The 144,179-nt window shown below is 37.4% G+C and overlaps 2 protein-coding genes across 7 annotated transcripts; both read left to right on the top strand.

The window, feature by feature from the left end:
• Positions 1-1,756: 1,756 nt before the first annotated feature.
• LOC139979541 (uncharacterized) lies at positions 1,757-120,623 on the top strand. 4 transcript variants are annotated; one of them, XR_011797203.1, is made up of 17 exons: positions 1,761-3,288; positions 56,779-56,969; positions 65,137-65,229; positions 83,496-83,612; positions 86,225-86,341; positions 87,546-87,680; positions 89,215-89,343; positions 92,019-92,180; positions 100,421-100,657; positions 101,540-101,674; positions 103,720-103,857; positions 106,156-106,335; positions 108,099-108,278; positions 109,428-109,620; positions 112,155-112,327; positions 116,034-119,629; positions 119,704-120,623. XR_011797203.1 is itself a non-coding variant. In XM_071990457.1 (16 exons), exons 1-16 carry the CDS (start codon positions 3,218-3,220, stop codon positions 116,270-116,272), a joined length of 2,490 nt encoding a protein of 829 aa, XP_071846558.1. In that variant the 5' UTR covers positions 1,761-3,217; the 3' UTR covers positions 116,273-120,623. The 4 variants fall into 4 exon arrangements, 2 of the variants coding, with proteins under 2 accessions (XP_071846559.1, XP_071846558.1); XR_011797204.1 differs by having other exon boundaries at positions 116,034-119,605; XM_071990457.1 differs by having other exon boundaries at positions 116,034-120,623.
• LOC139979852 (uncharacterized) lies at positions 12,381-23,013 on the top strand. 3 transcript variants are annotated; one of them, XM_071991006.1, is made up of 10 exons: positions 12,381-12,771; positions 13,513-13,622; positions 16,223-16,441; positions 16,903-17,045; positions 17,285-17,372; positions 18,222-18,387; positions 18,583-18,773; positions 19,909-20,068; positions 20,873-20,991; positions 21,620-23,013. In XM_071991006.1, the coding sequence occupies exons 1-10, from the start codon at positions 12,693-12,695 to the stop codon at positions 21,935-21,937; spliced, it is 1,593 nt and encodes a 530-aa protein (XP_071847107.1). In that variant the 5' UTR covers positions 12,381-12,692; the 3' UTR covers positions 21,938-23,013. The 3 variants fall into 3 exon arrangements, with proteins under 3 accessions (XP_071847107.1, XP_071847109.1, XP_071847108.1); XM_071991008.1 differs by having other exon boundaries at positions 20,909-20,991; XM_071991007.1 differs by having other exon boundaries at positions 18,586-18,773.
• Positions 120,624-144,179: the final 23,556 nt, after the last annotated feature.

A 144,179-nucleotide genomic window follows, 5' to 3' on the forward strand; every position in this document is an offset into this window, starting at 1 on the left:
ACATGATGATTTGGAGAAAATTATGACTCGATTACAATATCTGTTACATGTAACTTGAAACCTATACTAGTTCATTGACACATGGGTAGTGTATAATATGTTTAAAGAATACGTGACGTCTGTGACGATGTAAATCAAACAACGGCCCGTGGGCCTTCTAACCTTCATTGAACCAATGATGAAAAAACGCACTTTGATCCGGTTATACATTTCTTTTGTGTATCTTTACTGTGAGAATTTGGAAGTTTGCTTCTGGCGACACTTCCATACTTTAATACAAAGCAAGCTAGAGAAGCCGCATGGTAAAGGATTGTTGAGTTTCTATAGATTACACAATATCACTTACCGAGAGACATGTCTACATAAAAGTTAAGGTCAAGGCCATCTTTTCAATACTGTCGGCACTAAAACCAGGTTCCATGTGGAACTTTATAAAAGTAAATGTGAATAAGCTCGCGGTGGTATTCGATACTATTCAGCTCACAATTGATATGAGGACTCGGCCGTTCAGTGAAAACTCTTCTCCCTCAGTGAGACATTATTGAATGACCATACAATAATAACTCATCCTTTTTAAAATCAATTTACCATAAAGTTTCCCCCACTAGCTGTATTTTCACATTTTCGAAAGCATGATTCAGGCCACGATTTAGTGAAGCTAGTAATTTTAATGTCTGTAGAGTAAAATTAACCGCATAACAGAGAGAAATATTCAGAGAACATGTTTCAAGTTGCAACCTGGGATCTTCTTGATGTGCCGTTTATTGAAAGAGGTGGAAAGTCGATCAATTACGGAAACAAACGAGCGCCATCTATTAATTGGAGACCCGCTCAACTTGGTGTAACTTGGTGAAAGAACAAGATACGGCGTGCGTAGGCCCCTTGTTTTCATATACTTTTTTGTACATCGTTTGTCAGATGATGGGGAATAAATGTCATGGATATTTTTCATGCTATTTCGGATGTCTCTTGCTTGAGAACAAAATCAAACACGCAATCACACAACACAGAAGAAGTATACCTACATGCATGATATGTTGGTGGCCCAAGAAAAGGGACTGTTCCATTACGATAACAAAACAATAACATACTCCAATGGCTCGTTTTTAATTTCAAATTTCCACTGATATTGAGATATTCTTTAGTTACTCTACAGAATATGTTCTAGTGAGATAGTGCCATAGCAACGTATCCTTAGTGATACTTGAAATTGAGGCAAACCCTGGATTTTAAGGACGCTCAATAAAGGATGCATTGTTTCGGGAAAAGACTTGGAATAGAGTACACAAATGTACATCAGCAATACTGTCTGATTAGAAGACTAACGTTAAAAAAAATCATCGGGGTATGGGTAAGATACATTTCAAATAACCATTCGCTACAGTATTGCATAAAGTATAAACAGTCGATTTTGGGAGAAGATTGCAACACATATTGAGATTTAGCTGTTCAAATACCTGCTGGCGAACGATTGCTGCAGAATTGCAAGTCTCCAACATTGTGTGTCGGAAGGATAGGTCAGTTGGTCAATTAATATTGTAGTTGTTGATTTCATTATAATTGGGGAATCAATCAACATGTTCTCATTATACCAATTAAGAGCATCTCTTCCTGAATCAATCGACAAAAGTTCACCAAATCAATTTCCTTTTTCCCCTATCAATTGACATACCGTATTTTCCTATCCTCAAGAGAAGACAAGATGCTACAGCTTAAGTTACTTCGCATATATCGTCAAGTTCAATATGATGATACCGTAGCCTTTCCATACAATTTTGACCTAATGCATGGAAGTAAGCATGTTAGCGAAGGCAAATTACATAAGTTCTCTTGTTTCAAAACATAGAAATTCATAGTCTGGTTCTCTAGCGCAGTATACCCTTACACCTGCACTTCTTCGAAAGCCGTCAAGAGGCTAAAGGGTCACAACAGGGTAGCATACAGTAGCTTATATCGTGCCTCTTTATATATACAGTCGGAAGCCAAACTTTGGTGGAGTGGTATCGCTGGGGACTTCCAAGCACGTATCCTCCTGGATCTCAAGTTTACAATTGTCAGGATTTATATAGAATGTACTTAACCATTGCCGAAATCTTCCTGTTCAAGGTTTGAGTACTCTGCGATTAGATTGACAAACACTGACGAACGCAGTGGAGTGTAAAGAAAGACTACCGTCGTTGACTGTTGATTTGCTTTGTATATATATCAACCCGATTGCCAAGAAGAAAAGAAAAACACGTGGGAGGCTAAAAAGTAGCGCATACACACAAACACATTTCTTTGATCTTTTACATGTGCGAAGCCACCTCTCTATACTACCGATTAAAAAACTGGTGCTTTAGTCATATTTTATTAATACTACTGGATCATACCACGGTCGTCGTTTCAATGTGGCTCACTGCTAACGAAAATGTCCCACACTGCGAGGGCAGGTGTTTCGCCTATGATGTTCACTTGATAAAGTAAAGTTTTGTGACAGGAATTACATTTAAAAAGAAGACGAAGTTTGGCCACGATGATACGGTGAGGGCATTCTTCAACGTATTAGTGTTGTTAGCTACAAGGTCTCGAGTTCATTTGAGTTTGCCAAGTCATCCAACCAACACACACACACACACGCGGTTTAAGTCTGGTCCTCCCGGCTGTGTAGCGGGGTGTATATAACAACAGTCAAAAAAAAAGTTCATAGTTGTCACGGTAACCAGCTGGATGTAAAACTCGAAGCAACGCGTTCATTTGCTGTCTGCTAATGACGTCCTAACATTTTGTGACGTAAATTTGGACTGGACCGGATCTGATATACTTAGTACTATATATATATGTATATATATATATTTATATCACAAACTGATCTCGAAGGAGCTCTTTAAGAAGCAATTTGATTGGGAGAATTTTCGAAGCTTTTTTTTTATGAATGTTACGGAAATCTAGTTCCGTATTTTACCGGAGGGCATCAGTAGCAAAATAATAGAAGTTACTTTACACTATTACCTCATTCTTATCCCTTTCTTCAGTTGTATATTATCGCTGTAGTTTATCGCTGAAGGAGGAATCTGTTTCATTACGAGCTTGTATTTATTTGTGTTTCTTTTTGAAACAAATTACACCACTGTTGTTATTGTCTGAAAGGAAATATTAACTTTCTCAATTTCGTTTGTGTCTTTCCCTGGGAGATTCAAGTTACTGTGCAAGTTTTTTATCTGAATTATATTTCAACATGAAGTTCAACTCTCGGATGTGGGTACTCATACTGTTACTATGTATACATGCATTGGACCTCGTTAAAAGGTAAGTACCTGACCAATTTAACTTTGTTTTCTTTTCATGTGTGAACAAGCGTTCAAATTTGAACAGTACTTGTATGGTGTTGTTCTTCACACATTCCGTATCAGCTAGCTGTTGTTTGAAATATTGCACTACAAATAGGCTAATATGTATTCAACATCGTTGGTACAGACCCAATTTGTACAGCTTTGGAGACCACTTTCGTTAAAATTACAACAATTTCATGACCATTAACCATTAACCAGTATACTATTAACTTAGGCACCATATACAACTTGGCCGAGCAATGGCCCACTCAAAAAGATGTCTCGGATCAAATGTCTCAACTTGCCATCGAACAACTTGCCCAGTGACCAGGCAAGGTCGTGGGGATGTGGGGGGGGGGGGGTGTGGTTGTCAACAGGGACCTGTGATTGCTTTTACTCTAACTAGAAGGAAAACAGAGTATTAAGGTTAGGGGGGGTGGACAATTGCTATAATCGGTGACAGAACGGAATTTTGAGAAACAAGGTAGATTAAAACAAGTTCTGTTGAAAACAGACATGAAAACCATGGTTCCATTCAACACTTTACAGTTTGTCATTCTCAAGTGAGACCCACCTGAGCACCCCCAGCACAGGTGTAAAATGGGTATTCTAATTAGGAGCTGGGTACACTGTTATTGGTTGAGGGTGCAGAAAGCCGCCGAATGGTAGGAATACGGGGGTGGGGGGGGGGTGGGCTTCGAAGTCCACGGAAGTGCAGCAATCAATTAACCTTGGATTTGTTTCTGGAATGTTTCTTGCTTTTGTTTGCAAGGTATTGAGGAAAGGGATAAAACGCCTTCTTCCCCTTCTCCCAAATTCTTAGAAGTTACAGCATTGGTTATAGGTGTAAAGGTTTCGCAGAGCTGTTGCTTTTTTCAGTTTGGGCGGTGGGGTGGGGGTGGGGGAGCTGGGGCAAATGCGACCCATAGTGTTTCAAAGGGCCGCCTCCCGACCAAATATTGTGTGTGTTAAGCGGGTGTGATAGCTCTATACTCCACATGATATGATTGATTTATTGTGTGATACGGAGTAATTTCGTGTGCTAGCAATTCATTGACAAAACTACGGGTGAGGTATAAGCATAACAACTCCCTAGTATAAGCCCAACAGTTATCGATCGATATTTTTCCGGACACCGTGTCTCGAGTAACCGATACCCGGATTTTGCATAACCGAATGCAATATTTTTACGGGTCGTGAAGAGTAGCAGATACAACAAGTAAGGATTAGTCTCAAAAAACAAAGTTACCTCTACGTTACATCAAACATGACATGAACCGTTAATATCGTTCTACCAATCTAAATCCCCCACCACCCATTTCCTCTTAGAATGATTTTAGTCTGTGGTTTGCAAGGGATGATATTCTTTCGGCTCAGGATGAAAGAATTCGCCGAATCGTCCAAAGTGCTATTCTGTGTTTATTCACCGGTGTGCCATCACTCGGTATGTAGATTATTGATGACCTAATTGATTAGTATCTATATATATATTGGCCTATACTAGTTCTGCCTTCTAATTGGTCGGGCCATTCCCAAGGCACCCCCAACGTTGATCAGCAGGCATGCAGGCCATGCATGTTCTTCGTATATGTATTTGCTACATTTAATAAAATCGACAATTAGTAGTAATTAGACAAGGTAGACAAAGAAAATAAATAATTAAGCAAGAGATAGTGGATCGGTAAAACGAAGAGGTTATGCTTGCCCAATGCTCGTCTGGCATGTACGTATAACCTGATTGTCAAATAATTTAGTTCATTTATTCAATTATTTTCAGAGACATCCATATCCGTTAACATCAGAATATTATATTCTTTTATGTAAGGAAATGATACAATTGTGCGTTGTCTTGGAACTCTCTGTCATTCTGTTTAAGTAGTGTAAATTTCCACATACAGATAAAGAGGACAAAACACCTCTATCGCCTAACTGGAACATCTATTTGACTACAGCTGTTAGAATAATTTTAAAGTAGTGAGTTTCAAACGACTTAGTAACATAAATAGATAAGCATATGTCGCCCAGACTGTACGTTAATGACATATTGTGGTGTATATAATACCATCGGTCATGCGAGCTGAGTTGTTGGTGGAGTCTAAAAAGTTATAGATTTTGCGTCCAGGTCGTTATAGTTAGGTTTATGCTTCAACGATTACTTTCATTGTGCCCACACGATTGTGATGAATTTCAATTGAAGCACACTTCTTTTTGATATAGCTCTCTCCATATATATATCTATAAACAAAAAACAACAACAAATAAAAAACCCAGTTATAATTCATCCTGTTTCATCACTGATACCATCAAGGGATTTCCACTGCTCCAAACATTTAAAGTTATACAGACACCTACCTCAGTGAGTATATAGCCAATTTGCTCCATATTCACTACACGTGTTGTGTGTGATAATCTCATTCAAAATCCGTTGCAATTTTTCGAAAAGCTCGTTTTCGTTTCCAAGATAAACACATTTGAAATTTTGACAAATCTGGGAAACTCATTAAATATGTGCAAACGATGACATGGAGATGTTGCGTTCTTCACAATGTCTTATTTTACGTCTTAATAAGTTAACCCCTTAATTACAAGCCCACAAATATCATTTGCATAATATGATGATCCTCTATTCAAAGAAGTCAATAAAACATTAAAAAAAAAAAAACATCGCAGACCAGTGTTCAGTGTCCTTGATACGAAGGTTGTAAAAACAAAGGAATAACATAACAGAACGCTAGACAGTCACTCCCTTGTTACATCATCAATGTGCATATTTATATCTAATGATTATTCATAAATAAAACTAGAAATGAAGAAAAGACTTGTTAAATGGTCAGACTTGTTGATGGATTTTGATGGAGCAGCTATTTTCTTAATTTCTAATGCCTATTACTGTATTAGAGTTATAAGGACAATTTTGTTCATCATGGTGTTCCGCGGAGACCTTTAACCTCAAAACTCATTATTATATATGTAATAGCTGCACATAAATGCTATAACGTGCGATATATATGTGTTTTGATTCCTATATAGAATTCAACTTGACATGGTGTGGCTTACAGTAGAAATGGTGATCGTGCATTGGGATGACGGTACATGCAATCACAAGGCAGGCAACAGGCAATTGTAACGAATTAAAACCATGGCTCATTTCCTTTTCGGATTTGAACTTCCTACATTTTGATATAGGGCTGTATCAAGGTAATATTTATTAACCGATCATCACACGTAGAAAGAAAGAGAGGTTTTCTAGTAATCTACCCCCCCCCCCCCCTCTGTAGTTCATCGGTGAAAGCAATTAAATTAAACCTTGATGAACGATGAGGAAGTATGATGTTATTACAATTTAACTTGATTTAACTTCTTTTGATGTATCAGTGGTACACGTAACATATGCAAGAATACTTGCAACGGCATTGAACCAACGAATATAGATGTTTCCTACAGTCTGGTATACCAAATTGAAACAAGTGGAGACGTCCGTGCATGCAATATATATGTTTAGAATTGCTGGCTCAATCTTTAACAGTTTAAGGTCATTACATTACTTACCCTTTCAATAACTGAGGCTCATTAACCCTAGTGGCTGGACTACCGAGTCTAACTCACATAGATCTTTAGATCAGTTCCAGTGAGACTGTCAGATCAGGGAGTAGTTATGGACCATAACAACTCCCTTGGTCAGATGCAACACAAAAGTCAAAAGGAAACTATACGACTTTTATAACTTCCCTCCAACGCTCTCAAACAACCATGTTTACAATGTATTTCAATATTTGCTATTAGGACTGATATATGTTGAATGTGGTGTTCTGTTCTGTAAATCAAGTTAAACAACATATTTTAGTTGTGTGATTAGGATTTGTAAAACAGTAGATTAATATCAAACTGGTGGTCTGCATTGGGGAGGCGATGTCATGATAGATTTACGATAAAATACATTCTTAGAGATGTATAATATTTGTAATGTGATTATCATGAGTACCGGAATGTTACTCATTAGACTATGATACATCAATACTTAAAGTCCGCTCCTCATGGTATCCCTTGAAGGTGAAAGCCAAATTCTTGTTACACAGTTGGAATATTATTGACAATTATGAGATCTTCTAGCATATTTGAAGGTGATACTGATGACCATTGTTAGCATTTTGTTTGTATACTGTAACAGGTTGATACCGGAAACATACCATAGTTCCACTTTACCAATGTTTGGCGTGTTCGTCTGTTTGTTACGATCTAATAACAGGTCGTGCACTATACTAGACGTAATTCCCGGCATCCTTTTTCATGTCACCGTCTGCAACCTTTCTATACGAGGAATACGGTATATTTCTTGTAGTAACAGGTATTAGACTGAATCCGGTTACAACATTATTGATGAGGTTTATGTTTGGAAGGTCGCCGGTTAAACCTGGTCTATTGTTGTATTTCAATTGTCTATATAGTTCATGAAAATGTAATATGGCAAAACTTGGCAACTTGTACAAATGTTCGAATCCGCCGTATACAAGTTATAATTAGGGCATATCTGTTATATGCACTTAGCAACAATCGTTCCGTGTTAACAATCGCTATGGGAAAATGCATGCATGGTTAAACTAAAAACAGAGCCTGTCACTGCATGCATGCTAGGTTATTGGTTCAATGTGTTCGTATGAACGCTTACGCTATATGGAATTAAATATTCCTCTCCTCCTCGTCACCCACTAACTCCCCTGTTGTCTCAGTGATAAAAAGTGTTTATTGCGTGTAATCAGATCTCTCAAACTGTCATCTGAGAAGAATAAAATGTTCCCAGATGCAACACCTTTTAACCTACTGCTTTAACGCGTTGAAATTCCAGCAAATTAAAGAGGTGCGACCTTGAAGATGATAGGGTGGGGGAGGGAAGGGCGTTGAAGGACACATAGCCTATATGCACACCCTTTCAACTTTGTCCTTACGTTCCTCCCTGTCTCCCAATCCCCTACGTTCGATTCCGCTCGCTACTATAATACTGCATGTAGTTTGACACAAATGGAAATGTGTGTCTTACAATGTATTTATACTTGTATTATTTATACTAATTTTCGTATTTTATTGTCACTATTGTGCGCATATATATATATATATATATATATATATATATGTGTGTGTGTGTGTGTGTGTGTCTGTATATATATACATATGCAGATATAGCAGCTCCCTGGTTTACTCCTGTCAATAAGAGAGATCATATAAAAAAAAGAGGCAAATAAACTGCGAGTTACTATAAAAGTATATAAAACTCTGTTGGCATTAAAAAATAAACTGAATAAAACTTTATCTAAAGGTTAACACCGTTGGGCAATGGTTTGTCCGAGTACTCATATGGTATATACCCAGTAACTTGTTAATGGGTAAATTAATCGACAAATAGCGCGTCAAATGACAGCTTATTTGTCAACACGAGACCGCTATGCTAATATTTAAGCATACCTTATCTACCTGGCTGATCAAGACAAAATAGGAAGAGTTGCATTATTGGGTTAAAGGCAAATAAATAGTAACCGATAATCTGCCATGCAATCGTATATAGATGGACGTATAGATGACGTATATAGATGGACATGTGTATCAATGAATGACTGTCTGCCATTTATATCTGGCTGGATCACAACAGAGAATGAAGACGTGTTGGACAAATCTAACCGTATAACAGTTGTCACCGACTTTAGCGATCCCGCGTTATTAGTCATTGTCGACTTTGCAATCCCCGGTCCCCCTCACAGTGTGGCCAGGTCGGTAAGAGTGACTCCATAATTTTCCGGCATTTCGGGAAATCAGAAAGTACCGTACCTTGCGTAATATGAGCTAAGTACGCGAAATATACCGTATATCTAAGATGTTTGCACAGCAATATAGTTTACAATTCATTTTTTTTTTATATATTTGTTTTTATAGACGGTTAAAAATCATTTGCTGTCACTATCCGCAGGTTGAATTTCGCTTTTTGGTTTATTGAATTATTTTCTTCTTTTAGAAAGTACCCTCTTAGAAAACATGAGAGTCATCAACCGACTTGGTTGGACTGGCTAGTCAAGAATGTCTAGTACCATCAGGGCAGTGAATTGTTACATAACCCAGGGAATTATGACATTCCTATCGCTTGCACTGCAGAAGCTCGCTTTAAAACAAAACTACATAACTTGCACAATCACAACAATGGTAAAAGACGAATTGTAGCTATATGCATGGAGTCGGTGTCATGAAAATAATATCTCGGAGGGACGCAATTTCCTTAAATAGTTACATTACAGGACAATATTTTGTGTAAGTGACTCATACGTTAGCCTACATCATCATAACAATTTTGCCGGAGTTGAGAAAAAAGAAGAAAAAACCCTGATAGTGTCAAGTTAACACCTCCTTCTACCCGCATATAGCAACAATTAACCTATAATTCCCCCCCCCCCCCCCCAACCTTTTCATGTTTGAATACATTTCCCACATACTGCCGCTATGGACTAAACCGTAACACATTAGACTGTCAACTTTAAAGTAACACCTCCTTTGGCAGACGTATGAACTCATTTATTTATGAGCTCGAAGTAAGCTGTGTTTTTGGATGAAGACTGAATAACATTGACGTAAGTATAGATAGCACGACATACCAAACTGCTGACTTGTATGCAGGGACAACAGAATGTAATAGAAGCTTAAAGTTATTAACCAATGCTATAAATGAAACAAAGAGGATAGAAATCTACGGGTACCGTAGCCTAGTTGTTGTTGCAAATACCGAGTACGGTGTCCTAAAACATCGCCTCTCAATCCTCACAGATTATGCTCGTTTTAGGCTTTGCAATTTCACGAAAGTTATCAGACGGACATTCATGGTTAACAAAATGTATGTCGACAAGATGACTATACGGCGTCCTATAGAGTTCCTTGCACACGCAATCCACGCGAAACCTTGGAAATGCCCTCGAGACAGTAACTTGACGTGAAAAATACAATCACCTTCAACCTCAAGTGGCTTTGAATTCTACCGCAAGTAGCACACGACTTAAGAGGTATTGTTATACTATTCGCCGGAGGCTAGGTTAAGTTTCATATGTAATTGACATAGTTATAGATATGTTCGAAATAACCTTAACGGCTGGCAGCCGGCAGATACATGTTGTAGCCAGATACAAATCCTACAAAAGGACAACTCCCTGACTAGACTAATGAGCCTGCCGCATATCGCACTTTCATAGCTGCCATTTTGATTACTTCCCCGGACATTGAAGGAATTCGCATGATGCAGCAACAGAAAACGAAATGCAAGACAATTCGCATGCATGGAAATTCCCCAGACGTAACTTATATGCATATCCGTTTACTTGACAACAACTTTGTTTTTTAACGATTCCCAAATGGAAGAGTGAGTCTCTTGAGATGGCCGATAGGAATCCGGGCTATTCTGTTGTTTATTATTTACATATCGCGAGGCTCACGTCAACGAGCTCAACAACATTATTCATCCATTAAGGTGCGGAATGAGCGGCTTTATAAATCGTTTCCTCTGCATATTCCTTACTGAATATATAGTTTCATTAGTTTTCTAGAAGAATTACTGTTACATTAGCCTAATTGTATCAAGTGTCAAAAGATTGTGAATTACCATCTACGTATGAACATATGTGCATTGATTAATGGAAGATCAGTGTTACACATTATCTTGCCATAAAACGCCTCCTGCATACCCTAGATCACATATGGGCTATATACATATATATATATCAGCTTGTAGACATTACTACAAGTACAGATGGTTCACGAACCTTTAACTCGGAATCGTGCGTATTATTTATTCCCTATTCCCGAAGGGACAGGTGATACCTCATTCGACGTGTGACACTAATAATCGCACGGTTATACAGTTTCAATGTAAGAGGACTGGGGTTGTGAGCTGTGGAGCAAGATGTTTGGTGTTTCCCACTCCCAGGCTCTATCTTGGGTAACTTTCTTGAAGTAGTTAGATTAGGACAGGTGGGTTTATATACAATTTCGCACATACTATGTGTTGTTGCCGCATAACTCCAATGTTACATTTCATCATGGGACTTTTTGTTCTGTTATATTACCAACCTACTCACTTGCAATTTGCGGACCATGCAGTTGAAGAATAGAAGTATTTTATATATTATATGGGTTAAGGCGGCTTGCGATGTTACGGAAGGGTAGCTTAATTAATTCATATTAACGTAAGTCATAAAACAAATGTCTTAAAATGTTTGTACGTGCGTATATACATCGAGCATTGAACGTTCTTGAAAACCACAATTTCAGATATCCGTTTGAGATAGTGATCATTATGAATGTGTACATTCCATGGAATTTACAGTTAGATACTATCAATGTTATACTAACCACGAAACGCACCTCTATATAATTATACATGCCAGGGGAGGATTATTTTTTTTGTTTGCACTGAATCTACACGACTCTTCACATATCAATGACATGTTATCTATTTCTCTTAGATTAAAAGATTCACAAACCCAACACACCGCGGATAGAAAAAATAAATACTATTTGGCCTCTATCTATAGCAATATCAATCCCTGCATGCCTTCCATGTCTTATATACAAACGAAAGCGTCACGGCAAACATGAAAAATCGAAACATAATAGCTATATGTTGGAAGGATGTGTTTTGTTACCAGGACGTGTGTAGCCTTCAAACGAATTAAATTACATATACATAGTCACACGGTTTGGGTTAATTCACAACTCTTCGCTAATTAGCAGCAGCCAGCTGGTGTTATTTGCCTACTGCTAATACCACTCTCTATTCAGTTCTCCCATATCATGCTTCAAAGCACTCGTACTGGCAGTATCGACAGTTCTTAACCTTTATCTGATTCTAATGCTAATACCACTCCATACTGTCCTATCATATCATGCTTCAAAGCACTCGTACTGGCAGTATGGACAGTTCCTAACCTTAATCTGATAGAAAGCATGATATTCATACTATTCATACTGCTAGTAACAGTGCTGTGAATCGGGACATGAAAAGTACAGTATATAATTATTTCTCCCAACTGGGTGCTGTATGTATATACACTCTTAAAACGTTGGTTAAAAAAAGAATGGTATAGGACCCCCGTGCACTTAATTGGTTAGTTTGTACCCTTAAGTTGGTTAACTGGCAGTATTTGGGCTATTCCAATAAGTATGTACATTTCACAGTCCGACGTTTAACCAACTTGTTTGTAACTTTACCGCTCACTGAGTAAAAAATTCGCGCGTACACATATATGTACACTGTACGTACATCAGCGCAGCGTCTATAACACACACTACATAACACGTCATGCATAGTACGATCCCTAACGGGGTGGTTCAGTAATCAAGAATACAGCTAACGCCATGGCAGATATCGAAGACAGTGCTGTCTTGAATTTCTTGAAAAAATACGAGATCGAGTCTCTACATGAAACTTTTATCGGTAAGTGTAGCTTAACATCGGTAAAAAGTTTAAACTTATGTGGGCACTGAGACCCCCAGTGACAGTATAACGTTAGGCTCAGAGGCCAACGTTAGGCTTATACTAGGCTAACGTTAATACTAGTACTATAATACTACTAGTATGCCTAATACTATAGTAACACTAGTAATATTAGTAACAGTATACAGTTACTAAACTGCCACTGTGTTTAACACAGTGGTTTATTCGATGTTAAATGTTATGAATCTTTTTCGTGTTTTTCACCATATACTAGTGTTGTTCGTGTAATCGACATAGGCTAGGCCTAATTATTAATGTAAATGTGGTATCCTATTAAAGTCCAAATACAAAAACTTTGACCTGTCTATAGTATAGGTAGCCTAGCCTAGTGTATACACCTGTTTAATTATTTACACACTTATAGCAGTTAGGCTAAGGATAGATCAAATGTGATGCCACAAACTTTTTTATTTTGATTTATATCATACATATTGTGGAGGATATTTATGAGAATTTTTGCATGATAACTCAACAAGGGAATGATTGATCATAAACCTCATTGTTTTTGGAGTCATATCATGAATATTAATGAGGTCACAGGATCAAACATCAAAATTTTCAAATTGCAATAACTTGACAACCATTATTCATTAAGTCAGAATTTCTTCATATTTCATATATAGTGATATTTGTAGATAGTGTGTGCATGCTGATGATTTATTCCTTTCTTATAACCCTCAGAGAATGGAATTGACAAAACTGCACTTCTTTTGCTTAAAGAAGATGACATAAGGGATCTGATACCAAAGATTGGTGACAGACTAAAATTTCAGGCAGGTTGGAAGAAGGAGGTGAGTACTCCTGTATATCAGCAATGGATTTTACATGCTTTAAATGTCTTACAAGAACTGGAGGTGGAATCAAAGGCTTATTTTTCCATTTGAAGCATAACCATGGAATTAACTCAAAAAACTCAAGTAAAATTATTTGTGGTCAAGCTGGTTGCACTGCACTCTTTTTTTCAACTGAAGGCTACAAATGGCATCTCAACAGACACCACTTGGGTAATAAAGAACAAACTAATGACCAGGGGGACCAAGAGCCAGAAAGGAACAGTCCCATTCCAATGGAAGCAGATGCACATTATGAGGCAGAAGAAGATGATGAAGAATCAATGGAAAATGATATCAACATAGCTTAATCATATGCAATATTCACAGCCCGACTTAAGTCCTCACCTATTCCTTCATCATTAGTGGGAAAAATTATTGTTGATGTACAAGACCTAATTGAAAATGTAGTTGATCATATTGAAATGGAAATTACTAGATTAATAAGTAACCAGCAGTCCACACTATTGAGAAAGGAAGAGGATAAGCAAGACTTTCACAATATTTTTTCCAATGCAAGGGAAGCTCCTTTCTCTGAAATGAGAACAGAATACCAACAGAGGAAACTTTTCAAGCAAATTGGTGCATATGTTGAACCTGAACAAAAACTTCTAGGCTACTGTTTCAAGTCTAAAATAAATAAAACAGGAGCTCCAATTCAAGAACAAGAGAAAGAGACATTTCAGTACATTCCTTTGGCAATTTCACTTAAAAAATTTCTGGAACAACCAGGAGTTATGAATGCAATATTTTCAGCTAAAGCATCTGCAGATCCAAATGTCCTGGTTACATATCGAGATGGCATTCTGTTCAAAAATAGGTATCAACAGCATGGTGAAGTGCCTCTTATACCCCTGCTGCTATACAATGATGACTTTGAGACTGCAAACCCTCTTGGTTCAAGGAAAGGAAAACATAAGATTTCAGCATTTTATACAAATGTGCTGTGTCTACCCAGGAGATATCAGGCCAGATTAAACAACATTCTTCTCACAGCTCTAATCACCTCATCTCTCATTACCAAATATGGAGTAGAAAGTGTTGTGAAAGTAATAAAAGAAGAAATTCAAATGTTATCGAATGCATGTCTGAATATAGAAGGGGATGATTTCAGTGGACTTGTTAGGCCGGTTTTGTTCCAAGTTGTTGGCGATAACTTGGGTATACATACCATGTTAGGCTATGTTCGTGGCTTTACAGCAAACTATTACTGTAGACTTTGCAAGGGGCATCGAAGTGTACTGCAAAAACAATTAGTTGAAAATGCCAGTCTACTTAGAACAGAAGAAAATTATGTTGCAGATTTACAACATGATGACCCTAGTGAGACAGGTATCAGATTTGCTACAATTCTAAATGATCTGGGAGAGTTTCATGTAGTTGAAAACATAACTCTTGATGTTATGCATGACTTTTTGGAAGGAGTGATACCGTTAGAAATGTACTTAGTGTTAGACCAGCTGATTCAGGAAAAAAAGTTTACTTTGGAGGAACTTAATGGTAGAATTTCATGTTTTAATTATGGCTTCACTGACCAGTCAAATAAGCCTAGTCCTTTGAAACAATCATCTCTTTCAAACCCTGGAAAAGCAAGTGGACAAAGTGCTTCACAGATGATGTGCCTAGCTTTCAGTTTGCCCATAATGATTGGAGATAAAATTGAAGAAGATTCTGATGCATGGGAGTTGTATCTGTTGTTGATTGATATTTTCAAGATAATAATGAGTCCCAGTTTGAGCCTCTCTGCAACATATGTTCTGAAAGCTTTGATCAGAGATCATCACCAACTATTTCTCCAATTGTTTCCAGATCGGAACCTTACTCCAAAACAGCATTTTCTTACACACTATCCAAGATCATTGCGATTCCTTGGACCTTTGAATCAGTACACCTCAATGCGTTTTGAGGGAAAACACAAAACATTCCAAAAAATTTGCAAATTTGTCTTGTAATTTCCAGAACATTGCTAAAACACTGGCAGTTAAATACCAAATGGCCCAGTGTTATGCATTTCTCTTGGAACAACCTCTTGAAAATCAAGACATAGAATTAAATCAGGAGCAAGTATCCACCCTGTCAAGAGTAGGATCAATTTTAGACATGATGGCAGCTGAAATAGTTGCTGCAAAACTGAACATTGGTTTAGAAGAAGAGATAACTTTTGTAGGAGCAGCCAAGATTCATGGTTATGAATTTAGAGAAGGAACTGCAGTTATCACCTCATGGAATGACGATGGACCAGAATTTGGAAGTGTGCAATGTGTCCTTCTAAAAAATTCTGATATTTATATTGTACTGAACTTATTCAAGACGATAGGCTTCCAGAGACATTTACAGGCATATGCTGTGGAAACCACATCAGACTTAATTGAAACTGTTTGTCCTAGACAGTTGTTTGACCACCGTCCTGTGACTTGCTTGAAGAATCATAATGGGAATGACAGATCTCATTACATTTCTACTCGCATCACTTTTCTATAGACACAGCATCAGTTGTACCACTGCAGGTGAATTAGTTATTTAGTCATAACCTACATGATTATAAATTAATTTTCTCCCAGTTTCAGAGTAAAGTGGTCTTCCAATTTCCTCTATATCAAGATGAGATACCAGATGTATCATCTCTCTCAGATGTAGATGATCTTTCTACTACTGGCGATTCAAGTACTAGTGTTGATACCTTGATTATTGAATCAGATGCAGACACATCACTTGAGGGTTCATCTTACTCACCCTTCCATTCACCATATCCCTTGAAACGACAGAAAAGAATCCATTTTGTAAGTAAAGGATATTCTATTGTTTTTAGTGAAAAGTACCGTAGTTATTAACATCTTATAGTGGTTGAGGCTACTTCTTTTTTATGAAAGCAAGGTATGGTGCATGCTTTGAATGAGAAAAGAGGTTTTGTTGTGAATACCAGAGATTACCCCTAAACTTTCCATTATGAAAGAACTACTGTACAGTAGCTCTGGAAGTGATGAATCTCCCTGCGAGGACTCAAAGTGATCATTATCAGAAAACGATACAGAAATAAGTTTATAATAGAAATAATAAAAAATTAAAGTTTATTGAATGGCAGAGGTAATTGCATATAGGTTGGTGATTTTTGGTACCATACTGCACCTTCACCATTCAGTCTATAGGTGTCAGTAGTGTTAACATTCTATGCATCCAAATAAATTTAGTTTTCTAATTTACCTACTGGCCCATTCACACTCTTCTCATATTTTATTTTTAGGATGTTGAAGCTATTCTAGGCCAATCTTCCAGAGGAAGGAAAGTCATGGGAAGCATCTCTTGCAAGAAATTATGTTCAAAACAGGATCGACACATTCTTGTGGAAATTTGTACTAGTCACATGGTTGATCATTATGGAGATAAGTGAGTATATTCACTATGATATATTATGGGAATAGCAGACCCTTCTAATATAAACACAGAGAAGTGGCTGTACCCTATTTTGAAATGCCCTGGAGACCAAGAGATATTTTTAATAGAATTTATAATGAAAAATATTCAATATGGTTATGTTTCTGAATGAATTGTTTCAATTCTCAATAGATAGAATACATTTGCTGTATTGTTGTCAACATTTTACCTATTTCCTTTTTAATCTACAGGCCAAGCTCCTTCATTAAGGCAGCGTTAGCAGCAGCAGTTGTTGATTTGTTTCCCTTTCTGAAGGATCCAGAATCTCCCTTGGGTTATGTAAGCATGTTTATGTTCTAATATCCCTCGGCTTAATTGTCATTAGCCATAGTATACACCACTTTCGTTGTTGTGTTGAGGTGACTAGTTTCCTTTTCCTAGCTGCCCTTTCAAAATGTCTCTAAAATGTTGAACACAAAACACTGCCCACAATATCATTACTTTTTGTCATCTGTAGTCAAGTAATGTAATCTTCTGTGGGTTGTACCAAGTAATTTGTTCATCTCATAGAGGACTGTGATACTGAAATCTATTTTCAATACTACCATGATTATATAGGCATCATTTAACTGAAGGCCTTTTAATATGTTGAAAATACCAAAATGGATGTTCAATTGTCACATTGGGAACTCCAAAAACTGTAACATAGGCACTGGTTTTCAATGGGCTTCATCTCTAAATCTAACCAAGGTATTAATGAAGTTTGTTGTTCAGTAGGTACCCTCCTTATTCCATAAAATATCAGAATTCTGTAACTTATTGATTATATGTGCAATTAGGGTCAAACCCATTACTTTTAGGCTTATCACTTAAAAGCAAGTGTCATAGTGTCCCCTGGGACAATACTGTTTTATCAGTAAGCATACGATATTCTGTGAGGACGGTATGGAGTGCCACAATGTCCTTAGTCATAGCGTCCGTATTGTTACCGTGCCATTGTGGAACATGTACCAGACATGTCTGTGGTTTGCTGGCTAAAAGCCTATGTTCCAACCAGCTAGGAAGTTTTAAATGTTGGTGTACAACAGCTTTACATGTAGATCAATAAGTCACATAATTTTCTGAGTTGACTTGAATTTTGCTACCATACTTCAGTTTGATAAAAGAGTATGCTGATTTCATGTGCAGGAAGCATGGTATTGCAAAGGTGCTGCAGGACGACCGGCGACAGGGTATCTAGAAGAGCACCTACGCTACGTACGTAAAAAGAAGATTGCCATGGTGAAAGATTCCCCCGGTGCATCAAGTCCACCTACTCCTTTGACTAAAGTGTCCACTCCACCAAAATTGAGAGGTGTGTAATAGGTTTTTACCGTGTAATAGGTTTTTACCAACTATTTTCAGGATTTGACTTATCTCTCATGCCATGACAATGATCAAAGACTGGCTTAGGACACGTTATACCTGCCACAACCATTGGTAACTTCAAAATTTGATGTTAAGGAATCTCTGTTTAGTAGGAAATATATGTTTTTATTGTCCTTGCCAGAAGCTGATCTGGAGAACAAAGAGGAATTGGTGATGATGACTGAGTGGCTGAAATGTAACATGGAACCAAGGGAGAAAGTATTGGACTTCATGAGGCAAACTGCAGTTTACAGACAACAACAGATCAAAGACCACTCAACTAACATTTCAGATATTCTGAAAGAGTATCCCAGGTTGTTAGACCGTGGAATGGTAACTATCAAATTTGAATTTTTGCTGCTTAATTAAAGAGAAATACGTGGGTGATTTTGCATCAAAAATAGTAAAGAAGCGAGCTCTGAATACACATATTACGAAGATCCTGTTAAGACCATATCCTTTATCTCTTGTGGAAAAATTACTAGCGAGGTTTTGATTTAGCAGAAACACTGAAATTAATTAAGTCACTAACCTCACTGATGAGTTAATACTATATTTCACTTTGAAGGCTATTTGGCCAACTTAAAAACAGTACTTTGATTGACTACATATCTAGTTTGATTGGAAAGAACTAGTTTCACTGCTTTTTTTAAATGATGGCATTATATTTTAAATCTCTTTTAATTTATGCCTGGAAGTTTATGACAGTAATCAGCCACACAGTGAAGAAAAGTGACTGACTTTTAATTTAACCTTAGGCATCTGGCAGATCAGGATGCATTATAAAGACCAGATTGGGAATAAATGTTATTTTTGGATGAAAATGTTGCTTTATTCAGGGATATAGCTAGGATTTTAAGAAAGGTTGCTGATGCTTAGTGTAGAAAAAAGGTACAGATTCAAGCGGTATAATAAGGTTTACAATTTGTACAAATTTTTTTTCCTTTTAATATGGTGTCTTTGCCATTCAGTGCTATGGTTTTATGTGCAATGTTTGCTCTGCATTTCTTGCAATTGTGTACCAATCTAACAACTTGTCTATCATCTTGCTACATGGAGACAAGATAAATTATTCCCATGAATATGCTTCTGTTCAGTGATGATATCACAAATGTTAAATATTGAATTTTTACAACTCAAATCCCCCCCCCACCACATTAAAAAAATATTTTGAAAAAAAAACATTTTTGAGCTGTATTCTGAGATATTTTCAAAGCATCTGTCAATAAATGTTAAATACTTACTTTTCTTTCCCAGATGTTTACTACATGTTATTAAACTAGCAAAAGGTATCAAGCAGTTGGATTTTCCACATCCAGCTTCAACAGTACATAGTGTTTGTATAGATGCATGGAACCAGACTTTAACAAATTCAGTGAGAGTGATTTTTTAATGGATCCTAGCTGAGGATCAAAAATAGAACATGCTTACACACATTAAAGTATTCTATTTCCCTTTGCTCTGTCAGATAGAACAAGATTTTTCAGTGCTTTGGCCTGAGCATGAGGATCACCTGTATGAGAAATGGGACTTGTACTACAATGGGATTATAGAATATGGCAAACAGGTTGAAAATTGGCAAGGCATTCTTGGATTGGAGTACGTTAACCTAGAGAGTTTGTCTATTGGTAAGTGTGCTTCTTATTTCAGTGCGCATAGTTGAGCTAATTTAATTTTTGTATGTTGATCATTCCTTGCAACCTTTCACCACCATCACACTAGGAACTTCTGAAAGATCAGGTTTGACCAATTATCTGTAATATATCTGATCTTGTTCTCAAAATAGCCTTAGTTTACTTTTTGTAAAGACAACAACACTTCCTTTCTTTTTTTGTAAAAATAATAAACTGAAATTGAACAAAAAGCATCAATGGGATCTGGTTCAGACAGAAATCAAGTTGAGTTGGTGCAGGTATATTCCCTTGCTTAGACTCCATCTGACCCATCTTTGGGATTTCATTTAAACCAAAAGCTAGTGACTACTATAATAGAACAATAGAACACAAAATATGTCAAAGGTTCATCAGTGTTTTGAGATCTGAATATATAATAAAATATAAAGAGTAGATAACTTTGCAAACAGGTTGTGATAGCAGCACAACATTATGAATGTGGGCTTTTAAAGGAGACATATATGATTGAAAATAAACATACACAAAATACCAAACAGATGCTAACTTATCTCATTACATTCTCATGATATGCCATTTTCTCATTGCATTCTCATGATATGCCATTTTCTGATACAAATGACTTGAAGGACTTCTAGTGTTAGAGACAAATAAAGGCAAGAGAAAATACATATAATTTGTGCTGTACGGGCACTGTACGTGATAATGACAATTTATATGTTAAGTGGTCATTAATTGTGTTATATTTTTATGCACAAGGACTTTGGACCTATCTTTAGTTATGTTTTGTCACTTTTACAGATAAGAAGAAAACATTGGCATTTTTTCTTCTTCCAGTCATCTTGAGAGGGAAAGGAAAGGGAAAGAAAGGATTGTGTTCAGTAAAAGAGGCAATCACCTCCTTTGTGGACATTCAACCAGTAGGTGTTTAAGCATTCATTTGTCCACTTGTTGAAGTTCATTGACAACATGCTTATGACATATGTGTTTTGTAGTTTGTGATGGATTGTTTGTTAAAGTGGAATATCAACAATTATGCTGGATTTGTGTCAATGTACATAGATGCTCCCAAGCACATGAACCATATTCCGTTTGGTTCAAAATGGATAATTAATATTCATGAGTGGGCAGGGCCTACATAATATTATTTAAATATTGATTTCACAACAACAATATGCTTGTCAAATTTTGCTCAATTTGGTAAATGACAGTAGTAGGAAATGGGTCACATGTGTAGCTGATTTTTAGGAATAAATTATGAGTTGGTGATAAAAAGTTAATGATAGTAAAAGTATCTTCTAAACATGATAACTAAACAGTAAATTTCAAATGTATCAAACGTTCATAGTACTTTTTTAAAACTAGCATGTCATTGTAAGCAGAGATATGGGTGGTTATGAAGTTTGGCTGTGCCAAGTATAATTTCATGTAAAGTTTTTGCTAAATACAAATCTGCTAGAATGGAGGGCTTTTTGCTGTCACAACTTCATATTGATTGACAAAGAGCAGCTTGTGATAATTTTCATTTTTTTTCAATTTTTCTCACAGGAAGTGGCTGATATTCTACAAGTTTCAAAGACTATTGATGCCACAAAAAAGCCGCAGCCATTTGTTGTATGCAAAGGAACTCTCTTGGCACCAACCCAAACATTCGTTATACTAGAACGGAGGCCAGTCCCTCAAGAATCACTACTGAAAGCTATCGATTTCTGTTTCAAAGCAATGTACATTTTGGACATGGCTTACCAACCTTCATGCTGTCTTGTGTGGCAGTTCATTCAAAATGTGATTTATGAAATCAAAGAAGCACATGTGCCAAGTTGCATAAGAGATCTTAGATCATTCTTGGCCTTTAAAAGTAATTAGTGGCTTAAAAGAAAAGTATTGTAAGCAAGATATTCATGGCTGATATTTTACAAAGTTCAAAGGATATTGATGCCACAAAAATACTGCAGCTACTTTTGTATGCAAGGAGCCCTCTTGGTACCAACCCAGATATTTTCTATTTTAGAACAGAGGTCAGTTTCTCACAAATCTCTTCTATTAAAGCTGTCTTTTTCTGTTTCATGGCAAATGTGCATTTTGGACATGGCTTATCGACCTTCATGCAGTCTTGTTTGGCAGTTCATTCAAAATGTGATTAATGAAATCAAAGAAGCACATATGCCAAGTTGTATTATAGCATTCTGGCCCTGGAAAGTAAGAAGTGCCTTAAAAGGAAATTGTAAGCAAGAAGCTCATATAATAATTGTAAGCAAGAAGTTTGTATAATATTATTATTTTAAAATTCACACACCCGATAGCATCATCTTGAAGGGACATTTAATTAAAACTCATGATATGACATATTTTTACATACCATGCTGGTACAAATCAAAACTTTCCTTACTAATTTTTATTGGAATCCCGATCTAATCAACTGATCTTTCATGAGTGAGTAAGGTTTAATGTAGGTTAATTTCACCTACACATGTATCTCTATATGTGGTGAAGATATATATACTATACATCCAAAAACTGGAAATAAGAACAATGCACTGGCTGCAATGTACTGCACATATCATAAATATGTCTCTAAATGTAATCATGTACACCACATATGTATGTGAGACTCAATGTAATTCTTAATTAACTGTATGTATACTATAGGTAAACCTTGATTAATCAGATCATGATTGATGTTTAGATTCATAGATTGTTTATACATCAATTGATCTATAGTTACACATGTGAGATATTGAGTGTTACAAGTTTTCTATGAATAAGGTTCTTCTTGAAGGGTAGAGGGTTTTTTACATTGTGTCACCTTAAAGGTCTGATAGAGCACAGCTAAGAAGTTGTTACATCCAAGCATATTTATGTGTTGTTTTGTTTTGTTTGTATTTTATTCACATGGTTCAGCTGGTTATTGTTTTCAATAAAAACAAGTTCTCAAAATGTCATCCATCTGGCTTCTGTAATGTACCTGTTTGTTAATTTTTCAATATTTTTCAAGGAATTGTTTACTCTTTGCATTGCCATATTCAACTGATTGTTGCAAACTAGGTCTGCATAAACAAAACTTGTGAGGAGTCTTTCAACTACATTAAGTAAAATCCACTGAGGATCTCATCCGTCACTGTCCAATTTATTGCATTCGCCGACATATATTGGGCAATGAAGGCTCATTTAACCCCCCCACCCTTTTGTAATGGTAAAAGCCACTGCCCAATTTAAATGTAGTAATTGCCCAATACAATGATTTTTAATTCCCCAATTTAATGATCCCTACTTTTGTAAGTTCACCAATGATGGGCATAATTTACACAATTAATTTAACCAACAACTGTTGGGTACAAACTTATAGTTATTTTATTGGTTAAAAATGTTACCCAACGGCTGGTTAAAGCCGTTCACCAACAGGTGTTGGTTAAAATTTCACCAATAAGTCGAATTTGACATACGTGCCCAGTGTTGGTTAAGGTATTGGTTAATTTTTTAACCAACTGTTTTTAGAGTGTAGCTTATATATTCCCCCTTAGCCAAGAAATCAGCCTGTACGACAGCTCTTAGTCTAACCAGGGTAAACCCCTTGGTGATGATGAGCTGTTTTGCTCAAAGGTATGCTGTATTGGCCCAAATATGCTAGGTAGTTAAATATGGTCACCTTTGGTCAAAACTGTTTTTATTACAACCTTCGAGGAAATTTTCCTCACTGGGACATTCAGTCATATTGTGTGTTTCTTAAAAATGTCTGACAACCTCCAGGAAAGTACTTTTTGAAAACTTCTGGCAATTATAGCGTGCTATAATTTGGAGCCTTTTACTGTCATATTTTTGTCATATTAACTTTTTGACTCGCCTTCGAGGTGTGAACTCAATCACAATGCCAAGGAACTTTCTTCTTTGCTGTGAGCTGCTATAAGTATTAGACTTAACTTACTGTCGGCTAACCGTCGACGAAATCACTTTAGCTGAAAGATAAATGACAGGCGTAGAACACTTCATTTTGCATAGAAACCTATCCTGCAGCTGCATGCACTATAATCTAGCCTCATTTTCATCATGAAGGCTATAAATATAGTCAATAGACCTCATCTATACTATGCAATACCAAAAAGGAGTTTATTAGTGTCTCACAAAAAACACCGAATCCAAACAACAACAGGCTCCCCGATCCAGTAACCACACACCATGCATGTGACACGGTAAACGTATGGAACTGCAATACTACGGAACGTAAATTACAACGCATGTAATATTAGCCATTACTCCCATATATGATAAACTTAATGCAGCGGCCTTTGTACCTGTGATAACATTAGGAGTGTTGCCGTTGTACATCGCTGAGCGATTTGATATGACCTATGTTTATTAGCCAATAAATGAAGTATTCTGTTATAGATACCGGTCCGTAGCCAAACCGGAGAACAGGGGACTTGCCTCCCATATGCAAACTACTGCACCCCCCTCCCGCCAAGTGCCACCATTATGTAAACAAACTTTCACAAGTTACACATCATATATGGTGTCCGTCATTTATTGTTGGTGCCCCGCAAACTCCTTTATAAAGATAAATCAGAAAACACGTGGTGAGCGAATGAAACTCTTTCCAATTTTTAACCAACGTCTTATGATTAATAAAAATAAACCCAGTAATTTTCAAACTTGGTCGTTTATCTATAAATCTTTACAGCATACTAGAATTCACCTAGTAGATTACTGTTTTAGTGTGGCAAATTAGCCTTGTCATTCTGTCTATCAGCCTACGCTAAACGCACGTTGATATCCTCAGGAATTTACCGACGAAAAAGTTTGCAAGTGGTACATTCCCGTTTTGACTCATTCGATGATGTGTTTTCGTTTGGGAATTTGGGAAACGGTCTTCGTACCATTTTCAAAGTTAGAAATGTGCATTGGTGCCCTTGTGAAAGCTGAACAATTACCGTGGTGTCCTACAAGCCATTTCAATGTAAGTCCAAGGCGAATTCAATCTCGCCCTAAAGTAATCGTCTTGCCAGCCCCCCCCCCCCCGCTCCCCTTCCCCGATCCTCAATTTCAGACCTGCCACTTGACATGCGTATGACTTGACCACACTTATTGCACCATCTCATTTACCTGACTTGGTATTGACGGAGGGAGCGAGCAATAACGCAATATTGCAGCGACTTATTCTTTGCGTATAAGGGAACTTGCAAAAGGTTCGGAACTCTCACAATTCTCTACGCATGTACTTATTATACGCGTGGACTGCACACTGGAATACGTAACGCAACTCGAAAAAAAAAAGAGAAAAAAAGAAGTGAGACAGAGAAACTTGTTTGCAACGCTTCCTGTTTACCTCTACTCCAGACAAAACATTGGCTGACAATCATTAAGTGTAACGCACGGTCGAATATGTGATAAACGCCACACAGCCATATCCACAAAAAAAAAAAAAATAATAATAATCATAAGGTTCGTCACGGAAGTCACGATACGACGATACACCAACTTGTATATACATCATAGGCTGTTCTTGTGTAGATGAAATATGTTGGCACGTATCTTTATAGTCTTTGGCGCAGAATGAACGGTGGGGAGGGGGGGGGTGGAAGATTGGCGCATAATGAAGGGTGGAAGAGGGGGGGTGGAAGGTGGGCGGAGGAAAGAGGAGGGACATAGAAGGAATGCCTTATCCAATTGGGGCAACAATAAGCAAAGGAACCACCGGTGTACTGTAGGCAGAAAGAGACGTTTCCATGCTGTGACGTAATATCTATGTATCGATCGTTACGCGCAGGTTGTCCTTTGAAGGGAACTGGGATGGCTTTACCCACAAGGGTCTAGAAGACTCATCAGTCTCACCTTGTGACTTGTACAGAATTTCAATGGTGGTGGGGGTGATGGGGCGGGGTAATGTACACATTCTGAATTCCCAGACTGATTTAGGTATCTGCATGAACCTTTATGGAAGGTTATCGTGGGAACGGAGTAGTGGTCTGAGAATCCCCAGGCTGACAGTTTTACCCCCGATTCTTGATGGAAGTGGGATCTTCCCCCTTCCTGCCCCCCCTCCCTTCGCAAGTCACTTCTCCCACGTTTTCGTACTAGAACTTGCTGTACTACGAACTTGTAGACCAACTTATTTGTTTATGTTAGAAAATGTCCATGAATATGGATTGAACGTGCATGGAAGATTTTCAGTCCTCAAATGTGTATATCAGACCTGTGTCATTAACCATGTACATATGTCTATGTATCCTGTAATGAAAATTCGCATCACAATTACAGACTGTAAACGTTGCACTTATACTTTGTATATATATATAAATATCTTATTTCGATGGTTTCTCTTGGTAATGACATAAACCTTTGTAAAACTAGATAAATCACTGTATGTTTTAATAATCACTTTTCTGTATTGCTTCCTCCAAAACCAGACGAGGGATTAAATAGAGCATGCGCATTAACCATTAAGGTCATCGAGTTTTTTATTTTTTAGTGCTCAATACTTCGATTTTCACTTTTAAGTGTGCACAAATCTAGAAACAACGGAAATATCTGCGATGAATCATGAACGTTATAGGACGACAAATCATTTCTCCGTTAAAATTGTGAGATCAGACGGAACTATTTGCACATTTTAATGAAGAGTGTTTAGGTCAATAACAAACTAAATTCTGATGTGGTTTTCTAAACTTTAAAACAGCTTTTTATGTGCTTGGTGAACAATTTAACCAAGCCCTGCACCGAGTATTACTCCGAGTTTTACCAAATTAGTGGGTCAGTAGCTTGAATTGCACGTGTCATGAAAAGAGACATACACGTGAACATTTAAAATAACCTCAATCTGTTAATTAACCCAAATGGAGACCTGCAGTGAACGAATCAAACTTGGTAAACGTCAACTTATATTTCTGATATAGAGAAAGGACAATTTGATACATATGTGGCATACTTAGATGGAATTGAAAACACACGTAAAGTTTTTAAATAGTCTCAAGTTGGTATTAAGAAGTCAGTTTCAATAACGAATCCACCCCTCAAGTTCAGCTTTTCCTTTGCTTCCCTTTTTTGTCTTTTTATTTTGAGTGAGCAGGATGGAAAAAGAAGAAGAAATAAGGAACTGATATTCAACGTTTATGGAAGTCACTATTCAAGAAAACAAAACAAAAGAGATTAAGATATAGGGGCTCCCATGGTGGTCATGGACGTTTGTAACAGACTTCCGATTTATTTGGGTCACTAATTAGGCTTGAGTGTTTTCAATTTAAAATATTACATTCCCCGCAAGAAAGATCGTAGGCCTTCTCTGTATTCGTACACCCTAACTAAGTAGGCCATGATGGACACTGATTGTATGTCCACAAATTCGAAACCAGTAATGGAAGTCGTCATTCAACTGTAGGCTTTTGCAGCCTGAATCGAACAAATCTTAGTTCTGCTTTGGTGACATATTCTCTTACTCTATAGATCAATCATGATGATAACCAATTCGAAATATATATGTACAGACTATGCACCGTATTTCGGTAGTAATTTCGTCATCTGTTGTCACCTACCTCCCAGCCCCCCCCCCCTTCTGCGAAATCGTGGATTCACTACTGGAAGTTTTTACGTTCAACCCCCCCCCCCCCTCCAACTCACACACACACATCTCACATCTCTACTTCTATATGCACTAACGGTCAAGTTTGGACTGGCTGAAAATGTAAGAGCTATCGACTTACTTTGGGTTACTCCCGTCAGTTTAAAAATAGTGAGGGAGGGGATCGTGGGGTGGGGGGGGGAGGGGTTGAAATGGGACGATGGGCAGTGTTTTTGAAAATGATATTTGATTTCTTTTATTTCCATTCCGGCAAAAGGTCAATGAACGTTATTCATGTTGACGACATCTCGATAACGAAAAAAAAAACAACGAACAGAAGAATCACGTGATCCAGATATACATGCGGTTGATATGATGCTATTCTAGGAAAGACCAATACATTCTAGCGTATGTTTTGCAGTATACCTCACTTATAAAGTTCCCATGGGACTCGACATAACTCATATAACGACCTCTCTTCATTGCTAAAAATACTGCAGTTAATTTAGCTTGTTAATACATGTTACTATGCGAAGATAACTAGCTCCGCATGGTTTGATAGTCACTATAGGGAAAACTGATAATTTCTATTAATATATATATTGTAACAGTGCAAAATAAATGTATAGGCAACCATTGGCTAACAACCAGAATGTTAGCGATGTACAATTAACAAATAAGTGTCATCCAGACCCATGAGACTCGGCGAGTGATGGCTGAATGATCTCTAACAACATTTTGACATGTATTTTTGGAAGAGGAATTTGAAAATCTGATTCATGTGATAAGCTATATATATAACAACGTATGTATACACTTAGGCATAAAAGTCATGAGCATAGCCAGCCCTAAAATGTAAGGGTCCACCTCATCAACCCTATCCCCGCCCTTCCCCCTCCCCCGCCCTTTCCCCTCCCCTCTTTCTCCACCTCCCCCTCCCCAATGTCGCTGGCTTCGGATGTTTAAGCTAATCCCATTTGCACAAAAATTGAAAGTCTATCAAAGAAGTTATGCCCTATTCGATCAAAGAAATATTTTGTGGTTTTGAACACAATGTCGTTACTTTCATCAATTCATACAGATCTTGCAGATCACTTCAAACACGAATGTCGTTACTCTGTGCTACATTTCATGTAGATGAGTGTGTGCTTGATCAATAACCAGGATCTTTACCCTAAATCAGTGTACAATGTCTCTATACTATAAAGGTACAATGAAACGATATAGGATATATACTACCGTGTAGTCGTTTCCTGAAACTGGAAGGTTACCCCATAATGACATACTCTATTCATAGGCAAGATTATCCTGACTTCAGCCCCATCTCTCAAACTTCAACAATGTGCAACCTTATATATGCAATAAAGCACTGAAACCTTTTTCCAAAGCAGTGAGGTATCAGACATAATGCTCATTAGTCCAGCATTTCGCCATAAAAGTCAGTGTGCAAGCAAGCAAGCAAGCAATGACAAAATGTCTGCTATAGTTCAGTATTTCAGAGTATACCAGATGCATGGAATCCATTCACGGGGGTCATTCAAGGTCGGTCATTTCACCAATGAAAAAAAAATGGACAAATGAGTTGAAACATAAGTAAGTTAGAATCATGTCTCTCTATCATGGCTGAGTGTCGAATTGGGAGGAAACACACATATAAATGTCAAGGAAGCTGAGTTGATGAGTTCCACTTCCTTTGTTTATTGATGTAATTTTAATGCATCGAAACATTAATTCCTAATATGACAGGATATTGATCATCCTGATAATTATCTGTCACATTGTACATCGACACAGAACTTGAACCGTATACATATACGGATATTTTATTTCCAGTCAATTGGTAAGTGATGCATGACTTCACTAAGTGGCGTGGTCATCGGGGTAGGGTGGGGGTGGGGGGGGGGTGCTGAAACGTATATAAATTAAACCAATATGACTGCGAATTTAAAAGCGAACGCTTTATGTTGCAATTTGATATATTTTGTTCAACATATATCTTTCCTTTTTTTAAACATGAATTACAGCTTTTTTTCCTCTTTTATTGAGAAATTAAAATGCATGTGCTAAATAATACGAATTGTGGGAGAAATTATTGCCCAATTAATGTCCATTTAGTGAGAAATGTATTAAGTGTGATCAACCGAGAGAGTGTTATAAAAAACCATATACAATTTAGTAGTTTGCAAGAGGCATCCTTCATTCTACACTTCTGATAAAAATGAGGATGCTATTTCCTTTCTTTGGTAATATCTGGCGTGAAAAGTCCTTCAAGAAAAAGGGAAGCAAAGGGGGAAGGAGGAGGGGGGCGAATGTGGGATGACATTATCAATCCTCGCATTTCACGTCATCTAATTATATTCAACAATTTATTTCCTACTCACGTTTTTTAATATGTAAACCGCACTACTCTAAATTCCCGATATTCTAGTTAATCAGTTTTGGCGATCAATTTGTAAACTTAATATCAGGGAGAAGAGGTTATCCACCTGTCATACAAATATTTACCTATTGTCGGATGAGGCCTATTCCAAACATTCCAGTCGCCGCCTGAACATAGCCTCTGAATAAGGAGATTATTTACCTTTGGTTCAAATTTGTCGGGGAAGGAGAACAATATGTTATGAAAATATATACAGTATACCGTATAAGCTCTGGTGGAAACATTATTGACATGTGTGGTGTCTAGTTATTATTGTTCACTGGTTATACTCGCAATGACCTCGCCGGGTACTTTTTTAGCATAGACTTAGCAAAGTCTCTGAGGTGAGGTTGCCGTAACTCATTCTTCATAGACCTAGTCGCCAAATGCGTGTACTATACTATGTTTGCTTCTATACCTCCCCATGCACATAGCTGTTTCTTGCTCATATATTATCTGCACTGTTGAGTGTAATTACAGAGGGAGTGAGCAATTCGAAAGAACACCGGCAAGTTCTCAGAAGCCACCGAAGATAACCCGAGCATTCGCATAACGGGCTCGGGAAGCAGCTGCAATCTGCAGTCTGATGCTCCAACGTTTGACTATTTAACCGAAGGTTAAAAGTTCCGGAACACATAAATTGTTTCTTAAGTTCATCAACATCACACCACGAATGATGAACTGAGGCATATATACATCTGAAAATATAAACATGATCGTAACATTCAATTCGCGGCACATTCTTTTAAAAAAAATATCGGACCGTGTATGGAGAAGCAGCCTGAATAAATTAAGCGGTTAACTCGATAATAATAGGTCGTTTCGCCTGATCTTGAACAAAATCCCGGCGGTTACTGTAATTTAAGTAGATTTGTTCAAGTCATCAGTCTGACATAATTATGAAGGAACACTTGAAAGATATTATCTACAAAACACCACCACTATGATTCATTTTCGCATCTGTTAGAGAAGTTGACCATCACGTGCATCTCTAACACTTGTGCCAATGATGATGGTTAGGACTGATTCCCCCCATAATGCTTCACTTAGTAGCCTACAACAAATCCATGTACCAAATGGATTTTTAGTGTGTAGTAACAGTAGATGTGTTACGCATGCATGAATGTTATTTCATTAGTTATTCGTCAGGAACTATATTAGATTTCAATTTCCATATACACATCCATATATCCTATTGTACCCTCTGAGAGTGAAACATGGTATGGTCGAATCCCTTCCTGTTGACCGTGACCCTCTGTGATGATACCAATATCTCTATATGTCATGGACTAACTATATGTTATCTTACTTTTTGTATGTGAAAGTATCTTCAGGTTTAAACTCTCCGTCTGATATGCAAATAATTATTTGAAAATCATAACAAATTAGCATTTGAAAACCACATACCCATCGAGTTAAGGGCATTCACTTGATCGTTGTCCTACTTTTGTCTTGACAAATGCAATGCCTATGCCATTTAATTTATCAAAATCTAGCAATAAATACGTGTACATCCGGACATCCACATGTCGTCCGGAAGGGCTGGTAACAAGGTAAGAGACTGTAGACAAAGTACGTGAAAGGGTCAGGTATATCTATTTATATATATATCTATATATATATATACATATACATATACAGGTACGGGAAGCAACTGCAAAAATGAATATATATATCGGCATCCGTATATCGAAACTGGTATCACTACTTTGTATTCGTCTTTAATTATATTTCCTGTAAATTTTTTTTTTTTTTTTTTTTTTTTTACGGAATAGACGAACAGGAACATAACTTGTCGGATTTATTTTCTCTGTTACCTCACTATGTTGGCATAGTGGCTAGTGAGAATCCCACAGAGAATTAATCACGCCTCATTAGTGGCGTAACCAAGTATTGGTCTAGATCGGGCAATACCCTCGTGGTCTTACCGGTTAATTATTAACTCAGCTTATGCCTAAATTTACCGACAAAAGTGCAAACCCCCCACCGTCCCCTTTCGTGACACCTTTTGGTTTCATAGTTCGTGTGCATCTGTACTATGCTCAAAGTGTAGAAATATCATAAATATTTCAGAAAAAGTAGCTTTTGCACATTGTTATTCCTATTTTGAATAAATTATGTACGTATTATACATATTTTGTGTCATATTTTTATATTTCTTATTTGCTGTTACATAGCGTTTTAGAGCACTTTTGTGGATTTTACGCTTTACAAAATAAATTATTATTATTATATTATGCAAAACGTGGTGACTTAACGACGTTTTACGGCCTGGTGAACGCGCACTTCATGATATGCTTATGATATACTTTTAAATGAATTCAGTTCACGCTGGTTAATGGTTTTAGGTTTCCGTTGAATCATATCTCGCTATTTTTATTGACTGTTCTTGGATGATCTTCGACAACTATTCAGCGACACATTTTTGTTGTGAAATATTATTTATAATCCCTACACCTTCCATTAGTGGTTTCCGAGTCATGTAAAGGTGGTTTTTCAACTTACTGACGAAAGTCTGTCAACCAATGAAAATGACATGTACCCGCATCTTGCTTTAATTTAATCAGTCTTCTCTGATGTAATTAAAACGGGTTTGTTCTGTTTATAGCTCCATGGTTAGAGAGAAAAAGAGCAAGACCAAAACGTAGGTGATAAATACAGCCTTTTATATATAGCTTAATCTGATCAAATTAACGGTCATTAGCAAGTAATTAAAAACAACGCCATTCCTGGGCACTTTTTCACAACCAAGACAGACATTTCTGACAGCTTCATACTTGTTCTTTATTACTTTCTATAGCAAATGAAAATTGATCAAATAGGCCTATTGTGTCAAAATCTGTGTTAATCGCCGTCATATTCCATTTTCCGTCACATGAAAAAGATAACTTTATAGTTTAAAACAACTGTGTGCGTTTGGTTCTCAATTTTAGTCAGACATTTTTTTTTACATTATCTTTGTCTTGGTTGTAATCACCAAGAAAATCTCACGAAAAATCAAAGTTTACTGAGGTATACTATATATATATATATATATATATATATATATATATATATACTGCAAGTTTTCCGTGTGTTGAGACGGTTGAAAGTAGGTGCATTAGCTATGGTGTTTATCCCCTCACTCCATTCAAAAGCATTCTTCCACCAGTGACGTCACGATTTTGTTTATGATGTTATTACAATAATGAATATCTGCGAAAGATGTAGTATAGCGACGAAGCGTCACTTCCATATCGTTAGCAGTTATCATGGCGACGCTTCTTGTCCACGTGATCTAGTTCACTGTTCCGTTTCTATCTCTTGGAACGCCAATACCTTTCAATCTTTTGATCTGTTGATCGCTGTTTCATTACGTCTGTCCTTTCGGTTAACTGGTATTTTGTGTTTAAATGTAAACTGAGGTGTGATTTATGATATCCTATAGTCCAGGTGACGAGTTATGTGTCTTTTTTTACTGCATTTATATACTACTACTACTACCGCTGTCCTGAAAGCTCGGGTCAGTCGCCGAATCTCCCTCATGTAACGTAAAGTCGTGTACTTGACGAATTACCTATTGGGAACAATATTAATGGGGTTTCTGATTCCTATATTGCGCCTCAGGAAGTAACATATGTTCTTTCTGTTTGTAATGTGTTTTGTTTTTTAATATGTCAGGACAATGATGGCCGGCCGTTGTGATGATTTTTTCAAAGGTTCGTTTTTGCCAAGTATTGAATCGTAACTGATAAGAATCTATGTAACTATGATCTATGTAACTGCTGGACATGTACCGGGTACCTATTTCAGTTTCCTAACTTCCCTATACTGAAACTACCAGGCTTCCCACGTCAGTGAAATGCAGAGGTGGGGGGGGGGGAATGGGGGGGGGTCATTGAGGATTAAGAGATGATCCGAGGCTAAAGTACTTAGAGGACTATTTAGGCTTGTTTATGTTGGAAGAGAGGCAGAGGGTGTAAAGTAAGGATTAATTGTCCTATCAGATGCATTGCGAGGCGTCTTGATGACGCATGCGCCCAACTGTGACGTCACGATTAATAATTCTGACGTCACCATGAATGGTTTACCAACGTCGATCAGATTCCTTCCAAGAAGGTCTTCACGACCTTTAAGGAATTATAGGGAGGATTGGCCGTTATACGTTTAAAGCCTATATATATAGGTCTGCAATCATTTACATTACCGAAAGTATCATCAGTATCATCAGTATCAAAGTATCATCAGACAGGAAATGACGAAGTATAGATAAAGCTATATTATAGTTTACATTATTGGTCATATGTAAATATGATACCTAATGCCTTGTATACAGAGTAGCAGGTTACAAACTTAAACTAAGGTGCATCGGCCTATTTACCTTACATATAGCCAGGATGAAGATTGACGCACATCATACACAGATATCGTTCTCCTCAATTTTTTTAATTAAATGATACATTAATTTTGGTTTTAATGCAAACTTCACTTAAACATGGTTATAACTCCTATCATAACATTATCAGATATAGTAAATACATAAAGACTAAATATATGATATAGTCCAATAGACAACAGATTCAACGTCGATAACAGTTGTAGGATATCCGTATAGTCGGACGACTCGATGATGAAAGGGTAGTGGTAAAAATTTGTCAACGAGAAACAGCTGTTCATCCCTTCGAGTGACATCTGATTGTTTGCCAACAGTTAGCCGTCGGGGTTGGGGATAGGGTAATGGGTGCAGCTAACGTAGCGGGCTGTAGCTTATATCAGCACCAATTGAGAGACAAATCTTCACATTCTGATATGTGTTATTGAGGAGGGGGGGGGGATGGGAGTAGGAAATGTCAGTGAATACTCTTCATCCTCCCTCCCTCCCTCCATCCCCGCACATCCATATCACTTAGTAATGTCTGCAGCAAGAATGACTTGATTTTTTCCCTTTTCCTGCACAATCTATCTTGAAATAAGTCAATGGAAGGCATAATTTTGGGTCAATATTGAATGTGAAATTCGTAATTAAATCAAGAGTCAAGCAAAGTGCAGAATACGTTGACAGGGTATGGCGTTGAGATTCCTTTAAATTTCGCAAAATAGTAAGTTATATATTTTGCCAAATCGTATGCAAATTCGTAGAAAATGTAAGCTGGACAGGAAACTTTGATTCCTGTTTTCACAACACGAAGAGTTTCTGATTTAATTTCTTTGGCGATAATGGGTGCTGGCCTCAAAAGGTAACATGCATATTGTGGGATATTTTCGGGAGACCGCTGGCAGATTAGAGGTTAGACCAAGGTATCGGCTGTTTAATAGATGGTGTCTCCATGGGCAGATGTTGCTCAAGTATATCAACGAGAGCCTTTTGTTCTTCTAGAAATATTTATGTATAAGATATAATGTTTTGATATTTTCAACGATCGCATATAACGTATGTACGTATACGTTCTACATATACGTCTTCTGAGCGTTACAGAGGCTACACAACACATGAGTATATGCCTTTATGGATACCTTTTGGGTCAGTTTAAAGTATAACAAATGTTATCCGATAGGCCTATATTGGAATTTAAAATATATTACAAATTCTTGTATAAAATAACCGCATTCGGTTAGAAGAGTGGCTTCCTGTTGTTACTCAATATTAGTTGGTTATATGGAATATTGGAAACCATATTCGTGGAACTTTCTTTATAGTTTATTTGTCATTTTGTCGTGATTTTGCGCACGTAGCACTCTTAGATATTGGTAGAGCCACCGATACTGAATGTGGCTGATGTGCACATGAAACCATGTACTAATAATTCAACTTGCAAAGGAATCTCTACACGTGGCGGAAGGGCAATAATACTCACAGCATATCTTTATGGTCTTAAAGAGGATCCGGAGACAGTTGATAAATTAAGTCAGCAATTTATAAACCTGGATAAATAGATTGATAGATATATACTTTTGGGTGGGCTGGGTCAAAGGTCTTAAAAAGTACTTGTTCCGCTTGACGTCCCGAAAATGACGATTGGCAATAAGTCAATTAAGTAGCCTACTAATGAATAAGATTATATCCTGCATTGAATAGAGAGTATTTCCATGCAAATGGTTTTGATGACAGCTTTGGAGAGTCCTAGGATAAGTTCTCGTGTAGAGATGATACGGTGTCCCTTTAACGCCATATCATATCTTTCCGTTTTTTTATCAGCAACGGTACTTGAAATCAAAGTGACGCAAATAGTCAGGACAAATATATGGTCATTGACGTGACGTCAAGGTTTACTATTGACACTGAATTTAAAATGATAAGCCTCATACTTGTCTCATTTGCATGTAGGAATGCCACCAGAAAAAAAAAATAAAGCTTTAATGGGGCTTGATAGAGCAGTATACATCTAGTATATATGCATCAATGCAGTTGTAAATTTATGAGTATTAAATGAGCTCGTGTGCTAATTTAATAGAGTCGTCTATTTAACACGAGTGTTTTACGATGATAACAATGTACAACACGCTCACAGTCAACCCAACATATTATCAAGAGTGAAGCTTTACGTCTGCTTATATAGACAATCATTATACCTGAGGCTGAAACAACCTCTGTATCGCGAGGGGAAACATGCAGGTCTACATGTACCCATCAGTCTGGTGGCCTCAACAAGAGATACAACAGTCATGCACATGAGGTTAAAAAGCAAAGTAAAACGCAAAATGACAAACACAAAGTGAAAATCATATACATATACATTACGCTAAAGAAACATGGTCATAACTCGTCCTATTACCAGGGTAATACAAATACATATTCTTAACAGTATGCCTGGCTATAGGCTGTTTTACCGAGTCCGTGGGAACGTGACAAATATATCACTCTTGCCATCAACTGTTGACAGTATCCTAAAATTTATAGACGGCTCAGCGAGTATTGGGAGTCCTGTGAAAACGGGTGCTTTTTCTTTCAAAAATGCACCGATTTTGGTACCTAAGCATTCCATGGTCATAGGGATCAAGTAAAGCCAGTCAGATCCGAGGATATGTACGGATGACGGAAATCAACGTTACGAGCAGACGTATCAAAGGTTCAGTCATGAATTATGGCGTGAAAGGGATACCTGGCAATGCCCACTATAGGCTTATACAGATAAACTCTTTTCAGGACGGAACGGGGTATTTCAACTATATGTATCTGCCTTTGTTTGCATTACATTTGAGCTAAAGTAACATCCGGTGAACTAGCAATTATTGTCAGCCATCCAATATTTCAGTTTGATAGAGACCTTTGATAGAGATCCATGTGATATATATATCGAGATTGAACACGTTGAAAATAGTTGAAGTTCTGGTAGTTTATTTCGTCGCTATTAATTACTAAAGTTATATATCATTCATTTCCTTTCAGAGAACATTGCGTTTTTGCTCATTCTGCATGATCACAGGAAACGGACATAAATGATTACTGTAGGATTAGTCAGACTCGCGGCGTTAAATATCCCTCATGACTTGAAATATCACAACACATTATGGTAACAAATGTGTGCTAATTTCACACAGTGTTTTCACACAGTGACTTCACCTTTTGGCGGCCATGCATCTTCAACTTGAATCCCTTTCCTCACTTGGGGATATCATGGAGTTGGTTGTAGGGAATCCGGATCATATGCCGGCTTTGTATGGAACGCCAAAATGGTCACAGGAAAGGACTACGTGGACCCTGGCTCCTCCGCCCATGTTACAGCATTATGTTGCATTCGCTAGAATAACCACAACAGTGTAAACGTGTGGTCAGTGATCTTATAAAGTAGGAAGGGCACCTTTTGCGTAACCTTTCTGTCTTAGTTACATTCTGATGACTCAGTTTCAATAACAAGTGCAGGGTCTTCAGAGAAACGGGAAAAACCATTTACACGGCCTGTTCGGAGAATTTAGGTCAAAATAGCTCAAAAATACTCAAAATTGTAAGGTGGATGCCGGTAACTCCCTCTCCGAGCCTGTGTAAACGGAAATAACACATCATTACACAATTCATAGGATATTGAACCATGCAGTGAAACAGTGAGAAATACCGCAACCTAGTTTAATAGGACAACTATTGGTCGGTACAGGTGTCGGTACAGATTTTAGGAATCAGGTGGCGCATAGTTAAGTCATATATAGATACTAGTTGATCGTCCGGTGATAACATACACGTTCTTCACCTGTTTTGAGAAAGATCAAGGTTTCCTACCAAAATCTGAGCACTGGCAGACTGTCTTCTACTGCTTTCTGAAGCGTTTGTAGGCGAAATATGACATTCTCATTCAGCCGTGGTTAAATATGTTATAAGTTAACCTATTCCAACTCTCGTAGCGTAACTTATAGTTTGGGAAGCCATGATGGCGTATTAATACACTTTTTTTATTTATAAATATTAACCAAAAGGGCAGCATGTTTTGTTCGTCGCTAGAGTAGATTCTGAACAGAGATATTCGTTTGTAAGCATTTCTCAATCGCGTATGTCTCATGAAATTTAACATCCACACTCTGTATGCTCGATTCTACTAACCTTGTTGGAGAAAAACAATATTTCATAAAGAGGTGGATCTCATAACGTTCAGTCATAACACTTACAAAAAGGAAGCTCTTTCATAAATCCTCTTCACTTGTTTTGCTTTGTGCATAGTCCCTGGATATTTGTCAGGTAATGTTAGATCTGTCGGTTCGTCAATAATATCACAAATCAAGGGCGTCGATTCGTCCCCCAGATCGTTCACCATGAATGACAATGGACTTGATTAGAATCATCAGTAAACAAACCTATACAGCTGTAAGATGTACATGATCCTCAGTCTCTATACCTCGCCCTTCCTTACTGACCCGCACCTACTATATGTTTCTGGAAAACAAAGTAGTTGTACCTACCAATTGTTTTTCTATAATAAGAACCAACATTTAGGTCCCATTACATTTTGTAAGCAATAATGAAACGTGGGTTCAGATATTGTGCAGAGCAATCTGCGAAGAAATATAATTCGAATAAACTAATCACATCAATTAGAATTAAAAAAATTCAAAGTCAATTTAAATGGCTTAGTTCCAGATTATAAAGATATGACTACCCGTAACGTTTTTCTTTAACATGCATCCGATAGCAACTTACGGCTGGGGAGAGGGAAGGGGTGGGGGGTGGGTGGGGAGGCGTTATACCATTGTCCTCATGTATACATTTTGGAGGGAACTCTAATAACCTTGCCTGTTAAGATTTAGGACACGGTGTACTAAGCTATCAGAGTTCTTCGCATTTCGTCATATTTATTTACGTACTCAAGCTTTTGTCTGCATGAATTAACGTGAATAATTCAATAACCGAAGCAGAAATAAATAAAAAGATGCAGAGCTCATTACTCTCCCTGTCATACTTATATCTCCCCATACTCAAAAAAGTTAAATCGGAAAATTTTATTGTGTATTTGCAACATTTTTCAAGAACCTAATCAAATATTCCGAACACATGCATGTGTCATGAAATGAATATGAACTCAACATCCACTCTTCACGTACTGGCTGAGTCAACAATGCAAAGAACTGTTGATATAGAAAAGGGTTCAGTTTGGGGTTCTTGCTGATCATTAAAATAGAGCGAAGGAATGTTATTTTAAGATCCTTGGCGCCCCGCGCCATTTTTCTTCTTGCGTCTTAAAAAAAGAAGCATGTCCGTAAACTGTGTGACACCTGGCCTCTTTTTCACCTTCCATCCAATGTAAGACTGAGGACTGGGGTTTCCATTAATTCTTTGAAAAACAAAGTTTGATATATGTAGTCTTGTAGTAATAACATGTTAACATGACCGTTCGCTGATAACGGAATATGCTAATAGGAAATTATTGGTGATGTAAACTAAAGTATACTTCATAAATTCTCTCGTGTTTCGAGATTTAAGCACCGTTTCGATACTAACTATGAAAATTAACTCTACCGAAACATTTGAAACTCGTGTTGATATGACCATAGATAGTCCCAAAGTGCTGAATAGATGTGCATATTTTGGATTGCCTGCATATGCTGTACATCCACTGTGGATGAATTGCCTAGGTGTGATGTAATCAATGAATGTTAATCGTGCACTTGCCGTATTATCTGCAAAGGTATTCAACTATTTATTTTCTTCAAATAGTGGGTACGTCTCGTGATGGACCTAAGCAAGTAGTGACTGATTTGTTCCATGTTAAGAGTATCTATCAAGAAGGCGCCAACCTGATAATAATTAACAAATAGGAATAGTTATAAAAGAAAAACGTGATTATCTTGGCTATAAACCAATGGGAGGAATTACCGTACCCAAATCAAAGAGATGCATTTAACTTGCTTTATATATATATATATATTTTTTTATAGTTTCTATAGTCATGTCCGTATGAACTCTCTCTTTTATTCCCATTTTTTTTAAGCTGATTTTTATCAACTAGTACGGAAATACCTCCAGCTGAACACGCATCATGACGTCGTTTTATACGCTAGACCTACTCATTGGTTTGCCTGCCTCTTGCAGATAAGGATAATCATATTTCAGATGGTCTATGATTATTAAAAGTTGTAAATCCAGTGGATAAATAGAGCTGTCATGATTATGACGTAGAGGTTGGTTCTTGAATAAACAGAGATAGCTGCCCTTGAGAGAGAACTAAAGACTTCCCTTTGCCATCATCGTGAAACCACACATGGAAGTTTATCGGGCTAGGGTACACAGAATGAATGGAGGTGATAAACCATGCACGTAGACAGTTATCAACACCGCTTTAAAACATGTCCATGTTCTGATAATATGATGGAGAGGACCCTTCGCAAAGTGCAAACAATCCTGATATATATTTTGGGAGATTTTAAGATGATCTTTTTATGTAGCGTGTCAAGTTTCCCCGATATGGTTAAGGAAGTAGTAGATAAAAAGGAACACCGTGATTACGTTTAAGAAAAGAAAAGGCTGATTATGTTTTATTCAGGGTCATAGCTTATAAGTATTATTTTGGGTATGTGAACGTTCTTTTATACGTCCCTTAAAAGTTGATACAAAGTACTATTTTATGACAGCACCGACGTAAAGTCTCATCAAGTAGGTTTGGCACAGACCACCGGTGCTGCTGTTGCGGCAAATATGCCGGCACATTAATAGTTTGGCCACCCTCCCTTCAAGTATGACGCACCCTCGTCGTTTATAGTTTTGAATAAGTTAAAAAGAAAGTTAACGAATTATCTGTTCCCTCTCTCCACCCGCCCCCCTCACCCTTTCCTCCCCTAATATTGATGTGTTGTAGACAAAGAAACCTTTCAGGTTTGATTTTACCTATGGCTTCTTGAAGATAACCTGAAATAAAAGTGTTTTTTTTTCTTAAATATAAATATTCGTTCTATTCTGATACAGTTAGCTGGAAAAGAGAATGTCAAATAACAAAGACATCCTCAGATTGTAAATAGCACATATTCTTGCTTACATTCATTCACACATGCTTCTATCAGGGATCCGCCATTTGCTTATATACAGTGGGTGTTAGAAGTCCACCGATGCGTTTTAACAGGGAGCGGCATCTCTAGTAGTGATTGCAATTAATGCGACATGGATCATTGATTCTACAGACAACCGATGGTACCTCTCATTTCTACTTTGGCAAAACAGCCGTTCTCTTTGTCGGGTATTCGACTCATGTTTGTTTAAGGGCTTAAAGGATGTGCAAGAGTAACATGAAATATGGTATAGCCCAACTCGACCACCAAAGATTCAAAGCTCACGCCACCGCTATGAAAACCTGTCAGCTTATATATCAGAGAATTATGTATTTGAAGATATGATTCTTCTATCTATATTGACATGTGGACTATAGGGACGGGTAAATGAAACATTTCTCTCATGGTTTTAAGAGGAACCCATGGTTCAGGGTGAACTCTCCTGGATGTTTGCTTTATATATCATCCGCTGACGCCAGAACAAGGTCAGTAGGATGCATAGAGCCAACGGAAGAAGAAAGATGGAAATAGACAGCAGTGCAATGGACGAAAAACATGAAGTCGATTTGAAATGCGATATTACAATGAGTTGACCTAAGGTTATATAACAAAATGGAATAGCGAAAACAGTTTTTATTTTAGTATGCTATCATCCGCTGACGCCTGAACAAGGTCAGTAGGATGCATAACGCCAAAGGAAGAAGAAAGAAGGACAAAAAACATGAAGTCGATTGAATGCGATGTTATAATGAGTTAACCTAAGGTTATATAACAAAAATGGAATAGCGAAAACATATTTTTTTTTTGTAGTATGATATCATTCCGTAATAGGTATACAACAAGTAGTATGTTTTTAACTGAATAGAGGTCGTAGTTCATATTGGAGCCGGTATTCCTGTGAGATCTTGAAATATTTAGACCAATGCCGAGACAGAAAAGCTTTCAGACAATGATGTGTATCCAATAAAATGTAATGCGAAAATTATAGTGAAAAACCTTGTAATGTATGTGCGAATGTTAATACTATATTCCGCTTCTTACGCACGTATAATACAAAATCTTTCTCTGTATCTCATTCTTCAAAAATCTTACGTTTGAAAAACTGATTTCAGTGATCGGCTTTGAAGAACGTTACTCTTGCCTTATCGGATTTCTTTATTTGGAGATAAAGACATACGTCCGCTCATGGCAAGTTAGAAAAACGCCTTACTTGCCATGAAAGAAAAAGAAAAAAGGAAGCAAAAAAAAAACAAAAAAAAACAAGGGTCCAAAATGACTTCACCTTGTTGGATCAAGAGGTGCTAGATCATTCAGCACAGTGTGCGACGTTCTTTAACACTCTCTGTCGGTGATGTCTGGATTGTCAAACTTTTGAGAATTGTTCAGTTGAAAGAAAGAGACATAGCAGGTGAATTGTCACCGTTTCCACTACCGCTTCTCAAAGGATGACTTTTCTAAACATCTCCCTATGTGAGTGAGGCCCTATAGAACCCTGGCAACATGTATATCAATCAACAACTCAATCAAAGTTCGGTTGGACCATTTTAAAAATAATAAACGAAGTTAGGGCGCCTTTTGTAATGATAAATAGGTTGAAACATTTCCAGTGGTCATAGGTTAAACGGTTATATTCTTAAAACGTGTCTATTGGGCTTCAAAAAGGCACATTGACTCGTTTACAAGTTTGATTTGATGTTTCATTTGGCGACTGATAAGACTAACTGTTTGGTCTACATTCATCTCCGTGGTTGAGAAAGTGCAGGGTACCTTAATATTCAATTGATCGTGATGATACCGACGGATAAAACTGTGCTCGCGTGAACTTCAGATACCGTTTGGTTCGTATACATTTACAAACCAACGCATAGCCTTTTACTAGTATTCAGTCCAAAAAAGTTTGATTGAAAAATCGTTCTGAACAAAAATCACAAGTCGGAAATAAATTCTTTTGTCAAAAATTCTCGGGTTGTTACAAGACGTTGCCATTTATTTCTACGAATGTTTTTTACAGACACTAAGTTGGAAATTGTAAATTCTGCTGTTGTCTTATTTAATCTATGGGCAAACATTTAGAATGAGCTGATCATTAAGTAAAGCGAAATAAACAACTATTGACAAACGCAATAAGTTACAATATAAGTAAGAAATGCTTGAAAGATCGACAAACGTTTCCATTCCTACTTTTGACAATTTCGGATAATTTACATTTGTCTTGACCTTGCAAATCACGTAAGTCATGCAAAATTAATTTTGCGACTAAGTTATGAAACTTATTCTATTGATATGGGAGAGAGGGCGCTAACGGGTTTCAGTACTGACTTTAAAACTAATGCCAAACGTTATTTACGGTACCTAAATAATACCCCCCCCCCCAATCCATTTGGGGAACCATTTGAAAATATAAAGACCATGCAATAACCTCTGTCTTATGTATACTTTCATTTATCATTTTTTTCCCTACCTTTATGTAATCATCGATTAGCCATTTTGGGGATGTAACGAATTTTATTTGACAAACCTATAGCTGTCTTTTCCAATAGTCATCTAACATCAAACAAAATGATTTGCCCTTGAGCTTACAGAGAAATAATCAATCTTATCGGTCCTTTCTATAGGAAGAGGTCATGACATTGAACGACTTTAATGTAAATATACATTAAAAACAGCAACGTTATTTACATTCATGATGAACGTTGGCAGTGTCATTTCAGGTACAAATCTCATTTCGTTAGGTAGTATCTTCACATCGTAAATCACTCTCGAAGAGTAAATTTGTACCATGTTTCCATGACTTCCGTCCTTTAACATAACATAAACAAGTCTAGACTTTTTTTTCTCATCTTTTTTTGTGTGATGTGTGGATTCTGTGTATTCTACCAACTCGGAGATCGCTGGCTATCGTCTTACGTCTCCGGCACGAGGTATAATGTCACGTGACTGAGACAGTAGATCGTAAAAACATCACGCCCAAACAGAAGAAGCATTTCGGAAAGGTGACAACAATAATACATTAATTTTGTTTTAAACGATTTATAAATGAAATAAATCTATTAAACTCCAAACAAAAATGTTCAAGTTTTGTTTCTCCCTGGCGACGGCGTTCTTTGAACACTGTCTTTGGGTAAGATATTTATATACATTTATATTTATAGATATTGATATATTCCGATGACGGTTTATCAAACTCAACCCTTTGAACCTTTAGTAACTAATGACAGGCTACTTCAGCTTCCTGTGAATCTGCATCGCGGCCCACTCAACGTTAAAGGAAATTCCAATTCGTTTTTTTCAATTAATTAGTGTCCCAGTATGTAATGAGTAATGACAATGGAAATCATTGATGGATTTGCTTTCTACGTTCTTTATTAGTATTATTGATCAATATAATTGATCAATACTCTACTTCTGTAGTGGTATAGAATGAGGCAAGGACCAATGTTTAGCAGTTGTGTCAAATATATTACTTCCCTGATGGTATGAAGTGGTATATACCACTTCATACCACCATCCAAGGGACGCTCAGTAATAATGGCTATGGACCCCTCCTAACTGCGGCATTTCAGCATCCTTGTGTTTTACATTTGTATCTGTTCATTGTTCGAGAAGAAAATATGACAACAAAATGTTAAGAGAAAGAGCAAAAATAACAAACACTACGGACACCAAAGTTCGATTCAGAAGTTCTCTCGAGATCTCATGATCCCCCCCCCCCCCTACTCCCGAGATATTTTCTGTATTAAGCTGGTTTCCCTGTTGTCTATTTGTAACAGTTCAATGCTAACCTACGTTGCACGAACCTTATTTCCTGGGACAAGCAGGACTTCCTAATGGTGGTCGTTATGGGAAACATTTTGTATACTATATTATGTATAGTTTAAGTGTTAACTTTGTCTCCAAACCACAAACAGCTGCAGTGGTTCAAAAGTTAAATTCCTAGTACCTAATTGACTTGTATATCAACACATTAATGAGCATAGATATGTCGTGAAAATGATTCTTATCAACTCTAATGACTTGATAAACTATCTGTAGTGTATCACCTCGGAATTTTATCAACTTTTAAATAAAAGAAATTCTATACGTGCAGTTATGAAGAAAGGGTTACGAAGATATGCTAGGAATGGATGTTAAGGACTTTATAAAGAAAACGCAACTTCAGAATTGAAGTGGTGGCCTATTGCTTTATAAACCAAACATCGCAGTTTATGACATTTGACAGAAAGCGATTGTACAAAAAAAAATATAAAGAGAACTAAGATAGAATGTGTATCACAAGATGAAGTCGATATGGTACCGAAACTAGACAATTATCAGATATATCGGGCCCATCATAAACTAACTCTTAATCTAAATTAAAAGAGTTATCATTGTAATTTAGGAAGTAAACGTGATGAGATGTGAAGTGATGAAGCGTGTATAATGAAGCGATAAGAATCATAAAAGATGTAACAGTCAATGATAATCCGACTTTCAGTTACAGTTATACAGCAAATCAATATTTGGAAGCATACTGCATATATATGGATTGAATTAAGTTCCATTTTCTCCAAGTTATCTGTTAATACTATAAAGATTAACTTTCGACAACTTTAGATATCACATGATGATTTTGGTAAATTGGATCCAAACTACTGTTCCAAAATTGGCGTTTTTAATTGGATGTGACTTTAATTTACTTGCATGACGAAACATTCACTGATCATGGATAAAATACCACTGGACACCTGAAGTAGTCGAATGATTATAGGTAGAACAAGACGAAAGGGACGAAAAGAAAAGAAACTTTAATCATTTAATGACGTATGTTAATCCATGGAACAACACAGTTGTTACATATGCTTATGTCAGACAATGAGTAAGGTATGTGATGCTGTAGGCCTACATATAGGCTGATAACCTAACCAAAAGAAGACAAACAAACATTGTTTATACACTCAACTGCACACGTCTGCTATACTATACTAATGATGTTATGTACCGACTATAATCGTCACTGTGCGTAAGTGACACAGGGTTATTTTAAACATTGGATATGTATTCAGTGCCTGCTTTGATACAGAAATAAAACAAAGTCTTCTCTGAAAGGATGATTTACATAAGTATAACTTGACGGCTGCTTATAGTACTCACCAAAGTATAGGGTTATTAGGTTATACATATTGTTTGTCCAGATCATGCAAAAAGTTATCTTAGGCAGATGGTGTGATGGTGCTGTCAACATTAAATGTACGACATTAGACAAACCTTTGCACCTAGGCATCTTATCAGATTACTATAATTATTATCTCTTAAAAACCAACAAATTGATATGTGGGTTTTCGAACTTCGTATCAATGCTTCCGTTCAAATTTGTCTTTGGAAAAGAGTACAGAGGGGCATAAAGGAAACTTGACACTTTGCAGAAAAGAATATCACATATTATGAAATGCTGTACGGATGACTACAGCTATGCTTTTTTTTAAATATTGCGTCTAGACTATTGTAGTATATCTTTCAATGATTTAAGTTAAAGCGTATATCACTGTTATTGAAGTATAATATGTCAACAGATAGCTTCAATTAGCTTGAAGAGAGTCGTTGTTCTTATCTAAGATAACCCACGATTTAAAATTATAAAGGTCAGTAGGTCGATGGAGTTGTAAATTGGTAATTATATCCATCAGAGCTGTTGTTTACATAATTAACATTTACACTAACTTTTTTTCGGTTGGTATCTAATCCAGTTCACATCGAAGTTGCATCGCTGTATCAGTGCTTATCGTTTTCTATAGCCTATACTCATGTTGACTTAACGTATTACTCATGGTTTTCCCACTTTAGAAAAGGTTAAGTTCCGATCACAATCTATTTTCGACATCGATAATGTGGGAAGAAGGAAAGGTGAACCACTTGCGCTGTAACATATTTATGGCAACGAGTAATTTTCTTTAAAGCAATATCATATGTCATGAAGCATTTTTGATATCGATGTAAAAGTTTTGTAGGCTATGGGGTTGTGTTATTTCAAGACCAACACAAAAGCTGTCTCTCTTTGTGAATGTGGACCAAAATCTTCGTGTACTTCGTGTTAAATCCTGGATATTGACATTAGTTACCACTGAGGTTGATTGCTTTTATGCATTGATATCGATCTCGGCCTAAGTAATTATTGGCACACAAAACCACGTGTACAAACAGTTTGAGACGATTTATAAATAAACTGGTTTATAGTGTGGACAACGTGGTTTGTCTATACAAAAACATGTGGTTTGTAACTTTGTATACATTTAACGACCTCGAACACTCATGCATTTACAGTAATTTCTCCCTGTTGACAAGCTTTCAACTTTCAAAGATGGACGTTATTCTCATTAAGAAGAAAGAACTTTCCCAGTGTTGAATTTCATAAATTCGATCCATCATGGCTTCTTAAAGCTCGTTTCCTCGTTATCCACTTAAATAGTGACTTCCGGTAGACTTTTGTTTGTTATGTCATTCAATAATATAAAAAAAAACAATGTGAAGTCTAGTTACGGTTTCTATAACTAATCCATTTTTCAAAATATTCAGCTTGCGAACATCGAAAATAGCCAAGTAATGTACTATGGCTAGACAATGTATGTGTCGTCCTAGCCATACATTCCCTTGCTATTTTCCGTTGTCTAAAATTCCCCCCTCAGCTTTCCACTATACATTTACTTATAGGTCTAGCTTTAAAATATGTAATTTTTCTAATATTAATGTTATTTTAACTTCATATCAGCAACATAGCGCCCTTGGGTTACATGCATCACCTATTTGTCCTTGATAAATTTGTCACACATCGCATGATGATATATAATGTGTTTACAGTGGCATACACGCAACGTACATTCTATGTGATGTTTAAACTTTTACACTCATTATTTAACATCGCTCTGGAAAAAGTACGGTACGGTCCATGCTGGTAAATATAATTTCATGTAATTTCACTATTTGTCGACTTGTCATCATCCTTTCCACTTTGTTTTGAAAATATTTGCTAAAAATGGAAAACTTGCGATGCAATTTTGAGCTTGGCTGAAATTAGCGATGTATTAGTAACGGACGCATGGTGACCTTTTTCGATTTAGAAAAGCCACTCATTCTATCAAGTTTCTCTTCAAGTTTTGTCTTCAAGAGCCTGGTAATCAATGAGTATCAATGAACAATTCTTTGAAAACCCTTCACTCATCAACGTCACGTTAACGCTGCTATAGTTATTTACTATAGCCGCGATGATCACTTAAACCGCGCCTTCGGCCTGGTAGTACATACTTAAACCAATTACAAACTTAAAAATCTTTACAAATCTGATTAACTGACACAAAAGGTTTCATGTATTTCAGATTTAGCATTAATTATCTTTGAAGACTTAGATATTTGAATCCAGTTATCCATATACGATTACTTGTAGGCTATGCATATAACCATACACAGGACTGAACTGGTGATACGCGTGGGCAAGACAGACGCGTTTGCTGTTGGAATTGTCAGTGCCAATGACCGTTAATACAACACGATAGCTCCCTCACAACACTCATCCTCCGTCTTAATCATTTCAAGGGACATTCTGTTATTATAGCTTCTATGTACGGTTCTGCCTATACATACTTCTAATTCAAACAAGCGTTCACATACCTACCGTAAGGTTTAAATTACCAGAAAACATGACGACTTTTAATAAAGTATGAATGTCCTGAAACATGTTCAATTCTCAGGCTGACTGGACTGAGATGTACTTTCTGGTATATGTGTTGTTTCGAGTATCGAAACGTTTGTTTGTTATATGCATCCCAAGACACAGTCGAAGTGTACTAGACTTTATAGTACTTCCTCTCTTGGGTGTAGTGATCTTTGGATGTCCGCGCGTGTCAAAGTTGACATGTTACAGAAGTATGGGACTCAACCTGCAAAACTTGTTTTAGTCCATACAACCGCACTGGATGCTTGTGTCCTACAGTATACGTCCAAATTATGCTATGTTTACGTGCGGCCATACAGCGGGGTCCCAAAATGGGTTGTCAATTTAACGAGACCTTCAGATACCAATGCAGGTGGGATATACGTTTAGGGCTGAGAGGGGGAGGGGGGGGGCAAGAATCATGACATTAGGGTAAGTTCCGATTCTACGTGAGCTTTGCATTGGATTCAAATACTCGTTGGGAATTATTAGCTTATTAGAGTCCCTCGTGGAGTTCATCTATATCGTCATCTTTACCACTGACTCTTCCACAGTAGCGGCCGGATGAGAGTGTCGTCGATAAGGTCCCTACACGTTTGACGTAATGCCGATTACGCACGTTAGCATTGATTTGTAATCTTGAACCCTCTTGTTTTTTGTGATATTTATGTAAGAGTTATTTAAGGCGTCAACAGAAGTTAGAAAGCTATGTATATATCATTCACTTTGTAGATGTGAATCAATCGGGCCTCGTTGGCAAATCACGGGTAGCTCTCACTGGCAGACGATATGCAAACAATTTCTATGACGGATATGGTGCCAGTGTGTTATCTGACAAGGTATAACATTACCAAAAGAACGGAATCATTTGCTGATACGCTAGATGATATCTCAGACACGTGAATCCTCTTCAGATCACAAAACATACTACATCATTATTTACACTTTATCATTGTTATATGTTCCTGGTTTGCACACTATACCCAGTATCAGCTATGTTGACATACGTTACATATTACTACGTGCCTGATTAACATGATTTGAGAAATGTCAACAGTCATGCCGAAATGGGAAATGGGTCCTAACAATCGTCCATGCATCGATACATCGCAACTGGGCTTTATCTTATTTTTGCTGACGTTTGCGAAGGAACTTTTCCCTGACTGGTTGTATGCTGTCTTCCGTATAGTGCAGGGGTTCCCTAACTGGGGTGCATGAACCCCCAGGGGTGCGTGAGTCCATCCCAGGGGGTTCGTGAGACGTTTCTGAAATTCAAAAGTAGAGTACTTTTTGTTGAACTAAAATCTGATATATCATATATTTTAGTAATGTACAAAAGTCGACAGACTTTTTGTCGCATTCCATACGCATATGTTGCCATAGTAGTACCGTACCGTGCAAGTGATAAATAACTGAATTATGAAACAGACACAGGCCGCATGACTTTGGTGAAGTTGGTGTACGCATGACAATACGTCGTGAAGATAAAGAGCTGATCTGATCTTTAAGTTTCCAAATAAATATTTGTTCATCTCTTGTTTTTTTTCCATTACAATATTACACTATGAACTTGATCTTTTACGAAGCACTGTTATGCGTATCATAGTATAATAATGACTCAGATTGTGTCTCGAAAAGTTGGGGTTTGTGGACAACTCTGACATCCACATCAGAAGGCATGTAAGGCAAGGCGTCGTATACAGTCTAATATGTGTAGGTTAAGGTCGGTGGTCCAACTAGAGTTTCTTCAGCGATAGTTCATACTGACGCGGAGCGTTAGATATAATCCACGACGGTGATTTGCGAAAGGGCGGGGTGGTGGGGGTGGGGTGGGCGTGGGGTGGAAGGAGGTTTGGTTACGCTCAGTCGGTAGAAAAAGTATTCCACTCGTTCTGGGCCTAGGACGCGTGTCCTCACGTGGGGGCGGCGAGTGTACACTCCCATTTGAACTTCACACAAAAAGTAGTTATTAACACAACCTTGCGTTTAAACCTAACCTATAGTATTACATATTCCTGCAACATGTACCATTTATAGTCTAGAATGTAATTAGCATTTTAGTTCCTATATGCATATTATACTAGCTATAACATACTGGGACGTTAACATGGGTTACTCCGGCGTCACAGCCTTAATGCATTGTTCCTGATGAAACACACAAAATGAAAAAACCATGAATAATAATGGAAAAATCACGTCTTAGTGTATAGCTATGAATAACTGTTCGTGGTTGTTTACATGATGTGACCGCATGTCAGCTTGTTGAAGTTTTAGCCTACTCGTATATGTTTTGAATAGTATACGGTTTAGGCCATTTTTTTTCTTATCTTGGTACACGACATGATGCCCTAGGCCAGTGGTAACATCACCTCGTCTACACGCATCACAGTTTTGACTAGAAGTCACCGTACTATCAACACTTTTAACAGTTAAACCATGGTTAAACACTTTTTACGAACTTTAAGAATTAGTTAAGACTCACACTGAGATCGGGCTATTGCAATGCGAGGAAGCTGGCGAAGGATACCCTGATAACGTCATGTTTGATCTCTTCAAACTGTTATCCCGGTGAGAGGTTGTAGCCACAGTGGTCAAAGAGGGCACGGCGGGGGCCCATCGCGATTGCGTTTGTTATAATATATAGTATCTCTTTGCCCTGAGGTTTCAAATTGTTCCCCTTGACACGTGTATATTATTTTCACACGAAGTTGTCACCAACTTTTGGCAGATATTGACAGTGTATTGTTTCATAAAATAGTTACTGTATCAACAAAAGAAAGCAGTCGGAGGTTGTACTACGCAAGAAATGCCTAACATCCCGAGAGGCTTAGTGCGTACCGTGCCGTGAGGTTCGCAAAGGAACATTGATTGAACACAAATATGGAAAATGTAAAGATAATTTTGGTGTATTCTTTCTTATGTTTCATAGTCGAAAGGAAAGCTTTCTAAAACCCCAAATCTGTTTTTATAATTACAAGAGCTTAATATACCTGTATAGTTATCGCTTCTGAATTTTACGAGCATCCTGATTAGGTACGCGAATACTTAACGCCACCGTGTGGGGGGAATACCCCGGTATTATACCAAATAAACAGAAGGTTTTATGCATGAGATTGGCAGACATGCATGGGCGCATGGCGACTTGTAAATCATATTTCCCATGTCACAATACACAGGGTCAAATTGAGGATGACTTCAAATCGCGCAACGATCAAACGATGTTTGTATACACGTTGAATCCTGTTGCACAATGCTCGGCATCACATGTTTTTTGAATAGGTTTCTTTCTTCTTGAGGATCAACGGTCATTGTTACAGGAAGGATTATGTTACTCAAAAATTCCAACCAGTCTGGCCAATCTTTTGTTAACAAAAGTTGTTTTGTAATGTCGACGTTATGTGGGGTATACGGTGCACCCAATACCGTTGCACCACTGGAGGAGTATTTATCCCACCTGGGTCAGATTAACAGAGAAACGTCACATTGTATTTCGTAATTACATATTTAAAGTGACATCACCACGGAAACGGCCGAGATGAAATAAGCCGTGTAATTGGGACTTTCAATAATAGTTAAACACAATTTTAGGACTACAGTTCGATTCCCTTTCTTCTCTTTTCAAAAGAATTTACTGGAACAACCCTCCGCCGTTAACTAATTGCCATCTCTATATAGCCACAAGAGAGTTGGCAAATTTGCATAAAATACAAGCTCACAAAGTCAATGAACCACGACCTTGCTAGCCGAGTTTCGACGATTTTGAGGCTCACTGGTTTATCACATGATAGCGATTGTCCTCTGCATTATAAATCAAATGTAGAACCGCTGGGTAAATTTGGCGACAGTAGTTTCTAGCCAAATTAGCAAACATCTCTAAGAAACAGAATTTACCCGCTGTGGTTGGTGCATGACTTGTGAGGATGTACCTTGTTGTCTATTTGCAAACATCCACATAATGGATCATGACGGCTTTTGCAGGTTTACCAAATGTTTTCAGAAATGATGTTGCGTAAAGATATTCAATGACGAAACTATAGACAGATGAAATATTTTATTTTTTTATATTTTATTTTTTTCCTCCTCGAGTCAATGCACACAGTTCCACGTTCCACACAGTTCACCCAAACTCAGTTAAAGTGACTTAAAATGAAAGATATCAGCACCGGATTAGTGCTATATCAGCACCGGATATCAGCACCGGATTATATATATATATATATATATATATATATATATATATATATATATATATATATATATATATATATATATATATATATATATATACACACAAATCGTATACTTATGTCATGTCTAACTTCAACACGATGACTGCCGATATGAATTCAAGAATTATATATTTAACGGTATATAGTTCAACTATATCCATAGTTAATTATATGTACCGCTATGGGAATAGGTTAGAAACCAGGGACTAGTAGGGGGGTGGTGGGTCTTAACTGTGACAAAATCATTCATCACCCTATACAATATGGACACTAACTATGTCCAACAGGCTCCCCAAAGAATGGTACTCATAACAGACCCCCATTGTGAGTTATTGGAGTCCATCGATGTATAGTTACGACCCTGCAGTTCGACGATCTGAAATGTAAACGTGTATACAAAACGTTATTTTTTCTGCCAAAAGTTTTATGTTTCATACAAAGATTCACATGTGGAATTTACGACCTTGTTATATAACTCATTTAAACAGATAAATAACGACATTATAATATACCTGCCATGCACCATGACATGTATAGTGTGACTATAATAGAAAAGTGCAGCATCCGACAAATGATAGTCAGCTTCAGTCTCCTTGTGGGTATTCCATTAACTTAATGCGTAGCAGAATGGTCGGTGTGAACCTACCCCTACGCGGATGTGTTTAATTGCATGCAAGAAACAGTTTTAGAGCCCTCCTCGCAAATGGTGTCACGACAATGGGATCCAAAGATTCTTATCGCACATAAGATGCACACTGCCACTCTACCCTATCCCTACCACCTTAGCCCCACCCCTCCGCACGATGTTCAAAGAGTATGTAATAATGCTTTAACCGTCATCAGTTTGTGACGGTAAGCCACGGGTCCTCTCTTTGCCTTCTCTGTTGTAATCGAAACTGAATATGAAAAGCAAACTATTGATGAGATAAATACTTTACTACGCAGAGGAAAAGAGACGGGTAAAATAACAACGGAGTGAACTGACCATTTGTAACTCTTTTTTTGTCAATTGAGAGGAAATATAACTCCATTATCCATATCCTTGGGAATGAGTATTCTATATACCTTTGACTAAAATATGCCCATTTTTCTATCTTAAACTACATCATTGTAGGTGTTTTATGAAGAATTTCTGAGTTAACCCATTAGAAATTGATGTATCTGTTCTCGTGTATCTGTTTTCTTAAGTAATGATAATGATGGGAAGGAATACTTATGTAATATTACTTTAATTTGGTCTATGCTCTATACATCAGAGCTCGAATCACCGTAGCCACCTAGGCATATAAGCATTTCGATTGCGTGTAAGGAAAAACACAATGTTTGCAAGTTACTCGCAACTTTTATGCCAATTTGACCTTACAATTTGAGGGGTAACATTGTATTGACCAGTGGGTGGTATTTACAGGTGTTCCAGTGTATTCATCTGTTAAATTCTCTTTAATCTACCTCGAATACCGGTGGTCAATAGCTGTGTCCACCAAATCACTAAATTCGCTATAATTCTTTTAAGTGTCTCTTCATAAAAGAGAAACATTAACGAAGAGTTATCGCTACTGTCTTCGTTAATTATAACACCTGTTTTCCCAACGAAGTACAGGAAATAGCCATGCGTACTTTCAAACGATAAACATATTTGGTGACACATGTGCCTAACTTTCATCTTGGTAACCCCTTTGCTATCAATAAATCAGTAGGAAATTTTACTATAATTGGTAATATATAGTATGACCGCATTTGAAATAATGTCTTGTTCGTTCGAACTATATTGATTCTCGTCTGTTGTATTGTTATACGGTATTTGTACGGAACCTACGGAATTTTGATATACCCACACTGGACGTCAACAGACGTGTAGACGTATAACTTTCCAGCCATTGGAAGTGTGTTAGTTGGATCAGGGAGATGTTAAGAGATGGAGAAACTACGCTCCCTGCAGATTTAACCCCTCAATTCTCAATACGTAATGAATAGTTGGTTAATGGGTTTCGTATCAAAGTCGTGTCATTGACATATCTTATATCTATGCCCCTTGAAACTAAGTATGAATACCCTTACTCGACGGACGATGATGCTTTTCACTCTTTGTAATATCCTCAAACAACTCATTTCATACTGGATGTAACAGTTCCACAACGGATGTTTGATATATTGAAACAGTACACTGCTTTACACAACAAAAATCAACACTAGCCTAATGCTACCAGCCTACCACACTGTTATGTTAGGCCGAGGCCCACCCTATCCAACGTATACATTCGCCGACTGAAGACCTAACATTAACTGTGTAATAATGTGTCGGTTTAATGTTTTTGGAGGAATAAAACAACTCAAGGCAACAGGAATATAGAGAACACCAAACCTTCAACGGTATGACGAGAATGTATAGATTATACCAGGGAGTTGTTGGAACTGATTATACTAGCTTTACTAATACAACCGTCAAAACTTTAAAACCCCTGGGGGGTCCACTGTATAGTTTACAATCGATGTAACAATTGAATCGGAGTTGAAACACCGTCATAGTTAACAGGAGTTATTGTAAACTAACAATAACATGAAAGAAGTTTGTTGAAATATCTATATGAAATAATTCGGCAACGACAACAATGATATAATCGCTGGCTTATTATTCGATATATGCTATTTTAAATGATTCACCTTGTTTGGACCTATACAAAATTGAACTGTGGAAACGATGTAAAGGGTGCTGAGTAAATATTTGCGTTTCAGTTAGCATTTCACACTTCTAAGCCCCTTAAACGTGGGTTGTCCTATTTCAGTGACGAGTTAAAAATTGTATAGATAACTAAAAAATTTAACACGCTAGTGATCGCTATAAGCTGTGAACAAATATCACTTTTACGGGAAACCGTGTTTTCGTTTCACAGCTTTTAACTTCAGTGTTTTTGATGTCAGATCTCAAGAAGAAATATGGCATTTTGGTGCAGGCTCGATGAGAAAATACTTTCCCCAGTAACACCAATTATGGATCTTAGCGTCCCGTGGAGAATATTATGCCATATGATGGTTGTCAGTACTAGGTCATTGCTTTCACGAAATGTCTCTTGACAGACACAAAGTGTACAATATGGTCGTTTACTGCTACCCTTTCCAACACAGTGGTTTACATTGGGCAGTGTAAGAAATACATGCAATATTTGCTGACAGCCACGTATTAGATGCAAGCTTCAATCTGTCACCCCCATAGTAAAGCAAACAATTGTATTTGGAAGAGCACAAATATCATATATCATCTATACAAATGATGATATTTTTCAACTGAAAAGCTGTTTATACATTTTGCACTTCAATAAAAATGTAGAGTATTTCTCTAATATATTCAAATTAATTTACCCAGATGATTTCCTTTTTTTGTTTTTACAGCTATGGTGCCTTCTTTCCATCAAATATACAAAGAAGTAGACCACCTTCTATTGGTAGAGGCAGGACGAACGCTCGTGCCAAATTTAACCCGTACAAATCATCAGCACCAGCCGCGGCCTTTTGCAAAAGTGGCCAGTTCTCCTATGGTTGTTGTAAAGGTTGGGAACGAAACGCCTTCGGTCAATGTCAACGTAAGTAAAGTACGCAGGCATATTTTCAACCAGGACGTTAGTCTCCACATCCGCACAGTGGAAGTACGATCTTCCTTACCGGTGTCGAACCTCTGGACATAGAGGCCCGGGTTCGAATCCCGGTGGCGGCTGGAAGATTTTCACTGTTCTGGATTTTCTGATTCACTACAATTTGAATTATATATATTCATACATACATATATATATTTATGTTTATATATATATATATATATTTGCAAAGTCAGGGATTGGGTTACGATCAGTTCACGGTTCACGATTTATTTCAAGATCTTTTATTCATTTCAAATTACTCTCTTATCTATTTTGTTCCTATACATTGTAGAGAATACGTTGTCCAGACACTAGTTTTATATGTTGCTTTCTTTCATATATTCAGACATGTAACGTAGCGTAAATGTCGAGTAAAATTCCATCTTTCCATCTTTGCGATGCACTTTCTAATCTTCCATTCTTTACGATCTAGTTTTATTTATGCCGAAAGGGATGCCAACACTCCCTTGTGTCCAATAAAGCATTTAGTCAGAACTCCGACAATTCGGGAATTGACGGATGTGAAAACGTGAACAATTCAGCCTTACAATATTGTCAATCAGTAATGATAGTGTCTAAAACCCACGGTATTACTCTCCAAATTAAATATATGTCTACACATAAATAAATGTAGATGTCTATCACCTATGTACATGTAGCCGGTCAAAAACGCAGTGACGAGGCTTAAATATATTTTTAGGTTTGGGAAGATTACAAGTGGCACCTCCAAATCAGGGTAGGGCCGATTTACTCTGAGACCGTGGGGACAACTTAAAAAGGCGGAATGCTCACACAAAAACAAACAAATAAAGGTAAAGTGGTGTGTTTACGATGCACATGGACGTTGTATTAATATCAATGGGGTTACTTTAACTTAATGTGAAATTATATGAATGGGTGTAACTTACATATCTCGGAACTCTTACTTCTTATAACGACTCCACTGAACTTAATGAAAAATAATACTTATCAGTCCCAACGAAAATAATAACGAAATCGCGGCGCGGGTCGACCGAATACAATTTGAGAACGAAATTGTCTCCTTGGGAAACTTCTAGGGCGGTTCACTTAGTTGGGGACGTCTCTGGATTGGGTGGTTCTCTGGACAGCTCGCTACTCGGGGAAATAACCTCTTGGGGCGTCTCAGCTTGGGGCGTCTCTAGGAGAAACTGTTCATCACTCGGGTTGGGTCATCGCAGGGGTTCACTTCCGGATCCAAACATTGAATTAAAATGGGAATTTATAGTTCAGTTACATCACAACAGAAAATTATATCGTTGCCAGATATTAGTACAGGATGAAATAAAGTTCTGCCTCCATTGGTACAGCTCCGGGTGGTACAATTTATTAAATATGAAATTTCCTTGTAAAACAGTTCCAGGCTTTTACTAAAATAGAATATCCATTTGTAGAACAAGCTCCAGGTATTCACTAAACTTCTATAAAAACTCCATGGGTAAATAGCTTCAATTAAGTGTCCATTTAACTTCTAATTAATTTAATACTGGTCCTCTACTCTATTACTGATGAAGTTAGTCTAAGAAAATAATTATGATCTCGTGCCCAACCATTTCAAAGTTAATCCTTCCCCTCTTCTCCTCTAACTATTACAAACTTAATCCTTCCCTTCTTCTCCTCTAACTACTGTAACTACTGTAACTTAACTCGGCATCAGTGTCTTATCTTAATTTCCCCCTACCATGCTACCTTATTCACTCCATCCCATAATAATAAGAATACATCCCATAATAATAAGAATTCATCCCATAATAATAGTACAAGGCAACTCACACATGACCAACTTAAACCAATTAAACACAAAGCTTGGTTCATTGAATATTCATGATTTGGCCTTTGTCTCAACTTTCCCCCCTCCTACTCTAGACCAGCTTGCCCTCCACTTCCTGGTATCTGAGGTCCAGTGACCAACCAGCTGTCAATTAATACTTAATACATAATTTACCAGACACATTACTTAATTTATAGTGTCCTTTGGTACATTTAAAATAATCATCTATCACCAAAACATTCCTATCTAACCAAACAAAAGTTATAAAATTGTCTATTTAACCCACGGTTCTGAAAAGGATAGACTCTTGGAGCCACTCATATATTCCTAGAAAATAGGACCACGCAAAACAATTACTTAGCTTAAGAAAAAGACAGGTCACACAGGGCCACCCGACCACTAACTGTTGCCATGTAGTAGTTAGCAATAAAAGTGAAAAGTAGGGAACTCATAAATCTACCAAGTAAAGGTTATTCATTGTCAAATGAATAAAAACAAAGAAACAAAAGAAAATGATCAAATGAATAAAAACAAAGATAAGAAAATGAAAGAAAATGATTAAATGGATAGAAACAAAAGGTGGAAAATAAAAGAAAATGATAACTGTACAAAACACTAACCAGGTTATGCTCTGGTTACATACATAATGTAAGGCTATTTATTCTATGGTAGGTTTCATCGGTCAGTAGATTGAGTCAACCAATGACGTTCATAAGGATGGACACTTGTCCACCAAATCAGCTGCGATGTAGCCAAAAAAAAAATTGTATAAAACACTTCAAGAATATTTCATTTCTTGAGATGAATCAGATAGTTCAATCTCTCAGACAAGTGTCCTGCATTAATCTGATAAAGGTAAGGGATGTCACGAGGTTTGATCAGTTCATAAAATGTAACTGTTTATTTATTCAATTTGTTTTGAAGAAATCCATTATAGATATATCAACGCTTCCTGTTTGTCGCATGCTCGCAATGTCAGGAAGCTCAATCAACATTTATTTGGGCTAGCTTATGGGCAGTTTAAACAAAATTGCAAAAACGACTAAAAAGTCTGTTGATGTAAAGATCTTTTCACAAGATCTATCAGTGATTTGAAAGTTTGAATGCGTGGTAACCTAATTTCCAGAAATATGGTAGATTTTGTATTATGCAATCTAAAACTGCTGACACCGAACTACATTTCGTGTTATAGCAGTTGTAAACTCTTATACGGTAAATTGTGACAACCTTTGCCCTATTTTTGAGTCATATAGACCGTGTAATGTTAGCAAATTATAATTCCTTAATAATAAGATATCATGCAAAGATCTGTCTGGTAACAACTATTTGGGGCTTTTATAGAATGTAATGTTTGGTTGTGTGTTTTCCCAACCTGTGAATTTTGATGGCTCATCGAATCTGCTTTCTGGCGGGATTTGGGTGAGCTCAGCTGAAGCAGCTAGATGTGGTTCACAGGTACCTTAGACCTACATATCGCTCTTTTTTAGTGCGTGGTGTATGGTATCAACAGACCGTGACAGTATTCAAATCACATTGCAGCTGCAAAGCTGCATTTCGAGTTGAAATGACTTAAACTGACGGGAAACGGTTGATTGATTGAATAGTTTGACAAAACCTCCTTTTGCAATTCACGTGATCGGAAATTGATCTATCATAAACACTAACTGTGTTTGAACAATTAGTGAGTGCATGTTTAGTGATGTATTCAGCTTCGACAAGATGTTATGATAATTATTATCATTAGTTTTATTGATTAGATTAGGCGCACTGATCTCAGGAAATCGGGTTTATCAAACCTTCATGAGAAACTTGATAACAGAGGGTGTTACTGAACAGTATTACTGTTTTATACATAAGCAAAATATTTTCATGTTATACAAGGATAATTAATAAAATACAAAACACATCAACAATTCTTGTAATCCAAGCGAATCTCGCTCTCCAAATTTAGTTGGTAGTGGCTCCAGGCGTCCTCCAATGTTTCATCCGGAAGTTGCTATTCCTAGTCCAAGTAGAAGATCCTTGATTTTCAAATGACTTAAAGTTTATGATGTAATGTACTTTCTAATGCGATAGAAATGAGGTTTGTCCAGGTAGGATGCAAATTTTCATATGATGCTCACCCGATACACACAGAGAACACAGTAACTACTGTGAATCTTAAAGTTTTGTACCACAGTAAAAATACAGGATCTTGCTATAAATTGGTAGCATGTGCTATTCGGATTACAGTAAGAACTGAGGATATGTGTAATTCCAATAAATCCAGTGGTTGTTGGGATTTGTTGGAATTATTCATATCCTCAGTCTTTACTGTAATGTTAATAGCACATGCTACCGATTTATCAGATTACAAAACTTTAATATTTTACAGTAGTTACTGTAATCTCTTTGTGAATCGGCTGAGATACGAGCAAACATTAGTTATATGCCTGTATAAAAATCTACAACTATAAGTTGAAATAACTGCAACCAGAAAACTGAAATTGATCCCGTGAACCTAGTTTGCAGAATTTCACGGATGTTAAAGACGTTACTTTCCCGAATAACACCTCGAGCACATGCACCTATCAGAGCAAGGGGGAACATGAAAATGTTACCCTGGAGAGAGAGAGAGAGAGAGGACACTTGATCTGCATATGACGATATGACAGGCTGGATCTAAAGTCATTTCTCTGCAGTCATAACTTTCACCAACGATGGTGTATTCACGCTGTAGCCAAAGCAATATAGCAGCCGCGAATTCTGTTATAAATATTGAATGCCCTAGCCAATTTATAACTTGACCCACGCTATAGTTGTAGAATACAAAATCCGTTCATACACGCTACCTGGGTAACATATTAGGGAGACTGATATTATCTGCAAAATGGCGAAAGCAAGGAGTCATGCTATTAACTTATGACATTTCATTCGCCTAATTGTTTTCACGCTGTACCTGAAACGATGTGCCTACCGCGCATGCCCAATTCATTGCTGGTTACACCTAGCCAATTAGTTGCGAAGTTCAGCAAGTGTATAGAGTGCGCAGATGTTTTTTTTTCGAGGGGAGGGGGGGGGGGTTCTTTATGATCGTTATTCTGTTGGATTGGTCTTTATGGATCTGTTTAATTTGTACTTACAATTTACGCGTAGGCTACTGCATGTTCAACTCTGGAATATCTCCCCCCCCCCCCCCCTCTCTCTCTCCATCTCCTGGTCGTGTGAAGGATTATATATAATGATAAAACCTCTTTTTTTAGGATATTTATTTAACAACATCGATTGATCTCAGCCTCAAAAGAATCGTCTTGTTAAGATTTCATCAATCGACCGCGACACAATTCTTTACAGATAAACCACTCGGTTTCTCCTTGAATCACGTTTCGGCTAACTCCCTCTCAAGATATTTTATTCTGTCTGTATATATTCAATACAGTTTCTTCTGTTTTATTTCTTTGCTTTCAAAACTACAACACATTTTCCCTGTGTTGAAGGAAGAAATACCGTCTGAACATGGATGTATGAAGTGACCTGCAATGTATTCACACATACACGCACACACACATCACACATACACGCACCCACCCACACACAAAGGTAACCCAAAGACTCATGTATTATAGTCATTATCGCACGGAACCCCCGGCTCCTGACTTATAGGCTGTTGCCAATCGTATTTACCCACGGATTCAGTGATCGAACTGTCAAGTTTTGGAGAAATAACTTAGGATTATGACCCATCCACAATGCGAGGTTACAAAAAACAAATAAAATAGACGAAGACCAATACATGGGAGTTCAGAGTTGAGATTTGTGTATCATTTATCATGTTTAACACCAAATAGTCTGTCCGCACGATGGAGTAGTATGACTCGCGTACTGTAATCGCCGTTATTTACTTGTATGGTTATAAATTTCGCGAAACTAAGCCATCAATGGCTGACTACATTGAATGGTTAACAATTGAAATCGCCCTAAGTTCCGCGTATACTTATGTGGTTACTATACATGTTTCCGTGTAATAAAGTTACTGCTGCATGGTCGACAACTGTAAAATGTAGCGCGAACAAAATATGATGATGAGATGAAATGAGTTAACGTCTGTCTACAGAATATATAGGCAAACGTTTTTATTTTCTTATTTCAAATTCCATTCCTGATAGCTTAAAAAGAACACCATCGTATTTCGATTGCGCATTACCATTTTTTTAAGCACTCGACCAACATTGCAGTCTTATTTGACCCAGGGTTTCCATATTGTTCGATATATCCTATCCTATGAATCATACTGTGGAAGGCTAAAAATTGGTACGAAAACACCGAATAAAATTACCGAATAAAATTGCTTTCGCATAAACTAAGGCACACAATTCCAAGAAAGGGCCCGAGATGGAGCAGGCAGTAGATGCTGTATATACCCCAACTATAGCACGCTATAATGGAAAATTTTCTTGAGATTACGTAATCGACCTGCCTTGGTCGTAAAATGACCTCTTTTTACCAATTAGTCTGCAACGCCTGCCACATATTTGTTCTTGTATGAGTGTGAACGCTATATGATAAACTACTCTGTAGACATGAACATATTTCCACACAATGTTTACACAAAAGCCTAATGGTGTTAATAAGCTATGCTGGCTAATTGTAGAGCCTGTGGTCGATTTACGACCGTGGCAGGTCGATTACGTCATCACAAAACTTTCCTAGCTCTAGCGTGCTATAATTGGAGCCAATAAAGCATATCCTTAAACCAAGAACACTTTGCACCATATACGTATATGATATTCGCTCAAAACTGCAGATTACAAATATGATAATCCATTCACACGTTATTTAATCTCCTTTAAATGGTGAAGCATGACTTTGTTTATGCATAGCTCTAAATGTAATACTGTGCAATACGGTGACAATCAGCGGACATGCTACTATACTGGGCATGATAAACCATATCCATATTGCCCTGTATTGGATTCATTCCTCAATGTAATGTTACATTTTTGTGTTGAATAAGCAAAGAACTGAAAAGCACTAACCAATACAAAATAAAGCAACATATTCACCGTAAGCTTCTTACGTAATCGTACACGTTCAGCACTGCAAATTGCACTTTGAAGTGTCCTTTTGTTCTTATCGCATGTTTATCCTCGCAAATATTCCATCCTACAGTAGTTAAAGGCGCTTACGCGTTCCCGATCTTAGCGTGACCAAATGATCTGTTTTCGTGGTTTAAGTTGATTTTACTTTGGGTCATAACTGCGCGTTATATGATACCTTTCGTTTCATAAATCCAAACTGTGTATCCACTTGCTCAAGCAGCTAAGAGCAATTGAGAGGTCAAGCCTCAAAATTTAAGACATCTTAAGTGTATTCCAACTTATTTTCTGCAAATAATTAAGTATTAAGTATTGATTTTATATTCATGTAAACAAAAAGTAGCCTATTTGGATACAGCGCAGTAATAAAGAATAATGCCTCACTGTAATGTTTGGGTTTTTAATTTCACACGAAGCACGAGTGGTATTCAAAAACGGAAATATGCTCATTATCCCACGTTGCTCAAAGCTTCCTTTAGCTATCCAGAAATGTTATCCCATTACGAACTCTTCTAACTGGACTTGTCGGTCACAGTCCCGTCGTTTGTAGTTCGCATTAGGTAAACGCCGAAATTTGCTTTTCAGTAATTAAGAAATTTGGTAAATCGGTCGGAAAATCTCGCTCAGCACATTACATTCAGAACGATATAGAGGCTATACCAAGGCCTTAGGCTTATGTACGTGTCCTAATGGTTTGTACGTCTGGTTTGAAGCTGATACAACATTATTAGCAACACATGTTTTGATGACGTTATCGCCTTTTGATAAAGCCTACATGTTACAAAAAATGTGTTAATTAAATAAATGTATGCATTATTAATTGTACTGTAAGTTTTAAGAATATCTTATTTAATCTTTAAATAATTGTCTTTGGAATATAATAAGTTCAGCAAACCAATTGACTGAACTACCCTGTCTAGCACACATATTATTTAGTCAGTTTTTGTGAACATTTTCAATTTGATCGCCCCATTTGCTGAATATGTACAATGCACTACCTTTTACAGAAACAATGTTTATAGTTTATACCAACAATATGTGCATAGGTTTTGGTGCTGAGTTGACGTAATCATCGATTGTCCTTACACAAGAACACAACATATTTTAAAGAATATTTTGAAAACTCAAACTAAAGAAACATTAACATTATAACTGATCACATTGTTTAGTCTATTTTGTTTTAAAAATGTCATTTCAACGCTAACTTTAATCATTCTTCAGTACAAACACTGTCTTCTTTTTCATTCCACAGCGGTATGTGAATCCAGATGTATGCATGGACGTTGTATAGGTCCCAATCGTTGTCAGTGCGATGCAGGATGGACTGGTAAAACATGTAGTCAAGGTAAATTTGTTATTGAAAATCTTAACCGATTAACTGACCTTACTTATTGTGATACACCGTACTAGTTAGAAGCGGCATGAAAATTGTCAACACGTCGTAAACCACTGGCTAATTCCTCGCCTTATATGCCGGTATCGCCGTAGATCCCTGGGAGGGGGGGGGTAGGGGTGTAAGCCCCCAACATTTGCCTAGGGGTGTCCCCGCAATGTTATGGATATGCGCGTGCCAGAAAGTACATTTTTGTTCTCCACATCAAAAATGATAATTACTTAAGAAAGTATTCATTTAAAATGTGTTTCAATATTTGAAACAAGGTTAAAGGATCGCGGGAAATGGGGATGTATCCCCCAACGTTTGACTGGGGTATGACCCATGTAAGCATCTCCCTCATGGTAAAGGTAGAGACTAACGAATTTTATATCGCTACAAAGCTGAAAAACGTAAATACCCCTCATCTCAAAATATGTGGATAACCTCATCCCCAAATGTCAAAATGAAATCTACGCCACTGTTTACCGGTATTACCGATACAACGAAAACAGAAAAATAAACCAATTTCTGCAGTTCAGAGAAGGGACTTCGAATCCGTTGTTTGAAACTGGATGGAACCTTCGACGGCAAGTTCATGTGAGTCCTTCCATCAAAAGATGACCAATTGATACTCTGTAAATCGTTTCAATTCACCCACGAGGTCACATTTTAAAGGATAAAATACCAACTGAAGTCCCTGCATTGGTTAACATTTTAGAGATTACTTTTGTGTCGGCTCGGTACTACACATTAAAATAGATTAAAGACAGAGACGTGAAAATACTTGATATAACTAGTAAATATTGCCTATCTGATGTAATTGTTTATTTCAAACATTCACGATTGAAATAAACTTGTATATTCCGGTATTTAAAAGTTAAGGTATCACTTAAATATCGGCAAAACAACGAAAGTGCACATAAACACACACACAAGTAAAACAGTATTCAATCAGCGATACTTTTTAGATTCAAAAAGTCTAGAAACACATTTTAAGCCTATATGCCCTACATCGAGACAGATAATGCCCACTTGTGAACAGGTTGTGACAACAGCAAATTCACAACACAATTGTTTTTATATCAAGAAATATTAAAGAGGCAATTCACGTATTAAAGAGGCAATTCACGCCACACGCTTCAGTGCATGTGATCTCATGCGAAGAACCTTGCGACTATCTGAGGCCCACTCTCTAGAACTGCCTGGGGTAGACGGACACCAAAGTTTAACAGACATAGCAGGGGAGAGAAGTGATTGATATTGGTCACGGTTTGTATGTGAATGCCGGGTACATCTAGTGTATATGAGACAAAGTCACATTTTAAAGCAACCGCTTTCACAAAGTGTGATAAGATAGAAGAGTACAAGTTTGACCGGATGTAACCCTGTTTGGTCATAACAGCATACGATAATAAAGGTTTTTAAAGGGAAAACTTCTAACCTCACTCCCTCCTAGATTAAAAATGGGGTACATGCAATAACCTTTATGAAAGGGCGTAATGGGCCTGGAGAAGAGGCCTAATTTCCCCCAACCGAATATACAAGTGCCCGACTTCCTCCACCACAAATAACGATGGAGGTGGGGGGGGGGGGGATGGGGACATATACCTAGTCCACTTCCATTTGTGCACATCACCGTTTAGTCCAATACATTAGTCTTCCGTCCATTTCTCAGATGAATGATATACATTATCTCATGACGACAGTCCCACTGATATGAGGGATATGAGGCTGAGAATGAATAAGTACGGTGAACCTTCCGTCTCGAGGATATAGCTTGGGTACCTTTTACAAAAAAAATCAGTACTGAGAGTTTGAAACTATACAAATGAGAAGGAAATACCACAACTATAGGAATTAGACAGTGTGGTGAAGATTGACTTTGCCATTAGTCTCCCGGTAGGATTTATGAGGATTCCTACCGAGCATTAATAACTATTTCCTGTAACTTCCTGTGCTTATACCGTCTTCCCATTCCTTGATAACTATATAGTTAACACGAAACCTTGAAAAATACTACTGCTCAGAAGTGTAGGCGGTACACAACGGTTCTCTGAAGTGTGTACAGGATGCACGCGCTACTCACAAAAAGTTTCAGATAATAATCTCGTCACATAATATTTCCATTTCAGTTTACTTCCTGTGATCAACAGTCATTGTAATACTTCAGTCATTATTCCGTCGTTTTTTTAGTAAATTGTCCTGAATTTGCTTTACGATTTGTGCAAGGAAATGAATAGTTGAACAGCCAAAGGAAAAAGTGCTTATTTGGCTAAAAGAAAAAAACAAGAAAAGAAGAGAAAACGGCGACTTAATGAAATATGTCATATTCATTTTAGGTACTTAAAAGCAGTTTCAGTAATTTAAGAACATCGAAAATCAAGATAAAAACTTAAGGGTTTCTCTTGAAACACCGGATAATTATAAAGTCGGTAGGCTATATGTATAAGTTGCTAAACTCACAACAGAAACTTCAGAAATAATAGGAGTGTTAGCTCAGTGGTTAGCGCCGGTGCCTTTAAATCATATAAGGTCCCAAGTTCGAGTCACTCCAAGTTTAATGTATGTCGTCCAGTTATAAGTTGTTGACAATTAATAATCATGGACGTTAAATATGAATCTAAGAGACCGACTTCGGTCAGCTTGCGACCAATGATGGCTTCTTCGTGAGTTCCTGCTTGCAGGAGGATCTAAAATAAATACATACAATAAGTGACAGACCAGCAACATGAATGATCAAAATTAAGCAGAATCATTCTACCTGGGATATACTAATCTCAGAAGCCATTTATGTAGCTTTTCGACCTTTCTTTTGGTAGTACAATTATTTGATTAATTCGTCTTTGTCGGTGATCGGATCGGGGATGAAGAGATTTTATCTCGTGAGACATAGAGATGACCTTATTTCTTTCTTGACTTTCGTTTACTTAAAGAAAAGAGTAATTTACCACTCAAAAGCTATACGACAGACTGATTTATTCCTTGTATATTGTTAGTATGTTGAGGGTGTGAAGGCTAAGCAAACCATTCTTTTCTTTGATATTATATATATTTTTCATTTTTTCTTATTTCGCATTTTATCTTTACTACCCGTATAACCAACCTTTTAAAACACGTTAACTCAGTTGACTCTAGTATCAATTTTGGTTTGTTAATGTATCCGTTAGTTGTCAATGAATCTGTCAATAATGCTGGATATCGGTAACAATTAGTTTACTGAAAAGAAAAACAAAGCGCGTTAAGAAGAATGGCTGCTTTGAACAGGAATATCTCTGATTTATGTCCATGTCTTACGAAAGTTCTGCAGCTACTTGAACTTCACTCCATCAAAAGTTTTATTGCAATTTTATTTACGACAAGCATCCGTTTATATAGAATAGAAGTTAGGTAAGGGAAAGCGGGTTGAATATATATCTTATGCTCTCCAAACTTTATGATCCAGCGATGTTTCATTCTGTGAAATACGTTGTTATTGTTAAATCCATATATTACCACCTCTCCGGATATCTATCTATCTATCGAAAGTGCTCCTGCCCAAACGTCCTATTTTCGTTTCGTCTATGCGGTCGCTCTAACAAGTATTTTTAACCTTTAAACTTCACAGAAATTGAACATTTTTTTTATGTCAATAATTAATCAATGCTGCACTATAGGTCATTGTAAAATCAAATCCAACACACAATTGCGAGCGGGATTAGAAAACGTTATCACATAAAAACAACGCTGGTAGTCATGATAATACAATATATTTCTAATATTATTATATAATATAATAAAATACTAAAATTTAGAAACAAAGTAGTCTATCATAAATAATGCAAATTTAATTAAGTATATTAACACTACTAGCATAATCATTTTTTAAATAAAGTTGAAACGATGACAGTAAAAAAATATTGGTGTTAACTATTGTTTACACGTTGTTGTAATATAATATTTTGTTAAATGTACAATATTAAAGTTGTGAGAGTTTGGAAGTTTTATCAAACAAGTAAACGTTTTACTGACATTCTTATTGTAAGCTAAAATTATAACATGTCTCTTGTATAAATTCTTCTTTCTGACCCACACCACCCTATATGCTATAACCACACACCTGTGACTGAACCTAGCCCATGAGACCGAGCCAGTATTTATGGCTAACCTGGCTTTATCCTTTAGGGAGCTTCACACCGGCCCATTATTTCCATATTGCGATATTTCTCTATCATGTAACCAGGGAGCTGCTACTCTAACTGCTTCCCTGATGTAACTGTCGGGGTAACATTTCGCGTCATCGTATGTGCGTTAAACCTTCGGTGTACCTTTCTCCTTTCGGCAAAATATTCTTATCCAATTTGCATCTTTCAATTAGGTCAAATAAACTTCTCTGAAAAGTAGATGGGGGCCTATTACGTGCGATTACATAATTTGTTACATCCACTATTTACTGTTACCAGTATCGACTCACTTTATATACAGGGCTAGCAGTTGGGAAAACAGGTTTATCTCTTCCTATTTATCTGGGCTTATGATCTCTTCTTAATTTTAAGAAACAGGGTGCAGATGAACGAGACGAGAAGAAAAACATCACGCTCGTGCAAACAATCACTTTAACTATAGTTAGATATGTCAACAGTTACAGTTATGAAATTGTCTTAGAGGCAGTGCCTCCGCGAGGATGTTGAGTCTCAAAGGAAAAAGCAGAGTGTGAAGGAGGACAGAAATTCACCCTCCCCCTTCTGAAATATTTATATTCCGTAATATATATATATATATATATATATATATATATATTGTTGTGTATTGACATAAGTATCAGACGCTGCTGAGTAGAACATTCCATCAATTTTTTTAATACGGTTACAACAGATAATTGAAAGGGAGATGGTAAAATACGATGCAAAACATATCCTGCCACTTCCCCACTATTTGTCAATCAACTTGTCAATCAATGGTCACAACTTACCACTGTTTAACATATTGTATTGGTACATGGGTTGGTACATTATTCATAGTGGGTGGTTAGTCGTGGTGAGGATATGGAATATATATAACTGGAGCTGCATGGTGAAAACATTTGAACACCAATATCAAGTTGTACTAGGAGGATGTCGGCCGAATTCGATAAATGCTTCCCGTCAAATGTCTTCCTCTGTCTACCTCTGAAGAAGATGTTATTCAAGCAGTAAGGTGGCATTCGTAAAACCGATAAATAAATACATATTGTTACCGTTAATCCATTTCCGTCTAACCTTCTAGCAAAAGCATCTCAACTAATTTCATTTTAGTATTATAAAAGACTTCCTGACATTTTACGTGATGACACTAAAAGCTTGTTCTTAAATCAAATATTGACCCCGTCCGTCTTTTCCGTTCAATATATAGTTGTGATAACAGCTGAAAATCTGGTGATTTTAAAGAAATAACGATTACATTTTCTACTGTTTCAATGGGCAAAGCTTTACAAAGAATTTAAGAAAAGTACGTACATAATTCCCATGGGTAATTAGAGCGCGCATGTCGATTTTGCAAATGAAGTGACTCTATCAGTTGCTGCATGTGCCTCAGAAGTGCCTTGACTGAATAGTTGCCATTTGAAGGGAAAGTGTGAGATAGAACGAAAAACGTTTTAGTTAGAAATAACATTATGCAGGTTATATACTTTTAAACTGCCGTTCTTTCTTCTTCTTATTATTATATTTTGGATGAATTGTGCATATCCCCAGGATACAAAAAAAAGAAGGAAACTCACAATAAAACATAAATCACCATTTTGGCCGACCTTATCCAATTGCTGTTCGATTTCTCTGATGTTACTGTCTACTAGAAGCGGACTAAACAAGGACCTAATTCATATTATGTTCTGTGTCGTCAGATGGAGGGAGTTGCAGGAAATCTGGTGTAATTTTGTAATCAGTAAAATTGGGCACATCGGTGAAGTCGTGACTTCACCCTATGGCGCTTGTCTTTTTGGTGAAGCTAAGGATGCAGTTTTATTTGACTGTAAGAGACACCGATAGATTACATTATATTCACTGATGTACTGATATACGCATCATGAACGTAACTGAGACATAAGCACGTTTTTTACCTGAAGATAGGCGTGTCAATGGAATATTACAATACCAGCATTTATTTCATAAGTAAAGAACTCACAGAAGTGAAAACTATTTTGTCTGCTTCGATTTCCAAACAAAATAATATTCATTTATGTACCTATAGCACCTCGATCGTGGGCCTCAATCTTTTGACGGCTTGTAAACCATCCTTGGATTCACACCAAACATGTCAGAGATAGATCCTATTTGATTCCATCTGGAGGAAATCACCAATGTATATTTTGAAAATACCTTCTGCTGTTTGTGTTTTGTTCACACCTTTAACATTAAAATATTTTCCTGTGTTATCGACCTGTTCATTATCCATCTTTTTGCCCATAACGGCAAGCCTAAATTTAATACACTAAGACTGCCATTGTTGTCTAAAATTTGAATTCAGTTTACTACAAAAATACCCATAAAAATCATTAGAATACAAAATTGTTTTCGAAAGACGGGTATTGATATCGATTACAATATACAATCATACACATACACATTCACACTAGTGTTTACACGGGTCCAAAAATCGGGAACCGGGTACCCGAGAGCCGTTACCCGTCGGGTACCCGGGTACCCGGGAAAAAATTGTTTACCCTCGTGTATAACGATTTTCAAGAAATTACATATTAGATGCTATAATAAATGAATTATATTCTCTACTGACAATGTTTTCATGTTCAAAAACGTATGTGTAAGGTAAGGTATAAAACCTTCCTCAATAATTTCTATTTGCTTTTTTTCTGTCATAAACTTGTTAATTACTTAATATAATTAACATTCCTACTAATTAGTAGTTATGTTGTTAACATCGCACTGCCGCCGCTGCTTATGCTAGCTCTCCACGTCTATTGGATCATACCATAAAATATCCCTTTACTTTAGCTCAGTTGTTACTACTACTATCTATTATGCAAGCCCAGGGTTCGCATTAGCCGCGAGATTACGCGATTCGCGCAATTTGATCGCATTTGGAATACACGATTAGTAAAAAGCCACTTGGATTATTATTTTTTAGTTATCCCGTTTATAATCCATAAACATGTCGTAAAATTCCTTGTCAGCCTTTCCTTCTATGAAATAAACGAATGAATAAATAATAATTTCTTCCACATGATAGCCTTACACCACACTAAGTCAATGCATGAGAAATCTAGCAAAGCCTAACCATCTGGTTATTCGCTGAAATTGTGACGCAGTTATAAGATAGCCATGGAACACATTCATTATTGCTGTTACGTTCGACCACATGGTTGCCTAACACCACACTAAGTCAATGGGAAATCTGCCTAGCCGTAGATTTCTATAAAAAAAAATTAAATCACACTTTGCGTAGGATTCGGGTAATAAATTAGGAAACCGGGTAGAATCGCGTCGGGCGGGTACCTTCGTTATTGCTGTTATCTTCGACCACATATTTTAGCCTAACACCACACTAAGTCAATGGGAAATCTGCCTAACCGTAGATTTGCACAAAAAAAAATTAAATCACACTTTTCGTAGGATTCGGGTAATAAATTAGGAACCGGGTAGTATTACGTCGGGCGGGTACCCGGGTACCCGGATAACCCGTGCAAACACTAATCACACATAAACTTTGTTTTCTATTATATAAGCTACATCCGATGACATTCCCCTTTATTCTAACCCTTTTTCTGGACAACCGATGACTTTTGTTCTCTAGTGTTAGACAACTCCATATAAATATATATATATATATATATATATATTAACATATATATATAATATATATATGTATATGTATATATATATATATATATATATATATATATATATATATATTAACATCTATACAGGTATGTTCAGCAAGACATTTACCCATGTATACAGACCAAACAATCGTTAGGTATCCTTTTAATTATCAAATGATAAGCGACAAATTTCGACAAAAAATTGTACTGGGTTTCCGAACGTTGTCCAAATTTTATACTTTGTAACTATTACCCAAGAAAACAAGATTATATAATAATTATTGTGGTCAAGAAGTCTCGCCGAGCGGATACCGGTTTGATGAATTTGATCAAGTTCGTGAACAACTACCACATTTAGTTAATCATTGCTGTGATCATTCTGCACAAATTACAACAAACTGTCTCATGATAAACCTGTCAAACATTTGGTAATTGCATTGCGAACCGAGCTGTAGAAGACATTTCAGACATATTTAAAAAAAAATGACATGAATCATGCATGGTCAGATCAAGAATCAATGAACTTTATGGGATTCGTATGGCTGTCTGCGCATTGTAATAAAAGTAGCTTTGAAGAAATAGAGCCAAATTTCACTTCATGTTTAATTCTTTGCTCTCCCTGAACAAAAAATTAAAGTGACTTATAAGGTAAAGACTCAACCACCTCCTGCACTTTTGATCTTATGTCCTTTTGGTAATTGATTATATATTCAGGAGTATTTTACAAATGCCAACCTTTTTCCAAATCTAGCGAGGAAGCGAGGAAAAAAAAAATGATAAACAGGTGCCTCGATTGGGGTGATACTTAGTTTAGCACATCTGCAGCAAATGTATTCTACAAACTTCGCAATATGTGGGTGTGTTTGTTAATATTTATATTCGGTTAGCTTTGTAGATTTGAGAAACAAAAGTGTGACTTACGACACTGCAAAAGTGGAAAGGATCATCCAAGAAAGGTGCGAGGAATATTTCCCCATTGGATTTGATAATGAAAACAAAGGATTAGACTTGCAAAGTGACCTCAGTCGAAGATGACGTCAGACCCGTCTCTTCTTGGTTATCCTTTTTTCGAAATTTGACTCATTAAGCCTGTTGAGACGGAACGAAATCTGAAGTAATCGTATCGCTCCGACGATAAATATAACAAAGATGGGGCTTATGCAAATTTTGGTTTATGGGTTACTTTGGCAGGTTTTCGCACCCACAATAACAGAAATCAGTGACAGACAGAAACCTTTAAAGATACAATATGACACAATCGTCAATTTATGCTATTCAATGGTAACACCCAATATCAATTACTTCATGGTTGATCAAGTCTAAACCGACGCGCTGTTCGCTATGAGATGTGTAATCAATCACGTTATTAGGAAGTCACTTGTGGTATGATACGATAAGTCGTTCTCTCAGAAATCGGTCTTAACTTTTTGACGTCGGAGATTATACACAATCAACCACATCATGCACATTCCAATCGCATTGATTATCCACATCATTAGTTGAATCTATATAAGCAGTGAAAGAGAATACAGAAGTAGATAAGAAAGTAACTTATATCAATATAAATAATATATTAACAGAGAGAAAACAAACTGAATTTGAAAAAGTGCAATGATTTCAATTTGATGAGTTCAGTGTTATTATATAAACGTGTAAGACCAACCTGCCATTAATCGTCGTATCAGTGAATCGAGGGGCAGGTCATGCCCAGGCGACAAATATATCTTATTTCATATCTTGAACATGAATGCAGATGGTTATTTATCCCATATTTACCCCTACCCGTCCGGCTGGTTCACAACAGACCCTGACTGTACTTCATCTTTGCCAACCGACTTAAGTCAGGCCTGTTGACGCTTTTCATAGTCAACTGAAATGGATCTCTTTTGTTACCATCCTGTGTACCGTTTAATACCATTCTAACAGGTCATAACATACCAGTGGCGGAGATTTCTTGCCAGAAGTGGGGGGGGGGGGGTTGCAGGCCATTGATGAAATAAAAAGTCATAACTGCTGGCTCACTATCTAAGTGGAGCGCCACCATAAGTTGGCTCGAAGTGCACAAAAAATTTTTGGCAAATATTGCCTCCCAGATTGCAGTAAATGGCACTGCCCAGGCCTTGAAAAGCTGCATTTAACCAGGGGCGTATGCAGGATTTTCTAACCCGGGGGCGCGTATTACTATCTAATCGTAGCGCCACCATTAGTTGGCGCGCAGCGAACAAGCAAATTTCTGGTTTTGGTACCCCCAGATCACCGGAAATGGCACTTCTCGGGCTTGAAACAGACCAACCATATGTACACTTTTGCCTGAGAACCAAGTTTTTTCCAAATACTTTTTTTCTCATCTATAACCTTTTTGAAGATTGTCACCAGTCACACATCATGTTCGACTTCATCACATATCCTGTGGATCATTGCTTTTGTAGGTGATTCTTCATCGGGGCCCACAATATCCGTCAGCCCCACTGTTCAGAATTTGAAAATTCACAATTCTCGTGAATAAATTCACTTCAAAACATACCCATAATGTTGCACAAAATATCATCTATGGACAACCGATATAGAAAAACCTCCTTCAAACCCTAACACACGGGTCAAAATTGCACGAGTATGATGAAGAATGTTGGTTAGGGAATTTTCGAAAATTCAGACGGCTAATAAAAGATTTCGTTGAAGGAAATAAAAATATACCAGATATTTCCGGAAACCGAACACTACACACATCGACAGTTTTGAGCATGGGCGCAGATCAGTCTTGGATAATGGTGGGGACGCGTGTCTGTTCTATGACACTATCTAAGCGGAGCGCGACCATGGGTTCGCGCGTAGCGTACGATTTTTTTGGGCAAATATACCTCCCAGATCGCCGGAAATAACACTTCCCAGACCTACTGATGCTCCTAAACCTCCTTAAGTTTTAGATCTCATGGCTTAGAAATTTAGTTTGGAGAAATACATGGGCGTCTGCAGAAAGAAAATCAGGGGACAAATAATCCAAGTAGACTTTTGTGTATACGATGGGTCTGGGGTCCTCTCCCAGAAAACAAATATAGACTGCCGCAAATGCGATTTCCGTCCTATATTTAACAACTGTGGATAAAATACAATAAAATGAGAACTGCTGCATGTCATTTGCACAATGCTGGATCAAACTGCGCCAAAGTTCAATACAGGGGAACTTGAAATGCAGCTATTGGTCAAGACAAATTGGTGGGGACACGGTATATCATGTCCCCACTACTGAAAAAGTTGGTGGGGACGCGTCCCGCTGTCCTCACCAGGATCTGCGCCCATGGTTTGGAGGCTGTTATCGTGGAACGCCATTTTCATGCTCACTGATATGATGTGATATCTGCTGTTTGCTTTACAAATTCGAATAGCTGTTCCTCTTTCTCTTCCCTTTTTCTTGCCGTATTTTCTACTCCATCCTTTTCTCCTTTTCTCTCTTTCTTCTTTTTCTTTTCCTTCCTTCACCTCGTTGAAGTTGGCAAGTGTATACAGTTCCAAAGCTATTCAACAGCAACAAAACGTTATTTTGTGTATGTCTGTTGTGGGGTGAAGTTAGCGCTATGAGCTACAAGTTCCAATGCGCAAGGTGGGGGAAAGGGGCTAGAAATAATGTGTGGGTCAATTCTAACTCGGTTTTCGGTCGTTTATTGTTGATGTAGCCTACCAGGTAAAAGGTTGAAATGACTTTAACAATTTCAAATTTAATAATTTGATTTATTATGCAATTTGGAGCACATAACATAGGCTATAACAGAACATTACTGGCAAAAACTAGGGGGGGTTGATTGTGTGGGCCAACCCCCCCCCCTCTTCAAAAAGTGGGGGGTTAAAACCCCCCCAACCCCCCCTGTTTCTCCGCCACTGTAACATACTAACGCTCATGCCTATATGTCAGAACATGAGCACTATGACGTGGAGCTCCAAATTAATGCTAAATACAACTAGGATTACATCGGAATGTCCACATCTGTGTAACATTTCGTATGCTCCTGTGCTATTCGAAAATAACATGTTATAAACTTCCCAATTATTGTCTTCATTTTAATTCACTTAAAGAAACTCCTGTAATTAAATATCTTTTACCCATTACTTGCTATTAGACTTTGCTTCTATTAGTTATTTCAGTATGTCGACTACAACTTCAAAAGCAATGCCGTGGTTTTGGTTGTGAACACAAAGTTACTATACAGAGAACTCCCTGACGAGAACGAAAACTTTTTGTAAACACAGAAAGCGTTTTATGCAGGTAAAGTGACAGTAACAATTGTCCTTGGTGATAAGCATGTACGTTTTTTCGAGTCGACAGAAAATTTAGCAGTCGTGGAAAACTGTGTACATTGATACAATTCATACGATGCTCTCAACCGAACAAAAGACAGGAATTCTTATGTATTACTCACGGTTTAGCACTTTACCGAAATGCTGAACAAGCAATATATAATCGAATCACAAAGAAACTTGAATAATTCAAAACCAGGTTAAGTTTAAGTAAACATGCTTTGATGGCATATGTTAAACTGACAATTTTGTGTACTTTAAGAAGGACAGGTAAATAACTTAAGGTAAATCTTGAGTCGTTTTCATCTTCTCCTACTCCTTACAGACATATTTTTGCAATCATAATGTCATCCGTGGCATCGTTGTTATTTGGCATGTGAATAGTTCGAAGAATATTGGAGAACTCACTCTCAGAGTTTAAAGCTTACAATGTCAAGTTTTGTTTGATTAATCTTAAAGGATCAATGCAAAATATTTTATAGAAACCTATGAAATTGATATCATTCGTAGTGTGCCCTTCACCAGGTCATGTTGGCATAAATATGATATGGGACAGCTGTACATGTTATTTTCATTTGGGGCTGCAAACCAGACGGTTACCTCAAGTTTTTCGAAAATATGAATCCAACATATTAAGAACTCCAACGGTTAAGCGTCTTCCGATAAAGAAAAGGACTTTCTTCATAACATTTAAAATCGAATGGGTACTTTAAGGAACTTTTTTATTTTAGTTGCATACGTTCCCCTGCCTCCTACACCCGGACTCCGTCGCCCTGTAAGTCTCCAAGACGAATTTCCAAGAAGTAATATGTAATTTGTCCAAAAGCTATAAATCTACTTCGTAGTATTTCAAAACTGTCTACGAACTGAAATTTGAAGTTATTCGCATCACGATGAATGTCTTGTTTGGACCAAAATCCACAACAAGGTTAGTTAAAATCTCCGGAAATTACATCGCAAGACCGTGATTGAGATGTCCGGATAAAGCCTAATCCTTAATGGTATAGCGGTTACCAAAACGTGGACACGTTAAGGCCGTCACGATGGACTTTATTTGAGTACAGAAGACCTTTCCTTTAAGCATACAATTCCAAAACAATCATTCATCTGGGTTTTTGTTAACAATTGGCTTTAGGCATAGGCAGAATTTCAGTCTTTGTATGACTATATAGTCCAAGCAAAAGAAGAGTTACAGTGCGGTTAATTTTTCTATAGCTAAATATGTGGAATGCCATTTTATATTAAAGCCAACTTGACGATGACGTCGGTTCCTCGATAGACGTGGTACTGTTTGTTCATTGAGTTTTATAAAGCATAATAACTCAACCAAACTATTTTCTGTTTAATATGAACAACTGAACACTTTTAGATGTCGTTCACTACTATTTGTCCTTGATAACTTTCTTATGCATGATAAAAGAGTTATTTGAGACAATAACATTTGATAGTAACCTATCGCTTCTTGTGTTGCATCTAGGGAACTGGCTTAATTATATGTACATTGGACCCAGTATAGTCCAGTCGTTTTAATAAAAAAGCTTCATATACTTAAAGGGTCATTTCTCAAAGATAAGTATAGTAACACAACCTGGACTGATAACAGCGTTGTATAGTGCTTTAAAACATATCAATATTAATGTTATGCCATATAAAGTCATGTCAAGTCAAATTATGCACACATAAAGATCTATTGTGCCATGAACTCATGCCGCAAATAAATCTTAATTAAAACGTGCGTATGAATACTTATCGTATCGTAGCGGCCGTATCGTTGGCGCTATTGTTTGTTTTCGTTGCTTCTGTCTTAGGAAATAGTAAGGAGTTATCACGGTCTCACAACATGAATATACCATACGATACAAAATCATATCACAATTTTCAACTTGGTTTCATCGGTATGTGGCAAACTCGGCTGCCCGAAGAATGCCGGTACCACTATCACATGTGACAATTTAAAGGAACATTTAAAGGAAAAATTTAAAGGAACACTCCAGTGGAGTGGTCAGGGTACAGGGACAAAGGACAGAAGCTTGACGTTTTGAAAAGGGAGTCAGATAGGGCTGCCTAGTCTCGCCACAGTTGGGTAGAGGATCGTGAGAGAGGTAGAGCAGAAACTCCCAGGGTGTAGTGGAAAGATCATAGGAGGACGAGCGGTATGGAATATCCGCTATGCTGATGACACCACCCTGATTGCTAATAACAAGAAGGAAATCATGAACATTGCAGAACACCTCAAACAAGAAAGCTTAAAGATGGGTCTTCGTATTAACAACTCAGAGACATGCACAATGACAGTGCATGGAAAGGGGAATGTGAAGATCCAGGATGATGAGCTTGAAAATCTGAGGAAATTTAAGTTTCTGGGATCGTACACAGCTGATGAAGGAGAGAGAATCACAGACATCAAGGTCAGAATAGAACAAGCAAAGAGCATAGTTTCAAATTGATCAGATGTATGGAAGTCTAAGGACATATGCTATAAGTTGAAAGTGAACCTCGCAAAGGCTAGTATTTGTCCGGGAGTGCTGTTCAAAACGGCTGCGAAAGATGGACTTTGGGAAAGATAGAGGAGAAGGCAATTGAGGTTTTGGAGAAGAGTTTTGAGAGTCAGCTGGAGATAGAGAGAGGCGTACACACGAATGGATTAGAAGGAGAGTTGATATCACTGTAGAGAAAGGAATGTTGGAAGAAGTAAGGAAGAGGAAGTTGAGAAAGTATGATCTCTGGAAGGGAAGAAGCAACAGCTTAGTTTTGGCAACGATTGAAGGAGAGGTGTGCGCAATAGGAAGACGAAGAAGAAGAACGGTTGGCTTGATAACAACAAAGAGTAAAGAGGAAGTTTACGGCCCTAATAACAGGGTTATAGGGCAAACTGAACTGTTTGGTTAAACCATTTGTTTAAGCAGGGATATTGACGATCACAGAGACCATGTTGTCATACAATTGATTTCAAGCACGACTTGCTCGACAAATCATTTACGTCTTGAGTTAGGGGCCGAGGAGTAGGGCGTATATGGTAAGGTTATAGTGTTGGTAAAGGAATCCGTGCTGGTGATGATGGTTGTCTTGGTGTCAGTGCTGAATTGGATCTCGATACTTGTTTTATACTGTTCAAACCGCTAAGCTTCCAGACAACATGTTGAATTGGATGACATGTTTGAACCTGTATGCAAGGAAAAGTACAAGCATCATAACTAACTGCTAACCTTGTTACTGCCCCTCAATTTTTAGTAGACATGAGACGAATCAGCTTCCTATATTATATTTATTTACCTTTTTAAGTAGCTCTTAATCACCCAATTGACTGCTTTCCTGACGCGTTTTGTAACCTTGATTTGAGAAATGTTAAGCTAAATTTCCTGATATTTAAGTATTTATAACGTAAATAACACATTTATTGTGTGTGATACGTGTTGTCATTACTAAAAGTTCGTATAAGGTCTTAGGGGCAAATCACTCCTCTAAAGCTATATTTCCGCTTGACCGTTAGTGTTTAAGTCTCTTCGAAGTGACGAATACTGAGATATTTATATCAAACTAACCTATTTCCACGTGAGAAAGAAGATGGTTGAAATGTTCTTATATTGTATATGGCAGTTATATAGTGAACACATATTCCTAAATCAACACATTCCATCCTTGTTTATTGTATGGATTGAATATTCAAAGTTTTATTGTCGATTTGAAGTTTCCATTTGCCTCTCTTTCAAGTTAAGATGGGCTGCAACATTTAAGTGAAACACAAGTTAAATTAAGTTTCAATTGTGTCATACAACGACGTCCCCTTTGCATTTGAGAATTTTCAAATTTCTTCTACAAAACTCCTATGAAACCAATTAGAAAATAGTTAATTTGTCTCCTTTCAGTCTACGTATAGATCATTCATTGAATGCTCATAATGACAAGACGTGATTATTTTAAACTTGTTTCTTTCTAGAGTGCTATGCACGTTGATTTTGTTGAATACGAAACATTTATGCGCACATTTTGGATATTGAGGACCACTTATTGTAAACCATGTATGGGTTTACATGGTTGACTGGTATATCCTGTACCTCTCCCGTGATGCCATTCCCCTATGCACTACCGTGTTTCCGGGATTTTTTTCATCTAACACTAAACCATGATCCTGATGCTTACATCGCAGTTCCGTTCTGTAAATTGATCAATTAATTCATACACCGTTAGTCATTCAACAGGTTGAACGGGCGACTATCATATTCAATGCCCACAAGCTTACTTTCTCATATTGATGTAAGCAGAGCTTTAACAACGTAAATTCTTACCAGTGTACATCAAAGTCATTCTCTAAATTTGGTTTTAAGTATTTGGAATTCATAACTCTTTACATCATACTTCGAACTATACATTTTCCCGAACATTAGGACGGTGGATATCAGGTGCATGCATAGCATGTCTCTCTGCACGAATCTTCCCCCATACTATCGTTATACACGTTCGGAGTGGGAGCTCTGTTAATGGCGGCTTCTAGGTGTGGAATCATGTAAGGATTATTTTGACCATGGGGGTTAACGGTACTTCCATCTTCATATTGGTCTATAGAGTGTCACTATTTTGGGCTGTTTCGCAAAGATCCACTCTATTTCTGAGGAAATGTGCCATTGTTCTCTATTAATTTTCATTGCTATTGCCATCCCCGTTACCTTACTCACAAGAAACAGGAGGTATGGGAGGTGAACCTGGCGGTGGGTGTTGGGAGAAGGCAGGGTAGAGGTAGGTGGACGTCATGTATTGATGGATACCTTACCGCCGTACACGATGATGCAGATAAATTTTTGCTTCACTGAAAAGCTCACTTTTCGTCTCGGTGGTAAAAAAGACTAAGTGATCGTTTGGCAATTTTAACACTATGAAGAAGTGAGGTCGATGCATGAAAGGTTTTCTTAAAACAGCTAGACAAAGTGCCCTACATATGATTGATCTGATTCAATTGTGCATAGGTTGTTTAGTGGCAACGCGTTAACAACACGTTATTCGTTGTATTTTTGATAATTAAAAGCGACGGGCTACTAATCAAAACTCCTTTGAAGTTTCTCGCTTAAGTACCGTATACTAAGTTCCATCGTTCATGCGTAACTGCCATTGAAGCTACTTTTCTTTAAACAAACAACCTACGGAAATGCACGTGGAGCGCTTGTGTATGAAAGAAAAAACAGAACTAAACTGGTTAATAACAAAAAATCAACAATATGGCTATGGCTTCTCGGTTGTTTATCGTTTCTTGTTTTCTAATGACTTCGACAAGGGGCGCCAGTGTGTTTGTGTACCATTTACACTTAAAGGTGTGAATGAACTCTTTCGTTGTATTCTGCTAACGTTTTCTTTTCTCCTTTGTGCCTCACTATAGCACTTAATAAGGCAATTATCCTACTTAACGATTGGTCATATTTGAAGGGTTGGAAAGCAATATTATTATACCACTTTAATTGTTTAAAACTTTCTGCATTAAATATAGTAAAAATAGGTATACTATCAATTTTCGGTGCATGCCATGCTCTCACCCTCTCCCTCCTTCGAACCGAAAACAGTACCCTACCATGGGCAAACAAACTCCCACACAGATTAACACGAACTCCCCCACAAAAAAAGCAAAAAATACAGAACCACACTGTTATCTGTACATCGCTAATACTGCCACCGAATGTCGCTATATGAACATTTAGTTACACACTTTCTCAACCAATATAGTGTTAAATGAGGGCGTTAAGGCCAAATACGCTTGAAAAACTAGAAGTGCATTTTCCTGCAAATACGCAATATTTTAGTGCGCGTGGAGTGCTTGCAGTATTAGGAAGAACTTCTCGGTTGTTCATAGTGTTATTTTTCGGCGGATATCACACCAGTAAGTGTAGTCATGTAGGTACCTGCAAAGTGAGGGCGCTTGTGAGGGCCGTGACAGGCTCAGCATAAGTTGCCTACGCAGATAGCCTCAGAAACCTACAAATGTACAGAGAATATATGAAGTTTCAACGTCCATTCATGTAGGTATCGTTCACTGTCTTGGTCAATATTGTAGCGTGTACGCGAACTACAATATGAAACATATTTACCTCTTGCTAAGATTTTAAACTATTGTAAGCATTTAACTCATAAAGAAACTTACATAATGATTTACGGTTTTCTTTATTCTCAGATTATAACGAATGTGCTGTTCGCCCATGTGAACACAGATGTATGAATACGCAGGGTAGTTACAAATGTTACTGCGAGCACGGATACTTATTATTACCTGACGGAAGGAGTTGTACAGGTAAGAACTGAGGGATTTCGAAACATTTTAACAAACTCAATGACAGAGTCTGAGTAACTGGCGTCCTTCTTTAATTGTGCAGAAAGATCCCATAAGCCATTAGCGCAAGTAGCTCAGTTCTTAACACAATGAGACTTGCTATGAGGGTATATATATAACCCCCTTTTTCGAAAAGTGAGCTCAATGTTCCAGCAGTACATACGAGAAGCTTAAGGACAGGACAAAAGATTAATAAAGGAACAATAGATTTTTGTTTGTATTTTTGTTTGTTTTTTGAAGCAACATTTCGATTTTCAATTGAAATGACACTGCAGTTTTCAACTTGTTCTTTTGTGTACGATTTACATAACACGCGTAAGATCTCTGTCTTTCAATCTCCGCCAAAAAAAAAAAAAAGGTTGAGAGAAAATGAGTCTCACGTTTTCATTTTGAGATGTGACTGAAACTAGGTCTACAGTCATGCGGTATCAGTTGCAGTAGTGAATTGTGTTGGCCTCTGAAATGTCTGAACAGTTACGGATTCCAAACCCTTTTTTGTTTGCTTCTGAACTCACTTGCTAACGCTTCTAGCAATGTAAAAACAAGTTTGAACTATTACAAATTGTCAGAAGTATACCTATACCACAGAGGGTGCGTTGATGCTAGAACATTTAACTTTCAATTTATATGAAATATGTCAGTTATCAGGCAAGTATAAGCAAGAAAGCAGTATTGTTTTTATTTCACTTCCAAAGCACAACATACTGTATCAAGAAATCAAGGTAACATAGTTTACGTTTAAGTTGTAAGTGTTAGCAGAGTAAGATGTCTAAACACCTGTACAAACAGAAAATCATGGTTGTGATTTTGTTTGGTTCGATATTCTTGGTGTCTTTGAGTTTTCTTTGCGCTTTGTGGGTCCTATTTTCTTGAAAATAATAAGCCCAGTTGAACAATCGGACAAATGGTGATACAAAAACTTCTTTGGAAATTGGTTATGCTGTCCACCAAAGTCAGCCTTGAAGCAAAGGGGTTTTCGATGTGGGTTAATGGTTGTCATTGTATATCGGCTTATAACGACATTAATTAGTCAAGTAATTATTTAACAAAAAAGGAAAAGGGCAGTGAATCCTTTTACGAGTAATTCTGTTGTTGCCACAATTCGTGCTGCTTCAAAGGTGCAGGATTAGACAGCTACATTTTGATTGAAAAGGCCGTCTTTGCCAGGAATCAAAGAGATTCTCGACTTAAGCCCTGTGACCTTCTCACAATTGTGAAAAGATCAGAGAGCTACAGTTAAATAACAACGAAGTGAGATGTAAAGACACCGTCTGCTTGCTGAACGAGAAAGGTTTGTTTTTTCCCGGTAATTCAGAATGGTCTGTGTTTTGAATCAGTTGTAGAAGTGGCTAGATTGAAATTGTTGAGTACGATATGGTCGGGTGGACACTCGGGAAATGGACGGGGGTGTGTGTGGGGGGGGGGGGCGGAGTCAGCGATCACCTGAAGATTGTTTTATTTGGTTTTGATTGTGCGATATACAAAATATGATATGCAATTAGTTATATGACTATGGAACAGTACAGGAAAAACTATCCACTCAATCCCTACATCTCCATTTATTCAGTTGTTCCATAACAACTCCCTGATTTATTCCACTGATGAGTTGAGCAAAAGTCATCATTTAACATTATATTGGTACAAAAAACGATGTCTGGAATCTGCGGTTCCACAATCAAAGTAAACTTTCGGTAATAGAACTGTATCTTATCACTCTCGAGGTAAATCTATAGATTTATGAATTTTATAGGTGTATATAATTTTATGTAATTGATATGGAGGATAATTGTTTTCACTTTGTCTTTTCCTGCCTTTTCAACGGTTAGTTTTTATGAAACCTTTGCTAATTCCTCGGCTGTTTTCCTTTCTCCCTGTTGCTCTTGTTAATTTGAATAGGAGTTTTGCCACTATCGCGCTTTAAAGCTTTCATAAATGATTTTGAATTGTAATAGAGAAACATATGACCTTCTGAAAATACTTCCCGTTGGACTTTGCTTAGTTTCAAAGATACATTCTAAATTATGGATTAGGTCGTTGACAAATCAAGAGGCCTTGCATTTTTCAAAACGGTGAGCTCTGCGAAAGGATTCCTAAATCATTGCTAAAGAAAATTAGAGATAAAAGGAGGGCAGCTCTCTCTTTGATAGGTATATATGCTATGTCCGACCACGCAAACGCAAACGAAGTCATTTCGTACATGAGAATTTCTTCCACCTGCCTTTTTTTACATGTTTGATATTGTTTGGAAATCTTTACATTTCTTCCAAAAATGACTGTCATAATTAATGTAAGTTAAAACCAAAAGTTGGTAGATATAATATATTTTTGGGAGTGGTCTACGATGCATTTGCGCTGCAGACTTTAGCAAGTCTGGACGATCCGAAACTTTGATACAAGAATTAAGTGAGAATGAGGGCAAACGTCCCGCCGCGACGTACTGCCGTCTTGCGAGAGAAACAAAAATATGTACCATATTGTAAATAGAATAATTATGATCTCCTTTGAATAAAGGGATTTTGAGGAGCTACATATGACATTTTTGGTAAGGAGGAGTGTTGTTTTGTCTTTTGCAGCTGATGATCGATGTTACAAAACAAGATGTGCGTTTGGCTGCATACAGTATTCAGATGGCTTCAGGTGCTACTGCCCAGGTGGTCTGCAATTAACATCCGATGGCCTCGGATGCCAAGGTTGGTTACCAGATGCGAATCAATTGTCTTTAAATTACGAAAGCAGATATGGCAAAACCACCGATTTGTACATTTTCTTCTAAATAAGAAACAGAAAGGTCAAGTTCACGTAAGTTTCGTCGGCATTAGCAAGACGAAGCGTGTGGTGTCAAGTTAACGGGTTCTTAAAGTTGCAAATAGAAACTTTCCAATCAAATTACGGAAAAGCTACACCATTATCTTCTATGAACCCTGAAATTATTTGTAATTGACAACTATTCACCAGGGACTTGTCTGTCTTTCTGTAATCTGCAGAAAACTGTTTTAATATTAATTTTCAAAACTGAGCTTTTGACGAATGCACATTTAAATTCGGCAAGTATAATTGTCCAATCATTTACAGTAGAAATACGTATTGTACCGTCTGCTTATGATGAGATAAGCGTACCAGGACATGGAGTCCATACGCTCGCGTGGGTTTTGATTGGGAGAATGGGATAACGTTTGTTCTGTATATAGAGTTAAAACTTCCAGTACCAGGAATTATTTAACACCATGCTATCATTTGAAATCCCTGAAATGTTCAATGCGTGAAATATGCAAAGCAGTTAAACATCTTGAGCCCACGCGGTGTATAGAGAAATTTCAAGTATTGAGTATTGGCAAGTGAACAGCTTAAGGAAAACAAATTTTCCAAAGTGCAGAGTATAGTGTAATTTTCTTCCTTGAAGTTCGTAGTTTTAGTAGATAGCAATATCTGAAAATGTTCTACTTCTCTTTACTGAACAGAGGGATTGCAAGAAGATTTTTCATGTCGTAAACAGCTATGACTCGACACATGAACAAATTACATTTTATTTTTCAGTGGGCCTATATCAGAGTTACAACGTTTCAATATCTTTGGATTCTGACGCCTCTCAATCAAAAATAAATAGCTGAATATATAAAGTTCAATCAAATCATTGGATTGTTGTTTTTACCCTATTGTTAATTGTAATGGCAACAATTATTACATTTCGTCCAAGATGTTTGTCCATTGGATCAATGCTATTCAGCATCACTGAATTCAAAACGGCCTATGACACATGTAACATTTGTAATACATTACGAACGAGGAACATAATAAAAAGCATGTAAAGTTTGTATCTAACTTGCCCTGCAAAGTCAAACACAACGGCAAACCGAATACCTTCAACATTATTTGATACCGTTTTTTTGTTTGTAGATATTGATGAATGTTCTGATGGACAGACGAGATGCCCAACGGGGAGACGCTGTGTCAATACTTATGGGAACTATATGTGCCTTTGTCCCAAGGGTAACCATTACGCTTACGTCGATGGAAGTTTAGAATGTGTTGGTAGGTTGTTCCTGGATTAGTTATCATCCTTAAAATCATATAATATATATTAAGGAATTGAGACTGAAACTAATTCTGTTGCAGATAAAAATTACTCTGGCAAAAAAAATCTTATAATATTATGTTGCCAATAATTGACTAAAACTTACCTAAAATGCTTCATTCGTGGTAAATCACGATAATAAAAATATGCGGAATCGTTACAGTATATTGGACATGTCCTACTTTAATTCACCCGACATATATTTCAATCCTTTTCAATAAAGTGGAAAATAACTTGTAGGTTTAGTTAAACCAGCTTTCCTCGATTATTGACATTAATTTAAGGACGTGTCCATCTCTAAGGTAGATGCATCTCTTGGGGATCAAGTAAAGCGCCCACATCGACGGCATGTAATTGCTTGACATTTGTTTAACTTGATTGTGGTGAATGATATCGCTTGTTTTGGCCTTGTGAAATGCCTACAGACGTCCGAGATCATCAACAAATAATTCCATATCAGCCTTTTATTTATGCACTCATCTTGTAGCCGGTAAGTGTGTTTACGAAAATACAAACGATGTTAATTTAACAATCTACAGGATGCAACAGCGATATGAATGACCTCGGGATGTTGTTGAATAATTGTGTTTTTGTTAACTTAGTTCTATGTTTACTGGAAAACAACTGAATCTTCCTAACAATGGAGACATCAAAACACGAAAAGATAGAAAGGAAAAGGTAATCTTACTGTCTTAGGTAGCTTAGATTGCAACTTGGATCAATTAAGTTGTGTTTCAAAGTAGAAATGGAATCATATCGAGTTACATAATGTGTCTGCTTGTTGGTTTCCGCAATACTATATCATGGGTTGCTGATGGCACCTTCCTCATTGTGCTGTGACATAACATTTACGAAGACTACATTGTTTGCAGTAATTCGTTAGATCTGGAGAAGGAGGTTAAATTCGTTCTTTCCTTGACCTACATACCAACAAAGAGAAAGAAAACATGCTTATTATTTATACCCACTCTGCAAACATGAAAACAAACGAAAATACAAGAAGACGATCGTGCTTCTGACTCAGTGACATCGTTCTGGTGTAGTTTAGGTCTTTAGCTGGTATTCCATTTCATTATGTTTTAATTATTGTGTCACTTCCGGATGATTACTATAATTAGCAGATTGCAATCAGTATTACGTTGTTACAGTTACTGACCTGTTACATATCATTAGTCAGTGTAAATGTCACGGCGATGATACTTTCTAAATAATAATAAGAAAAGAAGAAGAAATTATACAAACGGCAGATTCTTTTCTAGTGGTCTGATCCATACCATAATTATTTGACATTAACCCTAGTGATACCATTTAATTTATTTGCATTTTAAAACAAAACGTTGAACAACTACAGTATATTAACCAACAGCGAGTTAAAATAAAAAGATATATTTGGGAAATCTTGTGCTCATCAAATCACATATGCGGACCCTACTTTTCTGCTTGCATGGTTGTGATCCCTACAATAAACCATTTCTTGTTTCATATTATTAGATATGGATGAATGCAATATGCAGATGCACAGTTGCCATGAGGACGCCCATTGTATCAATGCTCCTGAAGGGTATGAATGTGAATGCAACGGAGGGTTCGTTGGGGATGGCTACAAATGTGCTGAGTTAGGTAAGAAACCTTGTTGTGATGTATTAAGAAATTCTTCTTAGTTTCTTTGGAGAATGTATGTACCTGACGGATAGCGTATATGTTTTCACTCAAAGGTAAGGTTCTTTCCTATAGGGCCTATCTGTATCTTGAGCTGATGCTCTCAGTCAAACTGGCGTCAGACAGGGTGCCACCTAATGACTTACTTGTGTCATTTACATGTAGTCTCTCAAACACTCACTGGAGCAAAAAGGGGAGCTACCAAACCCCTGAGTAGATTTTTTTGATATGCACATTTTATTAAATATCGTCTTTCAGAATCTGTCTGCAAAAACGCATGTTTATATTACCAAAAGTAAGTAACATATTGCAATATACAAACTAAATAACAGCACGTGTTTTATCGACTCGTTAAGTGCAGGCCTAACGCCCTAGGCCCGATACTTCGCCCCCCCCCCCCACTCTACCTACACCTATGCATTGCACCGCTGCATATTATGTGATTTCATAAGGTTTGTCTACTGTTCGATCAGTGTAAAATGTGTTACATATATTCATTCTTGCCTTTGATACATTTGTCCGGTTTCGTCGATACATGATATATCCTTATCATCGTTAAAAAATATGTGCAAAAACTACTAAACGTCACCGAAACCGTTGATGATGCTACACCGATACTAACTACGTACTACGCGGTTTCCTTAGGCAACTCGGAAGTTTCACACATGCCAGAAGCCCCTTTATCATGCTGAATGTTCCCTGTGTATCTGTCTATATCCTTCCATAAGGTTTGGTAATCATACAGGAAGTTCCTAGCACAATTATGATGAATGTTGATTGCACATGTCGAGTATTATATTCCCCTAAACGTTCATTAGAGACGCCGGAGTTACTAGCACACATGTCTTAGATTCTTTGCACATGCCGGGGCATGTTTTTTGCACATTGAGGTTCCACGCCCTTGCCGCAGGTTCCATACAAATGTCGCGGTAGAACCCACGCCTCGGCCGTAAGTTCCTTGTCCAAGCTGTAAGATGATTTCGTAATGAATTCCCGCAACATCTAGGACTTTGATGTACTTGTCGGAATTTCCTTTACTATGCAGATGATCCTTGTTCTTGCATATGTTAGGGTCCTTGCCCATACCAGACGCTCCTCTCCAATTCTGCAGGTTGCATGCTCATAACGGACGTCATGCGCATGCAGGAGATCATATTTTGACCACATACCGAGGGTTTCTAGCTCATGCCATGAGCTAGTGCACGTTGCCGACACCAATAACAACAAGAAACATTCAGTTGATGTGGCAATGTGTTAAATGGATCATTACCAAAGCATTGCATTAATGTCGAACCTAAAGCAGATCTGCCACATCCATTTTCGCCAGCCGCCCCATAAAGCCACGTTATAGATGCTTGGCTTTTCGTCGTGTCGTTTGGATTCACTCTGTTTTACGATATATTTTTGTGGCCAGGAGACTGTGGAAGCCATCAATCTACACCTATTAAATACAAAAAGGACCTGACAATTCCGTGTACAAATTTATGGGGACTGCTTCTTGCGTTTTCAACTTTGAACTTACGCCGATAGTCGGTAGATAGTTACATTTATGTTATTTTAGGAAGGTCGGATTGTAAATATAGTAGTAATGAAAACTTGAGAGCACATTTTAACTTTGATCCCGCGCAGATGGCTTGGGCAAAAATGTAATGTTTTACCTACAGTTTTAATAAAATATGTATATATATATATACATATACTGAATTCCCATTTACCGCCAAAGTAGATATTCAACCTAGTTCGTTGACCCGAAGTGTTCTTTTCTGTCGCTATCTGTGATGTTTCTCGGGTAACGACTGCAACCTTTTGTGTTAAGAAAGAGAACTATCTGACTTAAACTTTTGACTCGACAAATAATAAATAACTGCCTATACTAAAAATCATAATTTTAAAAAGGTGAGGTAATTTACCTCTTATGGTACACAACATTCTTTGTTTTATACGTGCTTACAGTTTAACTACCTTGTTAATTAATGGGACTATCGAGACAAACAAACGATATTGGCAATTGCATTGTTCTAGCTGTGGCTCTATGAACAAGGTTGGGTGTACATCTGTTTCGAAATTTTTAGTTGGCATCTGTTATGTTTTGGTCACAGTTTGCGAAATACAATCACGTAAATAGGTTGGTTTACACAACTGACAACATCAAATGTCAATCGTTAAAAAACTATTTATCAGCGTTTACGATTCAGTTTGTTGGTTTTACAAGGGAACGGGATTGAAATATTTGAAAGGTGCAATAATAAGGGAAAGTATCCTAAAGCTACATTTATAACACTTAGGCTATACACACAAAGATAATAACGGTATTGGTGTGAAACAAAGCTGAACAATTTATGTCAGCGTATATGCAGCCTACGCTTAAAATGTTACTGTATATATGTTCAATTCCTCTCAATACCTACGATAAATAGGTCACAACACGAATGAGGAGAACCGGTTGCCGGAGATCCCTGCTAAAATGCCAAGACAACCCCGAGCCTATGCCTAATTCATATTTTGACAACCTTTCACTATCGACGACAAGCTCCTATTTGAAGTCTTCATTTGCTAATGATCGAGAAATTAGACAGCTATTTTAAGGCAAACTATTCAATCATGTGTTAACATTTCCTCCCGTCACTCGCCCACAGATAGTCGAACATGCAGCGATAGTCCATGTTTTCCTGGCGCAGAGTGCACCGATACTGAGGTTGATGTTGACACAATCGACTTTGAACAAGTCGATTCGGTCCGAAGTTTTAACTGCGGAGATTGTCCGAGTGGACATACTGGAGACGGCATTGACTGTGCTCGTGAGTATATTCTGTCAAGACTTCTGGCCAAAATAAAACTAAGATGTTTGTTTTTGTCAATTGCAATCGTGCGTTGAGTGATGGGTAAACAGTATGTCGCTATACCGCCACATGATAAATTTCGTCTTAAACGCACCGTATACAAAACTGACTGAGCCGTCTGCTCATCCAATCCTCTTTCATGAACACCGTCAAGAACTCAAACTCAAAGTGAATGAGTGTGTGGTTTTTGGTCGGTAGGTTACTTAGACGCACCTCAAAATTTATAATGGGCCCATTCAATAAACAATTTATTGATTTCGAATTTGATGGGACTTTTCTTAAGTTATCAAGGAAGCGACATAATGATTGAGCATGAAAATGTTAAAGTCATTACATCTAACACCCTACTCGGTTTCAACCATGGAAGTTCATAACCGATGCGTCTGCAAATATTTCACATGTCAACATCAACCAAGTCTCTCATCTTAATATTAAATCTTTGCTTTGAAAGTACTGAGGATTCGGATGCTAATTATAACATTTGATATGGACCGGTAATTATATATAAAATAGACTGCTGATTGAGAAGGAAGGAACTATTAATTAAGACTTTACCGGATTATATGGAAGTTGAAGCATTGTATCCTCAATAACAATGTTTTAATGGAGCCAAATTGTTCTAACGAGCAGTTGAATGGTAACGAATTTCCCTATACTCTCGCGGTACATACTCACACCGAAACGCAAAATAGAATTTGTGACTACGATGTTATGTCAACTTTTAGGTTTTCCTGATAAGACCCAGTTTAACCCCTTACGTAAATGCCGACTTGATCACACATGTGTTAGATACTTTGTATTTAAGAGGAACACGGAGAGTGCTGGGCGAGACCGCAGTGCACAGCATGATTTGACCTTTACCCACGAGAAACTGGATACGATATAGCTCCCATCTAATACCGAGACTTATCTTTCCTTTTTTAATGCATCTTCGGTCAACTCAAACAATCACAAGAGGAATTACTACGGCATGCCATACGTTTCAAAAATGTCCAAAGCAATATAAGCATGTCCAAAATAATATAAGCATGTCCAAATTTATATAAACATGTCGAAACTAATATGAGTATGTCCAAAAATAATAAGAGCATGTCCAAAATAATATGAGAGTGTCGAAAGACTATATGAGCATGTCCAACATATTAAAAGAATGTCGAAAAATAATACAAGAGGGACAAATGTAACTGCCTAATTCAATTTTGTTTTGAACATTTTGGCGTTTTAAGTTACGCCATATGTTGCAAAATATCCAATAAAATATAAGCATGTCCAAACTTATATGAGCATGTCCAAATTTATATAAACATGTCGAAACTAATATGAGTATGTCCAAAAATAATAAGAGCATGTCCAAACACATATAAGTATGTCAAAATATAATATGAGCACGCCCAAAATTATATGAGAGTGTCGAATAATAATATAGAAGTCTCGAGTGTAACTGCTAACTTCAACTTTGTTATGAACATTTTGGCGTTTGAAGTCACGCCAAATGTTTCAAATATCGAACTTTTATATTGGTATGTCGAAAAAAATTAGCTTACAATACCTTCTTTGGAGGTAATTTGTATCAACTGACACAATGGTTATCATTATGACAATATATTATTGAAATATTCTTCTGTTTTTGTGACGCAAATAATTCAAAATATGTAAAAACAAGACCATCACCTAACATTTTTCCTTTTTACATCCCTACGTAATGTGAGTGGTTTCGCCCTGCCTAGAGGTGCTGAGATTATTCATATATTGTTGCGAAGGCAAAGAAGTTCACGTGCGAAAGTACGTACAACATGCACAAGCGCTAACAGTACAGTAGTTATCACACATGCGTACGTTGACAGTGAAAATGAACTACTATACTGTGTTACTTTTTTAACGGAAAATTGTGACACTTAATTACGGTTACCAGGCGAAGTCGGACACTAGCCCAGAATTAAAAAAAAATAAGCCTAGGTTAGGGGTATTCAACGTTTAATCTTCACTCTCACCTTTTAACTAAATTTCAAGATGGAAACGTGGGAAGAACTCGCCAACTACATATTATTGATTAAACCGCGTGGAATGTTGGACACAGTGGTTCTTCGTATTAAACTCACTGATAGTTACAGCACCTTGGGGCCAGGTTGATCACTCGCGCTACGAAACAACTCAACTAATATTTCCTCGAAAATAAAATCGTTCTTGATCGAAATATCATTAAAATATGAACACACACACTAATACGGTAATGGATGAACTGTATATCGTCTTAAGTTACGCTGGATATGGTGTTTTTGTTTTCAGCATACCAAAATAAAAAGTTTGATATTTGGAACATATGGCGTAAAATTCAAACGCCTGACTGTTCATTACAAAGTTGAATCGAGCAGTTACGCTCTAAACTTTTGTATTATTTTTCGACACTTTTTTATATTTTGGACATGCTCTTATAGTCTTTCGACACTCTTACATCATTTTGGACATGCTCTCATTATTTTTGGACATACTCATATTGGTTTCGACATGTTTATATAAATTTGGACATGCTTATATTTTTTTGGATATTTTGCAACAGATGGCGTGAATTCAGATGCCAAAATGTTCACTAAAAAGTTGAAGTTAGCAGTTACATTCGACATGTTCATATAATTTTTCGACACTCTCATATTATTTTGGGCATGATCATATTATTTTTGGACATACTTATATTAGTTTCGATATGTTTATATAAATTTGGACATGCTTATATTTTTTGGACATGCTTATATTTTTTTGGACATGCTTATATTATTTTGGACATGCTTATATAGTTTTGGACATTTTTGATACATTTGGCATTCCGTAAATTACTGCCCGAATTACAATATTTGAGACTGTTTCGCGGGCATTTTTGATAGCAATGGTTTGTAATATCTGCTCTTTTCACTGTAGTCTCTGCCTGGCTGTCCCTGTTAGCATCACTGCCATGGTGTTGGTGGTGCAGGTTATTTTCTCATCTCAGAGCGTTAACCTTAATCAATTTCTAGCCCACCACGGTGATCTGACCAAGACCCGATACACTCGCCACTTAGCCATCAGCCGCAGTATGCAACAGATATAACCCATATACAAGAAAGGGTCACCGAGGTTAATACGGGGCAATCAGAATAGTTACAAAGCATTAATCCGATCTGACTTTGTCAAAAATATGTGACAAATTCAGTCTGGCCGTCTACGATGAATCCCAAGAGAACCTTGGAGACATTTGAACTTTGATAAAAAAAAGAAACATGATTCACTTGACGCTACATGCATTCTGTAGGTCATGGCTATATTAAAAGAGTTCGAGCGTTCATTAGGTATACGGTTGATGACACCGAACTATAGTACTTTATTGTGTTCAGCATCTGATATATACGCATATCGGAGATGGTGTTAAAGTAGGCTATACATGAGGTTCATGAAAGAAAAAGGAAATTTAAATTCAGCATAAAGACCCCCCACAATTTGTTTTCGCACATAGCCAACAAAAGCAACACTGCATGGTCCACACAATTCTTAAGTAATAGGAAAGACAGATGTTAGCTTCAAAAAGGGGTGTGTTTTAGGGAAACTGTTGAGACCATTTCAATAAGAACATTGCATATAATAAATTGAAAGTATACACTGCGCAGGTCAGCCTATACCTCCTGTCTCATCCAACTAATCCATGGTATTCTCATAACACGTCGCCTACACACGTCCCCAGATGAAATGGTGTACCCTGTACCAGCATTGACTGACTGAGCTGATTGGTTCTACCGGAGCTGTGATCAGTTCGCATGAGGACAAGAAAACATCATTGGAGCAGGGGGTTGTCATGGAACAACTCCCTGATTGGAGTAAGCCAATATGCGTAGGTTGATGGGTTAGGGTTGAATATCATTTGGGAGGTGATAACGTCGATACGGCCTACTGTGCTTCCGACACTGAGCAGAGAAATGTTGATAGAAATTAAAAACGAAAAGAAAAACAAAATTAAATAAAACCAAACAAAACAGTAATATGAGATGAAATGGTAGAGTCATAACAATCAGGTTGTTCAATGTTTGGACTGCTATATGAGAACGAACTTTGTGTTGCATTGATCAAAGTCACGATTGACTGTTATCAGTAACTATCTTGGATGAATAAGGGATTGCATCTTAAGCCTACGTGCAGAAAACACTACGGGCTCTGTTACTACCACACACATTGAGGATTCTATTATAACACATCTATCGACACATAACATATCTAACGGTAAGGAGGTTGCCGCGGAGTCAACCATCGTTGGAGGTTCACATCACGTGACTGTTGTACATCAATCTTATTGAACGTGATCAAGTAATCCAGAGCGGCAAGTTACCTCTCATTCCGATGCATTTTCAGTTCGTTTATTATCCATTTTAATTGTTGTTTATAAGCCTTCGCACCGATCCTTCGAGTTATATTTGCTTTCTATATCTTTTTTTTTTATATTTATGGAGCACATTCAATTATTACTCTTCTTTGATTTACAAATATAAAAGGTTCGGGGTCTGGAAAATTCTTAACATTTATTTGACCTGTCGTAAATTTAAACCGTATTTATTCGTCAAAGATTCGCTTAAATTCCATGATGCTTCACACACTTTCCAAATATCAGCATTTGTAGTGATAATTATCTCACCAAATAATGCTTGATTTCATACAATGAATACGAAACACACATAAATGCACCCGATACGGATGTACAGACAAGTACACGTACACAGAGAGTACATATACACATGTATAATATATTTCTGCCTGACCATTTTACTATATGTACCAGAGATTGATACATATATGTATGTATACATATATATATATATATATATATATATATATATATATACATCCGCATGGCTTCCTTTGTTTGTGGACATAACCCCGTGCGGACGAGTGCAATAGTCCCAGGTTCCGCGAATCGTGCGACCAATACCACAATGAAGTGAAACTATATAAGTCAGTCTACGGTCTTATACAAATGTGAGGAAATCGGCAGGTGTTTTTCACTCCATCCCTTCCCCCTTCCCCCTCCGCATCACCATATCGCCAGTATACGTGTTCTTGCCGCAGTGACGTGATTAAACCTATAACCAGAGAGCTGTTATAAGTAGCATCTCCCTGTTACATCTGTAATTCACTATCGGTGTTGGTTATATGCATGGGAATATAGCGGGTGCACTTTTATGGTTCAATTTCAAACCGATAGTCTAGATTCTCCACACGAGTGAGTGCCTATGAATCAAGAGTTCTGTCTTTTGATGAGTGTTGGGTTTGTCCTCCATGAATCAAGGTCATACAATAGCCAGAGGTCCAAGGACTTCGTCCTTGGTCATTGTCATCAAGTGTTACGGAAAGAACATTGAATACATTTTGTTCATTCGGCGAGTGCAAAGCTAAGAAACAAGAAACTATATAAAACTAGAAGGTGTAACATATAGAGATATGTTAATAATTGCAGACACTATGTAATCTCCCCACAAATTCTCCTACCATAATGGAAAGACGAGGTTCTTGCGAAACCGATGAAAACAAAAAACAAGATGACATTGACAATTGTGCTTATCTTCGTGAGAATCAATCGTCATGTTTTGATAAGAAGAAGGAAAATGAAAGTTTTTAAAATATAATTTGTAGACATTTGAAGACTAGACAAAAATATTCAGTGAAAGAGAAAAAAAAAGAGATTGAACGAGGAATCTATTTGGTTAACATCGAGTTGGAATTCATACTCAAATAAAGAGAGAATATTTACTAAGGATATCGCCATTATGATTAAAGGAGTATTTTCAGAGACTGAACGAAACTTCAAGAGCTTGACAACCAATTAAGGTAAAGGAAAGACCTAGCCCTAGAAAAGACCTATCCCTCTGTTCAAATTGTCTGCATTATATAGGATTGTGATATAAAACCTAAAATATGTGTAGGCCTGATGCCTGCCGTTATAAGCAACTATATGCAATCGTATACCAGTGCACACTTGTTGTTGTTATTCCATGTCTATACGGCAAATAGTACGGAGGTGTTTAAAGGATTACCATTCGCAGTTGCATTTTTATAACACTTTGTCATTTTAAACATCAGTGGCTCATCAAACAAAGTGGCTGAATTCCGTATTCTAACACGGAGATCATTACATCAGCTCCCGATACTTAGATTAATGGGAAAACATAAGAACGTTATGGCTTTAGATTTCCTATTTGGAGACCATTATAGATTTGTCAAGAATATATTGCTTTCATTAACGGAAATAAATATATACGGTATATCTACACTCATTTGGATAATCTTTCTCGCTTTTTGGGGGGGGGGGGTGGGGGTGGAAAGGGGAGAGGGTAGCAATATGGCAATATGAGCACTAAACTGTTACAGAAAAGCATCCTTGAACTCAAAATGTTTATCCTGTAAATAGTTATGTTCTTTGTAAAAAAATAGTATCCTTTTTGATGACGTCATCTCTTGTAGTTAAACTATGCAACATGATCTCTATCTCAAGAGCACCGTTTTTACAAGTTTTGTAAAGCTCCACTTGTTCTGGATATTACTAGTTTCGATTAACGTGGGAAATGTGAGTCAGATACGAGATTATCCTTCATAGTTGTGCACATTCGAAGGTCGCATAAGGATATATGTAGCAGAAGGGAACGAGATATCGGTAAACTATTTTGATTTCAAATATTGAATCACTTCCTAAAGTTTCCTTGCCAACGGATCTACAATGTGAGTCTACTATAGACCTCTTTCAAAGTTTCCCGCGTCTGTTCCCCACATGTATATGGAGTCACGCCCAGTGATATTATGATTATTGTTGGTTTAAGGAAATAACACAGATATCAAAAGTGCCTCGAAAGTAAAACATGTTTCATTCGTTAGTATTCAATAGGATGTGGTATTCCCACACGTCATGGGTGCGATCACAGTAGTGTTAAGGTGGGTTATTAATTAGTCTGGTTGTCAAGGGACTGAAAATATACAAGTTGATACAAAGTTGATAATTTGATGATGTACTTTATTCAAGTCATTCACTATTGCACATTGCTCAATCTTCCTTACGTTAATAAGAAGCGAATAATACAGTATATGCCTAGGTATGTTGAAAAGAAGGAGAATCGGGTTGGTATATGAGGTGCTGATAAAACTTCTGTGAGTCACCCCAGTAGAAATTATCATCTTACTTATTGGCAATTTAGTGGCTTATATTAATCACTGATATGCATATGTGTCACGTTATTAAAACAGAGGGATGGGTGACAGTAAGATGTAAAATAGCGCTACTGCACTGCAGTTCTTCTTGTGTGTTTAGGGAATTTGATTGTCTTAATCTAAACTTGATATCTTCTTTTGAAGTATCAACAGAACAGTTGATCACAAGATAGTTCAAACTTCCCTGAGCATGAATACGTGCTATACAAATATTGTCTACATAGGCCTAATCTAAGAGAATTGGGAGCGGAGATTTATTATTTACGTTAAGCTATTGAAATGTTCACATTATTACTCTCCACGACAGAACTGGGGCAATAACTACAAGTAAAACTGAGTAACGGATGAATCTAATTCGTAGACTTTAAGTGATGATCTTGGTATCAATACGTATTGTTACTAAAGACAACTTTTTAACAACTGTTTTTTATCACATTGAGCTTCTATGGTGAAATCGGTGGCGCTATTTCAGTAAAACAAATGTCTGTGATACCTGTTTCGAACGAAAACGCATATTACCGCTAAAGGCGTTAATATTACATTGTATGTCATTCACCATCGCGATTCCGAAATTATGTGTCACAAGCATGAAAGCAAGCAAACCAAATCAACAAATTAACATCCATCAAAGTGACAAGATATGCACAATAGGAAGAGAAAGTGCGACAATCCAATTGTGAGAACTTTTTATACATTATCGAATAGATACTACAATCATACTATACATTTACCGAAAGGCAATCTCAGCTATATATTTCTTCCATTCCGATAAATGTATAGCCTTGTATAGCTAAAACAGACAAGAAAAATGATTTGTATTATAAAAATTGATTTGTATTCTATGTCGTATAGAAACCTACACAACAATGACTTGCGATGCACATATCATCATTCAAATTTTTATTTTATCCTTGTGGGTTTTTTTATATTTTATTGTTTGTGATCATCAAATTAATATTTCTTGGTTTCTTATCTCGCAACTTCAGCTTCTAAAATAACGCTTAGAATCCTTGTGAAAGATCTCGCCGAGGATCTAGGTGTTCCGTCAGCGACTGTAACTGCCTTCGACCAATCAGACGATGGTAGACGGTTATCGTCGAATATAACAGACCATAATGGTATAGCGGCTTTAGACGTTCCCATGTTCTCTAGTCTTATCATCACAGCTTCACAAGATTCCTACGTCGCCAATTCTGCGACTTACCAAGTCGTTCCTGGTGGCAGTAAGTAATATTGGAAGTTTTAAAAAGATTTCATTAAACGGTTTTTATTAAATAGTTTATATCAAGATATACAAACTATGTGAATATTCGATATATATATATGTTGCCTGATGATCGGTGCGCGAGCCGTACCCGTGAAACTCCGAGTAGCAGTATGATGATAGTTTAGTTAAGTATATTATGTGATATTCTAGCTCTGCCTTGGCATAGAGCACTCTTTGTGAATATTAGCCACCATTATATGTGATATATATATATATATATATATATATATATATATATATATATATATATATATATATATATTTACTTTTAATCTTTTTATCTTACTTTTAAGCAAAAATGCTATTTATATACTTACTCGACGTAACATTGTCGTGATCATATCGGTACAACCTCGAAGTAAAAGGACTAGGTTTGAAAGTGGATTGGTCTTTGCGCCTAGGCTCTGTTTTGTGTGACTTTTCTACAACAATAAAAAGTACTATGTGACTTATAAGGCCGTTTTACAGTGGCAGTAAAGGGAAACTGAAAGTTATTGGAAAGATTTAATATCACAAATTATCGTAAACAACTTAAATTATTCATACAATTGATAACTCACATATACGTGTAAATATAGTCTTACCTTTACCTTTTTCAACAACAAATCATCAAGTTAAGAATTTCGTAATCAAACGTCGTTGCAGTTAAAAGAAAATGGAAATTTATTGGAAATTCCTAATGTAACAATTTAAAAAAAAATATGCACACATACCAATATATGCAACAAATTACTCATATCTTTAACTCCCCCCTTTTCCTTTTATGTTTTGTTCATTTGGTTGACTTGGGTATATTGTCATGGATACACATTTCTCTCTCTCTTTCTTTCTTGTTTAGCCCCGTTTATTGAGTTAAGAATAACACGACTGGTCGACCCTATTGATGGCGTTTATGATCCAAACGAGGAAGCATCATTTAGGTTTACTCGCTCAATTGACGATTCTTTTCTGGGAGCCATTAATATACCTCACGGTAAGGTGTTTGTGTACATTGTGACGTCATCCTTTGCGTATAGATACAGTTAGATACGAGTTGCCTTTTAAAGAAGGGATCGACTTTGTTCATTACTTGCTCATTAAGTTTCCTTGAACCAAAATGTCTATGAGAGGGTTCTAGTGTGATCAGTTACATTATTATTTGGAGATACATGGAAGGTTTGGAGACCAAAACTTTGCTAACCCCCAACTCATAAAGGCCACGTTCGTGCATTCATCGTTGGCATATCGAAAACACTCACAAAATCCATGCATGTGAGTAAACTTCTTCAAGATTATTTTCGACATTGAAAAGTATGGTTGGACAGTGGGAGGGGAATTTAAAGGCAGAGGGTATATACAATCGAAGGATATATGAGGGAGCCTAAACATTTGGAGCACGAACCTCCTTCGAGAAATAACTCTCTTACTATGTCCTCTTAAGAAGTGTGAACAAGCATGTGAGTAAACTTTTCAAAGATTACTCTCGACATAGAAAAGTATGGTTGGAGAGTGTGAGGGGAATTTAAAGGCAGAGGGTATATAGTTTCGAAGGATATATGAGGGAGCTTAAATCCTTAAAGCACGAACCTCCTTCGAGAAATAACTCTCTTTATATATGTCCTCTCAAGAAGAACAATGACACTATGTTTGATCACTCTCCAAGAATGACTTCTCATTCTCGGAAACTAAATTGTAGAATCACCACGATTCTTAATTTTTGTGACAATGCCCTTCCAAACATTTCTATTGCATCAAATTTCACAGATATTGCCTGATATTTACTAAAGTTTAATGTCTTTCTCATTGAAAAACATATCGTTGAATGAACTTCTCACACAAACTACTGAACATCGTGAATATCCAATCAAAATATTGACACCTACATCAGAAAGTCGAAAAATTTGCATAAAGGCAATTATTAACCAGTTTTCTTATAGCAAAAAATACTAAAACCCTATACAAATGGTAGGCTTTTCATTATCTTGACTATCGTCAACTATTCATTCGCGTTTGAAGAGAAACACAGGCGTCGTTTCGACATTGGTCCCTATGAACTTTCACATCCGTGCAAGTTATCTCCACCAACAAAGTCGTTTGGTGATTTGCGATTTCGACAAAACAATCGGTGTATTCAATAAATCTGGACCGACTACGTCAAATAGGAGACGCGCGCGAGCGCAAAAAAATAACAAAACAAGACGTACGAACCATGGAGGGTCATGTGAAGTGCTCACGTGTGCTCACTTGACTGGTGAAGCTACGCGGAGCATGGATTCTAGCTAAGTGGTACATATTTGCAGTTTGCAATTTTACCGTAAATGGGCCGTTAGTGTTCCTTTGTCTATGAGACTCTGTATACCACTTCGAACCGACAAAGGGATGAATAATACGTTAGTAGCACCTGGGAGCATGTCACATGACCCTTTATGATTGGTATACGTTTTCCTACCGTGTAGCGAGACTTCTCGATGGACAAAACCTTATTGGGATTCACCACATTATTAGTATTTTTTCCATTGATATCCTATTTTGAATATTGTTTGATTCATCCCCTCCCCTCTCCTCCCCTCCCCTCTTCAAGTCTTTCTCCCCTCTGCTCTCCTCTGCTCCCCTCTGCTCCCTCTCTGCTCCCCTCTGCTCTGCTCTGCTCCCCTCCCCTCTCCTTTCCTCCCCTCTCCTCCCCTCTCCTCCCCATCACCTCCCTCCCCTCCCCTTCCCTCTCCTCCCCTCTCCTCCCCTCTCCTCCCTCCCCTCCACTCCCCTCCCTCTTCTCCACTCCCCTCCCTCTTCTCCCCTCTTCTCCCCTCTCCTCCCCTCTCCTCCCTCTCCTCCCCTCTCCTCCCCTCTCCTCCCCTCTCCTGTTTTATTTGTTGCTTCATATTGGTTTGTACGGTAACTAATGATGTTTGGCTATTGTGCGTCGCGATTAATAATGGAAATACATTCATAACTATAAACAAAGGAAATTTGTGTTAAACATTAATCCAAAACCTTCTTCCTATTTTTCTGTTTTCTCTATTTTGTATTTGACCGAAATAGGAGCCATCAATGCTCCCACCGGCTCTAGGGAATTTGCCGCCATGATTGTACCAGACGCCGGCAATGCGGCCCAAGTGGACCTTGCACCAGTGCTTCAAGCGGATCCATCTTCGATTCCAACAGAATCAACACAACCAAGTATGTCTACATTTGTGTACTCGTAACTGTAGGGGCACAAAGTCAACTTTAAGTCAATTGAAAAAAAAAAACAACAATCAACTTGATAACATTTCAGTTTCTTATCTGGTAGTTATAACCCTGTAACTAAATTAATTGAAATCACTAAAAACATTACCAGAAAATCTCGTTCGAATTCAACGTAGATTAGTTTTTACTGGAACTCAACTTTGGCATAATCCAATTATAAATCTTCAAATTTGTGGGATATGACATAAGACTCTACAGTTATTCAACAAAAGGCTATAAATTACAAAGTTCGTTAAATCAGATCTCTACGGGATACATTGATCAAGGAGACAATATAGAATGTGAAAAAAAAGGACAGTGGCTTGATATATTCAGAACTTATATAGTTACATTAAGGATAATGATTTACTTATTTAAAGGACAAAATATAATTTAGGTTTTCCAACACAAAATATTCTTGTTCTGGGTGCTTCAATATCAACCACCGGGACAAAAACCACCCCATGCCAAATAAAATTGTCAGAAATACTATAAATTAATAAACATTGGTTTAGATTGATTGAATCACTAATTTCGGGGTAGTTGTCGAATAATCGGTAAAGAAATATAAGAAAGAGTTAGTTATTACGTTGACTGTTCTGTGTAAATAGAAAAGAGTAAATCGTGAGCAGAACTAGTTTCAGGTAACGAATCAGAACAACGAAATGATAATAATATAAATGAAGATGATGAGTGTGGTTTGATATGCTATAAATAATTATAATAATAATAACAATAACAATAATAATGAATTCATTGTGGTCGCCACTGTTGGTAAAATTTGTAGATTAAAGTCAGTAGAAAAAGAACTTTTCTAATAATTAAATAATTAAAAATAACTAATAATTAAAATTAAATTACTAAATTAAAACCAAAACTAAAAAACTAAATTTAAATTAAAACAAACTAATAATTAAAAACAAATAGCAATTTCAGAAGTACCTTATAAATCATGACTAAGGAAAACCATTTCGCTAAGGCCCCCCCCCCCTGAGAAAATGTTATTTAACTTATCTCTATATGTTTAACCATTTTGCTTTCATTTTTGGTTTGCGGTTGATTAATTCAAATTCCATGTGGTGTGTCGATGACTAACAATTTATCGCATTTTTAGAATGTACAAATACCCATCCAATAGAAACAGAAATCATAGCTATTTCTTTAGAAATAATTCACTATATATCAATAGCATGTCTGAAAGCCTCGAAGCATGCATGTTTGTAGTGTTGTTATAGTTTTCTGTTTCCCTGCTATTTCTAAACAGCGTAACTCCATTTCAAAATGTTACAGATATAAAGTTTTATAGCACGGCTTGCATGTATCCATTCACTGAGAATGGTAAAATAAAAACATACTGAAAAATGCTGCTTAAAATATTAAAAGAAACACGCTGTCCTAACCATAACCTATCGTGCAATCAGCGCGGACAGCTCGCTGGGTAGTATCTATTGTAATTCGATATTTTCTTCATTAAAGTTTTTAAAAAAATAGAAGAAAAACAGTCATTGGTGTCAAAGAAGAATACATTGAAACCGACACCATTTTTTTAAAGCTTTTTCAGCAACCCCCTCCTATCATATCCACGCCCTTCCCTTAAAATAGAGCAACAGTTCACCGATTTATAGAGTGTTTTTTGAAACAAGCTTAGTAATAATTTAATGAATGTGGTTTCTTCATTTGGAAATAGGGGCTCGATTTAAGCTTTTTGAGGGGTCCTTCGCCAATCGGATTAGTTGGTAATATATTACTCCTTGTCAGCCTCATTTCTGAGAATACCCCATCAACACCCCAGGGCCAGACCACCCCACCCCTCTACCTTCATCTGCAATAACATTTCTGGTTTCATCGTGCCCCTCATACGGTGGGCTGCTTGTTTTCAGACTATATGTAAACCATAGGAATCCTTAAAACAATACCTTCAATTAAAAACAATAATAATCTTCTCTGTTTTAGTGCCGTGTAATTTAGACCAAACCATTTCTAAAGTTCACACTAAAAATGATGGTTTCAAAAATTGTAACGTATCTTGTCTTGTTCATTGACCTCAATTAGCGTTATCAATTTTGATTTCACATTTGCATTAAGTTGGTGAGCTGGGCCGATTACTTCTCTACAAACCTTATTGACGTGCACGGTAATACAATAATTACAGTAAAGCTCCTGCAAGCCTCAAATATAAAGCGTTCCCTCTTCTTTTTCTCTCTCTCTCCACCTCTCTCTCCCTCTTCCTCACACATTTTATCTTTATAGGTGAACTTGGCGGTTTGGCAGAATCTCAACAACTTCGACAAAATGGTAGAATTCGCGACGGCAAGAAGAACAAAAAGAACAACAGGAACTCGTCCCCCAGACGTCTACCTCCAGATGATATCGAAACTGATGATCAGCGAACCAATATTCTGGTGGATACCAACCCTCCTAGCCCCACAAGTGATTTTTTTTCTTCTTTTTCTCTCTGTGCCTTCTCCTTACATTCTCGCCCTGACTTTGACATAAGGTCTACTTTACCATGTTACTATTGCATATAATTGTCATGTATATAGTTATAAAGTATAATGTATCGTACATATTGCCACCATTTTTTTTGGGTGGGGGGGGGGGGGGGAGAAACTGCCATATACTTGCCCTAATCAGTGATGGGTTACCAGGATCCGACGTTTGGTGGCCCATCCCGTCATCATCATCATTAAACTCGAACCATGTCCTTCGTATAGGTTGGGGGGAAAAACACTTAAATCTGTATTCATAGTTCCTATTTTAACAGTTTAATATATGGATTCAAGTGTGTGAGAAACATCTTGGCAAATTAGCAATTCCCCCGCCCCCCCCCCCCCGCAAGACCACCACACCTCTCATGACATGACGTGAAATCTTATATCCAATGACAAATTTACCAATATTCTATTCACAGAATAGAACGTTTTGTGATTGCCATAACCACTTCCCATATAATGATACATATAGAGAATACATGATTGGACTATTTCTTTTAATACCTACTCTCCAACTAACCGCCCCACCTCCACACACCCCACCCCTTCTTCTGTTCTTTTTCTTGCGTTCAAACATCAAAAGCCATTTCTAACTGATTCTATATTGAAAATGCATCGTGTTTGCTTTCTGGAACCAAAATGTAATCACAAATTTGCCTCTACAGCTTATTGAAAAAAAAAACTCAAATCATACAAAAGAATATTACTCTGTCAGATCAAGCTAACCGCGTCTTATCATTTATGAATATGCATTATGCCAGTTCGCTTGCCATATCATGTATTTGCATCTTCTTGCACTGTTTTCTGTGACTGCCATATATTATTATATTTGCTTCAAGTTGGAATGCAAAATGGCAAAAATCAATCCGCCATTTTATTGCTTGTTAATATGACCATTTCTTGTTTTTCTTCTTCTTCCCCTTCTTTCTGGCGCGCGTACGTGGCGGTCGTTTTTTTTTGTGGCTATTTAATGTTTTCATGTTTAACATTTTCCAAAACGACACGGATCAATATAATAAGCTTTACAGGACGCTGCATAGGCTTCCTTATGTGTACTTTACTTGCTGGAGATAATTTGGACGACCAGAGCCTCTAAAATAATTCGTTTGAAACCTTCTAGCAAATTTTTGGGCCAATGCCGATGCTCATTAGCATCCCGACAGTCTTTATAGTCCACTATAGTAATAGTAATAATAATAATAATTCTAATAACCAGCAGTTATTTTTACGAAGCTTATGCGACCACAAATGTGGAAGAAACCCGCGAGGCCTTATGGAATACAATTTACACGTCAGGTGGCTTCCAATTAATTATTTTAACTCAACTTTGGCATATTTACAATTTAGAAAGTTATTGTATGTGACTTCCTTATGGCCGAATGAAATTATATATTTGGTTCTATTCTCTGTGAGGTTGTAAATGACATTGTTGGTATTTAACGGCTATATAGCTAATAATGTAGTAAACTCGTTGAGGTTGGCATGCATTACATATGTTTAATGAGCTAAAGACGATATTAAAATTCTCCAATAATGCCGCGGCAAGGTCAAGATAATGTTTGAAAGTAATCGATTTGCAAAACAGAATAGTCAGTCAAATTATATACGATTCGTGCAAACTTAAGAAGGTGAGTAACGTGATTTTGTTTTTTCCTCGAATTATTTGAGCTTCTAATTGTGATTGTTTTTGTTCCAATGCAGTGAAAAAGTCCCCCTTGGATGCGGTGGCTTTAGCTTACATCTCGTTAGAAGATGAGGAGGGTGATTTAAGAGACAGATTGTTACGTCCGGTTACGATCGAAATCCCTCTATCGAAATATGAAAGTAGAAGATTGAGTCATGGCGACGAAATGTCAGCTTGGAGATATAACGAAGTACAAGGTACTGCAAAAATTCAACCGGGCTTCCCGGAGAATGTCCAGGTTTTGTTATCGTTATTCTAGTATTGTTCGAATGTGTTAGCTTGTGCATCAATTGTCAATTGAACTGATCGTGTGGAAAGGTAAAATGTTTGTTTAATGTGTATGATCTCATATGTAATAATACTATTTTTGCATTATAAGTAATTTCGCCCCAATCATACTTAACTCGCTGTGAGGTTCGATGGTTGTTACGGTATAAGAAGGGTGGAAATATGTCGACTTGCTTAAGTCGACTTGTTCTGTCGACTTGCTCAAGTCGACTTGTTCAGTTTCTTATGGTAAACTCGTGAACGAGGACGAGGAGAGAAGTAACATAATTCTTTAAACACATAAACCTCCTTTCGACAATAAATGTCTTATATAGTTAACCACGGTCTCTCACGAAATGTGAACAAGTATCCTCCCCATCCATATATTGTTTCATATTCTTCAATTTTCGACATTAGTTCAAAAACTAAAATCATCGAGGAATTCAAATCCTTTTCAACAGTGCAGTTTTATGTCAAACGAATTAGAAGGAGGTACAAACTCAAAGGGACAATTATAGGACATGAAGTCCATGTTGTTACTAGAACAAATAAAAATATACATGTTATGATTTTGACATCTTCATGGCAGATTTTTCCATGCAGGATCTTTTTTCTAAAGAACGTCCTTTATTGGCTATAGCCGACAACCCCTAACCTTTAAATCCCTGCTCACGTTCCCCACCCCATCCCCTCTCCCCCGCTCCACTACAACTCCCTGACAAGACGCCCAAAGGTAAGCATACTTGAGAAAAACCCAGATGTCAAATTTAAATTGTTTCTTCTTTTTTTTTTTGATATCACGCACCAGGTTTCCCCCTCCCCACACCAGTTATCGCATTCACTCTCCCCTCTCCTTAATTGTAACAACTCTATCGTTGGTGTATCTCTGATGTTGTATGTATGTGAGAACGGTAACTATGTCGGCCAGACGAGTTCCAAATTCAGTGAAACATTCAACAACCATACAAACAAATAGCAATGTATATATATTATAGTGTGTCAAGGTGTCTGTGTTTCTTGTAATTCTGTTATAGTTATGTTACCAACCACACATATCTGCTATGATTTCTACCCAACAGGACTCTGGAGCTACGCAGGCGTCGGTGATATACGGAGTCTTCCAGGGGACCCAAGCCGTTTGATTTTTGTTTTCGAAACAAGAAATCTAGGGTGGATAGCCGCGGGGAGTCTCGCTCAGAATTTGAAAGAAATACCAGTTTATACATGTTCAGATGATGAGTGTAGTAAACGGGTCCCGCATGTCCCACTGTGGTAAGTACTGTGTGAACGTTTAAGATAGTAAATATGACGATTACTCCATTTTTTCAGCTTCATCGAGATACGTGGATATATGGAAGATGAGTTTTCACATGTGCTGATATTACTTGTTCTTCATTTAAGTAAACGCATGTCCTCATATCTTAAGTGACCCGATTTTAATTTCAAAAGTGAATTAAAAGTCCAATATTTTGATATTTCCACTCAGTTCCTAAATCTCTACTTATGATGCTACACACTATCAAAAGTGTCCGGAGGCCACAACGTGTTGAGGATTGAATCGAGCGATTTTAGTTACTTACTCATGAATATTCATTGAGGAATAAAATCTAGGCAAAATGCCTTCAGTTTGATAATCTGTGAAATGGTCAAACTGGAAAAATATGCCGACCGAACTTAAGAAAGCTGCTCAATAAATTATGCCATTTCGTTATCAAAGAAGGGACAGATATCGCAGTCAAGTAACCACTGAAGGTCACCAATCGTGCATAAATGTGCATTCCACATGCTTAACTAACAGACATATATATGTACATTAAACTTGAACATCTTGAATATCGAAACCAAAATGTGAACATGTGAACCGTACTCATTTTTCCATATCATATTGCTATTAGTATGACTATGCCATATCAATAAAACACGTTTGATAAAGAAATCATCGTCTTTAATCGAACTTGAACGTGGAGTCACCCATTTAAGAATTAGTTCTTTATTAGGTTTATATATGGTTAGGCCATTAAGGTATGGCTGTCCTTAGAGAAAATGGTTGAACAGAAATGATTCCAACTCAGTGAATCACCTAAATGAGAGAAACAGAAGTACTTGACCGGGTATTAAAGTCACCACTTGAATATACAGGTAATAATCGATGTTACAAATCACCAGTAAACTTGAGCACCTGTGAAAAATACATGATTGTATGTCACAAGTATAACCGAAAACAAAGAAATACAAAGAAAAACAAAATCGGATCATTCAGCTGCAATTACATATCGTCTGGAAAAATTGTTTGACCTTCGGGTGGTGTCATCGACCACAATATTGATTTTTGCATATCCAATAGCAAAAAATGATAAAATCGTGAAATTTTTTTTTATCTAAAAAGAGGCTACTACAACAGAACTTAAAAAAAAGAGGTTAGTCAGGTGTAATAATTGACCCTCACCTATTACTTTGACCATTAAAGAGCATTAATAATATAATGGCTCGGATATTGATTTGACGCTGTATCCATGCCATTCACTAATTCGGTTTCTCGTATGAGTTCTCTGTTTAGAATTGATAAAAGGAAAAGAAAAAACAAAGCGCTTCAGTAATGTCTTTCTTTATAACCCACGGTTTCAATGGGACCTCCAATAAATTGTATTGATATTTAGGAAGTATAAATTATAGAGGTCAGTGATTTTTTTACCTTCACACCCCCACAAATATCGGTATTGCGTGAAAATGTCCATCCTAAATGTTTCCGATTAGTCCTATAAATTACATATATTTATATATACAATATACTTGTACTTCCAGTACATGTTCTTCAAAGGGTTTTAGCTCTCTCAAATGTGATATTTTTGGAGGCAATATCACTTATCTCTTTGCAATATATATATATATAATATATTTATAATAATATATGTATAATAATATATGTATAATATATCTATAATAATTTATATATATATACATATATTATATATATATATATAATTATACATATATTATATTATATATATACACTATATATATATATAGATATATATATATATATATATATATATATATATATACATCTATAAATATCTATATAAATTGATGGCTTCTCAATGAGGGCTTTAATTTTAATGTTAAACTGTTGTTTAACAAATTATAAAAACTCAATCAAACCATGTTCTTCTAACTTAATATTAAACAACAAATTATTCTTGGATAAAGTTCAACATTAATTGTCCTTGACATTTTTGTACCACATTATAAACATGTTATAAACATGTTATTTTAGGCCATGAAAGTCTTCGATTTATTCACTGATGTTTGGTTGCATCTGAGGAACAAACCTAATGGTTTGTGTCCTAGATTGTATGGCTGTATGACTGTTTTTTTAGAGATACAACCTTGATTTATAGCAGTGGGTTTTTTTTTAATTTTGTAACAAACTGAGTTATATTGAAAATAATTTGGGTCCTGAAGTCATCCTTAAAAAATATTCAACTAAATACATATCGGTAAATACTTGAAATACAAATGAGCTATGTTGCATCTGTTACATTTGTCATTTCTTAGTATATGCTGTTGTAAAGCTGTATGTGATGGCACAACCCTTTCTTCATTGTTTTGATTCCCTTTAGCTATCTGTGTAGGTTCTACTTAAACTGTACTCGACTTCGTATGAACACTTGCCTTCACACATAGGTTATGGTGCATATATTTAATATTAACTCATATAGCTATGTAATTCAAACAGAGTCCAAACAATCAAGCAACCAAATGGAATGAAACATATATTTTTTCCCCCTCTCTCTGATGACGCACAGGTTACATGGTTTGGACTCTGTGTACTCTGAGCAAGTTCTAACCGATGATCAAGGTCAAGGGTTAATCGTTGTCAGGCAAGGTAGTAAATTTACTCTGGAACACCGTTGCAATGGGAAATCTAAAAATTTCCACGTCACCTCTGACGTCAAAGAAATTAATATAACCATTCATGGTGAGTAATATATTTTGTTATATTTACCGAAACCGTAACTTTTAATCTATAGTTCTTTAGCATTGACGACACACACAAGACATTAAAAGTTGTTATTAGCACAACCTTCCATGTAGACTAAACCTTACATTTACATCACTCCTCACTAAGCTGTCGCCTAAACATACGAACTACGATCTACCGTAGTCTAAGAACTTGTAGCATTCATGCACTGCGCCCTCAATTACCCTCTCTAAGGTCACTTTTCAAGTCTCCAAATTCTTCCGAATCTCCCATTCAGAAGTCTTTACACACGTGTTACTAATGATGACCTTTGAACCTGTCAATGCTATCGATCATGCGGATAGGGATAGGCACAGCGTTCAAAGCTTTCGGCCCACAATAGGGAGAAGCTCTAGTACTTTTTTAAGAAAAGTCACCCAAGGAAGAACCTGGGCATGAAAACCAAACGACCGAACGACTGATCCGCTCTCAACCCCAGTCCCCTTGCATCGGGACTGTGACTGTGTGATCATCGTCGGGTGTGTATCACCATTCCCCTCGAAAGGGAACAGATACTACACATGATCTTTGCCAAAAGGCCGAGAAGGCTATAGTACCAATTCTGCTGCGTACCTGTGGTACAATATGTAACAGGGAAGCCGGGCGAGAAACAATTATAAGGTTCTTAGGGTAACCAGAAGCAGCATTGTGAACACAATTATTGACAAACAACAGGAATTTCAAAGGAATATGCTACTGTACGTTATTAATAATACATGTATGGAAGTTTTGATAAAGTCCCCTTGATTTTTGCAGACCTAGTTGTGTAGAGACAGACCACGTTCTTTTACTTTTCAGTCATTTTACTCAAGGAATCACGGGGCTGCGAGTGAAAAAGTTCATATAACGTACTACTTATTACAATCCATTTGCATACATTTTGTGTTTATATCTGAACATCAGTTAAAGTAATTATCAAGAAGTCAAAACCATTAAAAGAGGAAATTATTCAAATAAATGTTCAGTTCAAAATTGTCAAGCTATTACTGTGATATGTCTGTGTAGAGTCATAACGCAATATGCCCCATGCCTCGCGAATGAGAGGGATGTGTTTATTTCGGTCAATTGAGAATTTATATTGTCTCCTCACAAAATGCTAATATTTTGTGCAATAAAAAGAGGTAAGTGACCGCTGGAAAACACGACTGCACACCTGCTTAGGTTGCTCGCCTCCCTCGAAGTGCATCCGATTATGGAAGTAGCCCGTGATCAGATTATTTCCAAGTGAAAAAACATTAAACATTAAATCAAATCGTGTCATGAAAGTTCAAGTGTTGTCCTGCGTTCGATAGGAACTAAAAACGAAGGCTTCTGAATATTACTGATCAAAAAAAAAATGGGAAACCCAACAGAAATTCCCCTAAATATTTTCCCGAAATGAAGGTAAATGAGTATTGAATGATTTATTCCGGTTCTTAACTATTCGTCGCCATCAGACATCTTCTCATATAGCATATAATATATTATGAAATACACGTTCAACACAATATTGGATTTAAAAAATAAACTCGACCAGGCCATTCAAGCGAATGTAAAGATACATTTACATGGTATTTTAAGATCGATTAACTCGCAAAATACACTAAAAGTAATTCACATATAGCTAGTTCTAGAGCTTGCCCGATATTTTTCTGGCAAGTATACATTTAAAATCTCCAAAGTATTGCACAAATACAAATAGTAATAACACCGGAGTCTATTATTCCAAAAAAAGAATGTTACTACTGGTATCGTGCAGTGACGTGTGTCATTGGTGGGGAGGGGAGGGGGTGGCACTTTTCACCGTTAGTCGCGGTAAAATGGTTGAGTCCTCCGCTTGTTAGCCTACATTCCCCCTTTAGCAACTTTATTCTAAATTTAAGAGTATACTATTTGTTAACAAATCTTTGCGTACACATCAAATTATAGACCTAATCCGTGGTCTAAATCTGTCTCCCAATTCGCCTTTGATGTATGAGAACATCTTGTATTAACATGGGTAAGACCCACGTACAGACTCTTTGTATGGGAGTTTGCTTCAACGACCCAGGGACACGCCTCCTTTATAAAACCCTTCATAAACCTCTAGCCCTTCCATACAGGGGTTGATAAGAGTATACCACCTCCACCCTTCCCCCACCAACCGTTATATTCTGTGCCCCTTATTGCTTTTATGCATTGAATTTGACAATTTATGTGGTGACAGCATATCAGTGGCCGAACCAGGATTTGTTGAAGGGGTGAGCTAGGTGAGAGAGGGGGAGAATGATTTTTCGATATCGACATTATACCGTTGCTGTATACCGAATTGACGTGAAGCAACCGCATACATTTATAAACGCTTGTAGTTTAGGTTGGGCCCAGAACTTTTCATGGGCATGGGTGGGGTGTTGTTCTGGTCCCGCTCCAAGAATTCGTCCCCTTTATTTTTGAAAAAAAATCAATTGGTTTTGTCCATGAGCATCTGTGACATTGAATTTCCTTGCTTGAAATGTTACTCTCGATACAAAAGGTTTATGAGCCTATAATGAACATATATGGATAACGGTATGGTGCACCAGGATGCATAGATTATAAAGGCCATATCCTGATATTATATTACATGTCCAAAAATAAATTAACCTTCTCAATCGTCCTTGGCTTTGACATAAGTTCGCGATAACAAAGGACTCAAACATACTGTAAATCATTATGAGACAGGAATAGAATATGAAAAAGGGGAAAACGCTCTGTTTTTAGTGGTTATATGATGGTTCTTCGAAAATGTCATTAATGAGAATCCGATAGATTACCACGACTACCCACGCTTTTACTTCCTTTGTTATTCTTATAATCTAGTATGAAAATACACTTTGCCCTTTAGGGACATACGACATTAATTAACTCATAGGGATGTGCAGCCGAATACATGTGCAATATACATTCACAATGAACCTTATAGTGCATATGTATCAGGAAATAGGTAGTTGTAGGTGAATACGAAACCAAACTTCAATACAGAGGAGGAGGAAAGGGGGAAAACTAAACACATTTTGGGTAATGATGTTAACACCATTCCTGGAGGGTGGAGAGAGGGTATACAGTATAATTACATGGGTCAATGTCGTATGTCCCTAATGGGCACAGTATTGGTGCAAACTGTAACAATTTCAGTGATAAATTTCTCTTGAAAAGCGCTATATATCAGTCACACATACATTTTCAGTGGACTCACCTTGTAATAAAAAAAATTAAAAAAGAATTATAAAAGTGGTGAGTCACGTCCTTGAAACATGCCAAGACAATTCATGTGCGATATATAATGCTTAAAAGACGATGTTCTGTACATTGTTGCATTCAATCACATCACTGCTTGTTATGTCGGTGTCTGTGATTGAACGGGCAATTCCGTACCCGTTAAGGCTTTGTATGCTTCATCATGCGGTTTAAACCCATCTCTATATATAATGAGGGAAGTACCACCGTTAATGTTTTGTTTATCCTTTCTCATTATCAATTTTTCGTTTCTTAACAGCACAAGTCACTCTCTCCATGCTTCCCTTGCTCTGTATCACTCCCCCCCCCCCCATCGCCCACCTCCCTTTCCGTCCCGTTTTTTTCCCTCCCTATACCACCCCACCTCTCAGTTTTTGCATCATGTTTGCGGTTGTAATAATGTAGACACTTTTCATGGTTATATCAACAGGTGAGTTCTCTTGTCCGGACCCAGGTGAACCTGAACACGGGGCCAGATTTGGTGATAATTTCTCTGCGGGTTCAGAGGTCACATATTATTGTGACGCAGGTTACGTCATGGATGGATCAGCACAGAGGTTTTGCAACGGTTGCGGCATATGGAGTGGCTTCCAGACCTTCTGCGTCACGAATGACGATTCCGAGTTTTCATCCTTGTCATCTTTTGGGTTTGACGATTACAGTATTTAATGAAAGATGGCTCCATAATGCACCAAGCTCCCTCTTTTTCTCCCACCACCCCTTCCCCCACCTCCAACCCACCCCCACAGAAGAAAAGACACATGTGCAAACATCATGCAAACGTCATGCAAACGACAGGCAAACAATATTTGTGACGGTACAAAAACTTCAACTACTTATATGGTACAACATACTGTAATCACTTCTAGAATTGACTTCGTCGTCATGGGTGGGGAATTTCCCTCCAAATGAGAAACTGGATTGAAGTTGTCAAGACCCCCCCCTCCTCCCCACGGTTCCCACCCTTCGGGTCTTTCCCTGATATGACGCTTCTTTTTCTCAACAATGGATTAAATGTTTCGTTGAATATAAACCATATTTAACGCTTAATGATGGATCAAATGTTGTGGCAATCTTTGTTGAAAGGATATTCATGTATTTACCAGCTGTGATGAATGGCACTGTGTCATTAAGAAACGAGGACCGCAACAATGCAGCCAGGGTTTCAAGTTTTTAAGAAAAGGTTTACGCCATAACAACATTACAGAGTCTGTGTGAATCGTATGGAACTTAACCAACGCTAGTGGTGTGGCCAATCTTGTTAGATTGGTCGTTATGTCCAATCGAATGGAGTGAAATTTGTTCGATTGGGTTATATTGAAATGAAGAGAGTACATACACAGTAATCATCATCAAAGTGTTAATTAATTTACTTGTTACGTGTACCCAAACCCTATCTGTTTTCTTTTATGTTCAACACCTTGCTTTGCAGTTATCATCATATTACATTTCGTTACAACAATTTTGAGATATGGTTTTAATATCAAATACGAAGCCTGATAGCTACGAAACGTTACAAAAAAAGAATTGCTTTTGAGACAGGAGAAATAAATAAATAAATAAGTAAACAAAATAATCATTCGTCCCAATAGGAACTACTTGAGATAATATGCGAAGTGTTAATGTTCTCACGAATTTCCCGTTTCAGTGACTCTTGGACTTTTCGTGAGAAAAGATAAGCTCAATTCATCACTCGGAGATCTACCATATTAACATAGAAACAGGAAATCTGTTTATGACCTTTGACCGTTCCCACCCAATTGCAGACGAATATATTTTGTATTAACATTTATCAACTGCAGCGAAAGTTGGAAGTTATAGACAGATAGATAAAGAGCATGCTGAATTATGCAATTCGTATTATTATTATTTTTGTTGTGGTTAGTTTGGTCACAAAGAGACAATTTCTTTTTCAAAGTTTGTTTTTTGCAAAACACTGCCAGAATTTTAAACTGGGAGGAAAATGGCGAGAATTGTTGAGACGATTCATCCGAGCTTTAAAGTAAAGTTGAGCACTTATGGGAACACTGCTTGCACTTTTTTGTTGATTTCACTCAGAAACAGATTTTAACACCGAAGAATTTCATTCAATGAATCTGCAAACATCGTCGTAAACACACATATCCTGAAGAAAGAAAGGGATCAACTCAATCCTCGAGTAAACTCAGAAATATCATGATTGTTATCCTTTTCTTACGGATTAAGAGAATTAGATTTAAGCATCGTGACGTCACCGGTGACGACATTAAATCGTAATCAAATTCAAGTCTGAGTTACTTGCAGTATTTATTACAAATGAATGGTCCGACAAGGAAAACCAAAACTGCTTTTTCGTTTCAAATACTTTCTTGTCACCATAAAGAATTGAAACCTGCTATAGTACCACCCGCGAAAACATGACGCTTTCAAACAATTCACTATATTGTATAGGGATGTATCTGTTTACACCGTTAGCAGACAGAGTACCACCATCACGGCGAATTAAACTAGCCTTCAAAAAACTTGATTATGTTTGCTCGTAATGTGAAATATGATATTAAAATGAGCTAAATCAATACAAAATGTCTTACAATATTGTTAGACTTGCTGCTAAATGCACACTCAATATCACATTTCGTCGCTCTACTAACATAAAATATTTTTCAAAAAATGTTACGAAATCGAGGGTCTGATGATATCACGTACCACGCACATTGAGTGTTTCCTGTTGTAGTTGTTGGGGGTCATCGGCTAAAAACAAATAGTTTTGATCACTTTCATATTTTTTTATGCACCGGTGCAACTCTTTCCGCTCTTCCTCGTCTATACGACTAATTAGTTGTACATAAATGAAGTTACATCGCCATTGCATATATATAAGTCCTCTAAGCGATCCTATCTTCAGTACATAGCGCCCTCTTTTGAAAATGATCTTCGTTTGGTTTTACGCGTGTTGTTGAACGTAAACAAAGTTTAAAGGTGTGTTGCTTTACTGAGGCGTGTTTCCTTTTGTCTGGTTGTTAAATTTAAAATAAAATAAAATAAACTTCTTTAAAATGAAAAATAGAAAAAGAAGATGAAGAAGTAAAACAGAAGAAAGAAACTTAATAATTATACATGCATGTATAACATCACGGTATACATTATAAGTGTTAAGTTTGCCGGAGAAACAGATTGGTTAGCACATTGAAACGAAAACCACGGGCTTGTTATTAAGATTATTTCCTTTATTAGAAGCCCTGAGTGTAAATGAAAAAAAAAGGAAGAAAAATATCCAGCAATTCCATGATGGGTTTTTAAGCAGTTCAAATGGGCACAGTATGTGCGTGTTTCATCTGTTTAGCTACAGTCATGTGTCGTACGGTATTAATCTTTACACGACAGGGCATAACCCTGCCTATTCAATGAAAAGGTTTCCCCTATAACAGCGTTGTAATGATTTCAATGACGTCACTTGTGACGTGAGTAACTTACACATGTTAATTAACGTTATTGTTTTGATTCAAAAATGTTAACAGGAGGTATTAATATCTTGATACCGGTCACTATACCAAATAACTAGTTGCTCGACCACGCCGTCGTGATGTTTAGATTCGCTAAATCGTCGATCATATTTAATACCATCATATCTTCCAAATGGCATAAGATGTTTCTTGCATTTTGTGAGAGAGTTGCTTATTACCAGTTTATCAAATTTAATATAAATTGTGACTAGCCTTTCATTCAAATGCTTGTCCGTCGATTGGAAGTCCCCCTTTTTTTCTGCACAGGATGCCCACTGCTTCTGCGGAGAGAATTTCACTCTCAACGAAAAAGTACCTTCAAGCAAAAGTAGTTATAAATTTGATGATCATTTTCGTTTTAATCGGTGCTAAATTTGTAAGATTTCACTCTGTAGGAAGAAGAAGAGTTCTCGCCTTAAAAAAAGGGGTAATTCTGGACACTCGCAATTAGAACACTTTCACTTCATTAAAAGTGTGCACTTTCACTCCATTAAAAGTGTACACTTTCACTCAAGTAAAAGTGTACACTTTCACTCAAGTAAAAGTGTATACACTTTCACTCAAGTAAAATACTACACTTTCACTCGAGTAAAAGTGTACACTTTTACTCAAGTAAAGGTGTACACTTTCACTCAAGTAAAAGTGTACACTTCTATGCAGGAGCATACATTTTCCATGTAATATCGATGAATATCTTGAAAATGAAAAACAACATGTATAATGATTGATAACACTTAGTTTTGATTATGACATATCCGGTCTAACAGGCTGCAAAAATCACCCGTAAATGTATTCCAAAAACACTTTCAAGGTATCTGCTATAACCTTATTCCAAGCTCTCAATAATGTTTAGTTCATTTGTTCAAATGTTCATGCAGTCTTTAAGTGTGTTATTTGCATTCCACTAAAAGCAAAACAAAAACAGATTGCAAATCAAAAGATGACTTCATGATATGAGGTAACCTTTGTCAACTATATCTGGTGCATTACTTAACAAATTTATTTAGTCACATTTATCCTTTTGGTAAATTATATTTTCCACTTTTATTTATCCTTCTTTTTTGTTTGTAGTAAGTATTATATTGTAAGATATATATTGTCGGAGGATTCATATGGTGGGTACTGAGCTGGTTTTGGTTTGGTGATGAGAGGAATGCCACATTAATTCGGTCGCAACTGAGTACAGCTTTTTGTATATATGCAATCAAAACTATAAACATCTTTTCCCCTTTTCTTTATTTTTTGGGCTTGTTTTTACTTTGAAAGAGTTGTTAACTGCTTATGTAGAAAAATCTAGTATTTTGCGAGGCTGCTATTGAAAGAAAAACAGAACCGTTGTAAATATTTATTATTATTAAAAGTTTATGAATTTTGAACAAAAGGTGTTATGAAATGCAAGCAACACATCTGTCATCACCATATGTCATCTCATGAAAGTCTCTTCAGAGCTATTCTGTTGATATAAAGTAAGGCAAATGTATCGTTCTAGCTTGAAATATTTAAATGACAATTATGAAGAAAAAAAAACTCAATGCCAACATTGTTTCCTTTTCTGTATTCTTCTTTTTCTTTCCTTTGTTTTGTATAATTTCGTTTCTGTTAGTCGTCAACGTGTAATGAATAAAATGCAGCTCTGCAGAGACAAACAAATTATGGAATTATTTAAGAAACCAAACAAATATTTATATACAAATTATGATGCTAACATCTTTCCTTTCAAAGGGGAAAGAAAATAAATATGAAATGGTTTGCACATAAAGGAGACAAGGTTGCAAACATTTGAATTTTTATAGTGTGTAAGTAGGAATTTGTGGGAATTACCCGATGAAGTGGCCGATATTGGAAAAATATGAATCTGATTTAAAAAAAAGCCCGTTAGGGTACCTACCACTTCCAATTTTTGCCAAAAATTGACCCAAACTCGATTTCGCCCAAATGACGTAACAGGGTGTAATCGATGCTCAGGAGCCCAAATCTGCAACTCCCAGGTCCATATCTGCTCCCGTTCGGGAGATACGTGGTGCCAGAGTACAAGATAGAAATACGTGTTCTTTATAAGACTGTGCACAATTTGGAAAACATCCTCTTTTCAGCCCCCTCGCTTGTCCTCTCTGAAACACCCATCGACATTTAAATAGGACGTGGAGTAGAAGACACCCTTGTCTTTGTTATACACCAATTTCGTGTAATTGTCTGACCGGGAAAGGCTTTTGTCTATATTATTTCTATTTGCGCCAAAAATAGGTGTTTTGTCTTTCAAAGTTAAAAAAGTACATCAGTTTGGTACCCAATTCCAAAATAAACTTCAGATTCGTAATCAGCGTGTCGCGAACTACCAGAAAAGATACACATTTATCGTCTTTGAGCCCTCTTATGGCACTTTTTGCGCTCAGTTTGCAACTTCAGATGAACAAAAGAAAAGCGAAAAACTTTTAGGGACAACAAAAGATTTTAATCCTTTGTTCGGCGTAAAAGTTTTTCGCTCTTCCTTGTTTATGAGGGAAAAAAACTTTATGTCGCAAAAGCGATAAATGTGTATCTTTTCTGGTAGTTTGCGACACGCTGATTACGAATCTGAAATTTATTTTCGAATTGGATGTATTTTGAGTGCGTGGGAGGCAAAAAACCTGATTTTAAAAAATCCGTAAGGGTAACTATCCCTTGCAATTTTTGCCAAAAATTAACTATCCCTTGTAATTTTTGCCAAAAATTGACCCAAACTCGATTTCGCCCAAATGACGCAACAGGGTGTAATCGATGCTCAGGAGCCCAAATCTGCAACTCCCAGGTCCATATCTGCTTCCGTTCGGGAGATACGTGGTCCCAGAGTACAAGATAGAAATACGTGTTCTTTATAAGACTCTGCACAATTTGGAAAACATCCTCTTTTCAGCCCCCTCGCTTGTCCTCTCTGAAACACCCATCGACATTTAAATAGGACGTGGAGTAGAAGACACCCTTGTCTTTGTTATTCACCAATTTCGTGTAATTATCTGACCGGGAAAGGCTTTTTGTCTATATTATTTCTATTTGCGCCAAAAATAGGTGTTTTGTCTTTCAAAGTTAAAAAAGTACCTCAGTTTGGTACCCAATTCCAAAATAAACTTCAGATTCGTAATCAGCGTGTCGCGAACTACCAGAAAAGATACACATTTATCGTCTTTGAGCCCTCTTATGGCACTTTTTTCGCTCAGTTTGCAACTTCAGATGAACAAAAGAAAAGCGAAAAACTTTTAGGGACAACAAAAGATTTTAATCCTTTGTTCGTCGTAAAAGTTTTTCGCTCTTCCTTGTTTATGAGGGAAAAAAACTTTTTGTCGCAAAAGCGATAAATGTGTATCTTTTCTGGTAGTTTGCGACACGCTGATTACGAATCTGAAATTTATTTTCGAATTGGATGTATTTTGAGTGCGTGGGAGGCAAAAAACCTGATTTTAAAAAATCCGTAAGGGTAACTATCCCTTGCAATTTTTGCCAAAAATTAACTATCCCTTGTAATTTTTGCCAAAAATTGACCGAAACTCGATTTCGCCCAAATGACGCAACAGGGTGTAATCGATGCTCAGGAGCCCAAATCTGCAACCCCCAGGCCCATATCTGCTTCCGTTCGGGAGATACGTGGTCCTAGAGTACAAGATAGAAATACGTGTTCTTTATAAGACTCTGCACAATTTGGAAAACATCCTCTTTTCAGCCCCCTCGCTTGTCCTCTCTGAAACACCCATCGACATTTAAATAGGACGTGGAGTAGAAGACACCCTTGTCTTTGTTATACACCAATTTCGTGTAATTGTCTGACCGGGAAAGGCTTTTTGTCTATATTATTTCTATTTGCGCCAAAAATAGGTGTTTTGTCTTTCAAAGTTAAAAAAAGTACCTCAGTTTGGTACCCAATTCCAAAATAAACTTCAGATTCGTAATCAGCGTGTCGCGAACTACCAGAAAAGATACACATTTATCGTCTTTGAGCCCTCTTATGGCACTTTTTTCGCTCAGTTTGCAACTTCAGATGAACAAAAGAAAAGCGAAAAACTTTTAGGGACAACAAAAGATTTTAATCCTTTGTTCGGCGTAAAAGTTTTTCGCTCTTCCTTGTTTATGAGGGAAAAAAACTTTTTGTCGCAAAAGCGATAAATGTGTATCTTTTCTGGTAGTTTGCGACACGCTGATTACGAATCTGAAATTTATTTTCGAATTGGATGTATTTTGAGTGCGTGGGAGGCAAAAAACCTGATTTTAAAAAATCCGTAAGGGTAACTATCCCTTGCAATTTTTGCCAAAAATTAACTATCCCTTGTAATTTTTGCCAAAAATTGACCGAAACTCGATTTCGCCCAAATGACGCAACAGGGTGTAATCGATGCTCAGGAGCCCAAATCTGCAACTCCCAGGTCCATATCTGCTTCCGTTCGGGAGATACGTGGTCCCAGAGTACAAGATAGAAATACGTGTTCTTTATAAGACTCTGCACAATTTGGAAAACATCCTCTTTTCAGCCCCCTCGCTTGTCCTCTCTGAAACACCCATCGACATTTAAATAGGACGTGGAGTAGAAGACACCCTTGTCTTTGTTATACACCAATTTCGTGTAATTGTCTGACCGGGAAAGGCTTTTTGTCTATATTATTTCTATTTGCGCCAAAAATAGGTGTTTTGTCTTTCAAAGTTAAAAAAGTACCTCAGTTTGGTACCCAATTCCAAAATAAACTTCAGATTCGTAATCAGCGTGTCGCGAACTACCAGAAAAGATACACATTTATCGTCTTTGAGCCCTCTTATGGCACTTTTTTCGCTCAGTTTGCAACTTCAGATGAACAAAAGAAAAGCGAAAAACTTTTAGGGACAACAAAAGATTTTAATCCTTTGTTCGGCGTAAAAGTTTTTCGCTCTTCCTTGTTTATGAGGGAAAAAAACTTTTTGTCGCAAAAGCGATAAATGTGTATCTTTTCTGGTAGTTTGCGACACGCTGATTACGAATCTGAAATTTATTTTCGAATTGGATGTATTTTGAGTGCGTGGGAGGCAAAAAACCTGATTTTAAAAAATCCGTAAGGGTAACTATCCCTTGCAATTTTTGCCAAAAATTAACTATCCCTTGTAATTTTTGCCAAAAATTGACCCAAACTCGATTTCGCCCAAATGACGTAACAGGGTGTAATCGATGCTCAGGAGCCCAAATCTGCAACTCCCAGGCCCATATCTGCTTCCGTTCGGGAGATACGTGGTCCCAGAGTACAAGATAGAAATACGTGTTCTTTATAAGACTGTGCACAATTTGGAAAACATCCTCTTTTCAGCCCCCTCGCTTGTCCTCTCTGAAACGCCCATCGACATTTAAATAGGACGTGGAGTAGAAGACACCCTTGTCTTTGTTATACACCAATTTCGTGTAATTGTCTGACCGGGAAAGGCTTTTTGTGTATATTATTTCTATTTGCGCCAAAAATAGGTGTTTTGTCTTTCAAAGTTAAAAAAGTACCTCAGTTTGGTACCCAATTCCAAAATAAACTTCAGATTCGTAATCAGCGTGTCGCGAACTACCAGAAAAGATACACATTTATCGTCTTTGAGCCCTCTTATGGCACTTTTTTCGCTCAGTTTGCAACTTCAGATGAACAAAAGAAAAGCGAAAAACTTTTAGGGACAACAAAAGATTTTAATCCTTTGTTCGTCGTAAAAGTTTTTCGCTCTTCCTTGTTTATGAGGGAAAAAAACTTTTTGTCGCAAAAGCGATAAATGTGTATCTTTTCTGGTAGTTTGCGACACGCTGATTACGAATCTGAAATTTATTTTCGAATTGGATGTATTTTGAGTGCGTGGGAGGCAAAAAACCTGATTTTAAAAAATCCGTAAGGGTAACTATCCCTTGCAATTTTTGCCAAAAATTAACTATCCCTTGTAATTTTTGCCAAAAATTGACCCAAACTCGATTTCGCCCAAATGACGCAACAGGGTGTAATCGATGCTCAGGAGCCCAAATCTGCAACTCCCAGGTCCATATCTGCTTCCGTTCGGGAGATACGTGGTCCCAGAGTACAAGATAGAAATACGTGTTCTTTATAAGACTCTGCACAATTTGGAAAACATCCTCTTTTCAGCCCCCTCGCTTGTCCTCTCTGAAACGCCCATCGACATTTAAATAGGACGTGGAGTAGAAGACACCCTTGTCTTTGTTATACACCAATTTCGTGTAATTGTCTGACCGGGAAAGGCTTTTTGTCTATATTATTTCTATTTGCGCCAAAAATAGGTGTTTTGTCTTTCAAAGTTAAAAAAGTACCTCAGTTTGGTACCCAATTCCAAAATAAACTTCAGATTCGTAATCAGCGTGTCGCGAACTACCAGAAAAGATACACATTTATCGTCTTTGAGCCCTCTTATGGCACTTTTTTCGCTCAGTTTGCAACTTCAGATGAACAAAAGAAAAGCGAAAAACTTTTAGGGACAACAAAAGATTTTAATCCTTTGTTCGTCGTAAAAGTTTTTCGCTCTTCCTTGTTTATGAGGGAAAAAAACTTTTTGTCGCAAAAGCGATAAATGTGTCTCTTTTCTGGTAGTTTGCGACACGCTGATTACGAATCTGAAATTTATTTTCGAATTGGATGTATTTTGAGTGCGTGGGAGGCAAAAAACCTGATTTTAAAAAATCCGTAAGGGTAACTATCCCTTGCAATTTTTGCCAAAAATTAACTATCCCTTGTAATTTTTGCCAAAAATTGACCGAAACTCGATTTCGCCCAAATGACGCAACAGGGTGTAATCGATGCTCAGGAGCCCAAATCTGCAACTCCCAGGTCCATATCTGCTTCCGTTCGGGAGATACGTGGTCCCAGAGTACAAGATAGAAATACGTGTTCTTTATAAGACTCTGCACAATTTGGAAAACATCCTCTTTTCAGCCCCCTCGCTTGTCCTCTCTGAAACGCCCATCGACATTTAAATAGGACGTGGAGTAGAAGACACCCTTGTCTTTGTTATACACCAATTTCGTGTAATTGTCTGACCGGGAAAGGCTTTTTGTCTATATTATTTCTATTTGCGCCAAAAATAGGTGTTTTGTCTTTCAAAGTTAAAAAAGTACCTCAGTTTGGTACCCAATTCCAAAATAAACTTCAGATTCGTAATCAGCGTGTCGCGAACTACCAGAAAAGATACACATTTATCGTCTTTGAGCCCTCTTATGGCACTTTTTTCGCTCAGTTTGCAACTTCAGATGAACAAAAGAAAAGCGAAAAACTTTTAGGGACAACAAAAGATTTTAATCCTTTGTTCGTCGTAAAAGTTTTTCGCTCTTCCTTGTTTATGAGGGAAAAAAACTTTTTGTCGCAAAAGCGATAAATGTGTATCTTTTCTGGTAGTTTGCGACACGCTGATTACGAATCTGAAATTTATTTTCGAATTGGATGTATTTTGAGTGCGTGGGAGGCAAAAAACCTGATTTTAAAAAATCCGTAAGGGTAACTATCCCTTGCAATTTTTGCCAAAAATTAACTATCCCTTGCAATTTTTGCCAAAAATTGACCCAAACTCGATTTCGCCCAAATGACGCAACAGGGTGTAATCGATGCTCAGGAGCCCAAATCTGCAACTCCCAGGTCCATATCTGCTTCCGTTCGGGAGATACGTGGTCCGAGAGTACAAGATAGAAATACGTGTTCTTTATAAGACTCTGCACAATTTGGAAAACATCCTCTTTTCAGCCCCCTCGCTTGTCCTCTCTGAAACGCCCATCGACATTTAAATAGGACGTGGAGTAGAAGACACCCTTGTCTTTGTTATTCACCAATTTCGTGTAATTATCTGACCGGGAAAGGCTTTTTGTCTATATTATTTCTATTTGCGCCAAAAATAGGTGTTTTGTCTTTCAAAGTTAAAAAAGTACCTCAGTTTGGTACCCAATTCCAAAATAAACTTCAGATTCGTAATCAGCGTGTCGCGAACTACCAGAAAAGATACACATTTATCGTCTTTGAGCCCTCTTATGGCACTTTTTTCGCTCAGTTTGCAACTTCAGATGAACAAAAGAAAAGCGAAAAACTTTTAGGGACAACAAAAGATTTTAATCCTTTGTTCGTCGTAAAAGTTTTTCGCTCTTCCTTGTTTATGAGGGAAAAAAACTTTTTGTCGCAAAAGCGATAAATGTGTATCTTTTCTGGTAGTTTGCGACACGCTGATTACGAATCTGAAATTTATTTTCGAATTGGATGTATTTTGAGTGCGTGGGAGGCAAAAAACCTGATTTTAAAAAATCCGTAAGGGTAACTATCCCTTGCAATTTTTGCCAAAAATTAACTATCCCTTGTAATTTTTGCCAAAAATTGACCCAAACTCGATTTCGCCCAAATGACGCAACAGGGTGTAATCGATGCTCAGGAGCCCAAATCTGCAACTCCCAGGTCCATATCTGCTTCCGTTCGGGAGATACGTGGTCCCAGAGTACAAGATAGAAATACGTGTTCTTTATAAGACTCTGCACAATTTGGAAAACATCCTCTTTTCAGCCCCCTCGCTTGTCCTCTCTGAAACACCCATCGACATTTAAATAGGACGTGGAGTAGAAGACACCCTTGTCTTTGTTATTCACCAATTTCGTGTAATTATCTGACCGGGAAAGGCTTTTTGTCTATATTATTTCTATTTGCGCCAAAAATAGGTGTTTTGTCTTTCAAAGTTAAAAAAGTACCTCAGTTTGGTACCCAATTCCAAAATAAACTTCAGATTCGTAATCAGCGTGTCGCGAACTACCAGAAAAGATACACATTTATCGTCTTTGAGCCCTCTTATGGCACTTTTTTCGCTCAGTTTGCAACTTCAGATGAACAAAAGAAAAGCGAAAAACTTTTAGGGACAACAAAAGATTTTAATCCTTTGTTCGGCGTAAAAGTTTTTCGCTCTTCCTTGTTTATGAGGGAAAAAAACTTTTTGTCGCAAAAGCGATAAATGTGTATCTTTTCTGGTAGTTTGCGACACGCTGATTACGAATCTGAAATTTATTTTCGAATTGGATGTATTTTGAGTGCGTGGGAGGCAAAAAACCTGATTTTAAAAAATCCGTAAGGGTAACTATCCCTTGCAATTTTTGCCAAAAATTAACTATCCCTTGCAATTTTTGCCAAAAATTGACCCAAACTCGATTTCGCCCAAATGACGCAACAGGGTGTAATCGATGCTCAGGAGCCCAAATCTGCAACTCCCAGGTCCATATCTGCTTCCGTTCGGGAGATACGTGGTCGTAGAGTACAAGATAGAAATACGTGTTCTTTATAAGACTCTGCACAATTTGGAAAACATCCTCTTTTCAGCCCCCTCGCTTGTCCTCTCTGAAACGCCCATCGACATTTAAATAGGACGTGGAGTAGAAGACACCCTTGTCTTTGTTATTCACCAATTTCGTGTAATTATCTGACCGGGAAAGGCTTTTTGTCTATATTATTTCTATTTGCGCCAAAAATAGGTGTTTTGTCTTTCAAAGTTAAAAAAGTACCTCAGTTTGGTACCCAATTCCAAAATAAACTTCAGATTCGTAATCAGCGTGTCGCGAACTACCAGAAAAGATACACATTTATCGTCTTTGAGCCCTCTTATGGCACTTTTTTCGCTCAGTTTGCAACTTCAGATGAACAAAAGAAAAGCGAAAAACTTTTAGGGACAACAAAAGATTTTAATCCTTTGTTCGTCGTAAAAGTTTTTCGCTCTTCCTTGTTTATGAGGGAAAAAAACTTTTTGTCGCAAAAGCGATAAATGTGTATCTTTTCTGGTAGTTTGCGACACGCTGATTACGAATCTGAAATTTATTTTCGAATTGGATGTATTTTGAGTGCGTGGGAGGCAAAAAACCTGATTTTAAAAAATCCGTAAGGGTAACTATCCCTTGCAATTTTTGCCAAAAATTAACTATCCCTTGCAATTTTTGCCAAAAATTGACCCAAACTCGATTTCGCCCAAATGACGCAACAGGGTGTAATCGATGCTCAGGAGCCCAAATCTGCAACTCCCAGGTCCATATCTGCTTCCGTTCGGGAGATACGTGGTCCTAGAGTACAAGATAGAAATACGTGTTCTTTATAAGACTGTGCACAATTTGGAAAACATCCTCTTTTCAGCCCCCTCGCTTGTCCTCTCTGAAACACCCATCGACATTTAAATAGGACGTGGAGTAGAAGACACCCTTGTCTTTGTTATTCACCAATTTCGTGTAATTATCTGACCGGGAAAGGCTTTTTGTCTATATTATTACTATTTGCGCCAAAAATAGGTGTTTTGTCTTTCAAAGTTAAAAAAGTACCTCAGTTTGGTACCCAATTCCAAAATAAACTTCAGATTCGTAATCAGCGTGTCGCGAACTACCAGAAAAGATACACATTTATCGTCTTTGAGCCCTCTTATGGCACTTTTTTCGCTCAGTTTGCAACTTCAGATGAACAAAAGAAAAGCGAAAAACTTTTAGGGACAACAAAAGATTTTAATCCTTTGTTCGTCGTAAAAGTTTTTCGCTCTTCCTTGTTTATGAGGGAAAAAAACTTTTTGTCGCAAAAGCGATAAATGTGTATCTTTTCTGGTAGTTTGCGACACGCTGATTACGAATCTGAAATTTATTTTCGAATTGGATGTATTTTGAGTGCGTGGGAGGCAAAAAACCTGATTTTAAAAAATCCGTAAGGGTAACTATCCCTTGCAATTTTTGCCAAAAATTAACTATCCCTTGTAATTTTTGCCAAAAATTGACCCAAACTCGATTTCGCCCAAATGACGCAACAGGGTGTAATCGATGCTCAGGAGCCCAAATCTGCAACTCCCAGGTCCATATCTGCTTCCGTTCGGGAGATACGTGGTCCCAGAGTACAAGATAGAAATACGTGTTCTTTATAAGACTCTGCACAATTTGGAAAACATCCTCTTTTCAGCCCCCTCGCTTGTCCTCTCTGAAACACCCATCGACATTTAAATAGGACGTGGAGTAGAAGACACCCTTGTCTTTGTTATTCACCAATTTCGTGTAATTATCTGACCGGGAAAGGCTTTTTGTCTATATTATTTCTATTTGCGCCAAAAATAGGTGTTTTGTCTTTCAAAGTTAAAAAAGTACCTCAGTTTGGTACCCAATTCCAAAATAAACTTCAGATTCGTAATCAGCGTGTCGCGAACTACCAGAAAAGATACACATTTATCGTCTTTGAGCCCTCTTATGGCACTTTTTTCGCTCAGTTTGCAACTTCAGATGAACAAAAGAAAAGCGAAAAACTTTTAGGGACAACAAAAGATTTTAATCCTTTGTTCGGCGTAAAAGTTTTTCGCTCTTCCTTGTTTATGAGGGAAAAAAACTTTTTGTCGCAAAAGCGATAAATGTGTATCTTTTCTGGTAGTTTGCGACACGCTGATTACGAATCTGAAATTTATTTTCGAATTGGATGTATTTTGAGTGCGTGGGAGGCAAAAAACCTGATTTTAAAAAATCCGTAAGGGTAACTATCCCTTGCAATTTTTGCCAAAAATTAACTATCCCTTGTAATTTTTGCCAAAAATTGACCCAAACTCGATTTCGCCCAAATGACGCAACAGGGTGTAATCGATGCTCAGGAGCCCAAATCTGCAACTCCCAGGTCCATATCTGCTTCCGTTCGGGAGATACGTGGTCCCAGAGTACAAGATAGAAATACGTGTTCTTTATAAGACTGTGCACAATTTGGAAAACATCCTCTTTTCAGCCCCCTCGCTTGTCCTCTCTGAAACACCCATCGACATTTAAATAGGACGTGGAGTAGAAGACACCCTTGTCTTTGTTATTCACCAATTTCGTGTAATTATCTGACCGGGAAAGGCTTTTTGTCTATATTATTTCTATTTGCGCCAAAAATAGGTGTTTTGTCTTTCAAAGTTAAAAAAGTACCTCAGTTTGGTACCCAATTCCAAAATAAACTTCAGATTCGTAATCAGCGTGTCGCGAACTACCAGAAAAGATACACATTTATCGTCTTTGAGCCCTCTTATGGCACTTTTTTCGCTCAGTTTGCAACTTCAGATGAACAAAAGAAAAGCGAAAAACTTTTAGGGACAACAAAAGATTTTAATCCTTTGTTCGGCGTAAAAGTTTTTCGCTCTTCCTTGTTTATGAGGGAAAAAAACTTTTTGTCGCAAAAGCGATAAATGTGTATCTTTTCTGGTAGTTTGCGACACGCTGATTACGAATCTGAAATTTATTTTCGAATTGGATGTATTTTGAGTGCGTGGGAGGCAAAAAACCTGATTTTAAAAAATCCGTAAGGGTAACTATCCCTTGCAATTTTTGCCAAAAATTAACTATCCCTTGTAATTTTTGCCAAAAATTGACCCAAACTCGATTTCGCCCAAATGACGCAACAGGGTGTAATCGATGCTCAGGAGCCCAAATCTGCAACTCCCAGGTCCATATCTGCTTCCGTTCGGGAGATACGTGGTCCCAGAGTACAAGATAGAAATACGTGTTCTTTATAAGACTCTGCACAATTTGGAAAACATCCTCTTTTCAGCCCCCTCGCTTGTCCTCTCTGAAACACCCATCGACATTTAAATAGGACGTGGAGTAGAAGACACCCTTGTCTTTGTTATACACCAATTTCGTGTAATTGTCTGACCGGGAAAGGCTTTTTGTCTATATTATTTCTATTTGCGCCAAAAATAGGTGTTTTGTCTTTCAAAGTTAAAAAAGTACCTCAGTTTGGTACCCAATTCCAAAATAAACTTCAGATTCGTAATCAGCGTGTCGCGAACTACCAGAAAAGATACACATTTATCGTCTTTGAGCCCTCTTATGGCACTTTTTTCGCTCAGTTTGCAACTTCAGATGAACAAAAGAAAAGCGAAAACTTTTAGGGACAACAAAAGATTTTAATCCTTTGTTCGGCGTAAAAGTTTTTCGCTCTTCCTTGTTTATGAGGGAAAAAAACTTTATGTCGCAAAAGCGATAAATGTGTATCTTTTCTGGTAGTTTGCGACACGCTGATTACGAATCTGAAATTTATTTTCGAATTGGATGTATTTTGAGAGCGTGGGAGGCAAAAAACCTGATTTTAAAAAATCCGTAAGGGTAACTATCCCTTGCAATTTTTGCCAAAAATTAACTATCCCTTGTAATTTTTGCCAAAAATTGACCGAAACTCGATTTCGCCCAAATGACGCAACAGGGTGTAATCGATGCTCAGGAGCCCAAATCTGCAACTCCCAGGTCCATATCTGCTTCCGTTCGGGAGATACGTGGTCCTAGAGTACAAGATAGAAATACGTGTTCTTTATAAGACTGTGCACAATTTGGAAAACATCCTCTTTTCAGCCCCCTCGCTTGTCCTCTCTGAAACACCCATCGACATTTAAATAGGACGTGGAGTAGAAGACACCCTTGTCTTTGTTATTCACCAATTTCGTGTAATTATCTGACCGGGAAAGGCTTTTTGTCTATATTATTTCTATTTGCGCCAAAAATAGGTGTTTTGTCTTTCAAAGTTAAAAAAGTACCTCAGTTTGGTACCCAATTCCAAAATAAACTTCAGATTCGTAATCAGCGTGTCGCGAACTACCAGAAAAGATACACATTTATCGTCTTTGAGCCCTCTTATGGCACTTTTTTCGCTCAGTTTGCAACTTCAGATGAACAAAAGAAAAGCGAAAAACTTTTAGGGACAACAAAAGATTTTAATCCTTTGTTCGTCGTAAAAGTTTTTCGCTCTTCCTTGTTTATGAGGGAAAAAAACTTTTTGTCGCAAAAGCGATAAATGTGTATCTTTTCTGGTAGTTTGCGACACGCTGATTACGAATCTGAAATTTATTTTCGAATTGGATGTATTTTGAGTGCGTGGGAGGCAAAAAACCTGATTTTAAAAAATCCGTAAGGGTAACTATCCCTTGCAATTTTTGCCAAAAATTAACTATCCCTTGTAATTTTTGCCAAAAATTGACCCAAACTCGATTTCGCCCAAATGACGCAACAGGGTGTAATCGATGCTCAGGAGCCCAAATCTGCAACTCCCAGGTCCATATCTGCTTCCGTTCGGGAGATACGTGGTCCCAGAGTACAAGATAGAAATACGTGTTCTTTATAAGACTCTGCACAATTTGGAAAACATCCTCTTTTCAGCCCCCTCGCTTGTCCTCTCTGAAACACCCATCGACATTTAAATAGGACGTGGAGTAGAAGACACCCTTGTCTTTGTTATTCACCAATTTCGTGTAATTATCTGACCGGGAAAGGCTTTTTGTCTATATTATTTCTATTTGCGCCAAAAATAGGTGTTTTGTCTTTCAAAGTTAAAAAAGTACCTCAGTTTGGTACCCAATTCCAAAATAAACTTCAGATTCGTAATCAGCGTGTCGCGAACTACCAGAAAAGATACACATTTATCGTCTTTGAGCCCTCTTATGGCACTTTTTTCGCTCAGTTTGCAACTTCAGATGAACAAAAGAAAAGCGAAAAACTTTTAGGGACAACAAAAGATTTTAATCCTTTGTTCGGCGTAAAAGTTTTTCGCTCTTCCTTGTTTATGAGGGAAAAAAACTTTTTGTCGCAAAAGCGATAAATGTGTATCTTTTCTGGTAGTTTGCGACACGCTGATTACGAATCTGAAATTTATTTTCGAATTGGATGTATTTTGAGTGCGTGGGAGGCAAAAAACCTGATTTTAAAAAATCCGTAAGGGTAACTATCCCTTGCAATTTTTGCCAAAAATTAACTATCCCTTGTAATTTTTGCCAAAAATTGACCGAAACTCGATTTCGCCCAAATGACGCAACAGGGTGTAATCGATGCTCAGGAGCCCAAATCTGCAACTCCCAGGTCCATATCTGCTTCCGTTCGGGAGATACGTGGTCCCAGAGTACAAGATAGAAATACGTGTTCTTTATAAGACTCTGCACAATTTGGAAAACATCCTCTTTTCAGCCCCCTCGCTTGTCCTCTCTGAAACACCCATCGACATTTAAATAGGACGTGGAGTAGAAGACACCCTTGTCTTTGTTATTCACCAATTTCGTGTAATTATCTGACCGGGAAAGGCTTTTTGTCTATATTATTTCTATTTGCGCCAAAAATAGGTGTTTTGTCTTTCAAAGTTAAAAAAGTACCTCAGTTTGGTACCCAATTCCAAAATAAACTTCAGATTCGTAATCAGCGTGTCGCGAACTACCAGAAAAGATACACATTTATCGTCTTTGAGCCCTCTTATGGCACTTTTTTCGCTCAGTTTGCAACTTCAGATGAACAAAAGAAAAGCGAAAACTTTTAGGGACAACAAAAGATTTTAATCCTTTGTTCGGCGTAAAAGTTTTTCGCTCTTCCTTGTTTATGAGGGAAAAAAACTTTATGTCGCAAAAGCGATAAATGTGTATCTTTTCTGGTAGTTTGCGACACGCTGATTACGAATCTGAAATTTATTTTCGAATTGGATGTATTTTGAGAGCGTGGGAGGCAAAAAACCTGATTTTAAAAAATCCGTAAGGGTAACTATCCCTTGCAATTTTTGCCAAAAATTAACTATCCCTTGTAATTTTTGCCAAAAATTGACCGAAACTCGATTTCGCCCAAATGACGCAACAGGGTGTAATCGATGCTCAGGAGCCCAAATCTGCAACTCCCAGGTCCATATCTGCTTCCGTTCGGGAGATACGTGGTCCCAGAGTACAAGATAGAAATACGTGTTCTTTATAAGACTCTGCACAATTTGGAAAACATCCTCTTTTCAGCCCCCTCGCTTGTCCTCTCTGAAACACCCATCGACATTTAAATAGGACGTGGAGTAGAAGACACCCTTGTCTTTGTTATTCACCAATTTCGTGTAATTGTCTGACCGGGAAAGGCTTTTTGTCTATATTATTTCTATTTGCGCCAAAAATAGGTGTTTTGTCTTTCAAAGTTAAAAAAGTACCTCAGTTTGGTACCCAATTCCAAAATAAACTTCAGATTCGTAATCAGCGTGTCGCGAACTACCAGAAAAGATACACATTTATTGTCTTTCAGCCCTCTTAAGGCACTTTTTTCGCTCAGTTTGCAACTTCAGATGAACAAAAGAAAAGCGAAAAACTTTTAGGGACAACAAAAGATTTTAATCCTTTGTTCGGCGTAAAAGTTTTTCGCTCTTCCTTGTTTATGAGGGAAAAAAAACTTTATGTCGCAAAAGCGATAAATGTGTATCTTTTCTGGTAGTTTGCGACACGCTGATTACGAATCTGAAATTTATTTTCGAATTGGATGTATTTTGAGTGCGTGGGAGGCAAAAAACCTGATTTTAAAAAATCCGTAAGGGTAACTATCCCTTGCAATTTTTGCCAAAAATTAACTATCCCTTGTAATTTTTGCCAAAAATTGACCCAAACTCGATTTCGCCCAAATGACGCAACAGGGTGTAATCGATGCTCAGGAGCCCAAATCTGCAACTCCCAGGTCCATATCTGCTTCCGTTCGGGAGATACGTGGTCCCAGAGTACAAGATAGAAATACGTGTTCTTTATAAGACTCTGCACAATTTGGAAAACATCCTCTTTTCAGCCCCCTCGCTTGTCCTCTCTGAAACACCCATCGACATTTAAATAGGACGTGGAGTAGAAGACACCCTTGTTTTTGTTATACACCAATTTCGTGTAATTATCTGACCGGGAAAGGCTTTTTGTCTATATTATTTCTATTTGCGCCAAAAATAGGTGTTTTGTCTTTCAAAGTTAAAAAAGTACCTCATTTTGGTACCCAATTCCAAAATAAACTTTAGATTCGTAATCAGCGTGTCGCGAACTACCAGAAAAGATACACATTTATTGCCTTTGAGCCCTCTTATGGCACTTTTTCCGCTCAGTTTGCAACTTCAGATGAACAAAAGAAAAGCGAAAACTTTTAGGGACAACAAAAGATTTTAATCCTTTGTTCGTCGTAAAAGTTTTTCGCTCTTCCTTGTTTATGAGGGAAAAAACTTTATGTCGCAAAAGCGATAAATGTGTATCTCTTCTGGTAGTTTGCGACACGCTGATTACGAATCTGAAATTTATTTTCGAATTGGATGTATTTTGAGAGCGTGGGAGGCAAAAAACCTGATTTTAAAAAATCCGTTAGGGTAACTATCCCTTGCAATTTTTGCCAAAAATTGACCCAAACTCGATTTCGCCCAAATGACGCAACAGGGTGTAATCGATGCTCAGGAGCCCAAATCTGCAACTCCCAGGTCCATATCTGCTTCCGTTCGGGAGATACGTGGTCCCAGAGTACAAGATAGAAATACGTGTTCTTTATAAGACTCTGCACAATTTGGAAAACATCCTCTTTTCAGCCCCCTCGCTTGTCCTCTCTGAAACACCCATCGACATTTAAATAGGACGTGGAGTAGAAGACACCCTTGTCTTTGTTATTCACCAATTTCGTGTAATTATCTGACCGGGAAAGGCTTTTTGTCTATATTATTTCTATTTGCGCCAAAAATAGGTGTTTTGTCTTTCAAAGTTAAAAAAAGTACCTCATTTTGGGACCCAATTCCAAAATAAACTTCAGATTCGTAATCAGCGTGTCGCGAACTACCAGAAAAGATACACATTTAAGAAAAAAACTGATTGAAAAAAAAAACCGGAAGGGTACCTACCACTTGTGATTTAATGTTAGGAAGTGTCTTTGTGTGTGTGTATATATAAATAATAAATATATATATATATATATACATATATATATATATATATCTATATCTATATATATGTATATATATATATATATATATATATATATATATATCTATATCTATATATATATATATATGTGTGTTTGTCTGTGTGTGTGTGTGTATATATATATATACACACACACACAGACACTTTCTAACATTATTCAATCAAATCTCAATTTAAAGTACAGGTGATTAACTTCTTCATACCCCCGGTTTATAAAGACGTATTTCAAATGATTAAAATAAATTTTAAAAAATCAATCGCAATTCGCATAGAAAAACAATATTCAATGTTTTGATATTGGTGACAAGTGACCTTGAGTGATCCTACAGACTCTATTATTCGTATCCTTTAAAGTGTTTGGAATTCGTTGTTTCCTATTCCCCTGTTTTGATGATGGTAACAGACTACTTTCCTCTGTCGTTGCTTGCAATCTTGTCCTTGCCCGTGTGGAGTATATGGTAATTGGCTGCGGTATATAGTACCGTCTGCCCCTGTTGTTGATTTCTCATTTGATGATGCGTTCTTATAACTCTCTTCAACACACCAACACATAAGGCTACAGCAGGTACATTTTACGAGGCACACATGACATACGACGGATGGCATAAAAAATGATAAACGACGTCATGTCAGCGACACACGCCATCTTGTGAACGACACAAGATACCACGTGAGCGACAAACAATCAAAGACACACGACAAACAACACAGAGCATCCATACAACTCGATGCTGACGTGTACTACACACGACACATGGCACCAGGCACACGACACGTGGCACAAGGCACACGACATATGGCACCAGGTACACGACACGTGGCACAAGGCACATAACACTTGGCACCAGGTACACGACACGTGGCACAAGGTACACGACACGAGGCACAAGGTACACGACACTTGGTTTCAGGGACACGACACGTGGCACAAGGCACACGGCACGTGGCACCAGGCACACGACACTTGGCACCAGGTACACGACACGAGGCACAAGGCACACAACACGTGGCACCAGGCACACGACACGTGGCACCAGGCACACGACACTTGGCACCAGGTACACGACACGAGGCACCAGGCACACGACACTTGGCACCAGGTACACGACACGAGGCACAAGGCACACAACACGTGGCACAATGCACACGACACGTGGCACCAGGCCCATAACACTTGGCACCAGGTACACGACACTTAGCACCGGGTACACGACACGAGGCACAAGGCCCACAACACGTGGCACAATGCACACGACACATGGCACCAGGCCCATAACACTAGGCACAAGGTACACGACACTTAGCACCGGGTACACGACACGAGGCACAAGGCACACAACACGTGGCACAATGCACACGACACATGGCACCAGGCCCATAACACTAGACACAAGGTACACGACACTTAGCACCGGGTACACGACACGAGGCACAAGGCCCACAACACGTGGCACAAGGCACACGACACGTGGCACCAGGCACACGACACGTGGCACCAGGCACACGACACGTGGCACCAGGCACACGACACTTGGCACCAGGTACACGACACTTAGCACCAGGTACACGACACGAGGCACAAGGCCCACAACACGTGGCACCAGGCACACGACACGTGGCACCAGGCACACGACACTTGGCACCAGGTACACGCCAAATGGATGATACACGCCATACGATAACGCAGATGGCTAACGACCGGCGACATACTTTTAGGACAAACCACAAACAGTCAAAACTTATAGACACCATGTAGGCGACACGCAACACTGTGTTAGCGACAGAAAACCAACATCACACGACACACCACGGAAGCAGACGAAACAACTCAATGTGATATACGACACACGGCAGACGGCAGACCACACACGGCAGACGACATACGGCAGACGACACACGACACGCGGTAAGACAGACAACAAACGCAAGACGGATTTTATCCTCCTTTTGGTTCTTACTATATATCGTTGCCCATATGAAACTATATTAATCACACGTACAACGCTCAATTGGAAATGTCAAAACAATAATTCCAGTGTTACTTAAATAATTATATTTGCAATGAAACGTATTGGTTAAGCTAATTATCACCAACACTGTAGTTTATTATTCACTCGTTATCGCAGTTAATTTTAAAGATAAAATACTTGTAGTATCAGCTGATTGCACAGATTCCAGTTAGAACGAGATGATGGGAAAGTTACTTGTGTGAAAGGAATGAAGCAACAATCTGATTGACAATACAGTTTATTATGTTACATTACTAGTAACGGCACATAGTTCTCAAAATATGTGGACCAAAAACGTGTGTTCTGAATCTAAAATCGTTCATTTCATAGACAGGAGATTGTCAATTCGCAGGAAATGGACTAGGCTTAGATTTTAACTATTTGTTTATTTGACCGGCATTGGCAACTGATTAGTAACCTTCAAAATGTTGAACCTAAACCCCCAGATATTAATTCTGTCTCTTGTTTTCATATAGGTTGAGTTTTAAAACGAGATTTACGAAGACAAATATCAAAACGATAACTGAACAACCGGTAGTAATCATAAGTATTTTGGATACTTAACACCTCCGTTATCAATGTTGTTAACCAGTTGGTATACACATCAAGTGGTATTATATATACATTTATTTTAAACACATTCGAAATCTACGGAATAAACTGTCCATATGCGACACATGTTGATGAAATTTTCACAGGAATCGATATAAAATCGATTGCGATGCAATTTTACTTATAGGTTGCATTTTGGTGCATATGTTTGAAATACAGTAACCAATGCTGTGTACCATACCAAACTCGACAATTAAATGTAAACAAGGTACACATATGTCCCCAGGTTGTTGGTTATAGTTTATCAGAATCACACTAAGGAAGTTGATGAAATTAGGCATAAAGTTTCAGAACGTTTTGAAACAGAGCAATAAAAGATAACATTTATTTTGTGGACACAAATTAGACCGACTAAACCACAATGTCAGGATGCGGATCACAGAAAGTCAAGGTTTTGCTGTGTAATACTTTTGGATATTAAGCAGCAAAACCTTGCGTTTAAACCTAATTAAAGACCTAATTTATAGTCTACATATGCCTCAAATGCATAATTTACCATTATCTAGCTTTTGCTTGTTGCATGGTTTGTTTTGGTTTGTTGTTTTCTTGTCTTTAGGGGTTGGGAACTCCTTTATAAAATCCTAGATCCCTTCCTTTTGAAAAGGACAGCGTATAATGTCGACTATCACTTTTTTTTTCGAGTTTGGAATTGATTTCAGACTAGACTCGTTTCAAGATACATTGTAAACTTATTAATTATTTCCGTTCATGCTGGTGAGAATGTTCACCTTGACAAAACAGAACCTGCTAATTTTCCTTTCAGGATATATAGACATGAGAAGTAAAATCATAATTTTCTATGACATTGAAACAATAATCATTTCCGGTCGTTAAATCGACCAAGTTATGTATATATCTCAAAACATTCATTTGACAACCATGCATTGTTACAATTCAGTTAAAATGTTTGTTTAAGAAAGGTCACCCAATCACTGCAAGAGAAAGCATCAACTGGATCCACTATCAACGCAAGTCCCCTTACATTGTCTCCATGTGATCATGACACCAGAGGAGAAGTATCACGAGTCGATTCGACAGGGAATCAGCGGTGTACTAGGCCGACGCGGTCTCCCCGGCCCACAGGGTCCGGGCTGCAAGGCCCCGTGTAGTCGTTAGTGCTGAGCGAGTCAATATCCAGGCATCTACCAGTGCGAAATATTTCAAAAAATGGCTCACCCAAGCCCAAACCGTGGTTGGGCCACTTGGAATGTTAATTGTCCATTTCTATTTTTGCACCGGAGGGGGGGGGGGGGCTTCTCCTTGCTTCGTCACTGAATGGCAGAGATGAGATACTTCAAATGGCCATGGATGAAGAGAGATGAGCGATTTACACTGCGTTATGCGTATCTAAAGAGGGCAAATACTATGCCCATGGTCTTAGCCAATTGTACCGAGAAACATTTAGTTAAGTACATCTACGTGACCAAAATCCATACAGCCAATTGTGTCCTCGAGTCTCCTCGATATTTCCAATTTCCAATCGAAAGTTGTAACTATAATAAAAGAAGCAGATATTGAGGTTTATCACAATATATATGAGATTTATGCAATTGTCGGACAAAATAAAGGAATAATCTAGGCTGGTGAACAGTATATGTATACTGAAGAAGAATTATTCCAACTATGATCATGATCATGATCATGATCATTATCATTATCATTATCATTATCATTATCATTATGAGTATCATGAACATTATCGTTATCATAATCAGTATCAGTATCATTATCAGTATCATTATGATTAGAATTAGAGTTAGAATTAGCATAAGCTTCAGCATTATCATTATCACTACTATTAGCATTAGCATTATCATTTTCACTTGTAATTAAGCATTTCCAGTTACATAATTGATTTCTAAGTTACGTCATTTTTAAGGTAAAGAAAAACATGAAATGAACGAAACGAATTAAAAACTAGGACAGATCTTGACACTTATCTCCACAGTTACACGATAAACACAGACAACATCACAAACTTTGATCAAACAGTAGGCCATTTCCGAACATTCATTAAAGCAGGAAGCTCGAAGGCGACTCAAACCTGAGAACCATTCAAACTGCGTGGTTTCATTGATGAGTATACAGCATAGTATGCATATATGCATGTATTTCATGTTGTCAGTGCCAAACAAAAAAGAAAGAAGATTCACACACAACAAAATAAAAAAAAATATGGCGACCTCACTGTCAAATTGCGGTCGGGGAGGGGAAATTGGAGTTAATTATACCGTATTGCTTCATTTAATTGAAACTGCAACTCATACCCCTTTCCTGGCTGCGGGATCCAATGTCGATGCCAATTACCGTCAGATTTGTACAAGTCTGCTTAATCTATTACTACATGGTATAGGCAGCTTTAATAGATTAGACTCCCTATGATCGCAAGTCCAGTCGCTTCCGTTATCTGTCACCCTAATACGCAAGTATATCCCAAGCAACGGATACTACAATCATACAGTGCTTTTTGAAGTCAAGTGCTCGAATATACATTTCCTTCAGAACCCCGTAGATTTACAAACCTGTTGTTTTATCCCAATTCTTCGGACATTTTTTTTTTTAGAACTCCACAAAAGACATGGGAAAGCCTGTTTATCGCTTTGAATGTTAGTTTAAAGTCTAGGTCGGCTGAAGTGTAATAAACCTGTAGTAGGAAAGTGATTACTTCAAAGGATATGAAAGATATTTACTTAAGCCTACTTTCATTTTTATGTATATGTATATATATATATATATATATATATATATATATATATATATATATATATATATATATATATATATATGCGTGTGTGTGTATATATATATACGTGTCTATATATCCTCTAGAAAACAACAAGTAAACATCAGCTCCTTAGTCAATTAACAAATAACTAGAACATAATTCTATTAATGATAACAAATCATGCACAAGTACAAGACCAAGTGACGTACGAATCTCGACAATTAGGTCCTCAAATTGATTCTGTCCACACCGATCTGGGACCGATTCATATCATCCATTCCTCTGGAGAGTTGAAACTTCTGCAAATGGAACAAAATGAAAATGGATTGATGCTCTTAAATTAGAGGTGATTGTCTCAACCAGGTGATTATTACGTGTGATATTGCAATGCGATAATTGAAAGAAAAACACATCCAATGATGAAATTTATTGATTACTTCGAATAGTGAGAGAACGGTAACGACTTAATTAGTTTAAGCATGGAGGTAAAAACAGACTGTTTTTACCTCCATGGTTTAAGAAACCCACAGTGATGATAGATATGCAATGTTTATTTTGATTACATTAACCAGGTGAATAAAGATGGATCTGAACAATGCATAAAAAGTATTGGATATGATCGCCCTAAAACAAGTAATTTGTCACAACTTTAAACCTTCTGATGAAAGTTTTATTCTGTCTTTGTTCCATCTCCTACTGATTAATATCATTTACTATATGTATCTTGTTTTGTTGTGGTTGTTGCTATGGTTCCTTCACAAATGACCCTGTGACGTCCAAATTCTGAGACGGTGTGCCAAAACTTAAAATGTCAACACTATCTAATTGTAGCAATACTTTTTTTTTCATCATGTTATATGCAGCCTTATATTTATAAAAGTTCTGTAATTAATCATTCAGTTTGAAAGAAGAATTCAAGGTTTCTATACAACTTCGATGATATCAAACAGGCAAATGTCACCTAAATGCCCATTGCAAAATGTGGGAACAATTCACAGAAGATCAGTCCAAACATTACATTCGGCAATTGTTGAAATTCTGTTGAAACAATCAAAAAAGAAAAGCCATTTTACTTTCTAATATTTTCCAAAGAGAAATAAAGGTTGAAAATAGATAGAAAAAAGGAGAGTATTTCTCCAGCCTGAGTAATGTTCTTTAATGTAGCATTTGTTTGATAAATTCGTTTAAAATTTCATTAAAGAATGTGGAAACATTTTCAGTTTCTTGCAATTTAAAGCCCTCTGGATTGTAAGGAATACTTCTTAATGCCGCGCTTCACGTAGGTTATGTGACTGCTATAATAAATAGGCTAACAAAAAGGAAACGTCGCAAAAATACATAACTTAACTTAAAATTAACTTAACCTTATCAACAGGGCATGGACACTGTGAACGGGAATATGACCCCATTTTCAAACTCACTTCTCATTGGTTAAACTTTTGGCTCTTACAATCTCAAAGATGTGTCATTGTCACGGAACAAGTATAAACTTTCCGTTCATCAAGTTACGGATCGTAGCAAGTCGCAGGAGATCAAGGGAGACAATCACATACGCGATTTCATTACTCATTACGCGAGGTGGAATGGGGGGGGGGGTTGGGTGGGGAGGTATTTCCTGATTGGCATGTCAATGCAAAACTTTGGGGCGCAGGGGTAAAATACAAATTAATGCTACCTCTCTTCTCAATGACGCTCCACCCATCCCCACCCCCCACCCCTCAAATAAGCCCACTACAGTGGCGGAGCTAGGGGTATTGGTCAGGGGGGTTCGAGAATGGTCTGTAGGGGCGTTTTCGACACACTATCTAAGCGGAGCGCCACCACAGGTTGGCGCGGAGCGAACAGAAATTTTTTGAGTAAAGATACTCCCTAGATCGCCGGAAATGACCCTTTCCGGGCCTTGCTAATTGAAAGATAATGTGACAAATGTCAATAGGTATATGAGAGCGCAATAAAAAAGTCAATAATCGCGAATAAGTAAAATGTGATAAAAAGCTGAAAAGGGCGCCAGCAGTCCATTTGAGTCCGTCAGGGGGGGGGGGTATCCGCCCCCCTGACTGTATGGACGCTCCGCTACTGGC

Source organism: Apostichopus japonicus, chromosome 14, assembly GCF_037975245.1.
Source record: "Apostichopus japonicus isolate 1M-3 chromosome 14, ASM3797524v1, whole genome shotgun sequence".
NCBI classification, from domain to species: Eukaryota; Metazoa; Echinodermata; class Holothuroidea; order Aspidochirotida; family Stichopodidae; genus Apostichopus; species Apostichopus japonicus.

Coding starts and splice junctions, on each gene's coding strand:
- LOC139979541 (XM_071990457.1), top strand. CDS start 3,218: ATGAAGTTCAACTCTCGGATGTGGGTACTCATACTGTTACTATGTATA. Junction 87,681..89,214: donor TGGAAGTTTAGAATGTGTTG/GTAGGTTGTTCC, acceptor TCATATTATTAG/ATATGGATGAATGCAATATG. Junction 100,658..101,539: donor CCAAGTCGTTCCTGGTGGCA/GTAAGTAATATT, acceptor TTTCTTGTTTAG/CCCCGTTTATTGAGTTAAGA.
- LOC139979852 (XM_071991006.1), top strand. CDS start 12,693: ATGGCAGATATCGAAGACAGTGCTGTCTTGAATTTCTTGAAAAAATAC. Junction 17,046..17,284: donor GTTGATCATTATGGAGATAA/GTGAGTATATTC, acceptor TTTAATCTACAG/GCCAAGCTCCTTCATTAAGG. Junction 20,992..21,619: donor CCTTTGTGGACATTCAACCA/GTAGGTGTTTAA, acceptor TTTTTCTCACAG/GAAGTGGCTGATATTCTACA.